General features: G+C 42.9%; 1 protein-coding gene and 3 long non-coding RNA genes across 17 annotated transcripts; 1 reads left to right on the top strand and 3 right to left on the bottom strand.

The window, feature by feature from the left end:
- Window positions 1–64,259: 64,259 nt before the first annotated feature.
- Window positions 64,260–67,778, bottom strand: LOC308475824 (uncharacterized protein). 4 transcript variants are annotated; one of them, XM_081003247.1, is made up of 9 exons: window positions 67,501–67,778; window positions 66,789–66,865; window positions 66,353–66,384; window positions 66,102–66,218; window positions 65,893–65,972; window positions 65,661–65,754; window positions 65,471–65,554; window positions 65,278–65,382; window positions 64,260–65,147 (listed from the first exon to the last, which is right to left on the bottom strand). In XM_081003247.1, exons 1-9 carry the CDS (start codon window positions 67,533–67,535, stop codon window positions 64,911–64,913), a joined length of 861 nt encoding a protein of 286 aa, XP_080859373.1. In that variant the 5' UTR covers window positions 67,536–67,778; the 3' UTR covers window positions 64,260–64,910. The 4 variants fall into 4 exon arrangements, with proteins under 4 accessions (XP_080859373.1, XP_080859374.1, XP_080859372.1 ...); XM_081003248.1 differs by having other exon boundaries at window positions 64,260–64,881; window positions 65,098–65,147; window positions 66,789–67,777; XM_081003246.1 differs by having other exon boundaries at window positions 66,789–67,778.
- A 69-nt stretch (window positions 67,779–67,847) lies between these two features.
- LOC308475865 lies at window positions 67,848–125,131 on the top strand. Of its 11 annotated transcripts, XR_013985436.1 has the most exons (5): window positions 68,724–69,340; window positions 76,688–76,795; window positions 115,458–115,516; window positions 117,140–117,275; window positions 124,302–125,131. It is a non-coding gene; the product is annotated as an uncharacterized lncRNA (long non-coding RNA). The 11 variants fall into 11 exon arrangements; XR_013985435.1 differs by lacking the exons at window positions 68,724–69,340; window positions 115,458–115,516 and adding an exon at window positions 67,848–68,449; XR_013985437.1 differs by lacking the exons at window positions 68,724–69,340; window positions 115,458–115,516 and adding an exon at window positions 69,582–69,606.
- Window positions 121,233–129,179, bottom strand: LOC308475990. Its single transcript, XR_013985617.1, has 2 exons — window positions 128,790–129,179; window positions 121,233–122,154 (listed from the first exon to the last, which is right to left on the bottom strand). It is a non-coding gene; the product is annotated as an uncharacterized lncRNA (long non-coding RNA).
- Window positions 129,180–134,090: 4,911 nt separating this feature from the next.
- On the bottom strand, window positions 134,091–141,982 carry LOC308475978. The gene is made up of 3 exons (XR_013985604.1): window positions 140,459–141,982; window positions 135,689–135,766; window positions 134,091–134,352 (listed from the first exon to the last, which is right to left on the bottom strand). It is a non-coding gene; the product is annotated as an uncharacterized lncRNA (long non-coding RNA).
- Between the last annotated feature and the right edge of the window lie 2,197 nt (window positions 141,983–144,179).

Below are 144,179 nucleotides of genomic sequence, written 5' to 3'. Positions count from 1 at the left end.
TACCTGTATTTGCTGCTCTGTCATGAATTTATTCACCACTTTTGATGTGTGACATATGCAATATCCCAGTTCCATCAGGATATCTCTTTTCCAGCTCTGGAATAAATCTCTTTCATAGAACCTCAATATATTGTGGTGACCGCATCATTCCTTCTATTGGCTGCACCATAGAAGGACACCATAATAACTGAAGCATTCCCATAACATCTTTTTTTGTGGGTGCTTGACAGACTGATCGATGTGGCATAGAAACATGCTTTGTTTCAATTAATTTGCACAAGGGTGTAGATATGTAAAGTCTGTAATAATTACAATAAAAACAGCATGGCACCATCCCTTTAATTAAAAGCAGTCTATTCCCAAAAACCTGTTGGAACAAGAAAGTTTTTACCTCCTGACACAAGGACAGCAAGGAAAAGGAGCCAGTCTAGCTTCTCTAGAAAGAGAATTCCAAAGTCTGCAAGCAGCCACAAAGAAGGCCCTCTTCTGTGTCCCCACCCAATGTGCTTACGGGAACGGTCTCCCCCAAAGTTCTCAAAACCTGGGAAGCTTTGTATGAGAGAACATGGTCTTTCATATAGCTTAGAACTAAGCTGCTTCAAAGCTTTATAGGTCATAATCAGAACATAGAATTATGCCCCCAAACAGGCCGGTAGCCTGTGGACCTGTTCTAGGCAGGGAGTGGTATGTTCTCCACAACCAGCCCCAGACATGGCAAAGCTCTGGATAATGTCTATCCTCCTCTCCTCCCATGCTTTTAGAGTGTGTGGTTGAAATTGCAAGCCTGGGAGAAATATAATGGAGAGGAATGGCTGGGACTGTCAATGGGAGCTTCTCTTGCTGTTGGAAGTACATGCGTTAGACACACACTTTACAGAAGTAACCAGAGAATGCAAAGTCTTGTTTTATCTTCTTGTTTTGAAGTGCCTGCATTTCCCTTCTCAATCAACACCCCCACACCTACCCCTTCTAGCTCCAATCGCCAGGGCCACAAGAAATGAGGTAACAACAGCAACAACATTTTATTTATACCCCGCCCATCTGGCTGGGTTGCCCCAGCCACTCTGGAGGCTTCCAACACACATAAAAATAACAATAAAACATTAATAGTAACAATCAGCTCCTATATAAAAAGACACAATAACTTAAAAAACAACCATATTAAACAAAGCAATATTCAATAATCCATTAGAATCCAATAGTAAACAGCAACAGAAATGCAGCTTCTTCTTTGATTTTCAGCAATGCCTTTTCCTGCACATTTGGTCCTAGTAAACACATTTTGCATTGCTCGTCTGGATAGCAGAATTGCAAAACTCGAAGAAGTGTGGGTTTCAGAGGATGGCTATGTCTTGGAATCCAAAGAGGTTCTCGGCCCCTGCCCGCATCTTCATCTTCTTGTTGATGTAGGAGGATTTTGCCCTACCCCAGCTCTCTTGCCATCCAGCAGCCCTTTTACAAGTTTGTTTATAGGGCTCATTGGAAAATGAAAATCAAGCGTAGGAAAGAAAGAAAGGCAGCTTTGCCTATTGTCATTTGGGAAGTGTGCTCAGCCCCTCCAATATTTTATTGGAGGGGCTGAAGGGGTCTCGGTCCCTAGGAGTTGGCTCTTATCAGTCCAGCCTAGCCACAAATAAGTATTCAGCCCTCTGTAAGGGTAAGTCCCGTTGAACTAAGGGGTGTGAATTATCCTGCTAATGTTGTGCTTTAAGGCAAAAATATAATTGCTCCAGAAACGGAAGTGCTCTTCTACACACCCATGAAGTCTGGGAGGACTATTACAACAAGCAGATTTAATATTCACACTTTAGGAGATTTGGGTTACAGTGTGCAGAAAGCCAGAGTTACCTTAACACACACACACATACCTAAAATAAGGGGGGGGGGTCTAATTAAAACTCAAATGCTAAAAGAGACCTAATCCTTATTACAATTTTGTTCTTCCTTTCGAGTAATAAATAATTCATTATTGACTAATATATTTGTTTCCCCTAAGAGTTATGCTGAAGAGTATAGGAAGTTGTAATTTTACCTTAATTAGTGTCACTTAATAAAATGTTTCTTCCTGATAAATATTCATCGTTACTTGTCCTTAATCCTAAACTAATCCACATCATTAGAGTCTGTCCAAGTTCAGTTTTGTCTAAACCTTCTTTTCCACGGTAAAAAGAATATCTACAAATATATTCTGCTCAAATAGTCTGTAAACATCATTTAAAATAATGCCCATGTTTAAATATTAATTATCTTCACCCCGTAATACTGAAATGATATTCTGACACATCTTGCACCTACTGTGTTCTTCAAAAGAGAAGAAGAAAATATACATTAAAAACTGCATTCTAAATATGTGATTGTTTGGATGCAGCATTTCATTTTCTGACAGGAAAAAAAGTAACAACTCTGTAGCTTAAGTGGACAAACGCCTAATGGTATTCACAAAATATATGATCCACCTTTATACAAGGAACTGCAATTGGAGTTCTGGCTTTAGTGGTTGTATTATGAATTAAAAGAACTGCTATAATTAGCAACGAGTTTATTTTCTAGCATGCTAAGCAAAAAAAAAAAAAAAAGGCAGTCCCTTAGCAGGTAAAAATGGAAGCAGCAAATTAAAGTGGATCTCAGCCAGTATCTTACTAGATCAATAGCTGGCAGTGACACATCTGCATAGCGGGATTCAACTGAAGGTTGGTTTTGCTGCTACCAGCAACTGCTGCATTTCAGAGAGATGCCGAGAAGCAGAAGAAGCAGGCACCAAACTCAATGAAGGAAACACATTCATGAATGGTCTAAGATGGTCTCTCTCCCTTTATATACAGAAAATCCATTAGGGTGAACATAGAATAGGGGTGTCTCTGGCTGAGTTGGCTGAGTTTAGCGCTTAAGTGCCTCATCCTGTCTCAGCTGGCAATACAGCAGTATATGTCTTTCCAAAGTGGTTCCAAAACCAAAGCATTCCAAAACCAAGGCTGCTTTTTACCGCACTTTCTGGGGTAAGAATCACTACAGTTTCTATCCGACATGTTTCTGTTTCTGTGGTCTTGAAGAAAATCTCTCCATAGCAACAAATGATGCAGCTGGAAACCCACAGCGATATACCCTATATAAATACAAGGTCTGATATGCCACTCGCTGGGAATTCTAAGAAATCCAAAAGTTTCTGGGAAGTGGATTTCCCCATTTTGCAAGACAGCAGACATGTTCCATCTAACAGAAAGTAGGACAAGTATCCCTGCAGAAAAGTTCAGGAAAGCTCCAAGAATAAAAAAGCTTGGGATAAAACCCATATTTCTTATGGGCTTGAAGGCACTGCACAATGATAATGCTTTTGCTATTATGGCCAGTGAACTCATAAGGTAAGTTATTGCTATTAATTCCCGAGCAGTAGAAATTTCCTTTGGGAGGGAGGGTTGAATTTAGGTTTTCCAGATCTTCACATCTAAAGATCTTCAGAAAAAGAGTGGTTGTCGTCATAAGGGTCTCTCCAAAAACAGACAGTCCAGACTCCAACCAAGACGGTTCCAGAGCCTATTCCCTTTTCTACACACCACACTCTCCAGTTCACACTGGCTGTCGATGCAATGCACATAATCCAAGCAAAGATACCAGTCAGAAATGCACACAACTGGAGGCAAGAAACTAAGGACAGCCATCTCACCACAGAGATCCTTCTCTCACCCACGGGGGGAGAGGGGTTGGAGAGGAGACGCTCCAGGTAGACAATGGCAGGCAGCCTGGAAACAAAAGAGAAGACAGCATGCAGTGAGGAAGGAGGGAATAACAAGCACGCAGAGTAATTGAAGGACATCCTCCCTCTTGCATTCTTCCTTCCATGCACAGAAAGAGGCAGTCAAAGAAACAAATTCCCCTGCTCTCTCCCATCCCCTGGTTAGGTATAGACTTCTGCTCCAGAGAAGTAGCCGACATACATAGACTTTCTTCCAGCACATGGCTAGTGATTTCATATACTGTGGCATTGTTCCTGTGAAAATGGCCATCACCTAAGCAGTTCTTGTGAGTGGGAATCTTCTCCTGATTTTGCTGTTTTGCTACCTGCTCCTGCTCCTATCATCCTTTTCAACAGAGCATAAACACACCTTATGGCATAGTGAGGAAGGTTTAATCCATAAACTTATGTGAAATGTGTTCTTCAGCTATAGTCTAGCATGTCAGGAATAGAGCAGGTGTTTCCTAGGTGCTCCTGAGCCTCCAGAAGACTGAGCTGCTGGCCACTGAGCTGAGGTTCGCCTGAGCAGCTGGCCACAGCAGCAACTGCTCTGCAGAATTCTTAGGTCAGTTACAGTCCAGTTAGAATCCTGACAACAAGACAAATCATAACTCCAGGGTACTGGTCCTTTGGAACATCAGGAAAGTGGAAAATGGGAGGGAACTCAGTTCCCTTCTTTCCCAATGCAGAGTGTCTATTCCAGTACACTCTGCGGTTAAAACACGTTCTTCCTGAAGTCAGATTCAGAGAAGTTCCAGGAGTCAAAAGGGTTATGTGTGTATCTCAGTACAGATTTGTTTTCTGGTCCTGAATGCATTTCATAAAGGATCTCCATCTACAATAGAGGCTAATGGCATTAGGCCATGAACAATTTTCCTTGGCATAATTATGGAAGAGTACTTACAAACCTATCATTATTCTTCCCCATCTTGTTTGGACATTATCATAAGGGAGATGATCTTAGCTCTTTTCCTTTGCACTGGGACCAAATGAAATCCATGCCATGGGACCCCATCACTCACACCAATACAGGCAACACAATTTTCAGAACCAAGGTGTCCATGATTTAAAATTGCTTTTCTAAGACCAAATGTGCAAAAATGCACATAACCGGAGGCAAGAAACTAAGGACAGCCATCTCACAACCAGAGATCCTTCTCTAGCCCGCAGTAGGGGGTTGGATAGGATATACCTCAGCAAATCCCACAGAAGGAGTATTCTGGGGGACTGGTGAAGCCAGGACAGGTCTGGAAAAGACTCACCCGTATTCCAAATTGTGTCCAGCTTCTTCATATAACCTAGCCACTCCATGTCAAAGGCTTGTTTTCCCTCTGCCAGTCTTGGGATGATTTAGCTAGCAATAAATGGGTTTGGAATGGGTTTAGGTTACACTGGTTTAGGTTACACCTGGCCTAACTCATGCTGGTTTGGATAACTCTGCTAGTGATGCTCACTGCAGAAATCAGTTGGGAGTTATTCATGAGTCATTTAGGTTGTATTAAGTTTGACCAAATCTAGGTTCAACATACTAATATTCTCTGGTTCTTTGCATATTTTTACTGTTTTTAAAAAAAAAGCTTCCTCCTCTACGCCTCCAAAAAGAAAGAAATGCAAACAAATCAACAACAACAACTTGAAAGAGGTCATGTAGGATTCCAGCAGCAATTATTTTGTTTTACCTGTCAGTTATAACTTTGAAAGGGGAGTCTAGTTTATAATTCCTCTCCTACCCGATGCCATTTCTATGTAATTCTCCCAAGCTTTGAAGCTTTAATTGCTATGCCCAAAATCTGAGCCTCAACCAAGTATTGGGGATAAGAGTTCTGAGTTCTTTGTCCATTCTTTTAAACAAAACACATTATTCCTATGAGTTATTGTGCAAACTAACAACCATTGGAAGCCACAAATATGGGGGGGGGGGGCAAGCCGGGGAAGGGAGAACCATTGATTCCGCTCTCTCTCTTTTCTTTAAAACCTCCATCCAGCCATTCAATGCTAGGCGGCCTCACAATGCTAACCAGCCCGCACAGCCTCATTCTTGGCAATTTTGTGCTTTCTGGTAAAAGAGGCAAATTGAAACTCCTGCTGCGAAAGAGATAAAGTCAGGAAAAATAAACAGCATTCAGTGCATCTAAATCTTCTCCATATTTGCATAGAATTAACTTTAAAAGAGATGGCTTCCTGACCATCTAGAGGGGGATTGATTATACATGCATAATAGGAACCGGCCCAAATGCATTCTTTACCTTGAGCAAATGCCTCTGCATGCAAAGTAACGCTTCCCAGTTTGCTGGAGTTATTTATGATCTCTAGGGTGGGCAGCATTAAGAGGAAGGTATTAATCCACACTTCGGGAGCCGAAGGAAATCAACAAAGATAGCAGCGGGAAGATAAGTGTGCAACATAACCTTCCCCTCCCACCACAAGTATTTCAGATTTGAAGCAGGTATAAAATACTTTTCAGTACAGTAAGGCTGCATCTTAATGCTAGGGTTCAGTTCCGAGGGGTCCATGCGTAAATGCAAAAATGTGTAAAGCCAGGAACCCCCAGAACTGGGTGCAGGAATGATGTGTATAGAAACTAGGAGATGATATATTTCTTATATATTATCTTTCTTTACTTACATTTTGTGAGTTCAGCCGAGAACATCTCTTTGTCAGCAAAAATAAGGACGCTGCTGATAAACTAGCTTTAGCTTTTTAATTTAAGTAATCCAGGATGCTTTATTGCAGTCTGCGTTTCCTGGTATTTCCCCACTTTCCTCCCCTTTGAAACAATAAACACGCAGAACAGTCTTCTTATAAGAATAGATTTACGCAGTTTCACAACAGCAGTCTTGAGGCACGCTTAAAAATAAGTAGACATATATTATAGTTTAGGTTAGGATCAGAGTCTGAGCTGTGACTCACACTTAGAACGTGCCCTACATCCCTAGTCATACATGAACCATTGAAGAGAACAGATCGCATAGCGGGCATCAGAGAGGGAGCAGGCTGGGGACGCGACCAGCTTATATATAGGTTGTGCCCCTTTACCTGGCTGGACATGGTGGGAGTGGCTCTCACAGGGAAGATGTCCTGTAGACCCGGTGAGATCCAACTTCCTCTGTGTGTGTGTGCCTTTCTAGCAATCAGAATCTGGTTTTGACTGCCTTATTTTAGATATCCCACACACCCCTTCCCAGGCTAAGCAACATATATTTATTTATTAAATCACCCAGAGTCCCATCTTGACCTGAAGGTTCTGGGACAGTGTCCCAGAGTCTTTCCGCCATCTTTCAAAAGCCTGTAAGCACTTCGCTTACCCAACTTTGGGAAAGTGTGTATCGAGGGCTGCCAGAGCCCTCGCGTACCTTTCCAAATCTGAGTGAGCCTGTGATTGCAACTTTCCACAGCTGGGAGGGTGAGGGTGAAATAAATAAATGGATAGTGGGTTTCCTCCACTCTCCATTTATTTATCCATTTCCGCCCCACCGGCACAAAGCTGTGAACACATACGTAAAACAAGCAGGCTTACTGTACCCTTTCTCTTGCTGCCTCCACCCTCACAATAGGCAACAGCATTGTCAAACTGTGTGGCACTGTACTCTGTTTCCCCGTTTAAAAAATACTACCCCTCCCGACATCGTAAACTGTTTCCATTCCTTCTCTCTCCTTTCAAGCCAGCTCCTAAACATTCAAGCCTCTTCTGTTCACATACAAATTCAGGTGTAATATCCGTTCAGCAATATCTTCAGATCATGTTCTATGAGCAAAGAAAGCTGCATGTTGTGGATATTAGAGATATGGCATAGCTCAGGAAATTGGATGAAGAGACAACCATTTTAATTAATATGAGCTTCTCCTCTGACTGGCACTGTTGCCTACTGGGCTTTTGATTGTTGTTGGGGGTTTTTCCCCTCGCCTGTAGTGACTCATATCGCTTCAGCTATATTACAAAATAAAAATCTAGCTGCTTACTGATGAAGGTAAAATATGTTTTAGTATACAGTTCCTGATATTAAGATACAATGATATATGGCTGTGTGTGTGCATGTTGGCAGAGGGTGGGAGTTGTTACAGAAAATAAAATTCAGAAAAGTTTCCCCTACTAAGATAAGAAGGAAAAGACAAATATGGGAGTTTGTTATCCTTTAGGCATCTGATGGCCAAAATGCATTTTATCATGAAGTTTAGCATTTGCATTGCAATTTTATATTTGTATAAGGTGCTGATCTCCCTGCCCCAATCTTCAGATTTGGGGCCTGCATCTGCATTTTGCTTTGCCGAAAAGAAAAAGAAGAATAGGATACAGTGGTACCTTGGGTTACATACGCTTCAGGTTACATACGCTTCAGGTTACAGACTCTGCTAACCCAGAAATAGTGCTTCAGGTTAAGAACTTTGCTTCAGGATGAGAACAGAAATCGTGCTCTGGCAGCACGGCAGCAGCGGGAGGCCCCATTAGCTAAAGTGGTGCTTCAGGTTAAGAACAGTTCCGGGTTAAGAACAGACCTCCGGAACGAATTAAGTACTTAACCCGAGGTACCACTGTATTTCAATGGGTCCCTTTTTTGGAAATGGGATTTCAGGTGCAGGAAACACAATGTGGATTAGAACTATAGCAAGTGGGGCTCAAGTTTCTCTACCACCCTTCCATGGCAGGGTCTAACTCTGTGAATAGGCCCCAGCACCAACTAGTTGCTGTTTTGTTTTTGTTTTTTTCTATTCTGGCTAAGAAAGAAGAGAAGCCAACACAGAAGTAAATGGGTAGGGTGTGGGGCTGAGGAAGAGAGACCATGGAGAGCCATTGAGAAGACTGTGAGGACCTGTCCCACAGACTGGGGCTTTTCCCTTCCCTGGAATCGGTTAAGATTCTCTCAACCACTACTGGAAAATCATGGGAAAGTGCCACATTTTGATACTGCTGAAAATCTCCTGGAAGATGTAGGTCTTATGAATCAGATTCTGGGAATTCCAAAAGGCCTTATTTTCAATGAGCCTCTCGTAAAAGGCAAAATAATAATTCACTTATGTGGAGTGCTTTCCAATAGAACAAAATACATTTCTTCCATATTCTGTATGCATCTTCTTTGTGAAAGACCATCATTTTCAGGAACAATGTTGTCAGACATTAATGTCTCGCAGCAAAGTACCGTGAAATTCCTTATATTTTGGATTAAAGTGAATCTACAGGCTATAAATTCCTGAATTTAAATTTGTTTTAAAACAGGCCACAATCTCTTGCTTACAATTAGCTTTCACTATATTTTAAGTGTTACTTGTCTTTTTATCATCTTTGGACAGGTAGACGGCATTTTCCTTCAGCTTGGGCTTGATTGTTTTTGCTTAGTTCATTTAACTTTCACAGAAACTGCATTTAATACTAAAAAATAAGGGTATAATCCTGCACAAAAGAGTCCCCCCAGTGTCCCCTATCAATGCCAAACAGTGCCTGATCACACCAACGTAACACCAGGCTAACGTTGCTTGATCAACTGGAAATCCCTGATGGCCCAAAGGCCTTACCTTTGAGCAAATCCAGATTTTTGCCCCCCCCCCCCGGTGAACCAATAATAAATACAGGGAAACGTACACCAGCCCTTGTGTTACTGTCAGTAAATGTTGTAAAGGGCTAAACTCTGTGCACCCATATCTGAATGTTACTGTCCTCTCAATCAATCATTTCTTTCATGGGTTCTGTCAGGGAACTGACATCGGAGCTAGAGGCGGAGGGGAGGCTCTCAAATGATGCTGGAGAAGGGCCCAGCAGGGAGAGAGGCAGCTCAGCAGATGGGGAAGCAAATCAGCGCAACACCAGAGATAAAGGGGGGCAGATGGGGGAATCGGCGAGAGGGTTCCAGGACTCTTCACCGGACACCAGCGGGGAGAGCACGGGTCCTCCGCTACCCATGCCCTCCCTGCACAGAAGGCTTCCGCACAGGGAGAGTAGGAGGAGACTTGGCGTCAAACAACTTTTATGTTGGAAAAGGTTTAAGAAACGCCCACTGACGGATTCTGCTAGCGACTGAGGCAGCCACGAAGTGAAGGGCTGTCCAGACAGAAAGGTTTAAACAAGGCAACATAGCCAGGAGAGGTGGCAACTTACGCATGAGCAACCCATACTCATTACAGCAATCCGTCAGTCCCTGACATCGCTTGTGCACGTCGACAGGCAGGCAGCATCATGAGCAAAACCAGAGAAGCTGGCGCCACGGAGGGAGCAGCTGGAGTGCAAAATCTGGTGGAGAGGAACCGAGATTTGGAACAGCATGTGGCTCTTCTGACGGCGCGGCTGGACGAAAGGCGGGTTCAGGATGCTCAGGTCAGACCCACCCCCGTAGCAAGGAAGGTACTGGGACTGGTACACAAATTTGGAGGGAAACCCCAGGACTACAGTGCGTTCCGAACGGAAATAGAGTACGCGTTGGAACTGCAACAGAATGATTTTGCAGACGATGGGGAGAGGGTTGCCTATATTGTCGGACATCTGCAGGATGGGGCCAGAGAATGGATCAGGCCCCTAATGGCAACGCAGAATGCCGCCTTGAAAGACCTGAGGAAATTCTTCCAGGCGATGGATGCGATGTATTCCAGTGATTTACAGCAAAGTGTGACTCGGCGGGAACTGATGGGTTGCAAACAGGGGAACCAGTCAGTTAGAGACTACTGGTCACGCTTTGCCATGTTAGTCCACCAGCTCGGATGGGAATTGGACTCTGAACCCATTCAAATGCTGTTCGAGGAGGGGTTGTCCCCAACGGTGAAGGACGAACTTTCCCGCGCACCCTGCCCGCAGTCGATGGATCAGCTGACCAAGGCTGTGCTTGCAATTGGTGTAAAGCAGGAAGCGCGGGCCCAGGAGAAGCGGGAAGGGAGAGAGCAACGTTACCATGACTACCGCATTCCTGAAATACCAAGGCAGCCTTCCCCGCCGGTGGAGCCAATGGAAATAGATGGGGCGCGCGCGGGGGAGGTTTCAAACTCCAGTGAAGGTCGCAAGAGGGAGGGAAAGGATGGGAAAACCACCAAGAAGTGTTTCCTCTGCCAGCGGCCAGGACATTTTGCCAGGGTCTGCCCGCAAAGAAAGTCCTGGCAAGGGATGGTGGGAGCTGCAGGGGGTGAGGAGGAGATGGTAAAGGGGCAGGAGCAGGGAAACGCCAACGCTTGGCTGCCACTCAGCGGGCACAGCAGCCAGGCCAGCAACCAATAGAAGTGCCCCAACCAGACCCCCCCCCCAGGGTGGCTATAGCCATAGAAGTGGTGCTAGAACTCCCGAATGGGCACCCAGTCAAGGTGAAAGGGCTGTTGGATTCAGGCAGTTCCTGCAATTTCTTCAGCAAGGACTTTGCACTAGAGCACCAGCTCCACCTGCTGCCCCTGGATTTCCCCTTGCAAGTAACCACCATTGATGGCAGGGAGCTTCTGGGAGGGGAAGTGACGCACCAGACCCCACCAATGAGAATGAGGGTTTCCAGGCACACGGAGACCATCGCCTTTCACGTAGCCTCACTGGCAGGGGCCCCAATAATATTAGGGATGAGCTGGCTAGCACAACATGATCCAGTGGTGGCATGGCATCAGAGAACGGTCACCTTTGGGTCCGCTTACTGCTTGGAACACTGTCTAGGGGGGGAAACCCCAAGAATGACTGTGGCCAGGGTGGCTGGGATAGCTGTGGAGCCGAAAGGGGAGGTGCCACCACAATATGCTGACCTGCAGGAGGTCTTCAGCGAGAAGGAGGCAGATAGACTACCCCCCCATAGGCCCTTTGACTGCCAAATCAACTTGCTCCCTGGGGCGCAGCTACCGATGGGTAAACTGTATGCCATGTCGGACAGGGAGATGAAGGAGTTGCGGGAATTTATTGACAAGAACCTGAAAAGAGGCCTCATAAGAGAATCAAAAGCGGTAGGGGGCAGTCCGGTGTTCTTTGTGGACAAAAAGGACACTAATCAACCCAGGCTCGTTGTGGACTATAGGGCCGTCAATTTGGTATCGGAACCAGTGACCTTCCCAATGCCCAGGATTGACGACATTTTAACACGGGTGAGGCAGGGGAAAAATTTTACCAAGCTTGATCTCAGGGGAGCATACAACTTGATTAGGATGAGGGAGGGGGACAAATGGAAGACCACAATGTTCACGCCCCTGGGGGCCTTTGAGTACCTAGTTATGCTTTTTGGATTACAGTCGGGCTCCGCCTGTTTTCAAGCTTCCATGCACCACGTGTTGGGGTCCCTGCTGTACAAGAACTGCGTAGCCTTCTTGGACGACGTCTTAATCTATTCGGACAATGAGGAGCCAGGCAACTTACGCACGAGCAACCCATACTCATTACAGGTTCACCAGAAAGCGGTTGCAGACCCTTGTACAAGTCCCTTAGCTTAAAAATCGCCACAGCTTCTCAAGCTACAAAGTTGTACTCCTTTTCTGTATTGTTAATCAACAAACAATTATGGGAGGGGAGAGAATCCAGCTTTTCCACATCCTCATGTCCACCATAGTAGATGGTTTTGTTATGCTACCTGTTACCGACCTGTCATGTACCAAAAGAGAGCCCTTTTCATCTGAAGTTAATCTGTGTTCTAGGTCATGATCACATTTTTAATATGAGCAGAGTCATGATACCATTTTATCTGTGCTCACCTCAATCCACCTTGGTTAGTATGGTATTGATGCCAGTATTAATTCATTTGATAGATTAATTTGTTTATGAGCACTTGCAATAATCTTAGTGTCTCATCAGGAATCTTATTGGGTAATGCTTATGACATCTTTCGTGTTTTTTAAATGATATAATGAACCCTTTGAAAGCATCCATCCTGGCTTTCTAGGATTAAAATTTAGTTTCTTAAGGTTCTTCCAAGTCCCCCGTTGACACTATATTTATTCATATTTTAGCTTCGTACAAACTGGATAGAAGCATAAACATACTGCTTTTCTACCATTTTCAATAAAGATAATCTAATCTTTTTGCACAATTGTTGTATTAAAGTACAAAAGGGATATAGACCCCCACATATAGGTGCAAGTAGCATCAAAAGCATGAGAAAATCGCCAGTTAGTTATGCATTCTGCACTTGACATCACAGAGTGAAATGGAATTAGCAGTCCTGTGGAGTACAGTGGTACCTCTGGTTACATACTTAATTCGTTCCGGAGGTCCGTTCTTAACCTGAAACTGTTCTTAACCTGAAGCACCACTTTAGCTAATGAGGCCTCCTGCTGCCACTGCACGATTTCTGTTCTCATCCTGAAGCAAAGTTCTTAACCCGAGGTATTATTTCTGGGTTAGCGGAGTCTGTAACCTGAAGCGTATGTAACCTGAAGCGTATGTAACCCAAGATACCACTGTACAGTTACTTAATGCCTATGTAACATTGTGCAACTTGTGACACAGTTAGACCTGTTCTGTCTTCCTATACACACGTGAGATCCATACCCCATTTAACGAAACTGGCAAATTCTTATTACATGCAAAATTGCAAATATACAAATTTACAATGTGATAGGTAAGTAAATAAGACCAAAAGGCACAAATATAAGAGAAATAATACAATGGAATAATGCACTGACATTGTTTTTTGAAAAAAACACACTGCAATTTTATCTTTAGAAGCTATTTATATTTATCTACTGATTAATATGATCAGCTGAGTTCAGTGGGGAAATCCAGAACCTAGAAGTCCTCACAACTGAGTACTACTCTAACTTTAACACTTCTGGAGTTTTTGTGAAACCAGAAAGAGGTTTTCATTTCAGTCACTGAAGGGTCAATGGCAGCAGTGAGTTTGTGATTCCTATGACTGGCCTTCTCTAAACATGCTGTGTTCCATAAAAACCATTCACACTTGTAAATATTTTTGCATCACAAAGGTTGATTGATTTATACTAATGGCTTCTCTTTATTTAAGCGGTTTATTATTTCCTAATGCCAAGTCGATAAGAAGGTAGCAGATCAATATCAAAGATTGGCATTAGCTACAGTGTCCTCAATTGCCTTAACTGTGGTGTTATCCTGATAATTTCTGTGTGATAACATCTATTAGTGCAACAATGGGGGGTGGAGGAAGGGGAAACTCATTTATGTCAAAGGTCAGATTGCCATTTGTCATTTAAGTGGCTCAAATATTTGTGCTCACTATTTTGTTATCATCAAGAGATAGTAAAGGAATGGAAGATAGATTTGCATATATACTAATTCAGGACTGAACCACCCAGCAAATCAGCAATACCAAAAATTCCAAAATTGATCAACTGTGCTTTGAGTGGAACACTAAGAATTAAGCTAGAAAGGAAGGAAGGAAGGAAGGAAGGAAGGAAGACTCCTCCCTATTAGATCACATTTACTTAGCCACACTAAAAAGCAACCTTCTTTCAAAGTGTAAAAAATGCTGAAATTGTAAGTGCAACTCTCTAGCTGCTGAACACAATACAGTGGTACCTCAGGTTACATACGCTTCAGGCTACATACGTTTCAGGTTACAGACTCCACTAACCCAGAAATGTTACCTCGGGTTAAGAACTTTGCTTCAGGATGAGAACAGAAATCGTGCGGCAGCGGCACAGCAGCAGCAGGAGGCCCCATTTGCTAAAGTGGTGCTTCAGGTTAAGAACAGTTTCAGGTTAAGAACAGACCTCCAGAACGAATTAAGTTCTTAACCCGAGGTACCACTGTATTTAGAATAGCAACAAAATCATTATAGGCAAGCAAACCCATGCCATGTCCTTGAAGGAATTCACCATGTTGCTTTTAGTAGATTAAACAGACAGGACAATGGGTGTTGGGATACCTTCTTAACTGGCACAATGAGTGATCTCTGTCCTTTTGCAATAGCTACAATAAATGCTGGGTGCCTTTTGGATGCTGGACTCAAATTAGTTTCCTTGGTTATGTGGTTTATTTAAAAGATGGTTTCTCACCAGGGTAATGAACAAAGTGGTGTAGAAGTGAATTCTTACCACAGGATGAAATCAGGCCAAATATTTATTGACTGCAGTCGGCCGGAAATAGGTTGGCTTAGCAATAGGGTCAGAACAGGTGCTTTTTTGGTGCCATAACTGTTGAGAGAAGCATGAAACACATGCATCCTCCTGAAGCTTGCAGGCCAAAATGGCTCCAAACTCTGCCTCCCACGAAGGCCTATGGGAGAATCTGTCCTGTGGGCCCTCACAGGGACAATATGTGGGTGGAACGTACCCCATTTCTGCTTCACTGGGGCTCATGCCACTAGGCAAAGCTGCCCTATTCAGATTGGGCCCAGAATTGAGTTTTCATTAACACAAACAGGTGAAGTCCCTGGGTTGTAATTTGGAACTGAGGAAGACTTTTTAAAATGTCTCCAGGCATTGGAGAAGTGCAGTCAGATTTATTCCATAGCGATGCATGCAGATGGTGGAGCAAGCTTGTTTTATCCTGCTCTGGAGGGTAGGACCCAAATCAGTGGCTTCAAGTTACAAGAAGAAAAGATTCTCAGTGAACAACAGGAAAAGCTTCTGGCGGTAAGAGCTGTCTGACAATGGAATGGCTTCCCTTGGAAGGTGGTGGACCTTCATTGGAGGTTTTTAAGCAGAGATTGAATGACCATCTGCCGTGGATGCCTTACTTGAGTTTCCAACATTGCAGGGGGTTGGATTAGATGACCCTCAGGGTCCCTTCCAATTCTACAATTCTGTGAAAAGGGTTAAACAGTTATGAAAAGATTAAAAATGAGTGATATAAGTGACTATACTTTCCTATGTTTGGTTTCAGATTGCTTTGGCAAAAGAAAGGTCACTTATGCAATTTCTCCAGTAATGTCCAACGATTTAAGTACATTGAGCACAATCTAGCCAAGGTTAAGTGTTTTCATGTCCCATTGATCTCAATGGGAGGCAGCTAAGCACATGCTTTACCCTCTCTTGGAAATAAATTGGTCTTAAAATTGCTTAATTTTCTCGGGATCATGCCCTTTCTGTCCTTGTTCCAGTTCAGATATTCCTCTCCCTCCCGCCCAGTCTTTCTCTCTCAGGGGCCATCTAGAGATAAATTGAAAACATAAGAAGAGGCCTGCTGGATCAGTGGAAAGGCCCATTTAGTCTGGCATTCTCTTCTCACGGTGGCCAACCAAACACCTGTAAGAAACCCCAAATCAGGACTTGACTACAACAGCAACCTTCCTGTTTGTGATTCTCAGCAAATGACATTCAGACAGTGCAGGTGAAACACAGCTCTCATGGCTAGTAGGCAGAGATAGCTTATTCCTCCATGATTCATATCTATCCTACATGACTGCTTCCTCATCTTATTTTAAAGTCATCCTGATTAGCAAACTACATCTTACGAGAACGAATTCCATGGTTTAAAATGTGCTACGTGAAGATGTGTGCTCTTTTGTCTGACTTAAACCTTTTAGCATTGAGCCAGGGGCATAGCGTAGGGGGCCGTGTCCTCAGGCACACAATTTTTGAGGGGGCACAAACCAGGCGTAGGCACCCCCCAGCAATTGCCTGGCCTAGTGCTCCTCTCTGCCTGCCAAGGCCATGTTTCCTGGTATGGCTTCCCGCTGTGTGGGCAGGCAGGCAACTCAGCATGGCCCCACTTTTCTCCAGTGGGGTGGGGTTGTTCCAGGGTCACAACTGACACTATGTCGCTGCATTCAGCTTCCTTGAATGTCCCCATGTTCTCATATTATGAACTGAGTCAGTTTCTTAACACCATTCAACTCCTGTCATGTTCCCACTTGCTTGTCCTTTTTTGCCTCAACGAAAAACCCCCCGGTGTTGTAAGCTTTCCTCATAGGAAAGTTGCCACAACCTCCCAATCACTTTTGGTTGCCCTTTTCTGAAGTTTTTCCATCTCTGTTGACATTAATCATCTCCCAATAAAACCTGTGGAATGTTGCATTCATACATCGGTCACATATCAGAAGGAAAATTGAGCAGGGACACTGTCAAATACTGAATCATTGAATGCATCACTAGGACTTCAATCACCTGTAATATAGCCTCTCCACAAGTAGGTGGAGGGACGCTGGTGGCACTGTGGGTTAAACCACAGAGCCTAGGACTTGCCGATCAGAAGGTTGGCGGTTTGAATCCCCGTGACGGGATGAGCTCCCGTTGCTTGGTCCCTGCTTCTGCCAACCTAGCAGTTCGAAAGTGCAAGTAGATAAATAGGTACCGCTCCGGCGAGAAGGTAAACGGCGTTTCCGTGCACTGCTCTGGTTCGCCAGAAGCGGCTTAGTCATGCTGGCCACATGACCCGGAAGCCGTATGTCGGCTCCCTTGGCCAATAAAGCGAGATGAGCGCCGCAACCCCAGAGTCGGTCACAACTGGACCTAATGGTCAGGGGTCCCTTTACCTTTACAAGTAGGTGGGTTTGGCTGGAGATCTGACATTAACATCATTTCTATTTACATAGTGGATACATGGAAATCACACCTTGTCAAAAGAAATGTGCTTTGTTTGGCCTCAGACAACCCTTCTGTGTTGTGTTCGATGATCACAATGAACTCAATCCCAGGCTTTCACTTGCCATTCAGAGTCCTTTGGAGTCTTTCCAATGGGAAATTACCTCTGCTTTGTGAACCGCCCTGAGATCTCTGGTTATAGGGAGGATAGTGGTAAACAGCTTTGCAGTTGGGTCCTTATATATAAAAACAAAGCAATAGCTCAGGTGTTAAATGAGGCAGAAGTATGGGTCTGCAATGGATTTCAGATTGTGAAACTGGAATCTCAACAGAAGAGGTGAGACAGAAGTGAGAGGGGGAGGCTGCCTCTTGATCTCTAATAATTAGGCCAAACAGACATCATAAGCTAGGATTTTCAAAGGATGAATGCCACAACAGAGAGAGCCAACCATTTCCCAAGCCACTGCAGAAAAGAAACAGTAAACAAGAAGACTCAGCTTCAGAATCCGAAGGTTGCATCAAATTCATTCCAACTTCCCCACTAAGCTCTTCTTTTCCTCCCCACTCTCAGAGTCTTTATTAATTAGCCAAGGGTCATCAATTATACAAAAATATATCAAAACATTACAATCCACCTTTCACAGAACAACAATACTAATACACAATAGCACATTAGAAAAGGAAATGTGTTTCAGTATTTTTAACTCAAAATTGGCAACCAGCTTTAACTGCTGCCCCAGTTGCTATCCCAGTCACTGAGTTTTAGACACCATGTAACCAAGGTGTTGGTGACCACAGAGTCCATGATAGTCTAAAACTCAGAACTGGCTTCATGAAGCAGGAGACAGGAGAAGGATGGGACTGGCACACCCAATGAAATGCAATAACATCAACATAGGATTAAGGCATCCCTCATCCTCATCTCTTCTTCTGCAGATGCCTTATATACCAGACCTCAGAACCTTGTGATGGACTTTGATGTGCTTCTGGTTTCTTTTTTTCATTCCTGATTTCCCTCTCTGCTGATTTTTGTTCGGAGATTTGCCTACTGGCATTCTTGAAGCATCTTATGAATAAAATCACAGTCTGTGTTTTGTAGAGTTTGATCCAGAGGGCAGAAATCCAGTAAGATATCAGGAGAGCCAGAGCAATCAAAGTGGACAAGTTCATTAAAAGCAGCAAATTAATTCCCCATGTTCACCAAATAAACAATCAATAAAAAATTTACATTAATTAAAAGATAAACTCAGCCCAGATGTATTCAATAAATAACGTCTTCTGAAGAAAACAAAGAATGCAGCTTTGTGGAAGGCAAGATGCTTACATTATTTATTGGGAATCTACATTTCAGCTGTACAGTGGTACCTCGGGTTACAGACGCTTTGGGTTACAAACTCCGCTAACCAGGAAGTGGTTGCTCCAGGTTAATAACTTTGCCCCAGGATAAGAATGGAAATCATGCGCCAGCAGTGCAGCCAGAACAGGAGGCCCTATTAGCGAAAGCACACCTGTTTCAGGTTAAGAACGGACCTCTGGAATGAATTAAGTTCTTAACCTGAGGCACCACTGTATTTCAGCACAAGTACCCTTTAGGTTCACCAAAGGCACGTCATCAAAAACGGCATGCAATTTCTCCCTTCACCCCATTCATTGAACACAAAAAGTTTAGAAGCTTTTGAATTATGGAATTCAGAAACCCAAGTAAATATACCTCACAATGTACAGAAGATGACACTAAGAGTGTATGGATAGTGTATAAACACATTTTTTTAGGAATATGGGTATTCATTACCTCAAGTGTGAAATCTATGCATTATTACTTGTTATCAGGATCTGCTTATTGTAACATCCTATTTATAATACACAAACATGTATTTTTAATTCTTTTCTTAGCTGTACTGCATTGAGAAAAAATGTCTGTTGAAGCATACCTGCAGCACAATAGCCACTGTGTCAAGGAATGTCTTTTGTAATCACTTCTGCCCATTTAGAACGGTGTTAAAACAGCTGTGAGAGGTTGTTTACAAGAGGGACTGGCCTTGCCATTCATTCCAATATAAGAACTTAAGACGTTTTCTTAGTTTTTCTGAAACATTTTATGCATTGTCTGAATAAAAGGCTTTGGAAACACTGGGCTGGTGGGAAAAGCCATCCCGAGGCTGTGCATAATCTGAATTAAACATCTGAACTACTGTGTCAGGGCAATCAAAATTCTATTCATAATAACAGAAGATGAGGCTAATAATGCCCCATCTTGCCCAGTATCTTGTTCTCACTGTGGCCAACCAGATGCCTTGCTCTCCCCTCCTGTGGTTTCCGGCATTCCAAAGCATTGCTGCCTTCAACTGTGCAGGCAGAGCCTGTCTGTGGTGATCACCATGAATATGGTCTTAACGGTGTGTCTGTAAGTGCCTGTGGAGCCCAATTCTGGATCCCCACATCCTTCCACAGTGGGGACAAAGGTTTCCGGGTGGGAGTTGATTACGGTGAGGGCCCGACATGGCTTCCTCTTAAAGGTCACCTGCTTTCGGAGTTCCCTGATAATATCAAGGAACACTGGACCAAGCAGGCAGTGCATAGCCATCATGGCCTCTTCTCTAGCAGCCATCAGCAGTCCTCTTTCCTCTTAATTTGTCCAGTCCTCTTTTAGAGCCATCCAGGTTGGTGGCCATCAGAGTTTTGTAGTTTAACCATGCACTGGCTGAAGAAGAACATTCTTTTCTCTGTCCTGCATCTTCCAATGTTCAGCTTCATTGGATCTCCATGAGTTCTAGTGTTATGGGAGACGGAGAAGAACCTTTCTCTATCCACTTCCTCCATTCCATGCATAATTCCATAAACTTCTGTCATGCTACCTCTTGGTTTTTTTGCAAACCAAAAAGTCCCAAACACCACAACCTTTCTTCATAGGAGAGTCAGTCTAAGAAGAAAAGCTAGACCTGGCAACTTGGTTGATGAATCGAAATTTGCCTAACTTTCTTTGGTCGTGAAATTTATTCTTCCATCTGTAGTTTGTTTTTTTAATTCTGATTTTGCTAATACTAGACAAGAGAAAAGAGCTACAAAGGATACTGGAACCCCCCTGATTGACCACTAGAAATGCTACCCATGCGCATGGCCCAAAGATGGGAGTAATGCCTTATTTCCCATCCTGCCAAACCAAAGTTCTCTTGACTACCTTAAACTTATATGATCCAATCATGCAGCTGATCTTTCCCCTTGATGCTTCCCTCTCTCTGTGGATTAAAAGACTTCCCTGAACACGATGTTAGAATTCCTGCTCCGTGATTGCAGTCATGGGATTGTTGTCTTTCACATGACAATATATGTTTTGACTCCACAGAGTGGGAAGTGATGGAGACAGGATGTTTGTGCTACTGTGTTCCGTGAAGTGGGACTATTGTCCTTTCTTCTTTCTCTCGTTACTGTCTGATGCTAGAGAGAGAGGGAGCCATGTTGCAGTGCTCTGTATGTGTTTATATGTAAATAAAGTAGATTAGCCAAAATGCTGAGTTGCTGAGGTCTGTCACGCATGATGCACAAACTCTGCAGATCCCTAAGTGTGCTGGTGTCAGTCGGTCGCTGTGATGTTCGGGCAGAAGAAAGCTTTTGAAGCTTCTGAACAAAAGACCAGGAGGGAGGGAACATGCCAGTTGGGCATGTGTCTCTGCCAGGGTCCTACTCGAGTGTAGGCTGAACTCCTGACACACATACCCTCCAGCATTTCTCCGATGAAAATAGCTGTGCCCTATTCCATAACAACAACAATAATTTTATTATTTATATTCTGCCCATCTGACAAGGTTGTCCCAGCCACTCTGGGCATCTTACAACATACATAAAAAGATAATAAAGCATTAAACATTTTAAAAATTCCCTATACAGGGCTGCCTTCAGAGGTCTTCTAAAGGTTGTAGGTACTTATCTCCTTGGCTCGTGGGGTCACATAACTCCATACCCTCCAATGAAAATAGGGACATCCTAAGGAAAAACGGGACATTCCGGGATTGAATCAGAAACCGGGATGGCTTCTGTAAATCCAGGACTGTCTGTGGAAAATAGGGACACTTGGAAGGTTTATGAACAGTGTGGGCTGCATTGCAGCAAGGGGGTGGGAGCCTGTGATAGGCCACACTGTTCAAGAAGGGACTCCAGTCCTTCTAAGAGGTTTTCTATGGGACGCATGAGTCTGCAGGGAGGAGAAAGTTTGTGTGAAACAATCTTCCATTCATTCAAGCACTGGGTACAATCTGTTGTATTGTGCCTACTGCACTTAGGGACATCAATTGGTCAGCCATGACTGCATGTTTTAAACTAGAAAGCACCCCTTCATATGCTTTGAGCTATACATTAAACCTCTAGGTAAACTCCCTCAGCACCCCTTCCTATTTATAATAGTAGATTTACTTTTCTGGGACAAAATACAGCTTGTTAGCTACTTGTTATGCTCCTGATACAGCCCTCCTTATTTTATTATGGTAATTCATTGCCCCCTGCTATTACAGAAGCTATAAATCACTTTGGAAAATTCACACATTACTGTATAAATTCCAGTATGGTTTGAATTTGTGTTTAAAGCAGGCTATGCATCAATTTGTTTCCCCATGGAAATGCCTTGGAAAAGCCACAGCTATGTTGTTTTATGTGATAGCCCCCCGAACCACCTACCATCTTATCAAATTTCTTCTGTGTTTGTGTACACTGGAGGGACAAAGCTTTCCTTGTGTTTATTTAATTTAAGATTTGTATGCCACTTCTTAAGTAATTGGGACAGTTTATATGGCGTAAAACTCAATGGAGCAATATCCCCAAAATAAATAACAATCAATTCAAGAGCACAATATAGATCCTTTTTTAAAATCTGTCTTGCTTATAATTAATATTGTCATTCATTATTGACTTGTACATTGACATTTAATGTGCAAGAGTTCATACTCCTATAATATTCTTCACTTTTTCCTCCTACAATATTTTCCCTGCCTTTTGTAACCTCTTACCCAACCAACTCTGACTGGCTATAGGTGTTTGTATCAATATCACCTTACTAGAATGGAAGAGCAACAACAAGACTTGTGAAACGTGAATATTTGTGGGGAATTGTCTTGCTGTTATGCATTTTAGATTGGTGCAATTACTTTGATCAAATAACCCCCCAAGGTCTGTGTCTGGGGTTTTTTGGCCTTCGCTTAATCTGCTACAACAGCACATTGAAAATTAAATATCTACTTGAGAAGCTAATTATGAAGTTTATATGATAAATTCCTTTTTAAAGAAGCTCCAACCATATCCACCTTATCACTTGGAATATTTAACCATCAATTATGTATTCCAAATGTAAAACAGTGTATTTCATGGAATCCCCAGGCATGCATCTAAAACCTAAATTGCCCAAAATTTTGCTGAAAAGGCACCTCATCAGAATATACAATAATTCTTTACACTGTGGAAGCAGGTGGAATTGCTGAGGCAAGTTCTGGGACTCCGGGGAAGTTGCCTGTGGCCAGCAGTGTTCTGGCATGCAGGAAAAATATTTTGGAAGGCTTAGGATGGCCAAATATCCTAGTTTACAGAGCTCTCAGCTTGAAGTGCTGTCCAGTCCAAGTCTGGCTGTGTTGGGGGTTATAGGGTGGCGAACCCTGTGCCTCTTTCATAATATCTAGGTTGAATTTGTATCAATCTGACTCACATTCATTAATATTCACTAATGACACATAGAGAAACGTGACTTGAAAAATAGTTTTCAAAAAACCAAAACACCATGTTTAAGTAGCAACAATCTGTGGTCCACAGTTACAACACTTCTACACAAAATGTTTTGAACTGTGCATGTGGGGGCAGAGATCAAAACGGCAGCATAAATTGGTGTCCCTGATCTTCACAGGATGACAATTGCAGTGAGTGGTTCTAAAAAGTGTTTTAGCTGCTAATAGACTATGCTTCAGGGTTCTTGTGCACCTAAATGCAAAGCGGCAAATTTGGACTTAAGAGACAAAACTAACAGTGCCTCATCAGAAGACTCATGGCAGATCTACACTCATGGTTTTTAACATTAAGGAAGGGCTTTTTTGTTTTTTGTTTTTTGTTTGCAATTGCCGACTATATTTCAAGTTGTCATGGTGGGGTATTGGGAAAAGTTTTCAATTAGCAATAATTGCGCCTCGGATTAACCTCCTTGGCTACGATACTGCCACTGCGCAAAGCTATTAAGGAAGGGTTTTGATAACATATATGGACACATGACATCCTACTTTTATGTTCATAATGCATTATTAAAATGTGACATCAAAGGATGTAGGCAACCAGTAGCAGGCAGACAGTATTTTGATGGGGGAAGGGGACCAAAGTAAAAATTGCTTTAATTAACAAGTATGTCCTGTGACTTTTAGAACAACATTCCCTAATATCGTTCTAATAATGTTACAGGTCAGTGTAGATCCAGCCACAGACAAGGCCCTGGAACCTGATATGTCAAAGGGAAATAGGTAAAGGTAAAGGGACCCCTGACCATTAGGTCCACTCGTGACCGACTCTGGGGTTGTGGCGCTCACCTCACTTTATTGGCCGAGGGAGCCGGCATACAGCTTCCGGGTCATGTGGCCAGCATGACTAAGCTGCTTCTGGTGAACCAGAGCAGCGCACGGAAACGCCGTTTACCTTCCCGCTGGAGCGGTACCTATTTATCTACTTGCACTTTGACGTGCTTTCGAACTGCTAGGTTGGCAGGAGCAGGGACCGAGCAACGGGAGCTCACCCCATTGCAGGGATTTGAACTGCCAGCCTTCTGATCGGCAAGTCCTAGGCTCTGTGGTTTAACCCACAGCGCCACCCGCATCCCTCAAAGGGAAACACCAGCACACAAAAAGGTGTGAAAACTCTTCTCTTTGTCTGGGTGATAAATAGCACGATATGAACTGTGCATGTTATCTCATAAAAAAAAAAAAATCATTCTGTTACATTAATTTGATGCTTTTATTTTTTGTATCTTTTTAATTAAACAAATTTATACAAATTTTATTAGTAAGCCAAAAATAACCTCTTTTAAAAGCAATTATTTGTACACACACATACACATGATGTTAAGAAGAAAGTAATTAGTAACCTTTTTCTGTGGCATGTCACCATTCTTATCTAATTGGAATGAGCATGGCATTAATATATGCATAAACTATGTATGTTAGCTCTAAGCATGGACTACAATGCCCTTTGAGACTTTATAGCATCTGTTTGCTGCTATTGTGATATGAAGTACAGTGCACTAATTTGTTTAGTCAGTTCATATTTAGAGCTACATAAATTTGTATCAGAAATATATTTGTATTTTCATAGCATTGCTACAATCAGATGTGCTTTATAGAGCTAGGCACCAGTGGCTTTTTAAAATTCTCTACCCTCTTTGTGGGCATAAATTATTATTATAAAAACTAGTTTTAGCCTATTTATCCAGCAGTTTTTCAGGGTGCAGCTCAACTCCGTCATTTTCATGAAGGTTTATTGTTTGCTTGCTTTTGCTGTTTCTGCAAATTTTAGCATCATCATCAATTAAACTGTCAGTCTGGCCACCATTTTGCAACATAGTCAATGCCCTGGTTCCAGGAAATGTGGAAGGAAAAAATGATATCCACCACAACAAAAATGTGGATAGTATTCTGATAAAAATGAAAAAGCCCTCTGAAATATTTCCTTATGAGGGGCTGAGAAAAATAAAAAATCTCAGATGTTCTCCCCAGAATCTCTTTCTTTGAGAAATTTTGCCCAGCTCTAGCATTTTATGTCCCTTTCCAGGAAGTTAGTGGCTAATATAAAATTGCGTTTTCAGACCCAGAGACCTTCCCCCTAAATAAAGACACATTTGACTCCAATTTTAGTTTTGGTTTTTGGCAGAATTTAGGCCACAACTTTATTGATTACAGAAAAGTGAGTGGTTGCATAGGCTCTGGTTCGACTAGCTCCCTGCACCCTTGCAGGTAGCACTGACCCAAAGCTTTATCATAGGTCAGCCAAGGGTGAACACCTGAGGCAGGTGAAAAGCCCGGGAACAGACTCTGTTCACTCCCCAGATGCTCCCCTGGACTCAGGCACGGGCACAACTCCCTTTCAGGGGTTGACCAAACCAAGTTGAGTCCCTGGATTTCTTTAATGGAATACCCTTCACATAGGGATGGCAAGACCGTTCTCCCATCCCTATCACATGAACCACTGCCTATCCGCAACCTTACAAGTTGTGATGAATTGCTACATGACAGGCGAAACCCAAATGGCCACAGCCAATCCGCCAAGTGGGGAGATTCCTGTCATGCCCCTGTCCCAACAACAGACGACACATGATGGCATAGCAAGGTCAATTGCAAAAGGCCCTAAAATTAGGGAGAGGTGGGCAGGTGTTCCAATGCACAAGCCGAAAGAGGAAGCTCTGGGTCACATGCATGGGTTTATATAGGTCCCTTGATCCATTTAGACTGCACCCCATTGGCTAGATTAAACCCATCATCAAGGGACCTACCAATTGGGTGTTGTGGCTATCCAATAGAACCACCCACAACCAGGAGGTCAGTCTCCAGCTCTCAATGCAATACATACCCTCTTTTAGGGAGGCCACAATTTGTAAGGCTGAGCTCACTTTTGGCAGTTGCTAAGGCACCTTAGCTCAGCCTTGGAATTTTATCTTTGTTTCTGTGCTCGAAAGTTTGAGCAAGTAAAAAGGCAGTTGGTTATTTCCATACTGAGGTTGTTTCTCCTTCCTAGACATGAGTATTTTGAAAAACAGCACGTTGCTAATGGTAACTGCTCCCAGTAATAGTTCTTTCTTTCTTTCTTTCTTTCTTTCTTTCTTTCTTTCTTTCTTTCTTTCTTTCTTTTAGATAGAGGTGTGTGTGTGTTTCTATGTTTGTAATAGCAGATCTTTCCTTTTTTTCTGCTAGTGAAGAAGGTATCAACTCTACCAAGGATATTGATGGGAGGGTGTCCAGTTGTTTTGATTGTTGTCCTTCTATTTAATATTTTTAGCCTGTTTAAGTTTTAAGTGAGAGTCCCCCCCCCGGCACCCCCTAAACAAGATTCATAATACTTTTGTTGTTGTTGTTGCTTAACTGTTTTGAGGCTGTTTTTGTTTTACACAAAGAAGTGTGATTAAATTATGGAAACAAATAAGCAACTAAACAAATGGCTAGTTTGATAGCAAAGAAAATGGGTTCTTGCCATTCTTCCTATTACACAATGATCAATGAAAAATAATTAAAATTGCTTTCCAGGATAAATTAAGAAGTTATTGTCTGGAAAGTTGGGTTATGAGAACATTTAAGGCAGGCACAGCTTCGGGCACTACAATCTCCCCTTCCTTCAGCCATACAGATTGTGCACCTACACTGAGAACGAAACCTAAATGCTGCTTCCTGCAGTATTAGTTGTTAACTTAGTGCTCTCTAAGAGTTTGACTAGTATTCAAACTATGGGGAGAAAGCAGGAAGGAAGTCTTAATGAAATGAAAGGAGGCTTGGTGAACTGTACATACCTCAAACCTGAGTCCTTCCACTTTTAGCTAAGTCATGCTTCCCTGCTGACTTCTGAAATAAGTAGCTAAGGAAATTGTCACAAGGGGCATGGAGGACAGGGGACATCCTGCTCCCTTGTAATCAAAGTACAGGATCTAATTACTTTCAGTGTAGCTTTCAGTGTAGCTGTCAACAAGGCAACCATGTAAGGAATTACCTATTTTCTTATGGATTGATCAGGTTTGCTTTACTGCCAGTGGAGGATAAACATATATAAGTTAATGAGGTTCTCCAGTTTTGTCCTGCTCGCAATATTTATTTCATTGTGGGCCAAAAATCTGCATCCTTAGCTACTCTCAACCAATTCTCAGTGACGAGCTTTCTTGATTGGTGTTTTTAGCTTAGTATTGTGTCATTTATTTCGTGCATTTGACCAGGTGGCTCTCTGTATTTATTTCTAGTGCTATGGAATGGATTTCGCTAGCCACTTTCCTCTCCAGTGAAGGCACTCAAATAAGCAAGCCAAACCTTGCTTGCGACAAGGCATAGTCTCAAAGCCTGGCCCTCACCTTATGGTTAGGAGGGAGGCCTTCCTTACCCAGCCGCTCCTGGCCTGCATAGTTCTGTGCAGGTGAGCCTCAAAAACATCTCATTCCTGGGCCAAAAGCCTCACAGCCCTACAGCAGCTGGCCTCTAGAAATTCCTTTGAAATTCAAAGGTGCCTAAGGGTGCTCTGCTCACCTGTTACCTTATCTACCCATAACCTTCCCCACAACTTATTGATACAGGAGTGGGAAAAATCATAAAGTTCCAGTACCTCTACCTGCTAGAAAGCCATTCCTGCAAGTTCCCCTGAAGATTGTTCAGAAAGTGGCAGTTTCCCAAATTGCTTTGATGGACACCACTCACCCCATAGAGTTCAACCTAATCTGATGTCATGTCTGGGCCAGGCAGAACTCCCTGTTTTTCTTAGGCAAGCAGCCAGGCAAAACTCTGGCTAGCTAGCAAATGGATTAAGCGTGTGAGTGGTGGACAGGAAATGGAGGTAATAGTTTGTATTACAGATTCCAATTGTATGTGCTGAGTGAGAGTGCTGTGTGGCTGTCTAGGCAACATGGCTGCTCCTGGTCTCCTTTTGGCTGTGCAAAAATGCAGATTCACAGAGCAACATTTCCAAGGGATTGAAATCTGTAATCCAACAATGAGAATCCGAACAGTGGGACAGTGTGTTTACTGATAAAAATCACTTCCAGGTAGCCAAGAAGAGAAGATTTATAACACTGTGTGACCAGGCGCAACAGCCCCAGCCTCCAGGGATAATAAGGAAGGAATAAAGACCCTGGCAACGTTATATGGAATTAAAATTAGGCCACAACTTTATTAAACTTCCGAATGTAGGAAGACCTTGTCTTAGGCCTTGGGCGTGTATCCCTCCCAGCCCCCCCAGCTGGGGGAACTGGGGCCCATCAGCGTAAATGGGATATGGGGGTGCTCTGCAAGATGTAAGTGTAGCAGGCAGCCCAGCCCATATCCCCACACACAGGGTAGTTCACTGACAACCTTTCAGTGTATGGCCAGTCACACCCATTATATATAACCCCTTTAAGAGGGGACCCTGGAATTGCCACCGCAGGGGGGTGAGTCACCACCTCAACCCCCCCCCCCCCATAGGGAAGAAATGACTAAAGGATTCCACCCAAGGCCATAACAGCGAAAGTTGTGACGAATTGCTATGAGGAAGACAAAACCTGCAAATGCAGGGAAATTTCTTTCCGGTCCTTCAACAGCAACCAGCCATAGACTGTAGCACCGCCTGCTAAACAGGAAGAAAAAGTTAACCTGTAAACAAGAAACATTAAACAAAGGAAGGGTGAATCTCCTAAGCCAACTGCCTGGATACTGTCGGCTCCACCCCCTTATATATATAGGACTGGCCCCACCTCCCAGCAATGAAACTTGATTACTAAGGCTGGGCGTGAACCTCCAAAAATTAACACTGAGAGGAAAGCCAGCCCCTGTTTGCCAGTAAGCTCCCTGGGAACTGTAGCACCACGTGCGATCCCACAAAGGGCACCCACAATGTAAAGTGTGAGTGCTCATTTCTTTATTTTTTCTATACAGTTGTACCTCGGGTTACATACTCTTCAGGTTACATATGCTTCAGGTTACAAACTCCACTAATCCAGAAATAGTACCTCGGGTTAAGAACTTTGCTTCAGAATGAGAACAGAAATCGTGTGGCGGCGGTGCGGCAGCAGCGGGAGGCCCCATTAGCTAAAGTGGTGCTTCAGGTAAAGCACAGTTTCAGCTTAAGAATGGACCTCCGGAACGAATTAAGTACGTAACCAGAGGTACCACTGTAAATGTCAAAAGTAGGTCTTCGTAAGCTAAGTGTGTGCATGTGGTCTGATAACTTCTGTGGCCTTGATTTCAAGACTGGGACTTACCTTTTCCCAATTTGTCTCTGCTGCGTTGTGTCTTCATTAGAAGAACATCTTGCTGTTAAGTGGGAAGGTTTCTGAGAGGCAGAAGCCTCTTTTCTCTCCCATGAACATGCTTATTTAAAGCAACCCTGGAAAGGATGCAACTGAAAAAACTGTGCGTCGGGAGAAAGGCAATGAAGCACACAGATTGCTTTCTTCAAATAAGTTGCCAAAGGTAGTTTAGCTTTCGTAAACTGGGAAATAGATTTCAAGAGAATTGATACAGCTGGATCCAGTGTCTAATAACGGGCTTAGTGGAGTGCGACTCTCCTTCAGGGTTGCAAGTGTCAACACCGTGAAAAAGTTTGGGGACTAGAAGAAGTGAACTGTATTTAGATACCTGTAGGGATAGCAAGTGCTTACAAACCTGGGTTCTTAATGGATATGTGCCTTCTACTTGTGCTACAAAATGAACTGCTGGGGCAGTTTGAAGTCAAGACACACACACACACACACACACACACACACACACACACACAAGGTACATCTGCAGTTGCAGTTCTGTTTTATTTTAGACATGGACCTTTAAAGCTGGCACCTCAGCATTTGATTTTTCTTTTTCCTAGTCCTGTGGCACAGCTTCATTCCTGAAAAGGCTCGTAAAGTCACTCATCTGGTTACCTGTGGTGAGTTAATGCTACCTCAGGTGGCTACTCAGATAGGAAAGCTTTATAAAAGTTTATTCTCTCTTTCTCTCTTTGTTTGGGCAGGCAATGTAGATAAGTATCCCTCCTGGGTAGGTTGGGGGGAATAATAAAAGTGCATCACAAAACCTATGAAGGTTCCTGCATCCTTTTGACTGGTGTTAATGCCAGCAGTCCTGCCCCGCTTGGAAGAATTCTGATGGATGGCAGGATGGCATGAAACAGCTAACAGTTGAAGGGCTTCAGAAAACAAGATAACTGAAAAATAAAAGCTTGCTTAAACATACAGCTGTCAGGTAGGTGGGGAAAAGAGATGTTGTTTTTCCTCCTCTCCCCGCCCCCCCCGCCACTTCCTGAGTGAAATCGATTTGATTTAATTGATTACAGTGGTACCCCAGGTTACAAATGCTTCAGGTTACATACGCTTCAGGTTACAGACTCTGCTAACCCAGAAATAGTGCTTCAGGTTAAGAACTTTGCTTCAGGATGAGAACAGAAATCGTGCTCCGGCGGCGCAGCAGCAGCAGGAGGCCCCATTAGCTAAAGTGGTGCTTCAGGTTAAGAACAGTTTCAGGTTAAGTACGGACCTCCGGAACGAATTAAGTACTTAACCCGAGGTACCACTGTATATTTCTATGCCGCTTTACATTCAAATGAATGTGGCTTACAAACAAAACGTAATTATAACATAATGGAATGTCACAATTACAAAATAAACCATACAAAATAATTAACAAATTGCTACTAACATGAGTTTGACCAAACTGCGGGAGGCAATGGAAGACAGGAGTGCCTGGCGTGCTCTGGTCCATGGGGTCACGAAGAGTCGGAAATGACTAAACAACTAAACAATAACAACCTACTTTTGGAACAGGGCTGGTCAGTGTGTGGCAGAGATATGAAAAGTGACATAGCAAGAGCAGGACTAATGGCACACCTGAAAAGGAGAAGGCACTGGTGGTGCAAATGAGCTGCCTGACCTCCCTCTGGCTGAGACACTGTTGTATAACAGAAGGAGATGCCTCTTCTCGAGCTTAGAAGGCTAGAGGCAAACCCATATCAGTCTGTGGGAGAGATCTACATATACACTGCAGCTGAGACTTGCAAATAGTCAACTGATTCCTTGAGAACATTTTTGGAGTATTAGCTCTATAAACACCAGAGTCACTAGAAGAGAGGGGGAAATAAAACTAACGTTCAGTTTCACTCCAACATGGTGTCCTTCAGGATCTCTGATACAACACTGCCTTTATAAAATGTGTATGTTGCTTTGCTGGGATGCGGGTGGTGCTGTGGGTTAAGCTACAGAGCCTAGGACTTGCTGATCAGAAGGTCTGCGGTTTGAATCCCCGCAACGGGGTGAGCTCCCGTTGTTTGGTCCCTGCTCCTGCCAACCTAGCAGTTTGAAAGCACATCAAAGTGCAAGTAGATAAATAGATACCACTCCAGCGGGAAGGTAAACGGCATTTCCGTGCGCTGCTCTGGTTTGCCACAAGCAGCTTAGTCATGCTGGCCACATGACCTGGAAGCTGTACACCTCGGGCAATAAAGCGAGTCGGCCACAACTGGACCTAATGGTTAGGGGTCCCTTTACCTTTACCTGTGTTGTTTTGCATCACAAATAACTAGCTCACATGAGAATTTCCCTTGGAAGCAAAGGGGTCAGTTTTGTGGGGTGCTCCTTCGCAAGTGGCTTCCCTACAACACTGCGCAGGACCCATGTCTTCAAGCAACAGCATCGATCCTGTATGGTGCAGGGTCCCTGGCTCAGCCCAGGGTTGGTTGGCTTGATTAAGCCTCAACCCCAGATTGAAGGGGGGGGGCATGACAGGAGCAATGCGCTGCCTTAGTTTCTAGGCCTTGATGCACACTGTCATCTTAATCCATTTCTTAATGAGCACATTCCAAATCAGGCATTGGAGAGTTGTGTGTTTGTGTGTGTGTTTTAAAGTTGATGATATAGTGATCTCCAAGTGTTACGTGAAGGAGCATCTCCACCCCCATCATTCAGCCCGGACACTGAGGTCCAGCACTGAGGGCCTTCTGGTGGTTTCCTCACTGCGAGAAGCGAAGTTACAGGGAATCAGGCAGAGGGCCTTCTCAGTAGTGGCACCTGCCCTGTGGAACGCCCTTCCATCAGATGTCAAGGAAATAAACAACTATCTGACTTTTAGAATACATCTGGAAGCAGCCCTGTTTAAGGAAGTTTTTAATGTTTGAACTTTTATTCTGTTTTTAGTGTTCTGTTGGGAGCCGACCAGAGTGGCTGGGGCAACCCAGTCAGATGGGTGGGGTATAAATAATAACATCATCATTATTGTTGTTGTTGTTGTTGTTGTTACAAATAATAATGTTACAACAAAATTAAAAACAACATGTGACTGTCCGTTGTCACCGTACTTATTGCTCCAAAGCATCAAGAACACCCATTTCTCCATAAATGTATTGCGTTGATTTACTTGTGTTCACCTATAGTAATTTAATTTGATGATGATCAGGATGAACCAATTTTTATTCCATCCATTCAAAAGGACTTGAAGCTGTGCTCTTTTTCCAGTTTCTTGCGATCCCTATTTTTGTAGCAGTTATCAGTTAACACCTTTTTTTCCTAAACGTTTTTAAAATAACCAAACAGAAATAGCTCCGGCTGCTGAGGTGTGATTTCATAGCATATCTGATGCAGCATGAAAAGAGGGGTATTTGAGGGCATTTCACATGAAATCAGCTTTAACTGCTCCACATCTTCAACAAATTGTGATGAAGGGGACAGGCAAAAGGTGGCTAAGTTGGGGTTAATGTGAGCTGATTATTGAATCTGCATAAATACTGGCGGCTGTGCATATGAAAATAGGAGAAGGAGAATGAGCACATATGGAGTGCATCCACAGAGAATTTGCACATTGCTCAGTAAATATGAATAATCACAAACTGTTAGAGAATATTAAGTTATCAGGAACATTTTTCATGGAGTCATCTAGTCCAGCCTTTCTCAACCTGTGGGTCCCCAGATGTTGGACTACAACTCCCATCACCCCTAGCTAGCAAGGCCAGAGCTCAGGGATGATGGGAGTTGTAGTCCAACAACATCTGGGGACCTACAGATTGAGAACCGCTGATCTAGTCCAACCCCCTGCAATGTAGACATATGCAGCTGCCCCATATGGAGATTGAATGGTGTTATAAGCAGCAAGCTCTAACCAACTGAGCCATTGAGTTGCCCATTGCACAGTTCACATGCATAGTTCCCACATAGATTTCTCACATGCTCAGTCAAAGCTGCATTGTCCTCAACTGGAGAACATAGCTTGCATCCAGAATTAATAATGGTTAAAGTAAAGGCATTGATTTCAGTGAGTCTGTTTCTAAACATGACTTAAGAGGGGAATTCTATGGCAAGATCTGACCGGATTAGTAGCTTAGGAAGCATTGACTCTGGTTCAGCCAGCATTAAGCCCAAATCACAGCTCAACCAATGATATATCAACATAATTTGCTCCTTTCAGCTCAAGATGGGATAAATCCCCCAAAAAGGGGAATGATGGGGCAGGACAAGAATGGGGCAGGCTTAAGCTAGATCCTAAACCCATTCAGCTTAGTCATGTGATTTGCTAACCCAGCATAAAACACTACCTTGGTTCTCAAACATCCTAGTTCTCCAACACTGAAAACCCAGAAGTAAGTGTTCCGGGTTTTGAATGTTTTTCGGAAGCTGAACATCCGTTGCAGCTGTTGGCTATTGTTTCCGGGGCACCTGTACCAATCAGAAGCTGCGCCTTGGCTTTCGAACATTTCTGAAGTCAAACAGACTTCCAGAACGGATTAAGTTTGGTGCATTCATTTTTGCTATTTATTTTGTGTTTTTGTTTTTGAGGCTTTTTCGGTTAATTTGTTTCTGTGACTGTGCAGAATCTAGTTCAGCTACTGATTGATTGATTGTGTGACTGCGAAAATAGACAAAAGCCCCCCATCCAAACAATGACTATCATCAGTGCAGGTAAGAGAAAAAAATAATTTTAATTTTTATCATCTACAATACTGTCTTATTTATTTTATAGTTTAGTACATTGATTATTGCTTTCATTTTGTGGATCAATGGTCTCATTAGATAGTAAAATTCATGTTAAATTGCTGTTTTAGGGCTTGTTTTTAAATGTCTGGAACGGATTGATCCATTTTGCATTACTTTCTATGGGACAGCACGCCTTGGTTTGGGAACGCTTTGGTTTTGGAACAGACTTCCATGACGGATCAAGTTTGAGAACCAAGGTACCACTGTACTTTAAAGGCTTCTTTTCTTTTCTTTTTTGACATAGCAGCACCAGCAGTCCTGCTGAATGAATAGTGTTTAGATTTGGTGTAACATTGTACTGTTTTAATTTACACCAGCTTGCTTTGCACTAGTTTATTGTGCATAGGATCACTCCCTAGGTCTGGGTCCAGCCCTATGTACATTGACCAAACAATGTGTGCGCTCCCTGGCAGATATTGTACAGTCGGGCGCCTCCTCTTAATATCACTTAGAAGAATATGCATGGGGGGAAATCCCCCGCTGGTTCTCTGTGCCTTCAGGTAACTGTGCACAATGGAAATGTGCGAAGCCATCAATATTTATGCACATTCTTCATTCAATTCACATTAACCACAACAAATAGAAAACTTGAAACGCTCCTGTAAATTTTTAAGCAGAATGGTTCTGCATTTTGAATAAAAGCAAACACCAGTGTTGACTGACAGGTGGGAAAAATCAACTAGAGATGAACGGGGGTGGGGGGGACTTGTAATCAAATATGATGATCCTTGATTAACACTGATAAAATGCAATTTATATCAGGATAGCTTTCATTACAGCAGGGCACGACAGTCTACAAACAGTAATGTTTTTGTAATTTAGTATTCATGAAAACAAGATTGCAGTATTTAGAACTCATTGTGTCATAAACTTTGCATGGCTGCAATAAATTTCGGAACCCTTTTTCCCTCAGCCTGCTAGAGCAAAACAGTGTGCTTTAAAAAAAAGAGAGGGAGAAAAGAGAGAACGCTTCCTATTTTAATGGTGCTATAGCTTATGGCCTGTCATCATTTCTAATACAAACTCTGTTGTAGGTGTTTCAGGAATGCAAACCACCAGCACACATACATATCTGAAGTTTATTGCTTTTGAAATCCCTCAACGCTTCTGGGAATCTGACACCTTTCCTGTTAAATCAAATTTTTGTGAGGCATTAACGTGACAAAGAAACAAAAGGGAACGTCCCAAGGGTGCTTGTGAATATTTTTAATATAATTTTGCTTTCAACATCCAACATGTTTCGAGAGACTACAAGCTCTTCCCCAGGGAATTCTAAAGCTGCTACCTTTCTTTCTCCAAAACTTCAGAAGGCCCTTCTAACATGTATCAGTGAGAGCCAAAACTATTTTTTTAAAACCATGTGATTCAGATCTCCCCCACCCCCCCTTTCCCTTCATAGAAAAACAATATGATATTGAGAAACATCTAGTAAGGACAGTAAATCTGAAGCTGAATACTGATAAGATGGAAGTGTTGTCAGTGGGTGGTTCTTGTGCCTTGGAAATGGAAATATGGCCTGTTCTAGATAGTGTTGCAGTTCCCCTGTAGAAGCGGATTCAATGAAGGCCCAGGTGTCATCACAGTTGAAAGCTACAGGTAGTTTGTCAGCTACAACCATTCCTGGATTGAAACAGCGTTGTTTCAGTAATCTACATTCTGGCAAATTGGAAAAAAGAAAGAAAAGAATTTGCATAGAAAAACCAGCCTACCGCTCATCCTATGGTAGTTATGTGGTATAGAGAGAGGTTGTTGAAAGACAAATAGTGGAAGTTTGTAGTTCAGGGGTCAGCAAACTTTTTCAGTGTGGTGTAGTGGTTAAGAGCGGTAGTCTCGTAATCTGGGGAACCGGGTTCGATTCCCCACTCCTCCACATGCAGCTGCTGGGTGACCTTGGGCCAGTCACACTTCTCTGAAGTCTCTCAGCCCCACTCACCTCACAGAGTGTTTGCTGTGGGGGAGGAAGGGAAAGGAGAATGTGAGCCGCTTTGAGACTCCTGAAGGGGAGTGAAAGGCGGGATATCAAATCCAAACTCTTCTTCTTCTTCTTCAGCAGGGGGCCGGTCCACTGTCCCTCAGACTTTGTGGGGGGCTGGACTATAATTTTTTTTTGGGGGGGGGGATGAACAAATTCCTATGCCCCACAAATAACCCAGAGATGCATTTAAAATCAAAGGGCACATTCTACTCATGTAAAAACACGCTGATTCCCTGACCGCCCGCAGGCCGGATTTAGAAGGCGATTGAGCCGGATCCGGGCCCTGGCCCTTAATTTGCCTACCCATGTTGTAGTTGGCTGCCTACACTGTGTGAAAGTTGCAACCACAACACTGAGGTAATGTAAGAACTCCTTACATTAGTAGCAACAGTCGAGTTATTGGCAACAGAAGGGAGCTCTGTCTCACGACCATGGATAAACCAGCTAGCTGGCTGACTCTACCAACTCCACAAGTTCTTTGCCCAGAGAGTCCCTTCGTACAAAATTAAATTCTGCTTCTGAACATACTCTGAAGCATCATTTCAGTTTCTGAACAAAAAGAGAGGCAGGCAGGCAGGTTTGTCTGAGGTTGGTTTCCTCCTGTTCCCACCCCTCACTCACAAAGCTAATTTGTGTTTTGGTTTGTGTTGGTTTCACATAACTTGTGAAATGCAGAAGGAAAGGGTGGGAGAAGGAAGGTAATTGAGTATTGGAAGAGGGGTAGATTTCAAGTTCCCTCATTCAAGTACATGTCTCACAGTGCATCCCTTAGCCTCAAGTATTGAAACTGCCCCGTATTTCTGAAGTTTTCTCATCAGTTAAAACTTTAATATAATTATCCCAAAATTGTCCTGCAGCCTGATAGAAAGCTATCTCTTTTCCCCATCATTAACTGCTTTGCTACTAGGGTTTCCTTCTTAATCACTTCACCCAAAAATATTCTTAATTGATCTTTTGTTAAATTAATTTCAGCAGTGACTTAAACCCAGACACAATGAATGACCCATATTTTCCAATGCAGCACAGTGTCTGACTACAAATGGAAAAAGCACCCCAACTATGTTAATTGCTTAGTTGTCATGATTTGACTGTTCTTAGCATTTTAGGAAAGTAAATGATGTGTCCTTTGCTTCTCCCACAAACACCACACAATCTTTTTCCAAATTTTATTTTTTTCTTTAAATGTCTTTTTAAAATGGCCTGTAAAACCAATAGTGATGCTCAGAAGTGTATACAGATTTATTTTTTAAAAAAACAACACCTCATCCTTGAAAATTCTCATATATCTAAGACCATCTCACGCTCAAGGTAATGCCTTCTTCCAGCTCTATAATGCCCTGTGCAGCTTATGGCGCTGTGGTCTAAACCACTGAGCCTCTTGGGCTTGCCAATCAGAAGGTTGGTGGTTCGAATCCCCGCGACGGGGTGGAGCTCCTATTGCTCTGTCCCAGCTCCTGCCAACCTAGCAGTTCGAAAGCATGCCAGTGCAAGTAGATAAATAGGTACCACTCCAGCGGGAAGGTAAACGGTGTTTCTGTGTGCTCTGCCTTCCATCACGGTGTTCCGTTGCACCAAAAGCTGTTTAGTCCTGCTGGCCACATGACCCGGAAAGCTGTCTGTGGACAAACGCCTGCTCCCTTGGCCTGAAAGCGAGATGAGCACTGTACTCCATAGTAATCTTTGACTGGACTTAACCGTCCAGGGGTCCTTTACTTTTTGCCTTTTTAAAACCTTTACCTGTGTGTTCATTTCATATTGTTATGCATTTCCTACCTTCATCCCTTCTGCCACCAGCAGAGAAATGCACAAAATTAAACATGGTGTTCTGTCTGACTACCACATCTCCCTCTTGAAAACGCAACCTAAATAGTACCCGATGCTCCAGTTCACAAGCAAACTGCTGCTCACTCCATTGCTCCTAAAGACCCAGCTTTGGAGCAGAAATGGGCATGCATGGTATATACTGTCAGATTTGTAATATGAATAATGTGTAAATAGAACCATAGAATTATGGAACTGCAGAATGTTAGAGGTGGGAGGGACCAGTGGCGGAGGAAGGGGGCGGTGCCCCAGGTGCCATCTTTGAGGGGAGGTGACAAGAAGGCACCCCATGCGGGGCTTGCCCCCTGGGCGTAGCGACGAGAGCCGCCGCCATCGCACTGCCACAGCCGTGTGCGGAGGATCTTCCACTCGCGGTTGCACCTTCCGCCGCCATCCGTACAGCGCTTAAGGGGCACCCTCGGCAAACCACCAGATGGCGCGTGCGCCATACGTACGGTGCATGCGTGGTGCCGCTGTGTACACACATGCGTTGTGCTGCTAGAGTGCTGTACGGATAGCGGCGGGATCCCTCCACCACTGCTGCAGCCGCGAGCAGAGGATCCCGCTGTCGTATGTACAGTGCACACGCATGCGTGGCACATAGTGGGGCACGTGCATGCGCCACTAGACACTTTGCCCGGAACCGGGTACCGGTTCTCCTTCCTTCACCCCTGGGAGGGACCTCAAGGGTCCAATCCCCTTCAATGCAGGAATCTCAACTAAAGCATCCATAGAAGCAGATGGGCATTCATAGGACTGTGTGCTTTCATAATTTGGTGGAAGGGAGGAGGAGATTTAAAAGACCTTCTCTTAGTCAGACAAGAACAATGTTAAAATTTTAAGGGTTGCACCTTGCTTGCTTTCAATGGAATTCTTCATGTTAAACCTTCAGCAATACACATATACAGAGTAATGTTCAATGCCAGTGTCAATTAAACCATTATACTTAACGTGCCAGCCTCCTTGCCACAGCCATTTTCTGCTGCCGTGGTGCCACTGTATGATTTCATAAAGAATCTGAAGATGAAAAGAGGTCCCCCCCCCCCTTTCAACTTCTGGCTAAAATAAGACTCGCAGACAGATAACAAAAAGAAACTTGTCAAATATTGTTACTTTCCACCAGGCACCTGAAATATGAAAATACTGACAGCTCACCACAAAAGGGGAAAGGCAGCTATGTTGAGAATCAAATAGTAACATGGATCATCCATTTCCTTCACTTCTTCAGTCTTTTTTCCCACTGCGATCATGCCCCCAACAGGGACAGTCTCGCGTTTGGGCATTTACCTGTCGATCGCGGTACGATTGAGCCTTTTGACAATATGATCATACGCTCCACTTTCTCTGATTCTGAGTGTTCAGGAAAAAGGTTTCATTGTGAAAGTGGTTCTTATGCAGTTCACTAAACACGCTAAAAGCTGTGATGTTGAGTACCCACTTGAAATTCTCAGTTTTCCATTTCTTCAGCTATTTCATAATGCCTTCATTTTAGATCCAGTTGTTATTGCCAAACTACAACCCAGCAGAGAATACAGGTGGTGGTGGTGGTTTGGCATTTGTGCTCACAAAACAGAGTGTATAGTTTTGACTGCCAAAGTAGTTTAAAGCTATCTTTTTTTTCAGATTACTCAGATAATAATCAATACGTATGTGTCCTCATGCATTTTAGTACACCCTGATGCACAGAAGAATTTCAACAATTAATTTCTAGGTATGCCTGGGATTTCTGGGGTTCAGCTGCCTGGGATTTTGGTTGTAGCACTGTGGCATACCCTAATAGATTTATGGAATGTGCCTGCATTTCTTCATTTCATAACGCTTTCCGTTTCTGTTCATCTTCTCTTAATTTTGCAGAGCTCTCTTTTTCATTACCTCACGTTGTGGGTGCAGATGTAAGGCTTTCGTGATGGCTGCTGAGAGAACAAACCAAAAAAATGCTCAGAATTTTTATCTCCGTGGTTATTTCCTGTTTGAATTGCTTCTGCCGTTGTGTGTTAAACTTTGCTTAAGTTTTCAGCAGCTGCCGCAGTTGCATTATAAAACACCTGCATGTAACATGGATCCTAAAAGGCAGGTTGTTTATATGAGCACATTCTTATCAAAGAATCTCCACTTCCAGGATTGGCCAAATGCTTTATCTTTGTTTTAAACTTCACCGTGACAAATGGCACAGAATTATTCTAGATCTGATTATCCAGACACTTTAGCATTTTTCTCCCTTCCTTTTCCTTGAAAATATAATGAAGGGAAGCATGGGACTCTATTCACCATACCTCCCTGCAAATTTTATTATAACTTACATCAGATTTTTAAGACATGGTAGAACTTTCAATTTTAAATATACCATATTAACACCCTGTTAATATATTGCATTGCAATTATTGGGTCATGCAACTTTCACGTAAGCAGATATGACGGTACACAACCTCTAGTTTCAATGAGATTTGTCTGCATTATATGCCCTCAAGTGTCTAACTCTGAATCAGGGCTGCATTTCTGGGCTCCTAAGCTGATTTCCCAAAGTCCTGAGATCCACTTGCCATAATGTTTTCAAACTGTTCTATCTGAATAATTAATTCCACATAATTAAGGGTCATTGGCCTCATTTCTCGTTTGTACGTCTCAAGAGCAGGCTTGGTTCCTTAGCCAAAGACTGTTTGCCATCGTTCTCGGACAGAGATTCCACCTGCTAAGGAAAAAGGAGTTGGCCTCCTTCTAATGTTTGAAGATCAACAGACGCGTTCATCAAATGAATCAAATCTTCCCTTAGCACCGCTGCTCTGTTTGTTCTCTGCCTCTGAGCGGTGGTGGGAAGACTGCTTACAGGTGGCTTAAAATACGCATCAGAGAAGCTTGCCAAGTCAAAAGTGTAACTGCTTTGTCTAGGCAAGCCCTCCTCTACTGGATCACAGCCTCAGTATGTGCCACAAAGACTCGTGTTTTGCACAAAGAAAGCAATTTCATTGTCTGCAAAAATTATCCTATCCAAAGACACTCATGTCTGATTACATCCCACAGTACAATTTGAACCACTGGGTAACGTTGAAATGAAAAGAAAAACTCTACCTTGCCTGATTATGTTTTCAAATACCCACACATTTCCTACGATCTGCATGTTATTAACTAAATTGTGTGCTTTAAAATATACTTTGCAAAGAACAGAGCCTACATTTTCAGTATTATAGAAGCTTTTGCCGAGAACTGAAGAATTGTGTGTCAAGGCCCCCAATCCACCCCCGGGAGAATAAAGACACAAGGACACAGAATTTTAGGTTAAATGTTAATGGGCAAAATTTAGGCCACAACTTTATTGGTTACAAAATGTGAGCTGTATTGGCTTAGGCATTGGCATCAACAGACTATATCTGCCTCCTGCCCGCCTTGCAGGAAGCCTGGTAAGGGTAAACCACCAGTAGGGGGCGCCCTGCCGATGCGGATCGACTGAAGCATCCCCTGGGTTTCCGATGGGGTCTTGGCGTGGCCCTAGCCCCTCCCCAGGCTTCGGACGAGATCCACACACCCCGGATTCCTTTAGCGGAATACCCTTAAGCATGGAGGGGCAGGTGATGGCCGCACCTCCCCTCCCCCACACACATTGCTATTCCAATGCCTAACCGCCACACGAGCCCAAGAGGGAGCCTCAGAATCGCGCCATGGCTTAAATCGCCCCTGGCCATGCCCCCAAGTGACCTGTTTGGCCGCCTGGCAAGCTGACGTGGCCGGCGTCTCCCCCAGTGGGACACCGTCCCACCCCAACGCTGAGGGGAGTGGCTAGGCAGCTGGACCGCTACCCAGCCCTACCAGGAAGTGGACTCTACTTTTGTAGTTAAAGTCATTAGCCCTCACCAAGCATTCTACTTGCGTGTAAAAGCAATACGTCATCAGGGAGGAGTGTGCTAAGCTGTGCTTCCTCCCATTACTATCTAGAGTGCCCTCCACAAGTTGGACAGTGAGCTTCTGAGGCAGGAAGCCTCCTATACTAGTAGTGGCACCCTGTGCATATTAGAAACCTGGTGTGCCCCGCAGAGGACCTTAAGGCCCATGAATAATCATAGTTTAGAGGAAGTCAGACTATCCTCCACCAGGGCCTTTTCAGTGATGGCTCCAACCTGGTGGAATGCTCTGTCCCATGAGACTAGGACCCTTCAGGATTTAACCTCCTTCTGTCGGGCCTGTAAGACAGAGCTATTCTGCCTGGCCTTTAATTTGAATTCAGCCTGATCTTTTATTTCCCTCCCCCTCCCCTTTTATGAAGATTACCCACTCTGAGACCCAACAGCTAATTCTCCCCTGGCCTCCTCACTGGCCCAAGCAGGACCAATTCAGCCAGATAGCCCTGGTAACTATCTAATGCTTATTAGATGGATTTCCCCCAAATTGATTTCTGAACTTTGAATTTTATTGTTATTCGTTTTTTTTAATACTGTATTTTATGTTGCCTTTACAGTTAAGTGTTTTAAATTTGTTGCTAGCCGTCCTGAGCCCGGTTTTCTGAACCAGGAAGGGAGGGGTATAATTTTTTTAAAAAAAATTATTGTTATTAAGATCAGGTTTCAAACGCGCGATCCAAATCTCACTTACCTGAGAGGAAGCCTCTTATTTATGTTTTAAGTAATGTGGTGAACCACCGTTACTGAGGCTCCCTGGCTTCAGAGTTCTGTCCTCCAACTTAGTGGTGATGGTGGATGCCAGCATTCTTGTTCCTGCTCCATGTTGCTTCATGCATGGAGAACTTCCACCCACTGCATATTTGAAAAGTAATTTAGAAAGCATTCCAACGTCACATTGTTTTTGGTAGAGAAAGCGGGGCCTTTGGAATGCAGCTGTTCTTCATTGCTTATATATATATATAGAGAGAGAGAGAGAACATATTTTGTTGCTTATATGATTGTTTCTCCTGAAAGAAATATCAATTGAGGAGTTGTTTACCTCTTTCAACAAGTTGGAAGTAATTTAAAGGGTTGCTATCCCAAGATAACAGATAGCGTAAATTAGTCGATGATCTTACACAGGTTTTTTTCCCTTCTGGCATGCAATAATTAGCCTTTCATTATACATCACAAATTTATCTCCAAATTAATTAAATGCAGAGGCACCTTGGATTTTACATGTGACATCTAGTGCTATTCTTGTTTTACTTTTTGTGTTTACTACATTCTCATCAGAATATTGCTTCTGGGATGCTCTTTGTTTGATCAGCCCTGGGTCAAATGGTTGATAAGTGAAACTGTTTCAGTTCTGCGGTGTGCAACTTGCAACAATGTGTTGAGATTTTGTTTTTTTGTTTTTTTAAAATGATATTTATTGGGGGGGGGGGGGTTTAAATTACACCAAAAAAAAGACAAGACAGAAAAATAAAAAAATAAAATAAAACCGTCATTCTCAAATTCTCCCCTTTCAATACCTTCTTTCTTTGACCTCCTCCTCCTCCCTTTTCTTGTATCCTGATTAATAATAATCGCAGCAAATCCTTTCCATAATTCATAGTATTCTGTCTTTACATTACCTTAATCTATTTTCATCTTATCTTATAGAAATACTTAAAGTTTAAAACTTAAATCTTATTTTTACTAACTTCTCCTAACCATAACATTCTTACCAAATTCTTTAGACATTTTTACAAGAGCCAAGTAATTTCATTTCAACATTTTTCTAGCATTCATCAATTTTATAGAACAATCCTAATGATAATAATAAAAAAAGAAAGAAACAATCCAATCTTCATCCAGCGTCCCTTCCTCCTGGTCCCGGGTTTTGTCAGTCCTTTTTATCCTATTAATCTAGCACATTAACCTGGTAATCTTATATCCGAAGCCCTCAAGTCTCTTCCATGTCCCTTCCACAGCTCTTCTTCATATTTTCCTTTCATTCGTGGGAACTCCAGCTTGGTAATATTTTTGACCCTTTTCAACAAATCAGCCCCTTTTCCATAGTCCAGACTAGACTCCATGTGGTATTTAAAAACACGTTTCAGATTCCCTCCAAAATTGAGAGCCCCCACAGCTCCAAACATCTGACGGCCCATTGCCAGACTCGAAAAGTCCAAATCTCCCTGTATAGGGGGGTCTGTCCAACCCCCCATTTCCAAACCAAACCAAACTTTATCTTTCCAAGTCTGGTTTTTTCCAAGTTCATTTGTCAAATCCAAAAATTTATGTTCCTGCTGGGCCGCAGCTCCCTCCGTCTCTGGCGCCCAAGATTCAGCAGCATCCTCTTCTCTCAGCTGTTCTGTCATGGCACACTCCTGTTTTAGCTCCTGGGTGGGCTCCATATAATTTCCCACTACCTGTTCAAAGGTTCTGGCCGCATTAGTCATCAAATCCGTCTTCTGGCTTAACTGATCCAATAGGGCATTTATTTTGCAGAGAGCACCCAACAGTGCTTCTGAAGACATTGTCCTGCAAGGTCACAAATCCTTTCCCACGGTTGTAATCTGTGGCAGCTGCAAGCTCCCAGGAATTAGTTACAATTTCACAGTCCCCCTCTAGGGGGAAATCTTCTGATTGTTCTTTCTTTTAAAAACAATAGCAACAAAGTTTCTTTTTTAAGGTATTTTGTCCATATTTGTTCTTTTTAAAATGCGAAAGGAAACAATGGAATCACTATGTTTCTCTTCTTTTAACTATCTGTCAAAGACATTTGTTTCTGGTCAATGAGCTTCAAACGTCAATTCTGACACCCCGCTCCAGGATCAGGACGGTGGAAAATTACTTTGCTTTAAACTCACTTCTGCAGGTTTAAACAGCCCAAAAAAGATCCCCCTTCTTCTCCTGCTGCCGAAGGGGGATTCAGTGATTTTAAATGATGAAAACCAATCCTTTGAAAGTGATTTTTAAAGCTCTAGTTTATGTTGTCTTTGCTTTATTCTGGCTACAAGGAAATGGAAGGCTGACTTCCTGTTTAGACCTTACCGTTTCAGTACCAAATTAAGGTAAATTTTTAAGTCCAAATTCCTTTCTATTTCTCCAGTTCTTATTTAAAGTCCAAATGTTCAATGTTCCAGTACTCATGGGTGGTTATTTTAGATGCCAAATTGTCCCAGGAAAAAGGCAGCGCTCTCCGGCAACGGCTATGCCGCTTCGCTCTACAGAAAAAGCAATTGACTCACAGCACCGCGCCACTTCCCCCTCTTCGCTTCGGAGCCCGTTAGTGGGTTCCTTTGCGGGTTGGGGGGCGCTAAGGGTGCCCGCCGAGTCCCACAGTCACAGGCTTCATCCGCCTGTGATTTCCAGAAGGGTCCCCGCTTCGCCATAGCAGAAAAGACCCGTTTCATGCGGAGCTGGTCCCTCCAGTTCAGAGGGAGTCCGCCATTACCGATGGTGCCACCCCGGAAGCCCCAATGTGTTGAGATTTTGAATGGGGAATTCCAGTTTCCGAATACAGTGGTACCTTGGTTTACGAACTTAGTCCCTTCCGAAAGTCCATTCTTAAACCAAAGCGTTCTTAAACCAAGGTGTGCTTTCCCATAGCAGCGGGGGACTCAATTTACAAATGGAACACACGGAACAGGAAGCAGAACATGTTCTGCTTCCAAGGCAAAGTTCACAAACCAAAACACCTACTTCTGGCTTTGCAGCATTCTTAATCCAAGTTGTTAATAAACTAAGCTGCTCTTGAACCAAGGTACCACTGTACTGGCCTCAAGCAGATAGCTCTCAGTGTTGCCTACATTGTAGAGTTGCCAGGAGAATAATACAGTGCACCCAGACATTCACCACCCTGAACAAGTTGGAAGAAGCACACAATACAGTTATGATGAATATACAAAACTGAGCACGAGTGGCACTGATATTTCAGAGGGTAAGAGAACAAATGAAAATAAGCTAGTAGTGTTTCCTGGACCAGCTATGACTGTTGAGAATGAAGCCCTGTTTGCCCTTCACAATTTATTTATTTGACCTGATTGGTGACATGCCAGTCTATGTTTCTTTATCATAAGCCCAGCAGTACACAAGAGGCTAAGAGCAGAGAAAAGTTCCCCACTAAATGTCAGCAAGCTACAACTGGTTCCAAAGGACGGGGACTTCATTCATACCTGAAGCCTGGGATTTGTGCTCTGAAAGTTTCTCTTTCAAACTTCTGGAATGAAATAGTTGTGTGGGTGGACAGATTCAGTTGTGTTTCTGTAACTGGCTTTATAGTGCAGCTAGTCTGATGAACCGTACTTGACCTCTCTCCTAGGAAATGTGATTCACTCTGTTGCTCCGGTTATCTTCAGAGATTCTTCAGTTCAGCCATGCTTAGAACATCTTCTAATGCCTTTTATTTTTGCTTTTTTTGCTTCGCTTTTTGTACTTCTATCCATCACTGTGTTGTCCAGGAGAATGGCCCTGTGGGCCTCCTGCTTCTTCCACTTGAAGTGTAGCTTTCAAAATGGTAAACAACCGAGCCCTCTAAGAGTTGGTTTCCCTACCCCTTGGTCCAGAGTGTGCTGTGAAGTTGTTCTTCACTGTGCTATGCCTCTCCACTGTCCTTCAACAGGGAACTCATATCAGTGTTCTGGGAACGAAGCTGATCTGATGCAAGAAATGTTGAGCAATTATAATTCAGTGCATTGCCAAGCCCACTGTAACCCCATTGTCATTCAGGGATTTATAGTGTGCATTGCTAGACCTATGTGGATTCCCTATATAAATGCCAAGTACAGTGGTATCTTTGGGTACATACGCTTCAGGTTACAGACTCCGCTAACCCAGAAATAGTACCTCGGGTTAAGAACTTTGCTTCAGGTTGAGAACAGAAATCGTGCTCTGGCAGTGCGGCAGCAGCGGGAGGCCCCATTAGCTAAAGTGGTACCTCAGGTTAAGAACAGTTTCAGGTTAAGAACGGACCTCCAGAACGAATTAAGTTCTTAAGCAGAGGTACCACTGTACAAGATAACAGTGAGGGATTTTATAGTATATATTTTCTTAACCACATGAAATCAGTATCATTATCATCATTAAAGTTCCAGGCGGGATGGCATGAAGTTTACAGCATCAAACAAAATCCAAAGATAGAGTTGGGGATGGGCTGTTGTTGGCATCTGTCTGTCCCCCCCCCCCAAGACACATGATGGATAGAAGTCAAACTGTTGAAGAGTTAGAGCACCTGCTGTGGCTGTAGAGACTGATAGGGGAGAGACATGTTTTGTTGCAGCTGGGGCAAATGGTGTCCGGTTGTGGTGCTGCAGATACACTATTTTGGAGCTTTCCAAACTTTTCATGCTGGTGACCCACTTTTTAGACATTTCACGAGACAGTAATTCAGTTTTGCTAGCAAACCAGAGGTTTAACCAACCCCTTTCCAACCAGGAGAAGCGCAGGGAGCATTTGCACGACACACCTAAACACCGCAGCTGACACACTAATGTGTCACAGGTTGGAAAGCTCTGTACTATGGTGTTTCTTCTCTCTGTGCTCCTCCCAGTGGCCATTCCTCCTCTGGTCACTGCTGTGGATATACAACCTGACTGTCTGTCTCCAGGCATTGCAGATTCCCACATGGTGGGGCTGATGTTGCCAGCCTTCATGTCTTGTTCGCAGGCATCTTTGCAATGCAGAGTTAAGTCTCCCAATAGTGCTTGAAGCCAACTCTCCATAGAGGGATCCTGCCATCTTTCATTCTTTGGACTTGATCAAGCCCGTGAAGGCATCACTGAGACAGAAGTGTGAACATGCTAGAAATATGGGCTTGGGAGAACCTGTCTTTGTTTGAGATTCTGTCCTGCCAGGTGATGCTCAAAATTTTGCATGTGGAAGGCATTGAGGCTTCGCTACTGGCAGTTGTAAGTTGCCCATGTCTCACTTCCATAAAGCAGCTTGCTCAACACACAAGCCTGGCAGACCTTCATCTTTGTATTGGTCATTAGCATCACATTTTCTCATACCCTTTTGAAGAGACGAGCCATTGCTGTAGCTGCCTTGCCAATACACTTGTCCAGCTCATCACTAGTGCTGATGCATGGAGTGCTGGTGACATCCTGACCCAGGATGCTGGTCTCCTTTAGGTTGATGTTTCCGTGAGCTGCTCTGGTTCGCCAGAAGCAGCTTAGCCATGCTGGCCACATGACCCGGAAGCTGTGCGCTGGCTCCTTCGGCCAATAAAGCGAGATGAGCGCCGCAACCCCAGAGTCGGCCACGACTGGACCTAATGGTCCCTTTACCTTTACCTTTAAGGCCGAAATCCCTACAGGCTTCAGCAGAAAAGCTGATGAGGTTCTTCAGAGTGTGCTGTCAAGGATGCATCATTTGCAAACAGCATCTCTCGGATAATGATGTGCCACACTTTGGTTCTGAAGTTGAATGCCCCTTCGTTTCCAATTTTGATCAGTTTGAGTTACGTATTTATGCTCAAGGTTTTGGAAAGGATGCTTTCAGCTCTGCCACCTGCTACATGCTCCTTCGACTCATGCTCTGGCAGCAACCATCATGGTTCATCCATGGGAAGTTGACAGGATGAATCTAGGGTTTGTTTGTATATAAGCCTCACTTTTGAGAACTTTGTCAACTTTTAAATCTATCAAAATGCCCTCTAATCAAATTAATTTAATCAAATAATCAGTTTAACCTTGCAGCCACAGTAATGTATTACCCCCCCCCCCATAAATTATTTTATTTTATTATTTTATTAGAACTGCTAAGAAAGTTCTAAGGACTTTCAAAACTGCATCTTCTTAAATAAGATTGTTTCATATGGGAAAATATACTGAAAGTTTCTGTAATGAATAATTAAGCATATAAATTGTCTCCCCAGTATCACTTAGAGCAAGGGGAATATCTAAGCAATGTGAATGCACTGTTCACAGGCCTATTTTCCATTTTGTGCAATGAATCATAAGTCTCCAGTGTTTGCACACTAGGAATGATAAGCGATCATAACAGTTACTTCAGTCATCTCCATTTTCTGGGCTATCTGCAAAAGATTCGGATGGGGTTTTATTTTTCAACAAAGGCAATAAAACACACTCACAAAATTAAGATTGATTTCGAAGAGCGTCAAAGGGGGGGAGATCTTCACGATCTCTAAGGAGCGTGCAGTACTAAAGCTATTTGAAGCTCACAGCTTTAACCTAGGAGTTTCATTTCGTTCAATGGTAAATCATTAAAACTGAAACGTTTGTGCAAAAAAGAGAGAAGAACAGAAAAAGAACAGTCAGTGACAATGATCCTTTATTTGGCAGACATCAGTTTTGGCTCCTGTGAATACCGAGGTGCACAAGTGTCTCTTAATCCCTTATTTCTGCAGCAGCAGCCAAGGCTAGACAATAAAGGGAGACTGAGCACATTTGCTTCTTTATTTATGGGGCCTTCTGCTGACTTCTTGCTTTAGGTCCAAACATGTTGTTTGTGAGATCTGTAACTCAGTTCCCAACTTTTTGGTGTGTTTTTTTCCAGGGCTTCAAACTTTTTTGGGATAGTGCAGCTTTTAAACTCTTGGTGAGGGGCAGCTGACAGAACAAACATCCGCCTACAGGAAAAAAATGTGAAAAAAAATGTGATAAATTAAATGAGAGAGGGTTATAACTAGGCACTGAGAGTGAATGGACATGTGGTTTCAATTCAGAGAGGGTAGTTTGGCCGTCTTCAGAGAGGAGACCCACTGAAACCAGGGGATTCAAGTTAGTCACAACTAACTTAATCCATTTATTACAGTGTGTAAATTCTGAATACAATTTAGGGTAAGTTCAGAGGTAGGGATTATTGCATTAGTTTTACTGGTTATAATGATAGTGTTTCTGTCCTGGTTTATAAAGACAGAGCCAATATATACCCTTCTTCACCCTGCCCCAGGAAGTTTTATTAGTTACATCAGAAACACTTCACCCTCTCCTTGAAATGAGGGGAAAGGAAACCCAAGATCAAATTCAAATAATTTCACCTGAAACTCCATTCCATTGTCTGCAGTGGAGAATGCTAGGAGGTACACAGGACTGACAATCAATAAGAAAAAATGACATCTGATTTATGAAAAAGACCTGAACTATATGGGCTCTATCCAATTGAGGCTGCATTCAGACAACACTTCATTCCAATTCTCAACGTTTTCCTTACCTTGACGTTTTCAGCGTTTTATGTGATCTTTCACACGACGTAAAAGTGACTTCCGAAAACCTAGCAGAATCTAGTGGAAGCTTGCCATTTCCATTGGTGTGGATGAAATTTCAGTCCAAAACCACAGTTCCATAATGCAACAGGAAATGCAGTAATCCGGAAGTAGTACCTTGGGTTGAGAACTTTGCCCCAGGATGAGAACAGAAATTGTGCAGCAGTGGCGCAGCAGCAGCAGGAGGCCCCATTAGCTAAAGTGGTACCTCAGGTTAAGAATTGTTTCGGGTTAAGAACGGACCTCCGGAATGAATTAAGTTTGTAACCCAAGGTACCACTGTAGTCCAAAAGACAGGGGATGGTATGCAACGAAGTTTTACTTAGATCAGACCTTTTAAAAGCAATGAACCTAACTTAATCATTAGTTAATTTCAATGGGTCTACCCTGAATAAACCTTAGTTGAAAACTACCTAGAATGTACACTTAACCCTCATCAAAGGTCTGTGAGACAGGTCATTATATTTCTATTTTTCAGTGTCAAACTAATAGTCAGTTTATACATTATAGGTTTCTATAGCTACTCGCACAAGTGGTATGCTCACAAAGGCAGTATAACATTGGAGGAAGAAAGTTGTGAAAGATTACAGCACTTCTTCATTTAGAAACTTCCCCTCATGAATTTTTCCTTTTCACCAAAGAGGCTTGCAATGCAAGACTCACACGGATCAGTTTATGGCACAGTAGCTTTAAAATTATCCAATGTCCAAATGGTTGGCACTACGTCAGACTGGGGGTGGGCAGGAGTATCAGAATATTTTCATCAAAATTAAAGCTGAAACAGTAGATCTGAATGGTGGGCAATAGCTTTCACTTGGATCTTTACCGCTGGGCAATTTCCAGCTACAAAAAGAAAAATTAACTTTGCAGTGGAAGATACAATCGTGTGGAAGTATTCTTTACAGAAGATGTTTATACATAAACACCATGGCTAAAGAAGAACACAAACGTAATTGCAGTCTTTCCATTGACAACTCCTTGTGGGAACAAAAATTACAGTGTGCAGCAGTGGCACTATGTTGCATTCTGGTTTTTTTGGATCACAGACCATGTGTTTTATTGCACTGGTACTTTCCCCCCCTCTTTGAAAATTTTAAATTTATTGGTGATTTTGCAGTCTGTCAGTTTGCACACAGATGACAATAAAACGGTCAACGGAGCAATAGCAAGACTACCATAAACAAAGCAGCAGAAACAATATATGATAATTGATTTTCTGCAATTCAGTCCAAAAGTTTAAAAGACAATAAAATCTAGAATACAGCTTTTGCGGTTCATCCAAAATTCTACTGCCTGATCTTTTCAATTCTTTTTCTTGATTTTTTCTATTCATTCCTTTATATCTTACACCACGGTTCTGCTTTGTCAATTCAAAGGCAAACCCTTCTTATTTCATGAACAGAAAAATAAATATTTTTGCCAGGATCACCTCCCCCATTAATTAGCTTTTAAATGTTTTTAATTGTTGGTTTTTTAAAGGTTTTTTAGGTGTTTTATTTTCTACCCCAGGCTGTGAAGAAGTGTGTGTGAATCTGAACTTACGATATGTTTTATCTCTGTAGATCATGGCATATGTATAAGACTGACATAACTCTTGACCTGAGACCCTCCATGATGAGCTTTGGTGACCCTGGAACAAGCCCCCTGCTGAAAGGTGTTTAGGAATACCCTAAGTCCACACCCATCTGACTTAAAGATCAACACATGCAAATTTAGTTTTCAAGTAAGGTTCTGCACATAGGCAGGAAGAACCAGATGCACAAATATAAGATGGGGAACATATGTCTTCTACAGTTTGATCTGCGGTTACTTTAGAGTCTACCTTACCACTATATACCCACTAGGTCACTGTGTTCTGCAGCAGTGATGTCCCTAAAATATCAGAAGCCTTCACAGAAACATGGAGCAACGCTTTCAGTGTGGCTCCCTCTGTTTTGTAAAGCAGTATCCCTATGCAGATATGACAGGTACCCCATGATTTCAGTGCCTGGAAGCAAGCAAAGACATTTTTGCTTTGACAAGCTTTTCCAGCTATAGGAAAAAGACATTTTTCAAGTCGTCTGTGAATATGTTGAACTACACCATGTTTCTTTAAGTGAAATGGAAACGGAATGAGGAATCGTCTATATTATATGTGCTAATCCCACCCCTAAAACATTCCTCTTTTTTATTAAAGTTTGTGCCTTTTTCAAAGACAAAGATTCAAATCTTTATAAAATGCAGTGTTATCTCATTTCCTGCATCCGTTTACTGAAATATATTCTGTGCTGCAAACACTCTTGTTTGATTTCTGTTTATATTTTTCCTTCTCGGTGACAGCTTTTGATTTGTAAATATTATGTATATTACATATCTTTGGAAGTATGTTCTTAATCTGTTCAAAACCTAATAAATCTTCATTTGAGATTGCTACTGAAAATGCATATTCACTTTGAAGTTGTATTTTTACAAATCCAGTCCTTTCCCCCCTCTGTATTGGTGCAGATGAAAACAGAAAATAGGAGAACATAGGGAGTTTTTGTCATTCATTTCCAGGCTTGAACAGGGTAGTCCTTTACATCCCCCCCAATAACATTTTGTTAAAGGATGTGGGTGTCGCTGTGGTCTAAACCACTGAGCCTCTTGGGCTTGCTGATCAGACGGTTGGCAGTTCGAATCCCTGCAATGGGGTGAGCTCCCGTTTGCTCAGTCCCAGCTCCTGCCAACCTAGCAGTTCGAAAGCACACCCAAAAAAGTGCAGGTAGATAAATAGGTACCGCTCCAGTAGGAAGGTAAATGGTGTTTCCATGCGCTGCTCTGGTTTTGCCAGAGGCAGCTTAGTCATGCTGGCCACATGACCCCAAAAAACTGTCTGCGGACAAACACCGGCTCCCTCAGTCTGTAAAGTGAGATGAGCACCGCAACCCCAGAGTGGTCTGCGACTGGACTTAACTGTCAGGGGTCCTTTACCTTTACCTTTTTAACATTTTGTTACGGATCTCACATGCATTTTATATCTACAATCAATGTCCAAAGGAGAATGTGTAAGTCTGCCCTGCACCATTATGTTCCTTTACGTCCTGGCCTGCCCTTGTTATACCCTTTTGTTTTGTTATGTTTTCATTCACTTCCAGGTTTGGAGCTGTGTGCACATGCGCAATCCACAATTTCGGACGTGTGTTAATCAGTTGTCACCTGCGTCTTATTCATTCCTTCTCATAACAAACATGGTGGACCAGCGCTTACAAACTGTGCAGAAATACAGGACATCCCAAAGATAAGATAGTGGTTTCTGCATCATAATGTTGTCAAATTTTGAACATTTTAAAAAGGCAAACCCAGAAAAGACTGTCAAGAACTGAGAATTCTTGTTGCTTTTTGAATGTCAGAAAATGATGTCAAGTGAGCATCATTTGAAGAAAGAAAACAAGAACGGTGAAGAGAGAGAGAGAGAGAGGAGAAGGAAGAGGATTGCCCTTCTCATTTTAACATCTGCTAGCAGGGGTAACTAATGTTGTCTCTTGCAGAAGTTATTGGACTCCAACTCCCATCAGCCCCAGCCAACATGGCGAACAGCCACAGATGGGAGTTGTAGGCCAACAAATTCTGGAGGGCATAATCTTGACTATACTTGCCTGGAAGGAGTATTAAATTATGAGAATGCAGATGGGGAGGCACACTATCCCAAATTCTTAACTCTCCTCTGCCCACCTTCCCTGATCCTGATTTACTGGATGTTATGAGGTTGTAAAGATTCTGACCCTTCTGAAGCTAAGAAATCTGGGAGGCTTTATCATATCAAAAGATACTTCTTCAAATGCTATTTTGTTGGCTGGTCCCAGGAGCTCTTTAGCTTTAAAAGAGCAAAATCTTGTATGCTGCAATGGTTTATTTTGGTGGGGTGGTGATATAACAGAGTAGGGGGGTCTGTGCTTTAAGGTGCACACCCTTCAATCCCAATTATTTATTAAATTTATTGCTTACTAAATTTGTATACCTTCTATACCCGCAGATCTCATAACACAAATTCCCTTCCCTGGCTGTTCCATCTAATTTACAAAGGTAAAAACACACCCCTCTCTGAACTGTAGCATTCAGGATAAAGGTAAAGGGACCCCTGACCGTTAGGTCCAGTCGCGGACAACTCTGGGGTTGCTGCGCTCATCTCGCTTTAGTGGCCGAGGGAGCCGGCGTATAGCTTCCGGGTCGTATGGCCAACATGAGTAAGCCACTTCTGGCAAACCAAAGCAGCGCACGAAAACGCCATTTACCTTCCCGCCTGAGCGGTACCTAATTATCTACTTGCAGTTTGATATGCTTTCGAACCACCTGAGGGTAAAGACAAGATGGCCCCCCACGCCATGCGAAAGCTGACTAGATGGACAGTTAAATCCCGTGTCAACAAGGGTGACAGAACACCACATCTGAGAGCAGCAGGATAGTTTTGTGAGCACAAAGTAGTTCTGTGTGAAACAAACAACTCTACCCTCTGACATCAGGGAATGCCTAAAGTTGCTTCAGAGGAACAACTGGAGGACTTCTGCCACTAACCCTAGCCCTGTCACGGGCTGCCAAACTTCTCCTAAAGTTAGGGTCAGCCCAGATCAGGTTTCAGAGCAGTAAACCACAAAATACAGAATGGCTAGCAGACTCCTGAGGCACAGAGCTAGCTGAAGTCATTTAGCCGCAGAGCTCAGCAGTCTGTTCTGTTGTGTGAGAAAATTCCCGGTTGTTTATTCCCCCCTTCCTTAGTGAGTCTTTAATTTTGCTATAATATGAATATCGATCTTCAATTTCCTTTGGCAAATGTACAAAGTATAGCTGCTCTTCTATTAAAAAAATGTCAAGGCTAAAAAAATTAAAATCTTATTAATTTGCAATTGACAGTGGCATCGTAGCCAGCCTAAATGCCAAACTGTGAAACTTATTACAGTTCTTGACTTTTGAGGAGGTTGTCTTTATCACTTCAAAGAATTAGCCTGTTAGTTAAGTGCTGCTAACTCAGTCTGAGTGTCCTGTAAGTGCTTCAGAGGGATTTCCTAGTTCCTGTCAGACTACCCCATGGGGTGTGAAGAATCCCTATATCTTATTTAGTTGAATTAGCTTTCTGAGCACTTGAGAGTGCTTGACTGCAAATTCCCCCTCCTTTGAGTGAATAGCAGAGACCCTGGAGGAACATCAGCTTGACTGGTTCTTTACAAGTGCATTGTTTTGGAGCCATATCACATCTGATACAGGTTCATAAGCAGGTTTGGCCATTCCATGTTTCTACCAGATTAGCCTGCTTCTGTCTATTAAAGGGCAGGGCATAATCATATACTGTCAGCAGCAGCAATCTTCCCCTGTAGATATTTGTGTTTTGTTTGGTAGAGCCAACGTCTTCACTGAGGTCTGCACTAGTAAAGGTAAAGGTACCCCTGCCCGTACGGGCCAGTCGTGACCGACTGGGGTTGCACGCCCATCTCGCTTAGGAGGCTGGGGGCCAGCGCTGTCCGGAGACACTTTCGGGTCACGTGGCCAGCGTGACGAAGCTGCTCTGGCGAGCCAGCACCAGCGCAGCACATGGAAACGCCATTTACTTTCCCGCTATCAAGCGGTACCTATTTATCTACTTGCACTTAGGGGTGCTTTTGAACTGCTAGGTGGGCAGGAGCTGGGACCGAAAGACGGGAGCTCACCCTGCCGCGGGGATTCGAACCGCCGACCATACGATCGGCAAGTCCTAGGCACTGAGGTTTTACCCACAGCGCCACCCGCGTCCCCTAGAAAATCTGAAACACTTGCCTATTTTACTTAGCTTGCCCTTTGATCTCATGGAAACTTCACATGGAAACATCTCTGGTAAATGTAAGGAATAAAGTGATATTGGCTTGTATCCAACTAAATCCTCCTCAGTAGACCAACTGAAATGAATGAACCTAAGTTTGGCTATGGACATAGCTTGAAACACGGCAATGTTTTTTCCCCCTGTCCTGCTGCGTTTCAAATCACATTTTCACATTGCTGTTCACAGGAGAGAAGGAACGGAAATTGATTCGCCCAATATGCGTTACCTGGATTATTTCTGTATGCCCCAACCTCTGATTCAATGAAGCTGCCATTTGTTCATGTGCTAATGAGCATGTCTGAAGAGTACACACCCCAAGACCCTCCAAGTGTCCCTATTTTCCAGGGACAGTCAGAGATTTACAGAAGCCGTCCCAGTTTCTGATCTGATCCTGGAATGTCCCACTTTTGCTTAGGACATCTCTATATTCATCAGAGAAATGTTGAAGGGTATGGAAGACGTCCCTATATTTATTGGAGAAATATTGGAAGGCATGGAGTTATGTGACACCCCCAAGTCAAGGAGATAAGTAACTATACAACCTTTAGAAGACAACTGAAGGCAGCCCTGTATAGTGTAGTTGGAAACTGCTCAGAGTGGCTGGGGCAATCCAGTCAAATGGGTGGGGTATTATTATTATTATTATTATTATTATTATTATTATTATTATTATTAATGTCTCTGTTTTCATTGGAGAAATGTTGGAGGGTATGTAGTGCTTTATAAATCCTTTAAAATGTTTGCTTAAAAATAATTTTGCTGCCCTTAGTGACTGAAGCTTTTTAAGTGTGTGAGTTTAGCTCTCATTCTCCTGATTTCTCCTGCTGCTGAAAAGTTTGTGGAAATCACCCTCTGCTTCGCTAAGACTACTTTAAAATGTGGAGAAAGTGCTTAGGAAAACTTTGACTAGGAAATGGTAAGCGTAAACATACAGGCAAGTCTGCACTCTTCGCAAATGTGATAAAGTACATCGCTGGCAGGCACTCATTTTGCCTCAGGCCACAAACTGAAAACAGTATTTTGAGCATCTACAGGATAAACCCTAGGAAGACATCTGAAGGAAGACAGCAGGAAATACAGGTGGCTTTGGAAATTCTTCTTTGGACCCCAAAATAGGAATATGATTGGCTTTTTCTAAAGCAACAGCAGCGCTCCCACTGTTGCTCACAGATAATTCCCTTAACAGTAAAGGGGGATGTATGCGCACGCACACATTTCACATTTTACTCAGCTGTAAAATGCTGCATGAATTCTTCATTTTAGGTCTCTGGCTTGGAAGCCATCATTATGCAAGTTGAAGGAAAGGGTGTGTCTGGCACACTAGCTGAAGCTGTGCAAAGTTAATCCTGGCTACCTGAGCATCTAGGGGAAAACTTCCAGAGTTAATCTCTCACATGTTTACTCATAGTACTATAGTCACTTCTTCAGCACATCCCCACACTGTTCACAGACTCTCCCAGAGTCCCTATTTTCCAGGGACAGTCTTGGATTTACAGAAGCCGCCCCGGTTTCTGATTTGATCCTGGAATGTCCCACTTTTCCTTAAAAGGTAAAGGGACCCCTGACAATTAAGTCCAGACGAGAACGGCTCTGGGGTTGTGGCGCTCATCTAGCTTTACAGGCCAAGGGAGCTGGCGTTTGTCCGCTTCCACAGACAGTTTTCCCAGGTCATGTGGCCAGCATGACTAAGCCACTTCTGGCGAAACCAGAGCAGCGCACAGAAACGCCGTTCACCTTTCCGCTGGAGCAGTACCTATTTATCTACATGCACTGAGTGCTTTCGAATTGCTAGGTTGGCAGGAGCAGGGACCAAGCAACGGGAACTCACCCTGTTGCGGGGATTCGAACTGCCAACCTTTCAATTGGCAAGCCCAAGCGGCACAGTGGGTTAACCCACAGCACCACCCACTTTTCCTTAGGACGTCCCTATTTTCATTGTATAAATGTTGGAGGGTATGAAGTTATATGACCCTCCCCACGAGCCAAGGTGATAAGTACAGTAGCTATACAGTGGAACCTCAGTTTTCTTTGTCCATTGCATATGGTATGTGTTCTATTGTTCGTTTTTACATTCCTAAATATTGACCTGCTTGTAAAATACAACTACCGTATTTTTCGCCCTATAGGATGTACTGGCCCATAGGACGCACCTAATTTTTTGGAGGGGAAATAAAGGGGGAAAAATTATTTTCCCCCCAGGCGCGGGGCTGGGACAGGGGAAGCCCGAGCTTCCCCCGACCCCAGCCCCCAGAACAGGCAGCTCTCCGCAAGCCGTGGGAGCCCAGCGCCGGGCTCCCACGGCTGAAGCTAAGCTTGGGTGCGTTGTGCCTCCCCACTGTCCCCGAGCTTGTGGGGCTGGGGGCAGGGAGAAGAGGGCTTTTCCCGCCGCCAGCCTCTAAACCAGGTCAGGGGACAGCGGGATGGCGCGCTGCGCCTCCCCACTGTCTCCCCAGCTTGCGGGGCTGGCGGGGAGGGGAAAGGCAGGCTTCTCCCCGCTGCAGCCTCCAAAGGACGTTGAGAGACAGCGGGATGATGCGCTGCACCTCCCCGCTGTCCCCCCAGCTTGTGGGGCTGGCGGTGGGGCTCTCCTGAAGCCTGGAGAGCAAGAGGGGTCGTGTGCACCGACCCCTCTCGCTCTCCAGGCTTCAGCGAAAGCCTGCATTCGCCCCATAGGACACACACACATTTCCCCTTCATTTTTGGAGGGGAAAAAGTGTGTCCTATAGGGTGAAAAATACGGTAATTTTTAAGCTTCTGTGACTAATGGCAGTGGTCATACTGCTCATGGTTTATCCTAAAAGGAAACGAGAGATTCCCTGCTATAAACAATAGCCATCATTTGCTGAAAACTGTTTGAGCTAAGTATTTGTGTATGGCACATCTTATGCTGGCAATGATCTCCTCATGAGATCAGGAAAAGAGGGGGGCACTTTTATAATCATCTCCATTGTAACAGCAGTGATTTCACATTGATGGATGTGTCAAAACAAATTCTCAACAGACTAATGAATCAGATTCATTGTCAATCATTCCCTTTCTTCGATTGTACTTCCTAATTGTGTAAGTAAACCACAGCAAGAGACATTAGCAACCCACTTATCCAACTCTATATCTGAGCTGGGGAAAATGGGAAGAGGTTTAATGAAATAATTTTCATGAGTTGAATGCAAAGGAAGAATTAATACACTTTTTGGAAAGAAAGCTGGGATGGGACAGTCAATTGCCATTACTCAAGCTCTGGATATAAGGGGTGAGAAACAGCCATTTTCAGAGGTTCTTTGAATGATATCAGTAATCATGCAAGGAGTAGCCTGCTTTGAGTTTGAAGCCTGTTGTTCCAATGGAGGCTCACTGTATGCTTTAGATCCCTGGAAGTGCAGGCTTCTCAAATGTGTGGAGATCGTCTGTAAGTACAGAAAGCTCCTTCTTCCAGGCTCTCAGTTTTCCTGGATGGCAACCTGAATGACACAGTGCACTTGACCGTAAACCCATGTGTTTTACTGGCCTCATTCAAAGAATCTCCAAAGAGGGCTTTCAGTTTGGCTCATGTCAGCTAGAACGGCTCATTATGAAGTCAAATATAACACCATGCAAAAAAATATATAAAATAAAATTATGGAACACAAAACACTTACACAATGTGCAATGCACACCCAGTAGTGGCTTGTGATAAGGGATGCTTATATGAACACAGCTTAGTTGTGCCCGTTATTTGTATACAGGCAGTCTCCATTTCAGTCCCTAGCATCTCCCACTGGGAGAAAGATCCCTTGGGTAGCCATTGGGCTGGATGGACTACTGATCTGATCCAACAACACAAACACACATACACTCCTTGTTATGAAGATCTGATTGTACACTCTCTTCTGTCCTTGCCCCAGGTGAATTCTCTGTACATTTCTCATGCATGCATTTCCTTAATGTCATCTTAATTCTTACCTAACCAATCCACTATTCAGAAGCCACTGGCTATTTTCATGAGACCCTCATCAATGTTTTGTGATACTTCCAGACATTCCAGATGAAGGCAACAACCAAGGCTGCCTCATTATAACTTATTATTCATTACATTTGTAGCCTACCTTTCTTCCTCTGAAGCATGCAAGGCACCACACATGGTTCTCTCCTTTCCCAATTTTATCCTGTTAGGAAGGTTAAGCTGAGAGGTGATGACTAGTCTAATGATTCTCCTACCTGGGCAGTTATCTCTCCACAAGGGCTGACATTGATGCCGAAATAATAATAATAATCCACCAACCCTGAGCTCTGCGAGTGCGGCTTTCTCCCTTTTGAAATGCAGAGTGTTTGAGGACCGGGACATTCACAGGGAAATCAAAATGCTTGTTAACAAGGCTATTGTACTACCAACCTTCCTGTATGCTTGTGAAACATGGACCACTTATAAACACCATATCCAGCTCCTCAAAAGATTCCATCAACGGTGTCTCTGAAATTTTTTTACACATCACTTGGGAAGACAGGTGAACTAATACCAGTGTACTGGAAGAAGCAAAGTTCACCAGTTTTGAAGCAATGATTCTTCAACATCAAGTTTGTTGGACTGGTCACGTTGTGCGGATGTCTGATTATCGTCTTCCAAAGCAACTACTCTATTCTGAACTTTAAAATGGAAAGCGTAATGATAGTGGTCAACAAAAGAGGTTTAAAGACTGTCTCAAAGCAAATCTAAAGAAAATGTAGTATAAACACCAACAACTGGGAAACACTTGCCTACGAGCGCTCCAATTGGAGAACAGCCTTTTCCAAAGGTGTCATGGGCTTTGAAGACACTCGAACTCAGGACACATGGGAGAAGTGTGCTAAGAGGAAGGCACGCTTGCCAAACCCTCACCATGATCAACTCCCACCCAGAAACCAATGTCCCCACTGTGGAAGGACATGTGGATCCAGAACTGGCCTCCACAGTCACTTATGGACTCATTGTTAAAACCATGTTTATGGAAGACAATCTTACTCGACTACGAGTGATTGCCAAAGAAGAAGGTCCAAGGATACTGGGTGACCCTCATAGCTGAGTGAAGATCGGTCCTAGTCTAACACCCTAATTGCTGCATTACAGTTGCCCACTATTTACTAGGTTTTCCTATTGAGAGGTCTGCATCTCTCTCTCTCTCTCTCTCTCTCTCTCTCTCTCTCTCTCTCTCAGACCTGAGCTCTATTCACAAGTGTGTAGGCTTATAAATGCACAGATGAATGACTGGAATCAAATGCACCCCTTCCATCAGCAACCTATGTGGTTTTAGCAGAAGAAACGGGCAGATCTGTATGTATTTCTATGTATGAGAAGGGCACTTGCCTTTTGTGTAAAACTTCACATTTATGGCTATGCTCAGATCTTCTGCTGAATACGAAGAAGCCCTGTGTGGGCAGGACTATGTTGCAGATGGATGAATCTATCCATTGTTTGTTTCTCTCCATTTCTCATTTTCCCATTTTTAAGTTTGGTTTGTCACGTTTATGCCAGCAATTTCCCCATTATAGAATGCATGCTTTATGTTACTTCCACTAATATATACACATTTTGGACTTTTCTGCAACATACTTTTTTTTCCTTTTTTTGAGAACTGCATTGTAAAGTTAGCAAAAGTGCAAATTTCAAAGGACAGCTGTGGTTCATTTCATGTATTGGTTCAGGAAACTCAAAGTGGTTAGGTTCTCATTAAAATTTGAACTGAATGAATCTTTCCCCCACGACTATATAGAAATTGAAACTGATGTTCTTAATATGTCCTGGTGGGAAAGAAGACAGTGACCATATATGATGTATTTTAAATAATTTTCCTAAACTGATTTTCGCCAATGATCATATCGTGTCACAACTCAGTGGGGTAAATTAAGAGCCTAATTTTCAGGGATCAGCAAAATCCAGACATTACAATATATCAATCCTCTGTTTTGCATCTCATTTAGCTTGTTTTGTGGTAGAATAGCTCCAGAAAATAAACCCCTGTTGTCACTGAAAATCTCACATATTTAATAATTTTGTTACGTAACTATGTAATAACTATGTAATAATTACATAACATATCCAATTCCTTCAAGACTTATTCATTTTATTACATAACTATGTAATAAAATGAATAAGTCTTAAAGAAATTAGATATGTTGTAATTGGTTGGATATTTTTCATTTTAATCTATTCACAACTGACACTAGTTCATATTTTCATTCTTTTGTAATATTTCTATTTCTTTTTCTATTCCCTCTCAGTCAGGCTTCTCCTAACAACTTTTTTTCAAGTACAAGAATAATCTCACTCTGTTTTTCAATCTCACTGGTCTAATAACATCCAAATTCCATCTTGATTTCATCATAATATTTATAATTCATAATAGCCACCAAGGAGTCCATCCACTTCTAATTGTACTTGATATTTACATAAATAAATAATTGTTTTATCTTTTGGGAAAGTTCTCTGATATATTATTTTCTTTTTATTATTTTTTTCAAAAAAGATCTTTAAATATTTAAAATTCAACATGTGCCGAAAGACGCTGTTAGCTTGAATAAAAATCATTAAAAATGCATTTTATGCTATTAAATATTGCATAATTTCTTTGACAGATTTTCAAATGCATCACATGAGACCATTGTATCCCTATCCTGAAGGCAATCCTAAACTTGGGCCAAAAATAATTTTTTAAAATCCTCTTTGTTGTGGAGAAGTAGCATAATCCATAATAGATGGGCTATGGCTTAACGAATAATCTTTAAGGAGCTTGGAAGAAAGGGTAGCTTAAAAGTATTATGCTATGTGTGGTGTGTAGCAGTTGCTTTCAGATTACTTAAATGGCTTAAAACTTTAATTGAAAGTGCTTTTTTCCTCTCCAGCTTAGTCTAAGTTTACATAAGAATGTGACAGGAGAGACATATAAAAAGTGAAAGGCAGTGTACTTTCATCCAAGACCCTTCAGGCTAAACTTGCTTATGACTGTGGCAATCAGCATCAGACAAATCTGATTCATTTTTATTTAATAATACAAAGAGGACCTTAAAATTGTCTAGTTGGCTGGCCTCCTCAAACAGAACAAACCAAATGTGTTGGTTGGGTGGGGCTTCGGTGAAGGTTTAACAGAACTTTTTGGGTGGGTATTGATTTTGAGTTAAAACATTAACGATAATCTTTGGTACTTTCCCACTAAATCCTTAATGCGAGGTGAGGAAAACACAGCCTTTGAGGGCCTTGTTCTCTACGTGATCTTAATTGTGTGGAAGAAGACAGTGGGCCTTCATCTCCAGGTCCCATCTCCATCACTGGGTCCCGATCTTCCCCTCCACCGTCTATGTGTCAGAGGGAATGTCTGAAAGGGGGAGCCTGTGCCATCTGCTTAGTGTCACCCATGATTTAGCATAGTAAGGTGAGAAAGACTTTGTGCCGGTCATCAGGCAATGTCTTCTTCCACCTGCCTTACCCCACACTCCAGCCTTAGGAGTCTTCATAAAGGAGCTGTTTTCAGAGGAAGAACTGTGAGGGGAGAGAGACTTTGTGCTGGCCATCAAGCAATGGCTTCTTCTACTTGCCTTGCTTACCCCCTCCAGCCCTAGGAGCCTTTCCCAGACCATGACTTTGAGAAACAGCAAAAGCAGCTGGAAAGAGAGAAAAGCTCAGGGATACAAAGTTGTGTGCCCTTGTCTCTTATTTTGATCCCTTTGCATGGTTTTGTATGTTTTGTGGTATTTTATGCAGTGTGACTTCATTGGTTATAGCTTCATAATTCTTTATTGTTATTGTTAAGTGTAAACTGTTTGCAGTGGTACATCGGGTTACAGATGCTTCAGGTTACAGACTCCACTAACCCAGAAATAGTACCTCAGGTTAAGAACTTTGCTTCAGGATAAGAACAGAAATTGTGCGGTGGCGGTGCAGTGGAGGCGGGAGGCCCCATTAGCTAAAATGGTACCTCAGGTTAAGAACAGTTTCAGGTTAAGAACGGACCTCCAGAACGAATTAAGTTCTTAACCTGAGGTACCACTGTAATTATTATTTGCTGATATTTAATTTTACTGTTTACTATTATATTCTAATGGATTATTAAATTTCGCTTTATTTGATATAAGTGGTTTGTTTTAAAGCTATGTTATTATTACTTTTTTTCTTTTGGATCAGATTGCTATTAGGTGTGTGATGTTTGCTCTCTATTTTATGGTTTCTTCACCTTGTAAACTGGCTTGCATATAGTAATATAGAAAGGCGGTAAACAGATTAAAAGTGAATTGAAATAATGAAATGAAATGAAAACCCTTGCCTTTTCCCCTGGACCCATGAGGTCCAGCTCCGAGGGCCTTCTGGTGGTTCCCTCACTGCAAGAAGTGAGGTTACAGGGAACCAGGCAGAGGGCCTTCTCGGTAGTGGTGCCCGCCCTTTGGAACACCCTCCCATCAGATGTCAAGGAAATAAAAAACTATCCGACTTTTAGAAGACACTCCCAATACAAATTAAAACCCATATTTTCTTGGTCCTTGGGCAAGTTTTCTTCAAAGCAATCCCTCCCTGAATGCCTCTGTTTGTTTCACCACTATTTGTTTGTCCTCTTCCTCTGGACCCAAATTACATGGAGAGCCCGATGGAGATGAAGTTAGAAGCAAATCCTATCACTGGTCCCTCACTGAAAAGATGCAAGCAAAACTTAGGCAGCATACATTTAAAACACATTTCTCCCCGAGGATTCTTGGAACTGCAGTTTACCATTCAAAGAGCTACAGTTCCAGCCCCCTTAACAACAGAAAAGTGCCCAGATCAATGGAAGACAATAACACAATGAAATTCAAAACAGTAACAATTTATTGCACGTTGATTCAAAATCCATTAAAAAACAATTTAGTTTAAGGAATGCAAGAAAATCGATCAGCTTGATCCAGTGACACCAGAGAGAGCCATTTTCAAATAACTCAAGGGCTGTCACATGAAAGATGCAGCCAGCTTTTTTTCTCCTGCTCTGGACGGTAGGACTCAAACCAATGGCTTCAGGATACAACAAAGGAGATTCCGACTGAACATTGTTCAACAGAGGAATGGACTCCCCTGGAAGGTGATGGACTCTCCTTCCTTGCAGGTTTTAAAGCAGAGATTAGATGACCATATTTCTTCCTTCCTTCCTTCCTTCCTTCCTTCCTTCCTTCCTTCCTTCCTTTCTTTCTTTCTTTCTTTCGTTCTTTCTTTCTTTCTTTCTTTCTTTCTTTCGTTCTTTCGTTCTTTCTTTCTTTCTTTCTTTCTTTCTTTCTTCTGCCCAATCTCAGTCCATATTTCATGGCTGCTTAAATCATCTGTCCCTCTCCTGATTCTCAGTGCCTCTTCTTCTCCCAGTCTTTGGCCAGTTGAGATGTTCAAATAGAGCAGCAATTTCTTCAAGGAGGAAAATCATAACTCCTCAATGATGATGTCATCTGGATGGAAAAGAATAAAAAAGAGAGAAAATCAGTTCAGTCCTCTCCGCTTCTTGTAGCTGGAGTCAGTCTGGGTGCTGCCCTCCCAGGCCAGGTGGGAAAGGCCTGCCAGGCAGGGAGCAGGTCCTGCAGGACTCCCAGCAAGAAGACCTGGGAGGTGTGTCTTGGGCAAACAAGGGACAAGGGAGTTCACTGTCCCCAAGGTGTGGGGCTTTCCTTCTTTCAGATTATTCCTGAAACAAGCCAACTCCGGACGAATTACTGTGTTCTGCAGAGGAAAGACAAATTTGAGTCAGATGACACTATTACCCCACCCTGGATGGGTGTAAGAGAAGCTGCCCCACCCAGGAAGGATGGAAACAACCAAAGAACTGAATACAGGAAGGCAAAATACTTACTCTGAGGTTCGGGAATCTTCGTGAAAGGGCCAGCAGCAGGGATATACTGCTGGCCGCTAATTTCCTTTGGTCTTCACTCCCCAAAAGGGCATAATATCGGAGGTCCTGTGGGATGAAAGAAATGGGACAGTCAGTTGGGTAAGGGACAGGGGGGCAACCCTAAAACCACTCCTGGTGCTATCAGGATACTTACAGTAAGCAACTGGAGAAGGGTGCTAGTATTGGGGGCTTCTAGGAGGAGACCCCCCAGCAGGCTCTGGAATGGCCTCTTCAGTCCCTGTGGGAAAAGAGAGAAGAGAGGTTGACTGCTGCTGGGTTAAATGTTGTAAGAGTGTTTGAAGAAGAAAGAGCTGTGCAAAGAGAAGTTAAAGCAGAGGACATACCTCTCTGTCCTCCTCTGCACTCCCCAGAACTGCCTCTGTTGTTCTATGGAGGATCACACTCACCACAGAGGGACTGAAGTGGGGTCTCATAAAACTGGAGAGAGAAAGGGAAGGGGTTAGACACTGCCTCCTCCAAGTCTCCCTTGTCCCCTTCTCCCTCCTGCCTGACTTGCCCACCCAAAGTTCCCCCTGCCCCCCCTGCAGCTGCACCCACCCCAAAGACCCCACTCACCTCAACTGCAGGAGGGCCTCGAAGGCCAGGGCCAGGCTCAGGGGGCAATCCCTGAAGTACTCCAAGTGGCCGAGGATGTCCTGGAAGAGAGCAGAGGAGGAAAGTCAGCTCCTTCCAGGAGTCTCCAGAGGACGGCTCCAACCCCAAACACCAGCCCCCTCTCTGTCCCTCCCTCCCCATGGGGGTCCCTCACACCACCCACCACTCACCAGAATGGCTTTGGCAGTCTCCTCCTTGGAGTACTTCAGGGTTCGGAGCCCCCTGATCCGAGCTGCCTGGCAGTCCTGGATGATGCCCAGGAGATAAAGCTGATCTTTGTCTAGCAGCTGAAAGGCAAAAGTCAGGCTGTCAGTTCCTTATGGGGGGAGGGCTCCTCCACATCTGAGAGTGCAGAGTGGAGTGCAAGAGGGGGGCAGGTCTGAGGGATCCCCTCCCTGCTCTCGTTTTATCCAATACTCACCACAACGGAAGGGATGTGGATTCCTAGCACATCTGCAAAGAGAAGGACATGGGGACAGGTGAGTTCCTCCCTGAGCCCCTTGCAAGGCTTTTCCAAGAGTTTTCTCCTGGATTCCAAGTCCTACTACAGGAAAAAGACACCCCAAGCCTTGGGGGCCAATCCTGCCCTCCTGCCCCCAGAACATGGCTCCCCAGGGAAGATGCCCCTCCCACTGACAACTGCCCCCCTGCCTTGCCCCACAGCCCAGCCCCCTGCTTCCTCCAACAGACCCCACAAAATGGGGTGGTTGCTGGGGGCGGGGGCGGTTGGGTTTCCAGATGCTGTCGCAGATAGGCAGGTTGGATCCAGCCGTCTGGCTCTGTGCATCTTTTTACTAGATGCCCCCCTAGCCCATTCCTGCCCTCCTCCGTCCCCAAAAGGAGGGCCACTTGGTCACCTGACACCGCGGGCTGCTCCAGGACTTCCAAGGGGGCCACCTTGTTGCAGCTGATCAGGTGCCTTAAGTGCCTGAACCTAGAAGAGACGAGTAGAGAGAGGGACTCAGAATTTGGCAGCCCCAATTCGTGTGTGTGTGTATGAGGAGGGGCGTCTGGCCCAATTCCTGCCATCTCTCTGCAGTTCTGCGACCTGAAAGGGCATCGCCAGAGCTGGAAAGAGGCAGCCCAGAGCATGAATGGCTGGCAGAGAGAGAAAGGAGGCCCCAAGTGCTATGGGTTCAAGAGCTCCAACCCAAAGGGAAGACAAGCATTGCCAGCTGTTAAAGGGCTGCTCTGCCTCGTCTTCTTAGGACAGCCCTGCCCTTCCTTGGTGAGGGAGGAGACCTCTTGGAGGGTCCTCCAAGCATCAAGGTGTTCCAGAAGAGGAGCAGAACATGAGGAAGGGGGTAGAGTTTTTCTTGGAGCCAGAGAGACCCCCCCAGGAAGGGGAAGAAGGCCAATGTTGTAGGGCAGCTGAAGAGATGCAAAATGGAGCCAGGCAGAGGTGTAGTGGTTGGAGGGCTGGACTGGGAGGACCTGGGAGAGCAGAGTTCAAATCTCCACTCAGCCATGAAGCTCCCTGGTGGACCAGACAGCTAAAGCTGTGGAGGGGACCCAGGACTCACACCCCGCCCCCAGGAGACCAAGAGAAAGCAAAGGAATGGTACTTACAGCCGGCACATCTTCTTGAAGAAACCCCCCCCCATCTAAGCTAACTACCTAGCTAAAATTCCCACCCAAGCCTGATCCCAAACTCTGATCCCACCCTCACCCCCACCCCTAACCCTAAACCTAACCCCCACCCTAACCCTACACTTACCCCTAATTATTCTTCTATAAACAAAAGAAATATATTCAGAAATGCGCACAAATATGCACAAATGCTCACAAATGTGCACAAATATACACAAATGCACACAAATATGAACAATGTGCACAAATGCACACAAATGAGCACAAATGTGCAAAAAATAAAAAATAAAAGAAATTAAAAAATAAAAGAAATAAAAAAGTAAAAAGTAAAAAGTAAAATAAAAGTGTTAAAATAAAAAAGGTAAAATAAAAATAAAATAAAAATAAATAAAATAAAATGAATCAAATAAAAGTAATAAATAAAAGAAAAAGAAAAATAGCAAGCAAACCTCTCCTCTTCTACAACCACCACCACCACCACTACCTCTCTCTCCTGACTCTCCTCACTAACCCACAATGGCCACCTGCAAGTCAGAGGCTTTTAAGGGAAGAGCAAGAGATGTCACAAAGGAGGGCAGGTCCTTGTCACCATGGCAACCCCTCCACCTGGACCTGGCCCCTCCTGAGAGGTGATGCTTCTCTGTCAAAACTTGGAGGCACCTTCTGTTCCGCCTGCAGCTGGGCTGCATCTTCTCTCCGCAGATTCACATCGGCATTTCACATCCTTCTTGCTGCAGCCCCATTTCCAAAGGGAGACCACCCCCACATCCTTCAAGGCAGGCTAGGGGTCTCCATAGCGCAGCATTGGACCATCTGCTTTGCATGCAGGCCTTCTGTCCTGGGAATGCCCCCCCCCCCATTCGAAACCCTGGATAGCTGCTGCCAGTCAGCGCAGGCTAGTTGAAGAAGGATATTGAGCAGCTGGAAGGTGAGCAGAGGAGGGCGACCAGGATGATGAAGGGTCTGGAAACCAAGCCTCATGAGGAACAGTTGAGGCAGTTGGAAGCCAAGCCTCATGAGGAATGGTTGAGGCAGCTGGGTATGTTTAGCCTGGAGAAGAGGAGACTGAGAGGAGAGAGGAGAGCCATCTTTCAACATCTGAGGGCTGCAAGAGGGAGCAGGCTTGTTTTCTGCTGCTCTAGAGGGGAGCGCAGGAAAGGAGATTCAGACTAAACATTAGCAAGAACTTTCTGATGGTAAGACTCTCTGGGACGGTGATGGACTCTCCTTCCTTGGAAGCTTTTAAGCAGAGGTTAGAAGCCAATCTATGAGGGATTCAGTTGCAATTTGGGGAGCGCATAGCACGCGCCTACTTTACAGGGTTGTTGTAACCACACAGGGCTGCTGAGCATCCAAAAGTGCCTGACAAATGTTGAGCTTTCCATTTCATTGTGGGGAACAGCTGCAGCGCATCAGGAGGTGTCCCTCAACTTCTGTTTCTTCTCTCTCCTGCAGCCAAAGGGGCTGGGCTGGATTACCAAATAGGCAGAGTAGGCACTGGCCTATGGGCCCCACACTTTTTAGGGGTCAGTGGGTCAAAATAATATTGATTTGATCTTGAAAGACAACTATAAGCTTTCTTACTTCAATCTTATTATAGTGTGTGCTTTAGGCCTGTCCCCCGCCCAGATTTTGACTGCCAGGGGGCCTCCACAGGGTTTAATTAGCAGGTCTTTTTTATCTCCTTTTTTCACACCTGTTTCTTAGCTCAAATTTTAATGATTTTTAGGAAACAGGAATCTCCTGCTCATGGCGATGACTGGACAGTTGCCAATTTGTGCAGTGCTCGCTCCCAGCATTCCTGCCTCCACATTCTGTAGTGAGTGGCAGTTATCGGATGAACTGTGGTTTAACGGCTAGTCCCCTCTACCCTGGGGGGGGGGGGTCTGTTTACTATTATATTCTAATGTATTATTGAATACAGTGGTACCTTGGGTTAAGAACTTAATCATTCTGGAGGTCCGTTCTTAACCTGAAACTGTTCTTAACCTGAGGTACCACTTTAGCTAATAGGGCCTCCTGCTGCCACCACACCTCCGGAGCATGATTTCTGTTCTCATCCTGAAGCAAAGATCTTAACCGAAGGTAATATTTCTAGGTTAGTGGAGTCTGTAACCTAAAGAGTCTGTAACCCGAGGTACCACTGTATTGCTTTACTTGATGTAAGCTTTTTTTTTTTTTAACACTATGTTGTTGTTATTACTTTTTTCTTTTGGATCAGCTTGCTATTAGGTGTGTGGTGTTTTCTCTCTGTTTCATTGTTTCTTCACCTTGTAAACTGGCTTGTGTATAGTAATATAGAAAGGCGGTAAACAGATTAAAAGTGAACTGAAATAATGAAATGAAATGAAAACCCTTGCCTTTTCCCCTGGACCCATGAGGTCCACCTCCGAGGGCCTTCTGGTGGTTCCCTCACTGCAAGAAGTGAGGTTACAGGGAACCTGGCAGAGGGCCTTCTCAGTAGTGGCGCCCGCCCTGTGGAACACCCTCCCATCAGATGTCAAGGAAATAAAAAACTATCCGACTTTTCGAAGACACTCCCAATACAAATTAAAACCCATATTTTCTTGGTCCTTGGGCAAGTTTTCTTCAAAGCAATCCCCCCCTGAATGCCTCTGTTTGTTTCACCACTATTTGTTTGTCCTCTTCCTCTGGACCCAAATTACATGGAGAGCCTGATGGAGATGAAGTTAGAAGCAAATCCTATCACTGGTCCCTCACTGAAAAGATGCAAGCAAAACTTAGGCAGCATACATTTAAAACACATTTCTCCCCGAGGATTCTTGGAACTGCAGTTTACCATTCAAAGAGCTACAGTTCCAGCCCCCTTAACAACAGAAAAGTGCCCAGATCAATGGAAGACACAATGAAATTCAAATGGAATGAAATTCAATGGAAGACACAATGAAATTCAAAACAGTAACAATTTATTGCACGTTGATTCAAAATCCATTAAAAAACAATTTAGTTTAAGGAATGCAAGAAAATCGATCAGCTTGATCCAGTGACACCAGAGAGAGCCATTTTCAAATAACTGTGTCTTTTCGGTAGTGGCGTCCGCCCTGTGGAATGCCCTCCTATCAGATGTCAAGCATATAAACAACTATCTGACTTTTATTTTTATTTTTATTTTTAAAAGATTTTTATTATGATTTCAATAAAGAAGTTAAACAAAAAAAAAACCATAAAAGTAGAAATGCAAAAATACACAATACATAATCTAAAAAGAAAAAGAAAACACAGAAAACAAAATACAAAAGAAACAAAAAACAAAAACAAAACAGAACACTTAAAAACAATATCACTTTTCCATTTCCGTTTTTGAATTTACTTATTTTCTGGACTTCCTCATACCTCCCTCTTTTGTATTCCAGTCCAAATTGTTTGTCCAGCAATTTCTTTTCCACTTTTTTAATCCCAATCTTTAATCTTAATATAATATATAACACTTAAACTTCTTTAATCCTAATCTTTAATCTTAATGTAATATAACATTAAAATTTTACCTCTTAAGTACCAAATTTCCATTTCCTTAAACATCTTTAATCCTAATCTTTAATCTTAGTCTATCAATAACTTTAACCTGTACAGCTGGAAACCACTTATTTTCGATCCAACATCACTCTAACATTCTTTAATTTTGCAGTGTTTCTGAAGATAATCTTTGAATTTCTTCCAATCTTCCTCCACCAACTCTTCTCCCTGGTCACGGATTCTGCCAGTCATTTCCGCCAGTTCCATATAGTCCATCAGTTTCATCTGCCATTCCTCCAGCGTGGGAAGTTCTTGTGTCTTCCAATACTTTGCGATGAGTATTCTTGCTGCTGTTGTTGCATACATAAAGAAAGTTCTATCCTTTTTTAACACCATTTGGCCGACTATGCCCAGGAGAAAGGCCTCTGGTTTCTTAGGGAAGGTATATTTAAATACCTTTTTTAATTCATTATATATCATTTCCTAGAAAGCCTTAATCTTTGGGCATGTCCACCAGAGGTGAAAAAATGTACCTTCAGTTTCTTTACATTTCCAACAACTATCTGACTTTTAGAAGACATCTGAAGGAAACTATGTTTAGGGAAGTTTTTAATGTTTGATGTTTTATCATGTTTTTCATATTCTGTTGGGAGTGGCTGGAGAAACCCAGCCAGATAGGTGGGGTATAGATAATAATAATAAATTATAAGAAATAACAAATTATTATTATGGTAGCGATGCGGGTGGCGCTGTGGGTAAAACCTCAGTGCCTAGGACTTGCTGATCGTAAGGTCGGCGGTTCGAATCCCTGCAGCGGGGTGAGCTCCCGTCGTTCGGTCCCAGCTCCTGCCCACCTAGCAGTTCGAAAGCACCCCTAAGTGCAAGTAGATAAATAGGTACCGCTTTATAGCGGGAAGGTAAACGGTGTTTCCGTGCACTACTGGTGCTGGCTCACCAGTGCAGCTTCGTCACGCTGGCCACGTGACCCGGAAGTGTCTTCGGATGGCGCCGGCTCCCCGCCTCTTGAGCGAGATGGGCGCGCAACCCTAGAGTCGGACACAACTGGCCCGTACGGGCAGGGGTACCTTTACCTTTATTATTATGGTTATTATGATTATTCATCCACATAATTAAGCTTGTCCACCCATACTGGGTTTATGTGGAGAATGCACTTACCTGCATAGGTATTCTATGGGGCTGCCACCTTGCCGATATGGACGTCATGAGCATTTGAAAAAGTGCCCTTGCAGATGCAAATGTCCCTGAATGTCTGTGAACCTTTGCAAGACCTTCTGAATGTGAGCAACTGTCAACCTTTTTCACTCCGCTCCAGGACCTACAAACCTTACCTGGGACAAAAAAAGTTGAAGGGTATGCCAACTCTTCAGTAGAGCACCATTTCCCACTGTGTTCTAGCATCCTCAGTGGGGAAATGATGTTCTTCTAATCAGTTACCACCAAGAGAAAGGTCTTTCAAGCACCAGAGAACCTTCTCCTCAGTGGAAACTGGCGTAAATGATTTCCTTTTGTGGATGCTGGAAATTGTCTATTCCCTAAATTGGTGAGGAAGAACACTCTTCCAGGGAGATGGTGTTCTCTCTGCCACCTCTGCTGCCACATCCCCCTTCTGCTGACCCTAGGAAGGTATGTGGGTCCTTGGGGAAACAGGGGGAAGGGGGGTGAGAGTAGGTGCTTCGAGAACCCATAAAATGTTTTGTAAGTGCTAGTTAGCACTGAGCCACTTTCAGGTTGATCATTCTGAGCCACTGCATTAGGTCATGTCTGTAGCATTGCTAGGTTGCACACATGTACCATTCATACAAAATGGCAACCCTGTGGAGCACTTAAACTGTAAATAATAATAATAATAATAATAATAATAATAATAATAATAATTTATTAGTTATACTCCGCCTATCTGGCTGGGCTTCCCCAGGCACTCTGGGTGGCTTCCAACAAAATATTAAAATACAGTAATGCATCAAACATTAAAAGCTTCCCTAAACAGGGCTGCCTTCAGATGTCTTCTAAAAGTCTGGTAGCTGTTGTTCTCTTTGACATCTGGTGGTAGGGTGTTCCACAGGGCGGGTGCCACTACTGAGAAGGCCCTCTGCCTGGTTCCCTGTAACTTGGCTTCTCGCAGTGAGGGTAGAAAGATGGGGGTGGAGACGCTCCTTCAGATATAGAAGAGTTTGGATGTGATATCCCGCTTTATTACTACCCAAAGTAGTCTCAAATCGACTAACATTCTCTTTTCCCTTCCTCCCCCACAACAAACACTCTGTGAGGTGAGTGGGGCTGAGAGACTTCAGAGAAGTGTGACTAGCCCAAGGTCACCCAACAGCTGCATGTGGAGGAGCGGAGACCCAAACCCAGTTCACCAGATTACGAGTCTATTGCTCTTAACCACTACACCACACTGGCTCTAATATACTGGATATAAATGCATTCCATGTGGTCACCTGATACTGGACTCAGGCCATAGAGCACAGTGCCCAGGTTGAATTTATGCCAAGACTCTTGCACATGTAATAATTGCATAGAAGGGGGAATTCTGCCATGGGCATCCATGACAAGCTACACTATGCCAAAACAAGTTGGACCTACTGAAACCCCTCATCCACACAACCATTAAAGGTACAGTATCTCAGTCCTCCATAGTACGTGGTCGCACTCTTATTGGGATAAAAGACAATACATTATATTCCATTCCTTGAAAGCTATATAAAACTATCAGGGCAATATATTTAAAAAAGCACTTGTTTTTACCCCTGATGGCTTAAGCAATCTAAGCTGGTAACAATCCCTTTAGAAAATATTATTCTCCAAACTTTCCTGACAAGTTGGCCTAATTTAGCCTTTTGAAGATATGCTGAAAAGACACTCCATTATGAATAAAACATAACCAGTCTCCCTGTTTATTTGCTATATGACCAGCCCCACTTATTTCCAGACAGGCTGAATGAAGGCCTATGCAGTGCATGAGGCAAAATGTTGAGTGATCTTGATTCAAGTCCTTGCTCAGCCTGGTTAGTCAAGGACATATTGTTCTGCCTGTTTCCCGAACTTTCGTACTTGATTCTGAGGATTGTATAAACTGATTCTGATGGTCGTGTCTTGTGGATTGGTACCAGATGTTGTGGCCATCACAGCTATAGCTATAAATGAAGCAGAGATGGCGTATAGCTCTATCTGTGGAGAGCTGGACTATCAAAAGAAGCATTTATATCTCTGAATGACCGGCTTCACACCAGTTGATAACATGTGAAGATGAATGGCATAACGATTCTATGGCCAGGATCTAAAGACCCAGAAAACTAGTTCCCCATGCCCAAAGGGACCTTTAGGCTCCCATTTCTCAAACAGAAGTTGACTACACACAAGATATATAGTTCTTAGTACAGTCATCATTTAAGTGTCAGTGAAAATCACTTTAAAAGGCTCCAAACTCCCTGTAAACGTTGGTGCTATTTCAGAAACCAGAAATACTCGTTTTGCTTTTCTAGTTAAGTGTTTTATTGTGAAATCAGAGTTGCTGGGTGCTCAATAGAGTTGACATCATGCTTGTAGTTCAATCAAAGCACTGGGAGTTCAAGGTTCCGGGATGCTGCCTTTGAACGCACTGTCAGAAGAATTCAGGGACATCCTCCCTAACACTTCCTGCACACCTTCCCTTCATGCATGGTGAGCAAGTGACAGAGCCTCATTACTCGATTCCTTAATGCACTGAGCCAAATATGGTGGATGCACTACAACAGAGTCTCAGGAAATAAACTCCAGCAAAATATGTATCCTGTGCTTTAAATGTCTCCATTTAGAACTCCAAATATACCTGGTAAATATTAATAATTGGTTATTTTTTTGTTTTGTTTTGTTTTTAGATGATTGTAGGGATTGCCTTTTTGCTGCAACATTTTTGTGAATTACTTGGGATACTGTGCATCAGGTTTCAACCCTTTTTCAAAGGCCTCAAAAGTTAAATCTGTGAATGGGGAGCCAGTCACAAGTGCACATATGCCCTATACACCATATTGACCCGAATATAAGCCGCACCCACAAAATTCGGGGGGGGGGGAGAGAATACAGTGGTACCTCGGATTACAGACACTTCCGGTTACAGGCGCTTTAGGTTACAGACGCTTTAGATTACAGACTCTGCTAACCCAGAAATAGTACCTCGGGTTAAGAACTTTCCTTCAGGATGAGAACAGAAATTGTGCAGTGGCGGCACGGCAGCAGCGGGAGGATCCATTAGCTAAAGTGGTACCTCAGGTTAAGAACAGTTTCAGGTTAAGAACGGACCTCCGGAATGAATTAAGTTCTTAAGCCAAGGTACCACTGTATGTGGGTTAGGATTGTTGTCTTACTTCAGAGAATATTTGCTATTTGCTAATTTTCAGCTCAGTATTCCCAAAGGCAGTCAATGGTATTTACTGGAAAGGTATCAATGCTCATTACTTTGTATAAGTTCTTAACCAGAGGTACCACTGTACCCGAATATAAGCCGCTCCCTTAAAATTCTGCAGGCACTCACACCAGTAAATGGCTAATGTAGAAGAAAATCCCACTGGTACTAGAGGGACCCACAAGTGAAAGCGATGAATAACATTAGAATTAATTGCCACAACAGTCTCAAGCTCGCAAATTGGCAAGAAAACTTTTTTTGGGGGGGAGGGGTTCCGTTTTACAGTATGTCTGTTTCAGCAGCGATATCATGAAAGCAAATTTTTGTAAGGCCGCAAATTTAAGCCGCACTTTAACTTTACATGGTTGGAATTGGGGGGGGGGGGGGAGTGCGACTTATATTCAGGCCAATACGGTAATTCAGTGGTGAATCAGAATCAGAAGAATCTTTATTTGCATCAGCCACCAGCCATAGCAATAAAATAAAACAAAATAAAATCCACTGAAAATACAGGTAAAAACTTAACTATAGAAAATACATCAATAATCAAATAACAGATCTTATTCTAAATGCCCCCGTGTACATTCAAGCACAGAAACAATAAGAAGACACCATGCAGTACATGACTTACCACACCCCAAGCTTCAGCAATTGGGGTCCATAATTTTTAAACAACTTTTATTTTAATTCAGTGTGGGAGGACTATTGCAGAGTAAATGACTAAAGCAGCACCCCATTTACATGGAGGGGACGTTCCGAGGCACTGCATGCATTGGTGAAATCGCATATAATTGAAACCCATTGAAAAAGCCTGCAAACAGCCTTTCCACCCCCCTGTTCCACTCTGCTCTACCCCTGCTCCGCCCTTTTAGTCATGTCTTTAGGATGTTTCCAGGTCACTTCTGAGTTCGGTGCGATGTCTAGGTAGCAATTGTTAGTGTCAGACAGTCAGATGAATGTAAGGTAGCCTTCCAAACATTTACCCAAGATGGGGATAAAATGCAGATTGTAGCCAGGTTTCTGCAACACACGGTGAGGATTCATGGATGTTATATAACTGTATTTTAATTGTTAGATGCAGATTTTGAGGAGTGATTGTATTGTACCGAACCTTTCTGAATTTTGTCTATATGCCAATAAATGATTGAGATTGAGGTGGCACAAGTGAACAAGAATAGCCTTATTATTATTTGTGAGTCAACAGTAAATGCAGTAAATGTCTTGTTTCTATTCTAATGGCACATGAATGCTTAGAAACTATTTTTCATGTGTTTGTTGTACATTCAGGCATCCGAGATGGAATGGAGCCCATGGAGGGCTTGGTTCCGGAAGCTTCATTTTGGCTTCATGTGAGGTGCTTACAAAACTTGAAATCAAATGAGGAGCAGGCTCAAGGTGAGTTATTTTCTTGCAGCACGAAAATGCATCTGTGGCAGTTGTTTGGCAAGTTGGCTTTGTTGGCTCCACCACTGCCTATCTGTTTCAAGCTGCAGCTAAGTTGTGGGATAGCAGCACAGCAGCATCCTACCTTGTCCTAATTCCACACCCAGCTCAACCCAGGTCTGCCTGGCACATGCTGGTGATCTCCTTTCTGGATGCCAGCAGCTACAACTGACTCTGTTTTCACAGCCTAGGACCCTCACACCTATGGGACCGCCTCATGGAGGACCTTAAGGTCCATAAATAGCAACACCCTAGAGGTCCTGGGCCCTAAGGAAGCCAGATTAGCCTCAACCAAAGCCAGGGCCTTTTCAACACTGGCTCTGGCCTGGTGGAACACTCTGTCTCATGCGACCAGGGCCTTGCAGGATCTGATTTCTTTCCGCAGGGCCTGTAAGACAGAGTTGTTCCACCTGGCCTTTGGCTTGGAGTCAGTTTGATTCCCTCCCCCTCTTTCTTTTTCTTTTCTCCTCCTGTGATGAGGCTGCATTTTAATTGTTTTAATGTTGTATTTTAATCTTGTTTTTAAGTTGTATTCATTCAACTCGTTTTTATTTTTGGTTGTTGGCTGCCCTGAGCCCAGCCTTGGCTGGGGAGGGCAGGGTATAAATCAAATTTATTATTTATTATTATTATTTTCATTGGGCAGGTGGGAAGAGGTGGGACCAGCTATCCTGCAACATACCGAGGTCCCTTGTGCTAAGTTGGTTCCAGAGAAGGGAGTTCCAAAAACCAGGAAGGGTGGAAGAATTTCTCAGAAGGGGAACTTGGTGCCAAGCCCTCCCAGGCTTTGAGGAGCAGCAGAGCTGTTTCTCATCCTGTTTTGCCTCTTGATACTTGCAAGAACCATCATTCTCTTGATTAACACTGTGATCTGCAGCTGGTTATCAGACTTTTGTTCTTATGGGCTAAGATTTAATTTCTCAATAATTCACACGGGATATGAAAGCCCTTTTTAATTAACTTTGTTCCATAAACAAATGAGTAACCCACCCACCCCCTTCATGATCAGCTCTGCTTCCTTTCTAAAATTGCCATGGTAGCTTTAATATGTCAATACTAATAGCGCTGACACAAATCCATTACCTCTATCTATTGTGCCTCAATTCAAAATGAGATTTTGTTACATCATTTAATGTTAATACACACAGTAAGTGTGGATGGGTGTTAAAGGTCTCCTGTCCCCTAAAATGGCAAATGCAAATAGTTTTAGGCATGTCCCCCAATCTGCAGTCCAGACACTCATGTAGAATTCACTGTATTATTAACTTTCAGTACAAAGGTATACATGTCTACTTAGAAGTAAGTCTCTGTATTTAATGACCTGCATAACAAGATCAGCCAAGTCAACAGTAGCCTGTGAAGTCATGTATGGTGCAGATTTACAGTAACTGTGCCTGGTTTTAGTCCCTGACTAAGACTGCAAAAAGTGGAGGGGAGAAACAAGATGGCTGCCATTGTGTACAGCTGCTGGGCTTTCTTCAGTTTTGTGACCCAGAGGTTGTGGAGGCTTGTTCTAGAGGCTGGATGAGGGATGAAAGATAAATAAATGGTTTCTTCATGCAAAATTGTATTCAGCTGATCTATCGGGTACTAGTTCTCTGTCTCTGTCTCTTTCTCTTTGGAGGCTCTGTCCTTCACTACCTCCTAAAAAAGTTTTCACAGTAGTTTTGGCTGAAGTCTTCGGAGACAATGTCCTGATGCAGAAGAATGTCAGAAGAAATCTATGTTGACAGCACTTAATTAGTCAAGAGGATAGCCTATGGAGATGACATTAAAATGTCAAATTATGTCTGTAGAGATAGTGTGACGATGTCAAGACGATGGCCAAAGACTATAGGATACATTCAGGGAATCTGCTAGAATGCCAGAGATAGAATTATGTAAATTAATTATTTCAATAGCACCTATATATATATCCCTAGCTTTGAGCATTTAAAAAATAATAAGTGTGTGTTGTTTCTCAAAACAGTGTCATGACATTTTGACACAGACCATATTTCCTCTCAAGCAGCTACAGTTGCCAACTGAGCTGTCCAGAATTTAGGGATCATCGGGAGTTTTAGTTTCCAGAAAGAAGAAGGGGGAGCCCATTCTGCACCCTATCTTTTTATTCCATCCACATTTATGTAATTTTAAAAGTTGCATTGGTTTGGGTGCATGAGTGCTGTGTACCAAGAATTTATTTTATTTACTTAAAACCATTTTTAATCTGCTTAATAGCTAAAATATCTCCAAATCTGTAAGAATACACATACACAGTGTAAAACAGTATGAAAAACGGGGATTGAAAACAAAACAAAAATTCCCAATTTTAATCTTATGGGTCTGGGAAAGCTGGGACAAAATGGTATGTCTTTACAAGACATCTGAAGCAACTGATGGGTGGTGCATCATAAAGAGCAAAGGGGAAAGCATTCCAAAGTCCAGGGAAAAGGGTGAAAAGTACCTGCTTTCAGGTCACTATCCTTTGATAAGAATAAGGTGTGGTGCCACAAGTAAATTTCCCCAGGTGATCAAAATGATCTCACAAGTGTATACAGGGGCAAGCAACCCGTTCCTGAGTTATCCAGGGCTGTATACATTAGTAACAAAACACTGAACATGACTCAGTGGCTAATCAGCAGCCAGCAGAGTTCCCTCTGCACATGTGCAACATGTGCACATCCAGATATCCCACTCAGCCTGGCCACAGCATTCTGTGGAACAGTTTGTCTCATTAGACATATTGTGCCAAGCGGATATTGGGTAGAGAGAGCCATTCCAGGCATTTACCTGAATCTCAAACTGTGCAAACCTTGTATCCATCCATCTGCATGCACATTGGCCCTGATTTTCCTATGTTAGATGGGTAGGTTTGTAAGGGACTTGTACTTGCTTCACTTGAATGGGAGTAGAACCCTCCTTGTGATTTGGGACACTGCATTATCAGGAGCAGTGGAAAGTTTGAAATGGGCACCAGCACTGTTGGTATTATTCAGTGTTGCAGTGATGCTAATAGAGGAGCATGGCTGGCTTCCTGTCTCATGTCTGGAGTCAAATGGGGGCAGCCATAGGTGCACTGAAAACAGACATGCCTCATGGTGCAATGTCACAGTTGCCAGCCCAGCCTTGCTGATTGCCTGAGGTGGGCTCATTGCAACAATATACATTTGCAGGGTGTTGCGACCCAATCCCAGCTCCTTGATGGCAGTATTTTAAGGAAGGGATTCAAGCACATACTGGGAATTTAGTGTTATGCAATCAAAGTGGATGAAAGTGCTCTTTCATTTTAGAGTAACAAAAACACCAGAGAGGGGGGGGGGGGGGAGAGAGAGAGAGAGAGACCTTTTGCAAACATCCCCAAAGCAAATCAGGATGAATGGCCATTGTTCTGTAATCACTCCACAAATTACTATAACCTAACCTCCATACAGGGGGACGCGGGTGGCACTGTGGGTTAAACCACAGAGCCTAGGACTTGCCAATCAGAAGGTCAGTGGTTCGAATCCCCGCAACAGGGTGAGCTCCCGTTGCTTGGTCCCTGCTCCTGCCAACCTAGCAGTTCGAAAGCACGTCAAAGTGCAAGTAGATCAATAGGTACCGCTCCGGCGGGAAGGTAAACGGCGTTTCCGTGTGCTGCTCTGGTTCACCAGAAGCAGCTTAGTCATGCTGGCCACATGACCTGGAAGCTGTACGCCGGCCCCCTTGGCCAGTCAAGCAAGATGAGCGCCGCAACCCCATTAGGTCACGACTGGACCTAATGGTCAGGGGTCCCTTTACCTTTAACCTCCATACAAGCTTTGTGCAAGCAAATCAAGATCAGTGTACAATACCAGAAAACAGGTTTTCTTTAGGAGCCCTTAATGTTTCTTGGAGGAATGAAATAATTTAGTGCCCCACACCACCCCTCAATTCTATCTGCCCCACCCTGCCTTGCCATTTCCCTCACTCTGCCTCTACTTAGTCCCCCTCTTTTGTTTGCTCATTCACTTCTTTGCTTATTCCAGTTTCAACGGCCACAATCCCTCCCCCACCTCCTCCTTCCTCTTCCTACCTTCCTCTGAGCTACCCCCTCCAGACTTTGCTTCACTCCCATCATTGCTCCTGCTTCTTCCACTTGGTTGCTTCTGCTCTCACTTCCTTCCTATACTTTATTGTTCATTTGCCTCAGCTCTACCCCTCTTGTTCTCCTTCCACCATCTTCTGCACTCATCTCCAGTCATTTCAATTCAGTGGCATGAAGAGACTTCGTTAAATGCCTCATTGGGTTGCAGATGCATTCAACATTCTCTGCTCATTTCCCTTTTCTTGATGCATCTACAAGCAGATAATACAGCACTCCTCTTTAGGGTTATTTTAATTCCTTATGTCTAGAAACCTTGAAACTATGTGTTTCCAAGCACCTCCCTTCATTGCTGCTTGGTGGTCCAGTTTGGCTACAAAGCGTGTTCTCCTTCGTGGAGAGCACGTGTTGCAGTGGGGTCTGGCACACCACCCCCTTGTTGCTGGGCAGGCTCGTTTGGATAGCCATTAGCAAGGATTGGGTAGTTTCCTGTTACTAGGGAAATTTTGATGTTGCCAGTTAAGGGGAAGGGCTAAAAAGTTTTAAATGTAAGATACGCAGCACTGACCGTTCTCTTTGCTGCGTGCATCAGAACACCCGCCCACCCTCCCTAGGTATTGGTCTTTGTGTTGACCTTGCTATGCCTGTCATGGGGTCTTCTGATTTGGGGGCAGGAGCCTGGTAGGAATTTTGTCCAGTTGTCTGATTGGCTGGTGCCATCTGGTTTTTGCCTACTGCGTAGGAAATCGTCACAACTTGTAAGGTTGTGGTTAGGTAAAGGTAAAGGTAAAGGTACCCCTGCCCGTACGGGCCAGTCGTGTCCGACTCTAGGGTTGTGTGCTCATCTCACTCTAGAGGCCGGGAGCCAGCGCTGTCCGCAGACACTTCCAGGTCACGTGGCCAGCGTGACGAAGCTGCTCTGGCGAGCCAGCACCGGCACAGCACACGGAAACGCCGTTTACCTTCCCGCTATAAAGCGGTACCTATTTATCTACTTGCACTTAGGGGTGCTTTCAAACTGCTAGGTGGGCAGGAGCTGGGACCGAAAGACGGGAGCTCACCCTGCCGCGGGTATTCGAACTGTCGACCATACGATCGGCAAGTCCTAGGTACTGAGGTTTTACCCACAGCGCCACCCGCGTCCCTAAGGTTGCGGTTAGGCATTGGTTAAAAAATTGGTTGGAGGAGAGGTATGGACTGGTGGTGCCTGCCCCTCCAATGCTGCTGCTGCAAGGGAATTCCGTTAAAGGAATCTAGGGGCTTGCCATCCTTTCGTCCAAATCCCTGTTTGGGGCTTGGGTCGCGCAAGCCCCTGGGAGCATGCAGGGGGAGGTGAGGGTCTGGTGCCCGGCTCCATGCTCCCCCCAATATTGCTTTCCCTGACTGGCTTTTGCTGGAATCCAGAAGTCAGTCCTGTCTCAATGGTGGTGACAGATAGTCGGAACCAAGCCTAAGCAACCACTCACTTTTATGTATTTTAATAAAGTTGTGGCCAAAATTATGCCAAAAACCTAAAACAAAAATTATGTGTGAATTGTGATTTATTTGGGGGTGGCTTGTGGGACCTCGACACGCAAAGCTCTCAGCATACAGGAAAATAGTTCTGCATTAGAAGGAATTATATTTGTGTTGGGATAAAGCAGTGTGGCATGGCCTTTAGAGCAGATATTTTCCTTCATAACAGTACACTGGCTGGCGCAAATCTTCATCTCAAGAAAGAACTATCATTTCTTTTGAATTCACCTTTCTGAAAACAAAAGGAACAGTTGGAGTCACAACAATCCCCTCTGCTGGAATACTTCCAAGCCTTTATATGCCAAAAACACTGGTGCACGTGCTCTGCTCTGCAACTTTGGGCTCCTTTAGAGAATTACTTCATCCATTACAAATTCATGGTGACTATAATAGCAAGTTAGACCATATCAAACAGGGCTCAATTTCAATAGGGCTCAATAGAATAACACTTGCACCAAATAATGGACCCTTCTGTAGTGTAATTATCTGCATCTGTTCTGACCCTGTCTTCATTTAACCTAAATTACGGTATCTTTATGGCTAAAGAATATGGTAGTTAGCAGGAGCCATCTTTGTACCAACAGGGCAAGTGGATACAAATTAGAGAGAAAGGCCATGAAGAGTTGTGTAGAAAAAGATTTTTTTTTTGGCAGAAATAGCTTGTCACATAATGGTGAAAAATCTTACAAAATCATCTTCTCTATACATTTAGTCAAGATACAGGGATCCTGTCCTCCTTTACATTTGGTCATTCTAGCTGCAGTCAAAAAATAATAATCCTTCAATTTGCTTTTTAAGCCCAGGTGTATTAAATCTTTCATATTTTCAACATCCTGGATGCTAGCATTGTATTGGGGCTGGAGGGTTGCACTGATCTACAAAAGGGGATGTGCAGTCTTCACCACACTGACAGGAGTCTTGCAGTTCCTGAATTGTGATTGCAATCTATTGTGTATATTATACACAACTGCCCATTTGATGCCCAGAGCAGGCTATTGTGCATCATGCCAGACTATCTCTCATTGTTCCCCGTTCAAAAGAACAGACTAGGCAATTGGATATGTTAAGAGCCCACACCTAATGGTGCTCTGAATTGCTGCAGCGCAATTGACGAAATGGTATAGAACTCGTCTTCTCCCCCCTCCCCCCTTTTTTTTTTGACCAGGGGAGGGTGAAATCCATGGAATTTGTTTGCAAAACTATTGCCTGCTGAGACCAATTATCAACGTCAAATATGCAGTTGTCACTTTGGAAACAGGAAATTGCAGCTCTTCGGCAATCCTAATTTTAGGCCACTTCAGTATTGGCATATGTGGATTTGGGTCTGTAGGAACCATGTGATCTGTCTCTCTCATACTCATACCCACTTTGCAAACTAATTTGACATGAATTGATGTCACTTCTGCCCCTTCCATATTCTGTGCAGCCCACTGAAGGATTGGTTGAATTATTTTACATTGGAAAAATGAATTAAAATAATCAATGCTATCACAGACTAGCTGTCAAGTAAGATAAAAGTCAAATGCTGACCCTAGAAACGAAAGATGATATGGAGCCCAGTCTTAAGTATGTTAGTTAAGTAATTCCCACAGTGTTCAATGGGTGTTATTCTCAAGTTAGTGAGTGCAGAATTACCTCCTAAAGCTGCAGTCCTATATATACTTCCTGTTGCTGTTGCTGTTGTATAAATTTGTACACCACCCTTCATCTGAATATCACAGGGCATTTTACAACATAAAAGTACAAAATGAGAACACAAAATACATAACAAAAGAACTCCAAACTTCTCCCACAAACACATTTAAAAGACCACTGAATTTTTTTTAATCTGCTAAATGCCTAGAGAAATATTTTTGCCTGGTGCCTAAAGATATATATAGATGGTGCCAGGTGAGTCTCCCTGGGGAGAACATTCCACCAATTGGGAGCCACCGCAGAAAAGGTCTGTTCTCATGTTGCCACCCTCCTGACCTCTTGTGGAGAGGGCATACGAAGAAGGGCCTCGGATGATGATCACAGGGTCCAGACTGATTAAAAGGGCAAGAGACGGTCCTGGAAGTATTGCAGTCCTGAGCCATTGAAGGCTTTATAGGTCAAAACCATCACTTTGAATTGGGCCCAGAAACTGATTGGCAGCCTGTGCAGTCAGGCCAGGATGAGTGTTATATATTCAAAAAGTCTTTCCTGAGTGAGCAACCTGGCTGCCAAATTCTGCACCAGCTGAAGTTCCTGAACCATCTTCAGAAGCAACTCCACATATAATATAACCTAGAAGTTGGTAGAGCATAGACAATGGAAGTTAGGTTTTCCCTGTCCAGATGGCAGTGCAGCTTGGCCAAAGCTTAGTGAAGGCACTCCACACCACCGAGGCCACCTGAGCCTCAACTGACAGCAGATGATCCAAGAGTGCCCCCAAGTAATGTACCTGCTCCTTCAGAGGGAGTGTAACCCTATCAAGAGCAGGCAACATCCCACCCATCTGTCTAGAGAACAACCCACTAGAGTGCATCAGTGTTATCTGGACTGAGCTTCAGTTTGTTGGCTCTCTTCCAGTCCATTATTGAGGCAAGACCCAGTCCAGCACTTCCACTGCCACACTCGTAAAGGAGAAGAGCTGTGTGTCATCAACATATCGCTAACAACGTACCCCAAAACTCCAGATGACCCCACTCAGCAGTTTCATGTAGATGTTAAACAATATAGGGGATAACATTGAACACTAAGAAGCTCCACATTGAAGGCTTGACGGGGCCAAATAACACTCCCAATACATCACCCTCTGGAAATGACCATCCAGGTAGGACCATAACCAACGCAAAACAGTGCCAGTCCAACTCAGACAGTTGCTCCAGAAGGATACCGTAGTGAATGGTATTGAAAGCCACTAAGAGATTGAGGGGAATTAAAATGGACATATTTCTGCTGCCTCTCTCTTTACAGAGGTAATCATACAAGGTGAACAAAGCCGTTTCTGCGCATAAACCAGGCCTAAGCACCAACTGAAATAGGTCTGGAAAATCAGTTTCCTCCAATATCTTACTTCTGACCAAACATTAATATGATGGTGTCACTCTTAATCATTTAACAGTGCATCTCTCTTCTCTTCCCCAACCACAATTGCCCTCTGTTCATCTCTCTCAGCAGACTATGTGTTAACAATATTCAGAAGTATATCAATGCTGCAATACACGGCAGATATCCCACTTTCCTGCCATTTCCTATTACAGAAGAAAACAGACTTGTGTCTAGTAAAAGCCACCAGTGGATAACTGAAGCTCAAATTGAAAACTCGGTAATGGTGCCATTTTTATTAAAGTATTTTTCTTGCACCTCTGCTCCTTGGCTATGTCGCATAGACCAAAGAGATCTCAGACATTTTTCGTCTTAATAGAGCTGCCATGAATGGGGGCGGCAGTAGGAATGATAGTCGTGCCCAGTGCACAGACCATTCCAATAAATGGCCAATCTCATTTTCTCCCAAACATAGCACTGCCTTGCCTTACACACTGCACCTCATTTTCTGAGTGACTTTTTGGATAGGCATAATTTAAAATGGAAAAGAATTCTAGGGTACCAAGCTTAATGTCATCATGTTGTGTGGCATGGACTTTAGTTTTATGTTCTGCTTATTTATTTGATTTTTTTTATTTAAAAAACACACTTCACCAATAAGATCCAATGGAAATTTACAGTATTTAGTGAGAACAATGGAAAACCCGACAATAAAAGCATTCAAATAGAAAAATATACATGGCAGGAATGGCAAACATCAGAGAAAGTATTTAAAAAAAACTTAAGTGACAAAAGGCTGTGCTAGTGCAGGAATGCGCTTGTTCTGAAGTGTAATGTTTAATGGGGTATTTCATTGCAGAAACAAGATCAGGAAAATCCGTGGTACTGTTGCTGGACTGTCTCATTTCAGATTTCAGGCTGGTTCAGTAAATTACTGGCTGCATGCAGAGAGATCCCACTGCCTCCTTGCTCCTCTGCTCGACAGTAAAATATGGTGCCCTAGAACTTGTTTAAAGGTAAAGGGACCCCTGACCATTAGGTCCAGTCGTGACCGACTCTGGGGTTGCAGCACTCATCTCGCTTTATTGGCCGAGGGAGCCGACGTACAGCTTCCGGGTCATGTGGCCAGCATGACTAAGCCACTTCTAGTGAACCAGAGCAGCACACAGAAACGCCGTTTACCTTCCCGCCGGAGCGGTACCTATTTATCTACTTGACTTTGACGTGCTTTCAAACTGCTAGGTTGGCAGGGGCAGGGACCGAGCAACGGGAGCTCACCCTGTTGCGGGGATTCGAACCGCCAACCATCTGATCGGCAAGTCCTAGGCTCTGTGGTTTAACCCACAGCACCACCCACGTCCCAGAACTTGTTATACTGGTACCCAATAACCTGACTTTGCATTACACTCCCCATGTGAGAGCTCCACCAGTGGAGAATTCTGAAGGTTCTCCTACCAAATGGCTGCAGGCTGGGTACATCTGTACACACTTTACCTGCCTCTTGATGGTCCTGCAGATCTCACTGATCTACTGCAGATCTCACTGATCATGCTTAGAAGCAGCATGAAAGCTGCAAGGGTCAATGCTGCTGGGGAATGATGCAATATCAATGACTTGCTGCCTGCTAGAGGAGCCCACTAGGTACCACTTTAACCTGCTTTTCATGTCTGTAAAAATACCGATATTACAATGGCATTGGTGTTTCAGTGCTCTCTCTTCCACAGGAAATTAAACTCTACAGCTCTACCTCTTGGGACAGTGGGAAGCATGCTGTGATATTTATAATGATTTAATCACCAGTTCAAAGTGCTTCCCAGCGTTCACATAAATCCAAACAAATAGCACACCACAGACCTGATTTTTTTTGGGGGGGGGGGAGCATTTGTTTGTTTGTTTCAGGCAGAGGTTTTAACTTAGTTTGCTAGTTGGCTTACTTACCAATTTATTTTGGAGGAAGCAATTCTAAAACAGATGGATTTTCTGTTTTGGCCACCTAGGGTGTAAATTCAAATAGATTACAATGGAAGCTGCTGAAGAATGTATGTTACACTTGCTATGCACAGATGTTTGTTTGTGTGTTTGTTTGTCCTGGCGAACAGTGCACAATAGCAGAGAGCAAGGTTGGATTTAGCAGATTCAACATTTTAAAATAGAATATGTTCTCCTAAAAGTTGGAAAACAAAACAACAGCAGAGTAAGAGAGAGACTAATAAATGCTGTAAGTCACCCATAATATTGATGCATGCCTCCCTAGTCTCCAAGCAGTGCAAAATTCCAGGGGTTCAAAGCATATACCCAGGGTTCAGTTTCCTTGGAATGAGGGACAGTGGAGACTGTGGTATCTTTATGATATATGGTTTATTTACACACATATATATAACCTGAGCCTATGATGGAGGGCCACACAGCATTAACACCCGAAGAGGTCTTGCTTCTCCCATAGTCACAGCCTTAGATTCAAATTGAAATCAAGCATTGGTCTTTCCCGATCTTGTCCCTCAACCTCTGCATTCTAGGCAACAGCTCCCAGTCAAACAATGGAGTGCAGCTGGGCAGCTGTATCTCACTCAGCCAATGATGGAGGCAGGTCTTTCCTTGTTTGCAGGTGTCAGGCAACAGCTCCCACTGATGCTCCCTGATACCCTGAACTTCAGAAGATCTGAACTGAAATTACACTCCTGTCCTGATCACGAGCAGGAGCTCACGGGGCAGGCTGCAGGACCACAAATAGTTCTAAACATGTAGTGTAATATGCCATGATAATCCCACCCCTCAATACTTTCAGGCTTACTATGTCTCATTCATGTGGGGAGAACAAACCATATTGCATCACTCTTCTCTTTATCTGGATTTATCTCTTAAAAGATTAGAATGACCTATGTAGTGGGTATCTGGAAGAATTACCAGACTTTTAGAGGTTAACTTTTTGTTTTTGCTTTTTTTAAAAAAAAACAACAACCTGAAACTCCTGCATGTATGTAAAATACATACACAAAATTTTCATAACACATGCTGTTATTGATTGACCGTTAGCTCCCAGACTAGCAAATCTATTTTGCTCAAGCGCCTATAGTCTGTTATGCATTCTGAGAGCTGCAATGGCGACCAATTCAATCTATCTTGGCACAGCTGTTATTTTTCACCTGAAAGGTTATTTACTGTACAGTGGAATACAGCATAATGGTCACTAACTCCATAAGGATAGTGAGTGCATTGAGGGCTATGCACGCACTTCACAATGTATAGGGAAATGTCATCAATATTTTTGACAGCCCTCAAGGGCATCATTTACATCAAAATGCTGTGTAGGAGTTATTCTGAAATTACCTCAGATAGAGATAGTGGTTACAGCATGTATTTGTTCTGGTCTTGACATTTACACTTGTAAATGTTATTTAAAGATTGCTCCCCCCAAGCTTCTTGCTGAAGGTGTCTAATAAATCTTGGCTTATTCAGCTATATCTGGAAAAAAAGTTGATTATAACAATATGGTCGAGTAAGCATAATAGCTTAAGGGGTGTTGATTTCCTTGGCCTTCGACATGCATTTGGGTTAGCTGGAATTGCCAGTATAATCTAGTAGGGTTCTTTTATCTGCAGTAACAATTGCTGCCATGGCGTTTGTCCCTATGAAAATAAATGACTACTTATTTTTCATATGGGCATTTCTGAGACTATTTTTGTTTGTTTTGGGCACCTATGTCAAGGCTTCTCATATCTACACAGGGCACCTCTCAATCAAAACTGCTTAAATATTATAGAATGATATGTTTTAACAATAAATAACAAGACCTTGCTTTGACACAATGTTTCGAGTGTTCAAATATTTTCACAATTCTTTCTGACTCTGCCCTAGGAGTTCAGGATGCATTGCAGTCTTGTCTCCTTTTATCCTTACAACTTGATCAGATAAGTTAGCTGTTCAACATCATGGAGCAGGAGGGAGAGACTCATCATTGAAAGCCCATACAGCCCTTGATGAACTTCAAGGCACTCGTGCATTTTATCTTCTTTGGTGATCACTCGTAGCTGAGTAATATTGTCTTCCATAATCATGGTTTTAGCAGTGAGTCCGTAAGTGACTGTGGAGGCCAATTCTGGATCCACATGTCCTTCCACAGTGGGGTCATAGGTTTCCGAGTTGGAGTTGATCAGGGTGAGGGTTTGCCAAGCGTGCCTTCCTCTTAGCATGTTTCTCCCTTTCATCCTGAGTTCGAGCATCTTCAAAACCCCTGACACCTTTGGTAAAGGCTGTTCTCCGATTGGAGCGCTCGAAGACCAGTGTTTACCAGTTGTCGGTGTTTATATTTTTTAAGATTTGCCTTGAGAGAGTCATGAGATTATCATGTCCCAAGTAGCAAATTCCCTTGATATGAGTCCCTTCAGACAAGAAGATCTTGCAACACCCACAAAATGTAGAAATGAAGGTATCTTCATTGCTATGTCCAAAACAATCCGTAGGATCAGAACGTCACAGTCTGCCAAAAGGTGTTCAAAGGTGCAAGTCAGGACTGCTCTACACAGTATAAGGTATAAGTCAGTCCATGCACTCCAGGGACCAGCAGCTTGCAGTTAGTGGACTAGGTGAACTAGTCTAGTCCCTAAAGGGTCCAAAAGTCATCCCACCTCCTTTCCAAAGCCTGCCTGGCTTTGGGAAGGAGGCACCATGGCTTCAGCATCCTGTCAGAGAACTGGCGCCTCCTTCCCAAAGCCTGGGAAGTTTCTGTCTGGCTTAAGGAGGAAGGTGCGATGCTCGTACATATGACATCAGGATGTTGTGACGTCACACATGGAATGTTGTCCCACCCAATCGCCCTCCCAAGCTGGTGCCTCTGGCCCTAACTGTTCCCCTATGAAAAAAATGACCACACACCACTGCCAAGGACAGTGATATGCAACAAGGAGATTACATTGCTTTATTCCACATTTTTGAGGAGTTCAGTCTATGTCCTGGCTTTTACATCCAGCACATTTGTTGTTGTTTAGTCGTTTAGTCATGTCCAACTCTTCCTGACCCCATGGACCAGAGCACACCAGGCACTCCTGTCTTCCACTGCCTCCTGCAGCTTGCTTGGTCAAACTCATGTTGGTAGCTTTGAGAACACTGTCCAACCATCTCGTCCTCTGTCATCCCCTTCTCCTTGTGCCCTCAATCTTTCCCAACATCAGGGTCTTTTCCAGGGAGTCTTCTCTTCTCATGAGGTGGCCAAAGTCTTGGAGCCTCAGCTTCACGATCTGTCCTTCCAGTGAGCACTCAGGGCTGATTTCCTTAAGAACGGATAGGTTTGATCTTCTTGCAGTCCATGGGACTCTCAAGAGTCTCCTCCAGCACCATAATTCAAAAGCATCAATTCTTCGGCGATCAGCCTTCTTTATGGTCCAGCTCTCACTTCCATACATCACTACTGGGAAAACCATAGCTTTAACTATATGGACCTTTGTCGGCAAGGTGATGTCTCTGCTTTTTAGATGCTGTCTAGGTTTGTCATATACACATACAACCATTAACCCAAACATGCTTTCATGTGTGCAGATTCATTTTATCTGCATACAGCATAAGATGTCCATAGCCCTGTAGTGAGCATTTTTCAAACAGACACCCCGCAATTTCAAGCATCTTATAGTGGTGTCCACAAAGTTGCTGGTAAGTGCTTTTCACTCATCAAGGTTCTTCATACCACAGACTAATAGTCTGTACTTCCTATTATTATTATTATTATTATTATTATTATTATTATTATTCCACAACTGCCTGGAAGAGAGAGAGAGAGAGAGAGAGAGAGAGAGAGAGAGAGAGAGAGATTCATATAGGCTCCCTTCATTTTCATAAAAAACTGGTACCTTCTCTAGAGGGAAAATTCCTACGACAAAGAAATCAATCAAAACTTACTAAAAGTCAGTTCATCCCTAGTAGTGGCTCTTTTAATGATCTTCATTTCAGCTCATTCGAGCAGCATCTACCTATGCAAGAAAAGTGCATTTATAAAAAATAGACATTTGCACAAATGGGTTGTTAACAAGTATCTGAATCTTTACACCATTTTCATTTCAATCTCTCTCCCTCTTCCTCCCTCTTTTAAAAAATCCATATGTGCCTATTAAGGAGTACTGGTTCTCCATGTTCTTCTAGCCAATACCATAACCAACATGTAAAGTCACAGAAGTCATAATTAAACTCGTTCCCGCCACTCTGAAGATCCCAGAGCCCTCTGAAGGCTCCACAATGGGTTTTCCACAAATAGGTGCAAGCTCTCATATTGCTGGGAAGGCATCTTTTATGCTAGGGTGTTATGACAGGGGACATTTATTGCCACATATTCCAGTTAATGAACCCTGTTATAAGGGCTTTCTACACATCTCCCAAATTGGTTAATAAGGAAGGCTCTGAGCAGTGTGTTATGGCTGATGCCATTTGGTTTCCCAAGTTTTAACAGCCAGAAGGAGATAAAAATGGACTGAAATATAGTCGCTGTCTGCTTTTTCATAATAACATCATTTTGTAGTAGGTGAACATCTTGACAAAGGAAAGTGCTCTTTGAGGCTGAAGCTGTTAGGTCCAAGCCTAGGAAAATCAGATGATAAGCCTCTGGTTTGTCAATTTGCCAAGACAAATTACCGCTTGTCTTTTAATGTTAATCTTACCATAGCTTTGAAATATGGAGACTTTTGACAGTATTTCATAAAAACTTTTCCTCTTTTGATTAATTTCTCCCAAACCTGCAAGTTATACATTATAGTCTTCATTACTCAGGTTTTTAAAAACTCATTAGGTGGCTGTAGCTCTCCATGAAGTCCATTGAGGTATGCAGTCGCAAGTCTATTGAGACCTTACCCACTACGCTAGAAATTTAATGATATGTGGGCCATATCATTATGGGCAGGACATATAAAGTTTCCTAACTTCGAAGGCTTTTTCTTGCTTGGTGTATTATGAATGAGAGGGAAGGGTTGAAATTCAGCTTCTGTAGTGGGCTCACTGGACTGCTGTGCAAAAACCAGTCTCCCAACCTCAAACAATGAAGCTTCCTTATACTGAGTCAGATGATTTATCTATCACAGTATCAACTACACCGACTGGCATAAACTCTTCAAGGTTTCAGGCTGGGCTCTTTCCCTGTCCTACCTGGAGATAGTGGGGATTGAACCTAGAACTTTTCATCCTAGAACATGTGCTCTGCCAAGGAGTGACATTCCTTTTCTTCATCATGGATGAGTAAGAATTTGAAAACGGGTCTCCCAAATGCCATATGAATGGAGAGGCAATGTATCTGAGCTTTGTCTTCACCTCTCTTTTTTGTGCAAAATCAAGTGGTAGATGGGATCCCTCGAGTAGTGTTAGATATTGGGAAGGGCAATTTTTAATGACTTCTCTGTTGCAAAAGTTAGTTTGTGCTCTAAAGGTTTTCAAAAGGTCTGAAGCAGAATGTTGGACTTCATGGATCTTATTGTGTTCCATCAACGCAACGCTCTGTTTTCCACTCCTTATCACATTCCACTTTTCCATGTTGGAATGTACTGCCACCTATTGAAAGTAATAAATAAATAAGGTTTTTGTAAAAACAAAAAACCTTAAATGGATATCAATTTTCTAACTAAAACATGAAAATACTTTAACTATTTTGATACAGACTTCATCCTTCTCATTTCAAGAAAGGAATGTGCAAATGTTCCAGTCCACCCCCCTACACACGCCAGTGTGGAATGATGTGTATCACACTGAGGTTGTAAATATCCCAAGTGTGTCAGTTGCATGAATTTTTATTGATATAGTACTGCTGCATAAAGTGATTGGCTTGTCTAAATGCTTGGAACCAACTGCTATTGTTTCATGTTCCCCTAAAGTCAATATTGAATTACAGCTTTTTATCATCATCATCATCATCATCATCATCATTCTGGTTGCAGCTATGTTCTATTATAGTTCTCAGAATGAACTGAGATGAAAATTGAGTTATGTGTGTGTGACTTTTCTGTCTCTTAAGATAAGGTTCTATTGGCCCTGTGTTTGTGTTTAGGAATTAAATTGGTGAAAAACTTACTATGTGTGCGCCCCCCCCCCCAGTAGTTCCATTCCAGAATTAAGCCGTTGTGGTAGGAGAAATCAATTGCTCTTCCTTTGACTAATCCAAGCAGGTGCTTCATGCTCTCTTCTCCCAAACTGTGAACAATTGGTTGGGCTATTTTTATGTGAGCTATTGTATATATCCTTTGGAATGCAAACTTTGCCTTGCTATTGTTATCTGAGCCTCTGGCATCATTGCTAGATGTATTGGGAACTGAAGGATCACACAGGAAGCGAGTTTATTTAAAATGCAGCTGCCTGTTTATTCAGAGCAACTTCCCAGAGAGTATGGCATGCCTGCTTCCCATAAGCCGTGTTCGCTGCTAATGGCTGCCATGTGGAATATTCTGTGTGCTATACAATATAATTGCCTGGTTGGTTCCATGGAAAAAGAGACACAAAGTAGGTAGGTCAACACTTGCACGGGCATAATTTCTCTCGGCAAATATGTACACAGCATTCTTCTTCTGGTAAAAAGACAAGAGATAAAACCAATTTCATGGCAGGAGGGTCCACAGGTGTGTGAAGAATTCCCTTCAGAACTTCCTCTGCAATCCAAGAAGGTCAGAAATATAATTGCTGGGGTCAGAGCTGGCATACTCAGCTCCATCCACAATTCTTTATGTCCACATGCACTGTTTGAACTCATGAACAGTGCTAAAAACATAGACATACCTGTTTAAAAACATTCAGATGCATAAGGACAAAAATGACCACTTTCTGTACTCAAATTTGTTTTCCTCAACATGGCGCCCTGCAGATGTTGTTTGACTCCAACTTAAGGTTACCAGACGTCCCCGGTTCCTGGGGACAGTCCCCGGATTTGCAAATCTGTCCAGGGACAAATTCTGACTGATCAGGGAGGCTCGGGAGTCGTGGACAGGCGGCCGTTGCCCAGTTTTCAAAAAGCTCTGCACATTTATGTTTCACGGGGTGTGAAAGAAGGGCTTTGCACCTTTATACAATATGCATGTGTGCTTGGGCCCAGGGTCTTTTGCCTCACCATCCCCACTACTGACTCCCTGTTGCTACTCAGCTAAAAAAAAAAAAAGTGTCCCCGGATTAATTGAAAAAAAATCTGGTAACCATACTCCAACTCCCATCAGAAGCGTGTGGTCGATCATCAGGGATGCTGGAAGTTGTAGCCCAACAACATCTTGAGAAGAAGAGTTTGGATTTGATATCCCACCTTATCACTACCTGAAGGAGTCTCAAAGTGGCTAACATTTCCCTTCCTCCTCCACAAAAAACACTCTGTGAGGTGAGTGGGGCTGAGAGACTTCAAAGAAGTGTGACTAGCCCAAGGTCACCCAGCAGCTGCATGTGGAGGAGTGGAGACGCGAATGAGTCTACCTCTCTTAACCACTACACCACACTAGCTCCAGGAAGTCTGCTAAAAACCCTGTGAAGGATTTTCCAAGCTCCACCTCTTTTTCCATAGCAATGGATTCATTCATTTGTAGAAGAGAAAATGATTTGGGTTTGCGGAGAGATACAAACCATTGCTGAGTTATCCTAAGATGCAGAGAGATGGAGATAGCCATGATAAGAATGGATTAGTACGAGAGAGGGAGTCCAGAAGCAAGGCAACTAAGGAAAGGTGAACATTAAGCAGTGGACTGGAAAACATGAAACCATGGCTAGGTGAAGGAGAAAAGAGCTTGAGGAAAGGAACAGATGGGATATAGGGAATGTAAGCATGAAGAGCTAATGAGAGGTGGAGAAGTGAATTTTGCAATGATTTGAATCAGGGTTGAAAAATGTGTATATGTGTGTATGATTCCCATCCCCCACTCCAAAATATCTATTCCTGCACTGCAGGTGGTTGGACTAGACGACCCTTGATGTCCCTTCCAACTCTACAATTCTGTGATTCTATGATTCTATTTTCCTACTTCAGAGCTGAAGCTGCATATTTGGTGTGGTCCTAGAATATGTTTACAGGCCACCCTTATGGGTTAATTGTTTAGAATTCTGAACCAGTAGCAATGCTTGATAACAGACATTATGAAGATTGCCATTCATTATCATGAGTGTCTAATCTCTATGGCTTAGTGAATGCTAATATGAGAAATTAGGGGTTTTGTAAGGTTAAACGTTCTCACCCGCTTAGATATCTTCCTGTAACGGAAGATAAATAATTCTCAGATTTAACATGAATACAGCATTAATTTCCCCTCCCTGAACCTCCAATTCACATTGCGTATCCATCATACAATTAGATTAATTGAAATAATTGAATCTCTGTATAAAGAGTAACTAGCATAAAGTTTTTGATGCAGCTCCTACAAGAAACAGTTAAGTGAATGCTGGAATTTGGTGACCATGACACTCTGTTTTTGGTGGTTACTATATATTTCGCCATTCATGGAGGATGTGTTGTATGATTCAACTGAATGTAAAATCTACATTTTCTACCCATGTCCGTCAAAACCAATGATGTAGAAATATTCTGAAATAGAAAATAAGTTACTCTGCTTGAGAAATAAAGACCGTGAATCACTATCCATATCGGGACACCTGGGTCTTTTTGCTCTTCTCATTTCTGGAATTCTACATGTATCAGCCAAGCTGTACTTCTTGGATCAATTGGTTGAGTTCCAAATCCACAGTCTCATTCAGTTCAGATTGATCTACAGCTACTTTGTGGACATGAAGGTAATATAAAGGAGGCTAAAAAGATAAAAACCAAAAAACCAAATGGGGCATTATTTCAACGTAGTCTCTTCAGCAACAGCAATTTCCCCTCTCTTTCCATTTGTTTAAAATATAGGGGTGTGTGTCAAAGGAATTAAAAAGGATTTTAACAGATTAAAAGGTTTTGAAAGTTAAAAGTCCTTACAATAAATCTTAAAAATATGGAGATATAGCCAATAGGAAAGCAGGGCAGTGGCTGCAAGGCTGTTAGGCTTCGTTAAAACTAATTTGTCATGCTGGCTTCACAAAGTTCTATGGTGCAAATTCCTGGGGTTGCCCGAACACATAAAACAACCTTACCTTGGATAAGAGGAATTTTAAAAAGAAGAAAATGGGGGGGGGGGAAGAAGCCAGCAAAGCAAAACCCCCATCATATAATTGAAAGGGAATATGCAGAGCTCTGATAAGCACGCCTTACCTTGGCGCCATCTTGCCCCGGTCAAGATAACTTAGAGAATCACTTCTGCACGGAATGCAAATAGAATGGACCACCTTGTTTTGTTAACCTGTCATAGGGCATTAAAAAAATATATTGCACGCCCTTCAGTGGGCTATTTGATGATTGCTTTCAAAGTGTTTGTTGCTTCGGGAAACATTTCCATCACTGTCAGCTGAGCCTGCTTGTCCTTACGGATGTCATCCTGTGGCTGGATCTGCTATGGTTATGCAGCGTTGCGATGTCATTCTGCTTTCTGTTTGATTCCCAGTTGACTAGGAACACCCATATAACTGATCTGGTAAGCATCAGGGCCCCCCCCCCCCACCCAGCCAGAACTCACTGGAACTCAGTTCTGACACCTCTCGAGTGGGCACGATTGTCATTATAAGAGAACAAGGGAGGCATTCCTGGTGAGTTCCGGCACCTCTTTTATAGCACTGCTCACTCCTATTTAGTCTCTCTTGTTCTCAGCGGTGTCTTTAGGTGCGTATGCTTTTGTTGGCTACAGAGCATTGCAATAGCATCCCGTTCATTACCTAAATGGAGGGACCAGTGTGGAGGACCACCACTGTATACCTCATTTCATGGCAATGATGTCCTTGCTGCTTGCCATTAGAGAGAGAGACAAGATGATGGGAAGACCAGTGCTATGTGGGAGCAGAATGCTGATGTCCTGCTGCCTCTCCCCTGCTTTTCCCAGTAAGCGGCAGCAACAGCTGTTCTGGGAATCCAGGTGCACAGCATCACGCCTCCTACTGCCCATTCCTGCTTATACTAAATCCAGGTAGGAATCACTGGAGGAATTATCCTTCTTTTAAAATCCATTGATTCCTGCTTGGCAGGGGGTTGGACTCGATGGCCCTTGTGGTCTCTTCCAACTCTATGATTCTATGATTCTATGCAGCAAATTGAGTGAGGTGGCGGAGTGGCACTATACAGAATTATTTAAAAAGCTATTTTATCACAATTAAAAGTGTTTTTGTTTTGTTTTTATTTATTGGATTTCTATACAAGCCCGTCATCATGAGATGTCAGGAGGGTGGTTCACAGAATAAAATACAGGATAAAACCAAGTAAATCAGCAAAACAATACCCACCCCTCCATCCTTTCCCACCCCACAGCAAACGCTCATCCCAGATGCAGCATTAGAATAACATTCTGTGCAGCTCTGGGCTTAAGAACAGGGGACCACCACAGGCAGAAAGGAAAATGGCACAGCGGTGAGAAGAATGTTGATGCACAGAATGAAAGAAACGGGACTAAATTACTTTCAGACTATTGTACTCTGTCTTGAATTGTTTTGCCTAAAACCTGTAATCAGGTTCCCAAAGGCTACAGTTGCATCAGGAGACATTTCTGACATTTTGCTTAAGGGCATGCAGTTAACGAAGCCTTTGCACATAAATGATATGTGATCAGCACCTGTGTCCACCAGCCCCATGCATCTTATTATTGATGCCACAGTGGGAGATAATCAAATGGGGACTGGGGCTGGTGGTCTACTATCCAGTGTGCTTTGGAGCTGCCACAAATGCATCTTTTCCAGGTCCAGAGAGAGAGAGAGAGAAAGATGTGTCAGTTGTCAGGTGACATAAGGGCCAATAGGGTTTACCTGGTCCAGTGAGCCTCAGATTCTTACCTGGTTCCATAGTCTTCATTGTAATGGCCAATGTACTATCAGATTTCCAGCTAAGATTTCCTAATGAACTCAATCTTTGTGAATTTTAATATGGACAGATCTCACGCACACCACCTCCAGATTCATGTCCCAGTCAGATCATAGTTATCCACTAGATCATCCACTTCATCATCTGATGAAGTTCATGGCTCAGATAAATAAATAAATATCAAAATCAGTTAGTGTATTTTGGCAGTTTTATTTTCAGTTCCTTTCCTAATGATCTCTGGCATGGATTTTTTTCCCTTTTTCACTGCTGCCACACACTGGGTCAATGTCTTCATTTATCTACTACAACCCCAAGGTCTCATTCTTGGTCATCCATGGCCAGTTCAGACTTCATGAGCATATAGGTGAAATTAAGTGGGGTTTTTTGCCCCAACATGCATCACTTTACACTTGTCGAAATTTAATTTCATTTGCCATTTTACTGCCCATTCACTCAGTTGGGAGAGGTCCTTTTGGAGCTCTTCACAATCTCTAACGACCCTGAACAATTTAGTATCGTCAGAAACATTGGCCACCTAATGATAAAAGCAGCAGTATTTCTTTGCAGTGGAGGGAGGTGGGTCAAATAAAAAAAGCAAAACACCTCAATTTATGTTGCACGCTGAGGCCCAATGACCTGGGACTAAGCCCCATTGAATTCATAGAACTTCTGAGTAGACATGATTAGAATTGTGCTGTGTCAATCTACTTTTTGCAGTCTTCTGTTTTCCCTCTTCCTTGCCAAAGAGAACAAGTGCTTATGAGCATTGATAGATGCTAAAGTGCAGCACGGAAAGAAATCCGGATGTCTTCATGCTCTCATCTGTTTGTGTTCTCATTTGATTTTATGCTTGCCTGCCCATGAACAGTGCGCTCCCTCAGTGCTCACTTGTGCACATCAGTGAGTTGGTTAGCACAGTGTTGAGGAGAGACTGGAACAAATGGATGGGAATGAAAGAAGTGGCCAACTGCACATGTGCCAATCCAGAATTAGTTTTAGGAAGTCTCTGTGGAGGAACAGAAGGATGGTGAAACTGAACATTGGGCTGAGGAACCCAGAAAACAATTACAGAATGTAACTAGAGAAATCCAGTCATCTACCTGGAACCTAGTTTTTACAAGAGCCTGGAAATCATATAGAAATCTGGAACGAACTGTTTCTGGTGTCTTCTAATCTCCTTTTATGCCATGTTCCAGATCCCGATATCCCAGTTTCTCCTACTAAACTTCCCCTTCCCTGATACAGTGACAAAATAGAAGGATCTCGCAACACGCTGTGCCTATCAATGTCCATCCCTCTTCAGAAGGAGTCGCAGGTTCTACACAGTGACAGCTGCAGGAGCAACAAGGTATGAGATGTCTAATTGCAGCAAAATACCTTGCAACTCCAACTTTGCCATTTGTATTCACCGTTTCCTTTGAGCATGAGATCAAGGCACTTGATCTCATCCTTCCTATGGGGAAAAGCGCCGCTACTCTTTTATTTCCCTTCGCCGTCTGATTAAAGTGTCTGTGAAGACACAAGATTTTTGACGGTGGCCTAGCTATCATTTCCCCATATGTTGGTGCATGCTTAATGAACCAGCCAGGTGCTGATCCTGCTGGTAGCCATCTGTCTTGTGGCAAGGAATTAACTACATTGCCAACTCTTGCACTTATAACTGGGAGTCTGTTGCTATTTGGAATTATTGTTCAAGTCTCAGGTGCCAATGTCAGGAGCCAATTTTTCTCCTCTTTCATTTATTTGCAGGTGTGAAAGTAGTTTAAATAATGCAACATGAATAATACAAAGATTCTAAAGCCGCACTTTTATTTTAAAAATGTTGCCTAGCAATGCGGAATATCTTTGCTATATATTTTAAATCACTTTTAAATCTGGGGATGGTTTATTCTAAGATCTAAGCATGCTCACAGATCAAAGTTCTACAGCATAGTCCAAGGATTGTGTGTAACTATTTCAGCTGTGGATTCCCAGGGCTTTTGGTTTCTGTACAAAATAATGCAGAGAATTTAGCACCTAGGTGTGCACATTTTGACTCCAGCTCCCCAGTGCTTTAGGTTTTGATCATTCCTATTGTGCCCTTTTCTTACCTGTCATTGACATACAAACAGCTGCTATCATGTCTGGATCTTGGCATTAAATTGGGGGGAAATGGCAGAAGTGTGTTCTCATTAGATTTCAAAAACTTCTCAGTGTATTATACAACCCCAAGAATTCATAATCAGGAATAAAAAGGTGCAATCACGGATGAACTAGACACAATGGAGATTTCACCTTTTATACTTGATGTTGGATTTGAGGTCTATGCAATACATTCAGAAGGGTTAAAAATATGTATGCACCTTAATTCAATGTCAATTAACACTGTTTTTTGAGTTAAATGTTGCCTTTTGTGCCTGTATTAAAACCTTGAAAGATAATTGTGTACTCACAAACTATGTCTTCAGAGAATCTGGGAAAAGTTGTTTTGGATTTTCCTTCCTTCACTCTTCTAGTGTATTGGCATATTTATTATGTCCACTTTGAGCTGAACTTGACCTGGCACAAATTTCATGGGGATGGCAGCCCAGAAGAAAGCATTCTCTCTGGTAGCTCCAAAAATGTGGAACTCTAGATGCCAGCAGAGGTCAATGATACAATTCCCTATTCCCAGCAGCAAAATGACACAACAATATATATTTGCCTACATGACATGGACTGGTTCCTTCTTGTACATGTGACTGCATTGTACATGAATAGTCCTCTTGGACTGGCTTTGTGGGGTGAGTGTTGGGATCACTGTTTTATCTTGGTCCCTGTCCTACCGTCAGGCTCAAGTGCAGAGAGCAGCATTGGGGAAATGCTATTCACTCCCTTGGCATTTATGTTATGGGATGATGCATGCCACTATTTTGTCCCCAGTGCTGTTCAGCATCTATATGAAGCAGCTGGGAACTGTCATTAGGAGATTTGGAGCTCAATATGTCCTCAATATACTAATGAAACACAGTTGTATGTCTTCTTAATATCTGAATATGGAGTGGCTGGGCAGGCTCAGGGCTAGGCGTAAAGTGCAGGGGTGGACTGGATGAGGGCCAATAATCCGAGCTTAAACCCTGGCAAGATGAAGGACAAGCAGTTCCTGTGCCCATAAATCAGTTACCCTCCAGCCCTCCAGGTGTAAAACTCAAATAAGATAATATCATATTTAGAGCATTCAAAAACTATTAAGAACATCAGGAAATACTTAAAAACAACCACACACCCTCACAGCTCATAATTTAAAGGTTGCCAGGAGCAGTATCTTTCAACCATCCCTATCTATGCCTGGACAAACAGGATATATATATATATATATATATATATATATATATATATATATATCTGGAAGGCCACCCTATGGAAAGAGGCTGAGAACATTGCCAGAATCTCCTCCTCTTCCTTTCCCTGCAAAATGAGATGTTAAACATGTAAACATATCGAGTCACAGGAGCTCTAATTAAAAAAATGCCGAGGTTTGAGCAGATCTGAAGAGCAAAACAAACCACAATATAGTAAAAATAATAACAGAAAATGGAGGAAACCAGAGTACATGACATCTTGACATTGCACTGGGAAGTACAACTGCCCTTGGGGTGTAAGCAAACTTTTATAAATCTAACTAGCATTTGCTTCAGTGCTGATAGTTGTTTTCACCCTAATTTGTCTCCTTCCTGAACAAGCTTTTGCCTCTTGGCTACAGCTTATGGTTCCAATAACTTTCCAGTCTCCTTTTGTATGAATTGCGGGAAGGGGTGGGGTGGGGGGAATGGAGGAGAGATGCGGTTCTTTTTATGATCCTTCCCAGGCTCTGCCTCTGGAATTTAAAGGTAAAAGAGAACATGAGGAAGGAGCGTGAGATTTATTAGGTTGTGAAAAAGTCTCCCGGGGGAAGCAATAGAGCTCCATCACCTGCCATATTAGAAGAAAGGTGGTAAGTGCCTTGTTGGAGGCTGACTTGCACTGTCAGAGGGTGGACAGAGACTCCTGAAGTGACTGAGCCATCTTTAGTAACTGTAATTGAGCCAGAGGGAGTTTTCAGGTATACAGCTAAGCTGGCATTAGACATCTTTTACATGGCCAGGACATCAGAGAGCAGACTTTAAAGTTCAAGCAGATTACTGACACTATTTTCACTTCTTTCATTCCTCTTCTTTTTAATAGAGACGAACATATTCCATGAAGTGTAATAGGAATGAATGAAATGTGTGATTCATCAGTGCTTCTGGAAAACATTACATCAAAATAGGGGATGGTGCCCTCATGGTCCTGCTATCCTATATTCATGTCAATTACCCCTTCACATGATCAATGTGAGAAGGGGGCTTTGCTAATCTCAGGAAACAGGGGGGATATTCCCCATCTCTGGTGTCATGAACTATGTTTTTTGTGGTCAGCTTGCTTCTGTGTGGATGTTTGTGAAACTATCTTCATAGAAATGAAACAGATGTCTCTAAAATGTGCAAAATTGCTTTCAGAACTAGATAGTAGCAACTCATATTCCTGTTGTTTTATGCTATGTGTGTATCTGTTCTCATTTTATATCATTGTGCCGATGGTTATTGTTTTTAACTTGTTTTATAGCACCCTGTCCCTGGATTACTTTGCAGTGAAGAAGTGTGGGCTCAAAATATTTTAAATAAATAATGGTCACTGCCGATGGGAGCTTACCGACCAATGCATTTCATTCAGTTAAATCCATTGCAGAGGAAACAATTTTGAGTCATACTAAATTAAGAGTGGTCTTCATAATTTGTACCTAACTCTGTTCAGTGCTGGCTGTGCCCACAAACTATTTTTGTGCCATCAGTTTGCACCCTGTTTCTGTGACAGCAACATGGAAAAAACACAGGTATAATCATTACTGCACTGGTGTCTCTTATAGAGCATGCCGCAGGTTCAGGGCAAACCCAAGCAATCCAGAGTATCCATAAAATGGCTGCAGTCCATCTAGTATAGAAGTTTATCACAGGAAATAGCTGTGCAGAAGCTATTACGCCACAAAAGTATTGAGTAAATTGGGCCTTGGAGTTTAGCATTGTAAAAACAAGTGTGTATTGTGATAAAATGTAGAGTGATATTTCAATTTTTACTGCATATATACGTCTAACAAAATAGATGACCTCATGTTGTGAATAAATAAATGCACATTGATAACTGATCAGGCAATTTAAAATGCTATAGCAGGTGCTTGGGAATGTCTGTGTAAGCATGAAGAAGCTAGATACTTTCTATGTAACTGTCAGGGAACTGATATCGGAGCCAGAGGCGGAGGCAAGGCTCCCAAGCGATGCTGGAGAAGGGCCCAGCAGGGAGAGAGGCAGCTCATCAGCTGGGGAAGGAAATCAGCGTAACACCAGGGATAAAGGGGGGCAGATGGGGGAATCGGCGAGGGGGCTCCAGGATTCCTCGCCGAAGACCAGCGGGGAGAGCACGGGTCCTCCGCTACCCACACCCTCCCTGCGCAGAAGACTTCCGCACAGGGAGAGTAGGAGGAGACTTGGCGTCAAACAGCTTTTATGCTGGAAAAGGTTTAAGAAACGCCCACTGACGGATTCTGCTAGCGACTGAAACAGCCACGAAGTGAAGGGCTGTCCAGACAGAAAAGGTTTAACAAGGCAACCTAGCCAGGAGTGGCGGCAACTTACGCACGAGCAACCCCTATATTTTATAACAGTAACGAAGCAGGAAGCATCAGATGTGTTGCTATTTAATTATAAAATATGACATATTTAGGAATGTTAATTGGTTCTTTTCCAATAGTGATAAGAAGAAAGAAGGAGAGGATTTATTTGAATAGCTTACTGCAATTCTATACTGCCAGGTTGATTAATTGTCCAATCCTTCTTCAGAAATAATTTTATGTGGTTTGAGATGAGAACCTGCAGAAATAATAGACTGCACCAGCCCTTTAGAAACTCTGGAAATAAACAGTGATGTATTTTGGTTCCGAATTTTAGCTGCATCTTGTTTACCAATATTTATGTAGACGCAAGCAAAACTTTGGAAAGGTAATGTAGTCATATGTGAATGATAAGTAGACTGTATATTTCGTCATAAATTTGGAATGGCTAACATGGACACTGAAGGGAGGCTATTTTTATAAGCCCCAAGTCATTGCTTTGGTTAGCCATGGCAAATTCAAGGATGCGACCAGGAGCAATGATAACAAAGCACCTTCTGGTATGTAGGCTTAAAGAATTACAGCTGAGGAGCACAAGGTTAATGAAACATAAGAGGAGATATTAAAGTGAAGAACTGGAGATGCCCAGAACCAGAAGCTTGTAGGTCATGTTTACAACAAGGGGTACCAAGTTCAGAGTTAGAATCAAGAATTGTGCTAGTATTAGCACAGGTATTGAGCCAAGTGAGAATTTGTGATCCAGGGAAACAGGATGAAGAATTGACCTCAAGTGTCCAGGAGAAAACAAGTGAAATTCAGAGGCATATCATGAACAGAGATATAAAAGAAGCCATGGCTTTCAGAAACCATCAACCAGGTTAATTTCAAGTTTAATACATGACATCAGCATTAAGATAATACGTGCAATTGGAAGGTAAGAAGAAGGAAGGGGAATACTTTAGGGAAGAAAAGGGCAAGTGAAGAAGAAAAAGGCTAAGTGAAAGCTGTGTGAGGGAATGTGTTGCTATGTGGCTCCTGAGACAATGTTATTCCATGACGTGGGGAAAGGCTGGGCAAGGGTGCCCATAAACCAATGAAATTAAATTTGGGAGATACATTTACTGGGTATATCCAGCTAAATAGTTCAAGGTGTTTAGCTGTACTGTGGAATCTCCCCATCCTCTCTACTCTCTATGCCCCCCCCCAATCTGTTCAAGAGAGTTGGGGGAACCACTATAACTGATTTAGGTAGCTGCATGGGATGTAGGGAGAGGGGAAGTTCTGCTGTGCAGTCAGCCCTCCATACAAAATTTCCTTGTACCATTTTGAGTAGGCCTGGCCTCTGGACCTGGCTGGCTTGTGCCCATTCTGCCCATTGCTCCATAAGGCCATTGGTACTAGTATTCATCCTCTTTGTTTCCTATGAGCTGGAAAGGCCACACTCTTAACAACCCTTCCCTTGACATTCCAAGGTCCCACTGTTTACAACTGTTATATAAAGTTCACCGTGGGGCTGTGCGTATTCTATGAGCAGAAAATGGCATTTGGCTACAGGCTTCAGTTTATGAAGAATATAGGGTTCCATTTTTAATAAAGCAGGTTTGCAGCCTTTTGTAAACACAAGTGTGTTGGCAGCACTTGTTAAAATCTCAGGATAATTGGCTGAGCAGGTATTTGATGCCCTCCAGAAGCTCGGTGTGCCACCTCTTGATTAGCAGAACCAGGGAAAAATAATAATACGTAACATCTAAGGTATTGAATACTAAATCACACACAATGAGTGAAATCATGCCAATTTTGTTTTATCTGCATAATTTAAACAGGGACATGGATGCTAATGGTTCAATATTCAGCCACTATTGTGAGGTAATAATATGAACTAATTGAATACAATAGCACCAAATGCCGCAGTTCATGTTCTTTTATCAACATGCAAACTTCTTGTATGAATGATGAGTAACACCCAAGTGAGTTTCCCAGCGAATCTATGAACTTCCAATAAACTGGAATGCAATAGGCAGCTTGTGCATCTGCCTATGTGCTGGTCCTGATCTTTATTCGTATAAGGTGTATGAAAATAGGAGGGTGACTTATGAAGGTCATTCCAGGCTTGTAAAAAGCAGCATGCAACACAGACCCAGATCAGCTTTCATGCAAGAAGATCAGTGAATGTGAATTGATGTGAGTCTAATTGCTTCTTTCTGTTCAACTCTAGCAGAACCATGGACAGTTCCCTGGAGGTGAAAGAATGGTATAAGGCTTGCCCTCAGCCTGAAGACAACTGGGTTGTAGCCTGTCAAGATTTCACATAATCAAACAAATTTAAAGCAGGCAACTATAAAAGCTATCACTCAAAGTAAATAAGATGTCACGGCTTTCAGGCCTTTGAGCAGATTTCCTTTTGAGATGATTCTGTTTCTTAGATGTGGTGATTCCCCCCCCCCACTACATGTTACCAAGAACATCAGCCACCCCAGAAGCATATTCCTTTCATGCCGATATAAGTTTGGATTGAGTTCCTCATATTACCTGACAACAGCTAGTGATGGAGACAAAGCTCAAATTGGGCAAATTTGGAAGACAAACTCCTCTAAATTGAAGTTTCTCACATCCACACTATACATTTAACACACATCTAGAACTTATGGATTTCCTTTAGGATTTGGTTTGTTAATAGTGTTGGGAATTGTAGCTCTGTGAGAGATAAATTACAGCTCTCATTATGGTTTGGGGGAAGCCATGTGCTTTAAATGTGTGCTAAATGTGCTTTTCACATTCACCCAGTGCTAGACCAGCTGCACTGGCTCCCGGTGGAGTACAGGATCAGGTTTAAGGTGCTGGTTTAAACCTTTAAAAGCCCTATACAGCCTAGGACCCTTGTATCTACGGGACCGCCTCTCCTGGTATGTCCCACAGAGGACCCTACAGTCTTCAAACAAAAACATCTTGGAGGTCCTGGGCCACAGGGAGGTTAAGGCTGGCCTCAGCCAGAGCCAGGGCTTTTTTGGCTGTGGCCCCGATCTGGTGGAATGCTCTGTCACAAGAGACTAGGGCCCTGCGGGACCTGACATCTTTCCACAGGGCCTGCAAGACAGAGCTGTTCTACCAGGCCTTTGGCCAAGGCACAGTCTGACCCGCTCCTTTGGTAATCCTCACAGAACTCTAGCCCAATGGATGCCATTAATTTGATTTTGAATTGATTTTAAAATGAATTGATTTTAGAATGCTGTGTTACTTTTAGTGTTGTTAGCCGCTCTGAGCCCGGCTTCGGCTGGGCAGGGCGGGAGATTCCATTTCTTATCATGTTATTGTATAAAAGTGTATGAAACCTATACTATATCCTTTGCTATTATACTATATCCTTTGCTATTATCAGTTGGATTTTATTTATCTTTTGTCCCAGAGCACAAACAATGTTCATATTCCTCCTTACTTTATTTCATACCACTGGCTTGATCTTCTGTCCTTGTTTTTGCCAGTAGCGACTCTCTCTCTTCCTGGGCTACCCTTTTGGCTTCTCTGTTTTATTTTTAGTACAACATGAAAACTTCTACATCTTAAGCAAGTTAGAAAACAGAAACACCACAATTGTCTCAATTATTGATACTTTCTCGAAGGGACCTTGATGTTTTGTTCATTCTCAAGATACTCAGCGGCATGGTTTTCCAGTTTCTCAATGCTTCTGTGAATAAAAATATTCAAGAAGAAGGAAAGGGGAGAGGGATACTGGTGATAAGTGAATTCTGTAAAACTGTCCTTAAATCTTTTAATTTGTTGTCGATGTTATGAGCAATAGCTGTCTTTTATAACAGAAAGGGGGCTATTAAAAGGCAGCTGGTGTCATTATACACAAAACACTCATACCAATCTGCTGTGCAATTCTAGATGGATATCATGAATCTTGTACCAACAGCTTTCTTAAATTGTCATCTTATTTCATTTATTTTTTTTAAAAAAGGCTGTTTAAAAATTAAGATGGTTTGAATATCTTAATGTATTATGTTGCCCTTCTAAATATTACATGTTATAAAATGTGTTATGTCCTCAATGAGCTATTTTTCAGGAGCCCTTTAACTTCTATGCCTCCTAAATATATTTATAACTGCTGAAAAGCTTAGGGTTCCCTCAAACCTCTCTTTCTCCTGTTCATAGGTAGTACCATCAGCAATAACACTCAGCCTGAACATCAGAAATATAGGGAACAGTTGAGGTCCTGCAACAAAAATAGGTTGCATTTGGGGTGGGGGGGGAGGTGCTGTGGAAAATCCCAGATGCGCTACACTCTTGAATTTCTCCATGATTGTCTATGAGAAGCTAGGTCTTCTTCCCCTAGGGAGAATGTGGATGGTAGTGAATTGGGGCTTCTTTTACCGATACAAGGAAGTTCAGACTCCCAGGGGCCCTGTTGATATCAGGCCCCATAAGAGAAATGTGCAGGAACTAGAGGAGCTCTTCAGTGATCAAGAATACTTGGCTAGTTTAGATGTATTCAAGTCTCCAGGGCCAGATGAACTGCATCCAAGAGTATTAAAAGAACTGGCAGATGTGATCTCAGAACCACTGGCAGTCATCTTTGAGAATTCCTGGAGAACAGGCGAAGTCCCGGCAGACTGGAGGAGGGCAAATGTTGTCCCTATTTTCAAAAAGGGGAAAAGAGAGGACCCAAATAATTACCGCCCAGTCAGTCTGACATCAATACCAGGGAAGATTCTGGAGCAGATCATTAAGCAAACAGTCTGTGAGCACCTAGAAAGGAATGCTGTGATCACCAATAGTCAGCATGGATTTCTGAAAAATAAGTCATGTCAGACTAACCTGATCTCGTTTTTTGACAGAATTACAAGCCTGGTAGATGAAGGGAACGCAGTGGATGTAGCCTACCTTGATTTCAGCAAGGCATTTGACAAGGTGCCTCATGATATTCTTGTAAAGAAGCTGGTAAAATGCGGTCTTGACTATGCTACCACTCAGTGGATTTGTAACTGGCTGACTGACCGAACCCAAAGGGTGCTCATCAATGGTTCCTCTTCATCCTGGAGAAGAGTGACTAGTGGAGTGCCACAGGGTTCTGTCTTGGGCCCGGTCTTATTCAGCATCTTTATCAACGACTTGGATGATGGACTCAAGGGCATCCTGATCAAATTTGCAGATGACACCAAATTGGGAGGGGTGGCTAACACCCCAAAGGACAGGATCACACTTCAAAACGACCTAGACAGATTAGAGAACTGGGCCAAAACAAACAAGATGAATTTTAACAGGGAGAAATGTAAAGTATTGCACTTGGGCAAAAAAAATGAGAGGCACAAATACAAGATGGGGGACACCTGGCTTGAGAGCAGTACATGTGAAAAGGATCTAGGAGTCTTGGTTGACCACAAACTTGACATGAGCCAACAGTGTGACGCGGCAGCTAAAAAAGCCAATGCAATTCTGGGCTGCATCAATAGGAGTATAGCATCTAGATCAAGGGAAGTAATAGTGCCACTGTATTCTGCTCTGGTCAGACCTCACCTGGAGTACTGTGTCCAGTTCTGGGCACCACAGTTCAAGAAGGACACTGACAAACTGGAACGTGTCCAGAGGAGGGCAACCAAAATGGTCAAAGGCCTGGAAACGATGCCTTATGAGGAACGGCTAAGAGAGCTGGGCATGTTTAGCCTGGAGAAGAGGAGGTTAAGGGGTGATATGATAGCCATGTTCAAATATATAAAAGGATGTCACATAGAGGAGGGAGAAAGGTTGTTTTCTGCTGCTCCAGAGAAGCGGACACGGAGCAATGGATCCAAACTACAAGAAAGAAGATTCCACCTAAACATTAGGAAGAACTTCCTGACAGTAAGAGCTGTTCGACAGTGGAATTTGCTGCCAAGGAGTGTGGTGGAGTCTCCTTCTTTGGAGGTCTTTAAGCTGAGGCTTGACAACCATATGTCAGGAGTGCTCTGATGGTGTTTCCTGCTTGGCAGGGGGTTGGACTCGATGGCCCTTGTGGTCTCTTCCAACTCTATGATTCTATGATTCTATGATTCTAAGTACATGCTGTATTTTTTGCTCTATAAGACTCACTTTTTCCCTCCTAAAAAGTAAGGGGAAATGTGTGTGCATCTTATGGAGCGAATGCAGGCTGTGCAGGTATCCCAGAAGCCAGAACAGCAAGAGGGATTGCTGCTTTCACTGCGCAGTGATCCCTCTTGCTGTTCTGGCTTCTGAGATTCAGAATATTTTCTTTTCTTGTTTTCCTCCTCCAAAAACTAGGTGCGTCTTGTGGTCTGGTGCGTCTTATAGAGCGAAAAATATGGTAGTTTCCACATTTCCCCCTCCTTTCTGAATGTGCCTTTAAGAGCCAGAAGCTAAAAATACAATTATTGGATTGATCTGCTGTATATAATTATGAGGGTAATATCCAATACTACTCATACTCAGAAAAGACCCCATGAAATTCTGTTGAATTCACTGGGTCTACTCTGTTAGATATCATCCTGAGAGTTCTCACTCTCATTTGGCTATTCAGAAACCTACACAAGACACCTGAAAAGGCCCTTAGCCCTTTTCTACCTCTATCTCAAAAGCCTGAGTTACTTGATGCTAGTCCCACTTAATCCAATTGAGAATTCTTCCAAGTGAGCATACTTTTGTACCTTTAATCTTCTAACCAATAAGGAAGATTGAAAGCCCACGTATGTGACCCTTTTCGAATTTAATTAGAGAGATCCTTCCTGCGTTCATGTCATTTGCCGCGGTTACACACCAATTCATTCTTAGAGAAAAACAAACACAGACAATACGAGGACAGAAAAGAAGGACAATTAAATGAACTCCATCTCTCTGGATTGCCATCCACTTCATTCATTCTTCATCTCAGTCTCTCTCTCCTCGTGGGCATGGACTTGGCAGCCGCTCTTACCACTTCTGACAGGGCTGGCAGGTTCCATTACCGACTCAGCTCTCTGCTGATATCCATCCTTGATTCTGCAGCATTGGCAGGCATGTATAAATGGCACTGGAGTCTTTTAGTACATAGCAAAAGAGCCTTAGCCTAAGTGCACACAGCTCTTGGAAGATAAGTCCATGATGAAAGAGTCAGCTGCGCATTTGAATGGTGTTAACAAACACAAGCATGGGATGGTGTCTGGGCTTGTACAACTTCACAATGCCCTGGGGTTGATGCAGTTTGACCATGGTATCAAAAGTTTTGCGGCATTTATCATTGGAGTGTCTTACAGGAAAATGCTTAGAGGGATTGCAGGTTCCAGAGATTCAAAACATTAAACAGTTATTTTGTGTGTTTGAATGTTCTCACATTGTAAGTCCTTTCCTCCCCTCCCTGTCTTGGAAATATTTAAATATCCCCAAGGATGTTAAAAGACAATGGTTTAGACCTAAGATGTTAACGTAAGGAAATTCTGAAACAACCGCCCACCCACAGGACTCAGGGCTGTCCTGAACAATGGGGGATGGGTTGCCAGAACAAGAAGGAATTACTCAAAAGTAAACCTGAATATTAAAGTAAGTTGAAGGAAGGAAGGAAGGAGAAAGAAAGAAGAAAGAAGAAAGAAGAAAGAAAGAAAGAAAGAAAGAAAGAAAGAAAGAAAGAAAGAAAGAAAGAACCCTAAGCAGGGTATATAAAATAGTATAAAATAAATATTGATAACACAGGTATAACCAGCACAAATTTAAAAACAAGTACAGTGGTACCTCCGGTTGTGGATGGGATCCGTTCCAGAGCTCCGGTCGGATCCAAAGGTGTCCACAACCGGAGGTGCCTGTTCTGCACACGCACGCGGCACGATAGAGCGCTTCTGCACATGCGCACACATATACTTCCGCGTTTTCCGCGTGTGTATCCCGAAGGATCCATAACAAGAGGGGAATGTAAGTAGAGGTACCACTGTGTACATAACTAAATTATTTGTCTAGGGGATCTTACTGAAATAAAAAGTATTTTAGCAGGTGTGTGAAATAGTTATGACAAGGATTAGGGCTTTTATTCAGCCAGAACTTGCCAGAACTCAGTTCTGGCACCTGTCAGATGGGTGCCATTGTCTTTCTAAGATAATGAGGAAGGCGTTCATGGTGAATTCTGGCACGTCTTTTTCTAGAAAAATGGCACTGATGAGGGTATAATAGATATGGTTATTCAAACCATAGGTGCCCTTGACAGAAGGCATTATCCACCCCTGCCCATCTTCTCCAGCTGGCTCCACAAAGGTTCCTAGGCAAATAAAATGATCTCACTCTCATTGCTAAAAAGGATGCAGTAGTGTAGCTTATTTAGGCAGCGTTGCCCTTCTTCCCACTGCTCCCCTAGCTCTTGCTTTATTGCTTTGTAATGATCCCTTCAAGGCCTTCAGAACTATCCGTAAATATCTGAGAGCCTCTGTTTATTCTAGCAACCCTCAGATGAGCCTGAGCGAACTTGACCCCCCACATAACATTCACTTATGCCATGTTTTCTCCATGCTCTGCTTTGCAATTTGATATCTGTGGTCAGAGTGCTCTTTTAAGAAGTATTACTCCAGCTTGGCAGCTCAACTTGCTTTTCGCAGATAGTCTGCACTTTCATTTTCTCCTTCCCCTTGGCTTTGGGTTTACACAGAGGGGCGGGAGTTCCCTTTGCTCGGCAGGCACGTGCGGAAAGCAAATATAACATCTCATTTCCCTGAATGAAAGTGCCAAGTAATGAACTAAGTAATAACTAGTGTGATGTTAATCACAACAAAGACAAACAAACAGATAACAGCATTACAATAAATGTCATACTAATGAATACATGAATCCAAAATTAAGTTTGAAATATGTGCGCGTATTAAGCATATGCATATCTGTCATAAAAGGCAGCTTGAACTATTAAATTAGAAAACTTAGAGAAATTGAGGCGCTTTTGATCTATATCCATTAGTATTCCTTGAAGCTACAAAAGGCATATCTCCCCTACCTCTTTATCAAACTTCCCACCCCGAATCACTAACAGCTCTTTTTCGAAATAGGAAGATTGCGGATGACAACTTGAGGAAAGCATCAAAGGAAGTAATTTAGATTCTGCTTTATATTCTTCCCTTTGATTCCAGCTGCAGCTAAAGTCTCCCACTCCGTAGACCATAGTCTCTTGCAACAATTGATGCGCTAAGAAGCCAAATTTCTGCAACATGCTACAACCGCAGCCTCTTGTGCTGCATGCTTAGAGAATTGGGAGGGGGGAGAGGGAGTAATCAGGGCACCAAGGCTTAACAAATAGCCTCAACTAAATCTTTCAAGCGCCAGCCACTATAATTAATTATAAACCTCAGAGGAAAGGACATCGCTAGGCTGGAAATCCTCCAAAAATGATGTTAGCAGTTATTATCCTTCCAGCCTTTTCACATGCATGACATATCCCTTGCTAGTGAAACAACAAAAAAACCAACCCATGATGTGAGTTTATTTATTTTCTATTTAAATGACTTTTGGGCTACTTTTCAGGATCATAGATTGCAGACAAAACAGCTTGCAATGAAACATCACAGTGCAGTGATATTAAGCATCCCAACAGTTCTGATGGAAACAGGCTAGGTGTCATCTGTGAGTGAGATAAAAGAGTCTTACAGCAGGGTTGTTGAACTGGCTGTGGCTGGCAGACTAGATCCCACCTCCACCCCCAGCAGGCCAAGATTGATAGGGGCTGCTCATCTGTCAATCACCTCCCATGACAGTAACCCCCGGTGGCCTGTTTTGTCCATTCGCTTTGAAATCCAAGTCCCGTGGTTTGCAAGTCCCATCAATCAGCTTCCAATCCCTGTGGCTTAGCAAGTCCTGGTGATCAGCTTCAACCCCCTTTTCGGGTGCTCAGGTGCTGGCTGTGGCTGGGGGTCCTCTTTGCCAGTGTTGTCTGGTTCACCTTGGCTCAGCTATCTGTGCACTAGTGACCTCCAACCTGGATGACTGTATTGATGCCTTTAATGATAGTTCAGGAACTTCAGCTGGTGCCAAATGCAGCCACCTGCATTTTCGGGCCAGGTGGTGAGAACATATTACTCGTCTATTGAACTGACTGCACTTGTTACCAGTGCTTTTCCACGCCCAACCAAAAACTGTTGATGATTATCTTTAAAGCCCTGAATGGTTTGAAAGTGGGTAATTCAAAAGGAGTGCTTGCACCCATATCAGCCCACTAGGACTGGGCGAGATCTGGTTTTCAACATCACAATATATCACCAGCTAAGCATCGTGATATACTGATATATCACGATGTCTGTAATAAGGTTCCAGTTACAGATAGGTAGCCGAGTTGGTCTGCCATAGTCAAAATAAAAAAAATCCTTCCAGTAGCACCTTTAAGACCAACTAAGTTAGTTCTTGGTATGAGCTTTCGTGTGCAAGCACACTTCTTCAGATACACTGTGTATCTGAAGAAGTGTGCTTGCACACGAAAGCTCATACCAAGAACTAACTTAGTTGGTCTTAAAGGTGCTACTGGAAGGATTTTTTTTATTCTGTAATAAGGATGGATCTATGTAGAGGCACTGGCTGGCTTCACATTTTTTCCTGCATTGTGATTTTTGCATAGCACACACATCATGATTTGCAATATATTGCCAGGTCAAAAATTATGAAACTGATATCAAGATATGGGCTTGCAACCGGTTATATCGGTATAACGATATATCGCCCAGCCCTAAGACATGTAATGATTTGTGATATGTTGCCAGGTCTAAAATTATGAAACCAATATAACAATATGGACTTCAAACCAGTTTTGGACAATATATTGATGTATCACCCAGCCCTACAGCCCACTTGTGTGCTACAATTTGCTTCAGAAGCCTTGCTTAAATGCCCACATGCTAAGATAGACAGGCTCACAAGCACATAGAGCACTTCCTTCTTGATGGTGGACCCACAATTGTGCAATTCAATTCTGTGTGCAATTAGGCCAAATCCACTCCCCCTATTTTTTAAAAAATAAAATAAATAGTGCTGTTGTTAGTAGTGTTCTGAAATGAAATGGTTGTTTTGGCTCTTTCAATATTATATTATATTTTTTATTTTGGTGTATATTTCTTTTCATTTCAAAAGGTGGTCTACAGTTGGTTAAAAATAAAAATAAGTGTATTCTGCTGAACACACAATCCTCCCTAAAATTAGGAAACCTGTATTATAAGGCTTCATGGTTGTGAGGAGGCTTCTAAGCATTTTCAATTCTATAACTTTGTAGGAAGAAAAAAATCATTAGGGAACAGATTCTCTGTATGAGAGATAAAGAGAGACTAAAAGCAGTTTGCCAAAGTTTCTTAGGATTTTTCGCTCAGCGTCTCACCAAAATGACACATGTTGATGAGAAACTTACCATTTTAATGTCAAATTTCCCAGCGAGTTTCTCCAAGTTGACTTGAATTTAGACCCTCAGGGATACATGTTCAGCACCGTATCAAAAGACGTTATGTAACTTCCATTACTGGTAATGAGAGGCATGCAGCTATATCACCCTGTATTGTGTGAAAAGCATTTCTCTTTATGTTAGCTTAATGCAGTTTAATGTATAGTTGTGGGCTTTGAATTGCAGGTGATACTGAGATGGTGAAGCAGAAGAGAACTAAAAGAGACAATGAACTTGCAAATCTGGTGCGGAGCCTTTATAGATTTTATATTTGAAATCTTAAAAGTTCCATTGAACCAGCAGTATTTCTCTCTGGATAGAAGGATAATTTTAAGAAAATATAATATGCATCATAAAACCAAGAAAATGAATAGAAATGTAGCTGAACCCAGGGCAGCAAGTTTCTTTGCTTCTGCTTAAGTGTGAAACTATGACAACAGAATGAAAAAAGATGCAAGATGCACTTAGATGAGATGCAAGGATAAGTCTGACTAGGAATCAAAAGTCATTCAAATGTTGCTCAATGGCAGTATACAAATGATTTATTTTTTTTAAGAAACCCACACAATTGCTTGATCAAGTATGAAGAGAATAAAAGCAACGAAGGGAACTTGAGATATATTTTCTATGATATTTTATTACAGAAAAGAAATGAGGATTTGTTATGCAGCATTTGAGAAGGGCCCCTTCCCTTCCTAGGTTTCACAGTCACTTTTCTGATTCTCACCATCAGGGGTGACACCTTGAATAAAATATTGGGGGGAGGACGAGGACCAGGTAAGCTCTGCCCCACATAATCAATCACAAGATGCGGCACTCAAACACCTTTTGGAAGACAATGTCCACCAAAATTTGGGGCCCTCGGTCCCCTCAAATATTTTAGGGGGAGCTGAAGGGACCTCAGCCTCTAGGAGGTGGCTCCTATGTTCACCATAACCATACGTGGGAAGACAGGTGAACTAATGCCAGTGTACTGGAAGAAGCAAAGATCACCAGTGCTGAAGCAATGATTCTTCAACATCAGCTTCGTTGGACTGGTCATATTGTGTGGATGACTGATTATCGTCTTCCAAAGCAACTACTCTACTCCGAACTTAAAAATGGAAAGCATAATGCTGGTGGTCAACAAAAAAGGTTCAAAGACTCTCTCAATGTAATCTAAAAAAATGTAGTATAAACACCGACAACTGGGAAACACTGGCCTGCGAGCGCTCCAATTGGAGAACAACCTTTACCAAAGGTGTCATGCGCTTTGAAGAAACTTGAACTCAGGACGAAAGGGAGAAACGTTCTAAGAGGAAGGCACACTTGGAAAACCCTCACCGTGATCAACTCCCACCCAGAAATCTATGTCCCCACTGTGGAAGGATGTGTGGATCCAGAATTGGCCTCCACAGCAGTGGCGTAGCGTGGGGGGTGCAGGGGGGGCCGGCCGCACCGCGCGCAACATCTGGGGGGGCACTCGCAGCTCTCTGCCCCTACTAAAATCCATGGGTTAGGGGGCGCAAATTACTTGCCTTGCCCCGGGTGCTGACAACCCACGCTACGCCACCGCTCCACAGTCACTTACGGACTCACTGTTAAAACTGTGTTCATGGATGCCAGTCTTACTCGGCTACGAGTGATCACCAAAGAAGAAGAGGAAGAGGAAGAACGTGCGAGGGGAAGTCATGTACCAGCTTCACCTCCAAATCCCATTGCCCTCCCTCCAATAAGTTGGGAGAGTGACCATCTGAAGGGTGAAACCTCCTATACTCAAAGGGAACCTCTGCCCTTGGGGAAGATTAATAGAATGATGGTGGGAAAGTAACGCTGGTGCATTTGTTCTTCCACTCCTCTTTCACAAGTTTCCTCATGTCTTTGAAAAGGGCTTAGGAAGAGGCTTCTAGGATGCTGACCACTGACCCTCATCTCCTTCCCAACTGCCAGGACAGCCATTTTAAAAAGAAGCATGGAACAGTAAAGATCAGTGGCATGTACCAGCAAAAGACAAACACAAGAAGGGTAAGAATGTGCTTATTTTTAGGTAGAATTTTGGAATTTTGTGATTGAAGCACCCACTCTGAACCTAAAAATCAAGCCATACTTCATATTACTATCCCCCACACACCCACACCCACACGCACACCCACACCCAATCATTTCTTCTTTTTTAAGTTCTAGAAACCATAAAAATGATCTGGGGGCAGTTGCAAAAAGCCACCACCCAGAGGGTATATAGAATATATAAGGTAAAGGCAAAGGGACCCCTGACTGTTAGGCCCAATCGCAGACGACTCTGGGGTTGTGGCACTCATCTTGCTTTACTGGCCGAGGGAGCCGGTGTAGAGCTTCCGGGTCATGTGGCCAGCATGACTAAGCCACTTCTGGCGAACCAGAGCAGTGCACGGAAACGCCGTTTACCTTCCTGCCGGAGCGGTACCTATTTATCTACTTGCACTTTGACGTGCCTTTGAACTGCTAGGTTGGCAGGAGCTGGGACCGAACAATGGGAGCTCACCCCGTTGCGGGGATTCAAACCGCCGACCCTTCTGAGCGGCAAGCCCTAGGCTCTGTGGTTTAGACCACAGTGCCACCCGCGTCCCATATATGGGATATATAATAATAATAATAATAATAATAATAATAATAATAATAATATCTTTATTGTCATTGCCCCCTTCGGGGACAACGAAATTACTTATATACTACTGGCCAAAGGGCTACAAGATTCAATGGAAGTTAGAGATCACTTCAGATATGCTGACAGAGCACAGGGGGATTTGAACCAGTGGCAAGCACATGATCTGTGTGTGGGAGTCGTCACCCTGTAGCAAGCACAGGGTGATGTTGCTCATCCGGCTTCCCGATGCTGAGCATTGCTGCCAGGAGTCAGAGGCAGGTGAGAGAGGTGATGAGGAGCTAGGTGCAGTCTGGGTGCAGCAGCAAAGCCAATTGAATGCACCTGCTGCAGCACCCGCACCACAACAGACTCGGCACTGAGATGCCAAGTGAGCAATACTGCTCCAGCTGAGTTGGCTGAGCCACCTCAGGGCCACCTTTTGTGCAATAACTGCATTGCAAGGCAGTTGCAATATGGTATCTAAGGTTGGCATGTTTATTATAACATCACTCCTGTGCTGCACAACAGGCAGAAGTCTTGGAGCATGTGACACATTCTCCTTCTGTATCTCTATCTGGGGGTAAAATATATATTCAGGTGTACAAGCACAGTGAAGCTTCTGTTTTGGGAGGTTCAAGTAAATTACGGCTTGCCCCATTCAGTATCTGGTTTGCCATTTCTTTTGTCTCCTGCTTCTGGCTCTATCCATGCTTATCCTATCCATAAAGATTGTTCTTTTGAGTTTTTCAAGAACCATTTCTGTTTAGCTGTATCCTAGATGTGTACATGCAGTGGCGTAGCATGGGGGGTGCAGGGGGGGCGGCCGCACCGGGCGCAACATCTGGGCAGGGCGCACTCGCACTCGCAGCTCTCTGCCCCTACCTGGCTCACTCACTCTCTCTCACTGCAGTGCTGGCTGTGCGAATCTGATCCGAGCCGCTGGGTCGCCGCCCACTGTGGAGGGGGTGGGTGCCAGGCGTGCGGTGCGGAGAGAGAGCGAGGGACTATCTGGGGGAGGGACAGTGCAGCGGCCGCCCAGCGCAGCACTGAGCGCGGGAGAGAACCACACCAGACCAGACCAGGCAGCAGCAAGAAGAAGCTGGCAGCGGCGGGAGGTTAGGGGTTAGGGGGCGCAAATTACTTGCCTTGCCCCGGGTGCTGACAACCCACGCTACGCCGCTGTGTACATGAATATTATGTCTTACTAGTTACAGTTATGTGTGTGTTCATGCATTTGTGTGCTATGGCAAACTATTCTAATAATTATTCAGCTGAAAGATTCTTGCCTTGGCCTAACATCCTGATCTTTCAAAATATGACATGAAATAATTGTACAAATAGAGTTGCTCAGAAGATGTGTTCTTTTGCTTTCATCTCGCAAAGGTCACTAGCTCATCCATCAAAATATTGGTTATAATTTCAATCTCTCTGTTCTATTTTCATCTCTTTTGCCTCCCCTGCCATATTGTGTAGACACTAGCTATAGGTTAATACAAATGATGCTAACAGCTCTTCACTTCTAGTACTTCATAACACCAGACACCTATTCCTTCTAGGCAGCTGGCCATAAGCAGTCTTTCTTATGAACTGCTTCTTTCATCCTCTTAGTGCTATAAGGGCATGAATCTGTCATGCATTATGTGTCAATACATCCCATGGATTTCAGTGGACTCATGCATGAGTAACTGGGCAAAGGATCAATGGATGCAGAAGTCCTTGTATTCCTAGTAGGTTGCTGCTATGTACTAAGTTGAATAGGATCCAAAATGCAGCAGTCTGATTGGTCCTAGAACAATGCAGCAATATGATTGGTCCGCAGGAGCCACCAAATCCAGCTCCAGGTGGAAGTGAATCCGTAACCTGATTGGCCTACAGGAGAATCCCAGAATTAGCCAATCACGTGCGGCCCATTGTGTAAATAATGTATATAGAGCAGATATTTTTGGGAAAACTTTCATTCCTCACTACTATGAGCTGAATAAAGAGCATGAAATCCACACTCGACTCCGAGTATATTTCAGTTGCATAGAAAGGTATGCATGTTCTCCTTGTTTGGAAAACTGGCATTTTAAATTTATCCAGTTTCATTTTGGCCACATCTTTTTATTTCAACGTCCCAGGAACCTTATGAGAGCACTCCATTACCCAAACCAAGGGTGGCCAATGTTTTGGCATTTGAAAACCACTTTCTCTCAGGGATAATCTGTCAGAGGGTGCACACCAGTGGTGGGCAGGAATATGACTTTTCTTTCCTAAATTAGACTGTTGAAATGAAGAAAGCTAGTTTTGAGCAAAAGGACTGTGACCTCAATTCACTTCTGGTACTTAAAACAGATTCGTACCATGTGCTTGGAGGCACCCTGTTCTTTTCCCCAAGCTTTAATTCTTTTGCGCCAGGCTCTGGTTAGTTGATTGTGGGCTTCCAATAAAAAGCAAAGTAGGTCTGGCCACTCTAAAGTCTGTGCACTCCTGTACAAGACTGACAGCAGTCTGCCTTGTGACAGAATAGAGCCAGAGCCACAACAGGAACAGATTCCTTTAGCACATGAGTTGTTTGTGCTCCAGAAGGGTTTATTTCCTTCTCTGACCCAGTTAAGCTTATGGTTTTAATGGGATTACCACAAAATGGGAGGGAAATAACCTTCAAATCTCTCATTTTGCCATTCTAAATTTAATTTGATGGGTGTTAAATCCAGGTTATCCTTGCTCAAAAACACGCCTGGCATCACTGGCTGCTAAAGTTATAGCTGCTACTGAAACCTGCCCAACACAAGGCAAATATGGAAGTTCCTGCATAAGCAAAACCACTAATAATTTCCAGAAGAACTAAAAGAGTTTCATTAAGGCAAGCGCCAAATTGATGAACAATAAAACAACATGATAAACATACCCATGTAAGAAGATATACCTGGCCAGAACTTAAGCAGGGGCCTTTCTCCAGGTTCTCCTGCCTAATGAGATCAGTCAGGTGGTTATTAAGGAGAAGGACTTTTCAGAAATGGTACCCCAGTTGTGGAATATCCTCACCAGAGAGTCTTGCCTTGTGATCCATATTAGGTCTTATTTGATGCTTCCAGGCATTTAGATAATTGAGGTTTGGTGCATTTCAGTTCCCTGACCAGTTTTGCCACTACCACCTTGTTTTCATCTATCTTGCGTCACTTTGCAATGGTTTTGCTCTGATTTGATGTTGATATGCAGTTTCTGTAAGCAATAGATTGGTTTTGGTTTCGCTATATTTGTATTTTATCGATTTTTACTTTTAAAAGGATTGTAAATGGCTCAGGGAACATGGTTAATTGGGCAGTATAGAAATGTTCAAAACAAACAAACAAACAAAATAACCACAGCATGACAAATCAATTAAAAGCTCCTTTACTCAAACACTATTGACCCCGGATGATAAATACAGAAAGAAGACCCAATGAGGCAAACAAGCAAATGAAGAGAAATCACATGCTTGGAGTAGCCAATCAGCTTACAAGTTTAAAAAGTTCTGCAGCCCTGCAGCAGAAAGTAGAATTTGTGTGGTTTCTTTTTCCAAAGCTGTCTAGGAGGATTTGCTAAACTTTTGCTTGCCTCTTTCCACCTACATGTGCTTTCTTTGACAAGGGTAAGAATGTTCTCTTTTGGTTGGTGTGGAAATGACGCTTTCTCTACTAAAGATGTCTTCAAAAGCTTTCATCACGCTTGCACCTTGCTCTGATTAGTTTAGGCTGAGAAATGTTCAACAGAAGGACGGCAAAGCCTGCTATTTGTTGATTACCCTCACTTTCTAATAACATTTCTCAACAAGCAGTGACTGCCTATGTATGCTGAAAGTCAATAGCTTGCCGAAAGTTAATGAGAATTTGGTCTCCATTTAAAATGTCAGCCCCACTGGGGATCCACTATAAAAAGTGCACATTGGGGTTAGCACATCTGTTTGCTTCAGCTCCACTTACTAAAGCTTGTACATATGAAATATGTTCTGGGTAAATATTCCAGGAAACAGTTTGCCTAACAGTAAAAAAAGAAAAAAGAAGTAACTTTGGAAAATAATGCAAAGACCCCTGGAAGTGAAAAGTAGCAGATGTTTATTGTTGATGCCAGTGTTGCTGGCTGCTGTCAAGATGACACATGAGTGTCTTGCTCCTTCTCCTTCAAAATCAAAATGTATCATTCTGGCGATGCATGCATTTGCTCCTAGTCTTGTGACTCTGCGCTGAAAAATCTCCAGTTGCAAAGAAGTATTTGTTGCGACGTTTAGTTGATTGATCGGATCGAAATCCTTGTGGTTGGCTAAAAGGGTGCAATAATTAATCAGAAAGTTTTTAATAAATAATATTTTTGGTACAAGTATTTCAATCTGGAGGTTACAGGCAGCCCCTGATATTGGTAGATGAAATTGGACCCCAAACAAACTTGGGAGTGCCTTGTTTAAAACCTTGGATTGGACTTGGAATCAAACAGGCAATCAGTGCAGATCCTTCAGGACCAACATCACAGAATCCCAATATAGCCAAAAACAGTTTGCTTTGGGAGAACTTTCGGGATGCATTTCAGGTGTCCCCAAAGGGCTGTTTTTCATGCCTAAAGCATTTGGTTCAGTCTATCAAATATAGGTTTTCCGAATAGAGGCTCTGTCCTTCCTCATTTTGAGATGGGTACTTATTGTCAGGAGGTCCCGCACATGAGTAGGAACCTGGCAGAGACACATGCATGACTGGCATGTTCTCTCCCTCCTGGTCAGTTGTTCAGGAGCTTCAAAATCTTTCTCCAGCCTGAACATCACAGCGACTGATACCAAGAGGCATCAGCACACTTTAAGATCAGCAGAGTTTGTGCAGTCAGCGTACAGACTCAGTAGCGCAGCATTTTGGCTAAACTACTTTATTTACATATAATACACTCGGAGCATTCTGACTCAGCTCCTTCCTCATCAGCATCAAACAGCAAAGAGAAAGGACAAAGGACAAAGAGTCCTGCATCATGGAAATGCAGTAATACAAACATCCTGTCCCCATCACTTCCCACAATGTGGAATGAAAACATACACCGTCATGTGCTAAAACAATCCCAAGACTGCAAGCACGGGAAAAGAACCATAACTTGCTGCAATATATATCTCCCCTGATAACGGGACAAAGAGAAGGTCCTGCTCGAACGATTTTAAGGCACAAGTAGGCTTTAGGAATGAAAAAAAGGCCTTTGGGGACACCTGAAATACATCTCGAAAGATTCCCCAAAGCAAACTGCTTTTGTACACTTCATTGATGCTCAGTGCTAGTCAGCTGTAGTTTCAGTGCTCTTTTTTACCATTGGTGTCAGGGGCTGCACTGAGGAGGAATGGTGGGAGCCTCCCCCTCTCCCTGCTCCTGATTTGGATTCTGAAACTTCCCAGGAGCAGGAGGACAGTATAGATTTGGAGCAGTGGTTTGCAGAGGGGACATAGTTCAGAAGGCAGAAGCTGGGAAATACTGGATGGGGAACAACTAGGAGAAGAAACACTGTGAGAGAGAGAGTGTGTTAACAGATTCACTGTCTCTGGAAAGCATTCCTCTGCTCGGCCCAAGGTCAAGAAGAGCTGAGAAGGTGGCAGAACAGAAAGCACTCAAAGCACAGAAGGTATGAGCTCAGATTATAAGACATAGGAGTGACATGGATTTATAGGGACGCGGGTGGCGCTGTGGGTTAAACCACAGAGCCTAGGACTTGCTGATCAGAAGGTCAGTGGTTCGAATCCCCGTGACGGGGTGAGCTCCTGTTGCTTGGTCCCTGCTCCTGCCAACCTAGCAGTTTGAAAGCACATCAAAGTGCAAGTAGATAAATAGGTACCGCTCTGGCGGGAAGGTAAACCGTGTTTCCATGCGCTGCTCTGGTTCACCCCGCTCCACTGAATTGAAATTTCAGCCTTCAAGACAAAGAAAAACGGCCAAGTAAATAGCTATTTTCGTGGAGGAGGGTCAAGATATTAACTGATATTCATAAAATTTCAGATATAGCTATATAATCACTAGTGTGGTAAGATAAGACCTTTGGAGCAGGCATTTTTTTTAAAAAAAAGTTTTGTTATGAACTGCCCTAATGCTCAATGGACATTGGAACACCACCTTGCACTGAGAAGCTCAGCTTCCATATAATTTCTGATGCCTGTCAGATTAATGTGGCAACAGCGGCCACACGTAGCCTTTGTGCTTTCTTTCCAAGCAAGAGTTCATGAGAACCCCCTGCTTGTCACGAAGGCACTCAGGATTGGGTAAATGGAAACATCCCTGAGAGGAAATGAAACCAATTCAGAGTGAGGTTGTTTCTATTAATAAAACATTGCTTGGGTAGTTAACTACGATGGCTATTTTAAAAATTCAGGTTCTTCCAGACTGCTTCAACAATACAAATTAAAATCAAGACTATTTTAAGTATAAGAATTCTTGCTTTAATTTCTATAGAACTGGTGGCGTTTTCATGAGAGAAAAATGGAAATGCAATTATAGAAACATAACAAGCTAATATGAAATGAAGAGTGAAATTGACATGAAAAAAGAAGACAGGTATGTCAAGGAGATGCTGACATTTACTTTTGCATTGGAACAAATCGACATCATCCCTAAAAAAACAGAACACGGACAAAGCGTAGCAGGTTAATAATAGATACATAACATAAGGTAAGATCTTTCATTATCTCACATAAAAGAGTACATAAAATACACGTAATTGCAACAGTAAAAGGGGTTTTTGTTTGTTTGTTTCCAGTGGGCAGGAATCTGTTTTCTTAAAACATAACTGAAGAATTAATATTATGTATACAAAGCATATGACAAAGCATATGACTCCATATTTAATTTTCATGGAACAAAGATTATAACGGAACTATATACTACTGTTCCCTAAACTAGGCACACTATAGAAGACCATTTTTTGACCAAGTAAAATTTGAAGTGCATTTCAATATTATGTTCAAACCGATATGTTATTTCTCCATCAGCTCTCAGATAGATAAGCAGGCATCCTCCTTGCAACTGCAGGGCAGACCAAATTTTCCTCTTGGCACCTCACTTTTTCCCTTTCTGATCAGGCAGGGTTGAAGAATAGGAGATGCCAGTTTTGCCTGCTGGATCTGGGCCAAATTAGAAGTTTGTGGGGATTATAATAAGCCTCCTCTTCCTGAAGATGAACATTAGGAGTCCTGAATTTTTTCTCTGGCTTGGTTTAAAAGCCAAGCGAAAGAATAATTTCTGATTTAGTCACAACACCCTGAGAGCTTCCCTCCACTCCACCTGCTGGGCACTTATTATTATTATTATTATTATTATTATTATTATTATTATTTATACCCCGCCCTCAGGGCTCAGGGCGACTAACACCAGTAAAATTACAGTAAAAACATAATTGGGGGGGGGGTACAGGTTAAAATGCAATTTAAAATGCAGCCTTACTTTAAAAGTAGCCCATAGATCAAAACCATAAGGGGAGGGAAACATAGGGGTCAGACTGAGTCCAAACCAAAGGCCAGGCGGAACAGCTCTGTCTTGCAGGCCCTGTGGAAAGATGTCAAGTCCCGCAGGGCCCTAGTCTCTTGTGACAGAGCTTTCCACCAAGTCGGGGCCACTACTGAAAAGGCCCTGGCCCTAGTTGAGACCCAGACACTCTCATTATTTTCTTTACATGGTACTTGTCAGGCAACTAGCAATAGTAGGGGCAAAGAGAAAGAGAATGTGAGAGGTCATTTCTCTAGGTAGACCCTCAGAAAGCATAGTTTTCCCAAGGGCTACTAGAGTGTCACAAGAACTACTCACACCTCTTGACCAACCAGCTGGAGACCATAATTTCCTATCCATGGGACAGGACCACTGTGGCTACTGCTAACTTGACTTAGCAAGTCTTGTTTTATAGGGAAGTGGGGGTTGAGGATGGAGCCCAAATTCAGATGAAAAATAAATTGATCCGTCTCCTGCTTGTGGGGAGATAACTTGTCTTGTTTTTACACCAATCTGTCACAAGTTAGTATTGGACCCTCTCTCTAGACAGAGCTTTTTAAATTCCTAATGCATTTGGTTCCAGTTCATAAATTGGGTTGTTGTCGTTTCTGCTGCTGCTGCTGCTGCTGTGTTGTTGTTGTTGTGATGCATTTGTGATGCATTTTATTGTTGTGACTCATCTGACAAAGGGTGTTATGTAAGTTTTATAAAAGAAACAAAGTGCACAGATGAAATGCAGAACATGAAAAATATGGGATAAATTGAGATGCAGCAAAATGTGAAAGCATGTTTATTAGTGATAAAAGGAAAGACTGTGGTGGAATCTACACACATATAAAAAAAGCTGTGAAAAGCCTATATATATATATATATATATATATATATATATATAGGCGATTTTAAAAATAGATTAAATCTTCCATAAATTGGCCATCACCATCTAGAGTCACATTGTATGTTGCACTTAAAACACACTTAAAACGTTTTATTTGCAGCTGTATAGCCGAGTCCTGTATTTTATCAGGCCAGCAGTGTTTTTCCATTCCTCTACAGTTCGACAGGATTACTCCTGTATTATCACGTGACCTAGTTGAACACCTGATGTTTACTTTCTCATGGGTCATTAACCAAAAAAACTACTTGACAGCATCTGCTGAAATGTTACTACCACGGAGATGTTTACAGATCTAAATTATATCCTTTATTTTGCTCTTCTAACCAAAAGTGGCTAATTTCTTAATCTCTGCTTCATAGCATATCTAGGATTGATGGGATATCATATGCCACGTGGGGTGTTACAGCCCACCATAGAGAATCGTTTCACTTCCACACCCTTTGGATCCACATCTGTGCCTTAAACCTGTTTATGTTTCAGTGTTCATTTTAAGCTCTGACGAATATTCTGTCCAGTTTGGTTTCTCCGGTTGCCTTGTGTTCAGAGAAAGAGAACAGGACAGCAACACAGCAAACTCTCTCTCTCTTGCTCTCTTTTTGTATGTGTGTGTTTTTAATGTGTGTAAGTGAAAGCTGGACCATAAAGAAGGCTGATCGCCGAAGAATTGATGCTTTTGAATTATGGTGCTGGAGGAGACTCTTGAGAGTCCCATGGACTGCAAGAAGATCAAACCTATCCATTCTTAAGGAAATCAGCCCTGAGTGATCACTGGAAGGACAGATCGTGAAGCTGAGGCTCCAGTACTTTGGCCACCTCAAGAGAAGACTCCCTGGAAAAGACCCTGATGTTGGGAAAGATGGATGGCACAAGGAGAAGGGGACGACAGAGGACGAGATGGTTGGACAATGTTCTCAAAGCTACCAGCATGACTTTGACCAAACTGCGGGAGGCAGTAGAAGACAGGAGTGCCTGGCGTGCTCTGGTCCATGAGTTCACGAAGAGTCGGACATGACTAAACGACTAAACAACAACAACAAATAGGTGCCTACACTTCGGCCCTATTCTGCACAACAGTTTTTCTCCCCTGCACGAAAGACAACCAAGGAAAAATATCCTTAGGATACGCTGGTACAAAAATGTACATTTCCCTCAGGTATTTGTGTAGCATTGTTATTTCATGTAGAGAGCCATGATCCAGTAAAGAAAAACCAGCTGCAGAACTGTTGGCTTTACTCTCGTTGGTTATGGACAGACTATGCTGCTTGAGTAAATGTTCTGTTTTGCTATTCTGTTGCCAGCAATGGAAAAACCTGCATGAACAGACTTTAGGACTGCAGTCCAAGGCTTAGCAACACATTTTGACTATGCTGGCTTTCATCCCTTCCCCCCTCTGTTTCATCTCCAGAAAGAAGGTAACTAAATGACAGACCTGTATCTGAGCTGTTTCATCACGTATTATAGTCACTGAGGTAAAGTTGCAATTTCTAAAGGCATAAAAATAAAAATGGTGAATATGTAGATGCATGCATTTTCCCTTGAAATAAAATTTCTTCCATATTTACCTGCCTAACACTGAAGGAGCCCAAGAAAACAAAGAAGAAATTAGTGATGCTCAGATACAGAAGTAACTGGAGAATAATAATTTGGAGAACTGGCATAATTTGAACACACACAGAAAAATGTGAATCCAAAGCTTCCTTGGGCACTTGCAGAAATCATTAAGTGTGAATAAGAAAACACAGTGTAGCACAAGGCGAGAAAGGAGAGAGAGACGAGAATGAGAAGAAGAAAATGCAGCACTTATTTCTATTAAATGCCCTGACTGTTCATAAAACCTCTATTGCACATTCTCAAGTACAGAGCAGGCCTGAAAATTTTTAGCTCTCGTTGCCAGTTATATAAAGCCAAATTTATTATTTATTAATTAAATCCACTTCCAACAGAAAGAAGCAATTATATATAAGCCCCACTGGCTGTCACTAAGTCGGATGTAACCTGCTTTTCTTTAACAATGTAAAAGCACAGGGCCTGATTTTCTCTCTGTGTGTTTCTCTCTCATGTATGAGATGCTTCATAATAACTTAATGATATAATTATAATGATATAAATTTGCATGTAACTTTTTGGGGTGGCTGGCTATGAAAAAGCAGCTCAGACACAACCAGGAGCTTCAAACAAAAGGCAGTTCAATACAGGCAAAGCTTGATCAAGTTGGAACCACCAGATTCTGTGTATAAATCGATTCAACACTGATTCCTCCTTTGTCTGCACAGCTGAATCACTCATATAAAAAGTAAACTATCACAATGTTAAATTAGCTCTTCCCTGAAATCCGTTGCCCTTTTGTCTGTGTGTATTGGCGTCTCCTTTCCGATGCATTAAACAACATTTGAAAATGGTCAACGTATACACACACACACCACCAGAAGCTTTTCTTCTGGCTAAATTTTATGAAATACCTTCATGTTATCATGCGTCTCCTTGCAGACCCTTTATTATTCTCACAGATTTCTTTGGCTAAACTCTTACAACAAGTGGGAAGGTAGAGTCTTATGGGTGATTACCTGCTTGTATGAACCGATTTTCCTTTAGGTGCTTGTAAATTAATTTTTGATAGATTGCTTTGATATCTTCTTGTTTCTGTGGGTCTGATACTCTGCCAGGTCTATATATGACCCCAAATATAATAGCAATTGGCTCATTGCTCCTCTATAGGTACCTCATCTATCAGTTTTCTCTCACACACTCTATGCAAAAACAAGCAGATAGCTCCGGATGGCTCTAACAAAGCCTCTGGCATCATTACTCAAGATGACCCTTCTGAAGACTCCTTCCGGTGTCTCCAGCAGATATTGAACTTACAACACTTACGTCTCTTGTTTTGCTTCCTAACAACCCTCCCATTCGCAAACTCCTCAGACTTATTGGATCAGCTCCAACCTCTTCCGGGTCTGAGAGGCTGTCTGAGTTTATCCATGCCTGATTGTGCTTCTGACAAGCTTTGGCTGTGTTCTAGCCTGCTCTCAGCTACTGCCTTATCAGCCTCTCTGCAGCTGCCGGCTCTCCCCTGTCTGACTAACATCAAAGCCTCTCTGTTCGTGGCTGCTTTCTGCAATTGACTGCAAACCTTCACTTGGAGCTGGCTCATTCCTGACACCAGCTTTGCTGCTGGCTTCCCCAGCCTATAGAAGCAGGAAGGGACTGGCAGCATAGGTCTGCAGAATGCAGAGGCGCCACCTTCTGAGGTACATTGAGGGGGCCCGAAGCGACGTGATGCGTTGATGTCTCTTGCATGACGTTGCATGATGTCCTGGCGTTGTTCTGTGCCCAGCTTTGCGTTTAGCCTCAACAATGGGGGCACCCGCCCCCCCTTTAAAAATTGAGGGGGCTCAAAGTGCCTCAGCCTGCAGGAATTGGCACCTAAGGCAGAATGCCTCTCTTCCTGCCAAGTTAGCGAGAGGGGATGCAGTCCACCATCCAGCTTTGCCTTCTCCCCAGATGCCAAAATGCCTCAGTCCACCCCTGCTAGAGACCACAAGTAGGAGAATGGTCTTGCACTCATGCCTTGCTTGCGGACTTTCCTTAGGAATCTGGTTGGCACTGGCCACCATTAAAATATTAAGAAATGAATTGGATAAGCATTAAGTCTGAACTAGCAGGGCCCTTCTTTTAGTGTGCTCTTAAGGGACTGAACTTTGAAGAAACCCCCACATTCATTTTGAATTTCACTTGAGGCAAAATCTGGTGCTTTCACTAGCGTTCATCAAATACTCTCACAGCGATCAACAAACAAACCCACAAACAGGATCTGAATTCAACAGCATTCTCCCTGAAGACTGGGAACCCCAGCAAGTTGTGAATTCTGGCAACAGGTGAGGCATAACACAGCCGTTTATTCACTGATATTCAAACTGAATTTTTCTTCTCTACTTATATTTTGTGAATATTGCATTGTGTTTTTAATGAAAAGTTGTTGCATTGTTTTATTACTGATGTTTACAGCCTTGGGGGGGAGACTAATAAAAGTCAGCATATACACATATTTAACAAACAAACAAACAAACAATATGGAATGAGAAAAAGGGTAGATGGATGCTAATCAGAGTTGTCTACAGGTCTCAGAAATAAAACCTGCCTTACTTCATGCCTATCCAAAGTAAATTATGGGGATACATAAACTCTGCCCCTTGACATCCACATATATTTCTGCCTTCCACCAAGTAGGACAGTATATTCAAGATAGTTACCTGCTGAAGTGAATCTGTATTTTCTCACAATTAGCATTGCAGATTCCATTTGCATTGCACTGTACTCTTGTATGAAAGGATAATGCTATACTCTTTGTTTTCCACAAATGACATTGTTTCCTGTCCAGTTGTTTCTACAGAATAGCTCGATTTCAAAAGCAGAGATCTGGATTTTGATGGCAGCAAACTCTGCTAACATGTTCTCTTTTTGCCCCCTTAACCTCTCTGATATGCCAAGGAAGGAGGAAAAATATATTAAGCCAAAAGCAAAGCAATTTGACAGATGTACTTGGAAATTAGACTCTCCAAGAGAAACCAGCCCACTAGGTGAACAACACAAATCTCATAATATGTGAACAGCTGCATTTCCTGTGATGCTGTAAATATTGCTACTCCTATAACACGCCTTTTGCTTTTGCCCACCAGATGGGTCACTACAAGTGGGTGGCAAAGCCAACCACAATACATCTTTTAGATGGCAGATGGATATATTGTACAATTGTTGCCAAACCATGGCAGTGCAAACAGGGTCTTATGGGGCATGTTCAATTTGGCTACGCATAACATGAAAACAGATCAGGCATTGGCATGAGAGGAGGCTGAGATGCAGCTCATTTTCATATGGTGAAATAGCCAAGATACCAGATAAGTGTGCTTCAGCAATCAATAAGTCTAACCAGTCATGCATCTCTAAGGGGCGATATCTAATGTTCCTCATACTCAGAGGAGATGCATTGAAATCAGTTGATTTCACTGGGTATATTCGGAGGATGACTTAGACTGCAATCATAACCCCACTTACATAGGAGTAACACCCACTGAATTCAATAGAACATACTTCACAGGTTGCCTGTTTATGATTGAGTTGTACAGCACCCATTATTTTAAGGGGGCTGAAAATAAAACATGAAGCATCAGAATGCCTTTGTATACATCACTGGTGCACAAAAATTTAAAATACTATGTGCAGTTCTGATTGCTTCAACCCATAAATGTTATCACACATCGGGGGGGGGGGTAGTACTGGAAATAGCAACTAAAATATGACCTTTAAATAGAGCCGTTTGGACCAGCACAACTATCACTGTGAAATTAATCATTGTGGGCATTCATTCACCTTGTTTTTACATTTCTGTTCCACAGTGGAGTATCAAGAGATTAGTTAGACTGAAACAATAGCACACTGATTATTGTAAGAACTGCATTTGGTGATGATGGTTCAAAGGGTGGGAGGGGATGTTGTGGGTGGGGGGAAGAGAACAGAAACAAGGGCTAATCTATCAAAACGCATGTCTGAATGAAGATTAATTTGGGGCAATCTATCCAAACTTTTATTAACAATTCATCAATAAAACATAAGGACATAATTTGGATCTTATCTTCTCTCATGTTTCTGATCTGGAAGTGGTGAAAAAGGAGAATTCACAGGGGAGTGGATACTATGTGATAGAAATTCACAATAAGACGAGCTTTTATGTTTGAAAGAATCTAGTGACAAAGAGAATGTTGAGAACTTTGAGCTGAAATCCATGGACTGTTCCCAGGGCTAGTTCTATTCAGAGTACCATCTTATTTTCATCCCTCTGTGGGGGCAGCTATGCTTTTACTCATGCAAAATGTCTCTCGGAACAGTGGGGCATCATCAAGTCCTGTTTCTTCCAGGTGGCACTGCACTATGCAGCAGGAGCACCTTGTCCTAAAGGTAGAGTTAAGGCAGTGCCAAGGAAACACCTCCCCACCTCCTTCCCAGCTCTGACAGGATCCCAGAGTCCTTCTGCTTCCTCCCAAAGCCTAGTTAGTGCTTGCCCAGCCTGGGGAAGAAGGTCAGAGGGCTCTAGGCTCCTGTCATGCTTCCTTCCCCAAACCCAGAGCCTTCCTTACTCAGCTTTGTGGAGGCACAGTGAGGTGTGTGTGTGTGTGTCAAATTTTGACCTTGCACAGGGCACCATATTACCAAAGTCTGCCCCTGCTAGCATGCCACTTGTCTACAAAACAAAGAGAGGCAACCTGCAGACCACCTAATAATTGAAATCTGTCAGTGATATAGGAATTTGCCAATGTGCAGGTTCAAAAGGTTAGAAGTGAGCCACTCCTCACATTGGTGTGGGCCGATGATATGAATGAGATTCACTTTAGAAACCCAGCTCACTGGATTCCTATCTCATCCATACTTTGGTCCCGCCACCTTGCAGTTCTTCGCTGTTGTGTACCTCAGGTCATTTTTTGTTGTCTACCACGATGTGCAACATCTGCATGAAACAGTTGGTTCAGTTCATGTAGTTTTTGGGAGTGCAGTTGGGGCTCGCTTTTCAGTAAAGATGTACAGGTTAGGAGGGTTCATTCTGTGTCTGTTGTATTGCTTTTTTGGGCTGTTATTGTGTGTCTGCTGGTGCTGTTTTTGTTTTGATGTAGTTTAGACTTCTTTTATTCCCCCTCCATTATAATTTATGTGAGCTGCTCTGAATGATAGTTATCCAAAGTGTGTCATACAAATCCTTTCAATAAATTAAAATGATAGTATATGGGCCTTGCATCTTCAGATGGTACCTAAGCAACAAGGTGGTTTAAAAAGTGCTTGGCTGTATTTTATCTCCATCTGTCTTAGCCTTTCTGATAAGTGGAAACCCAGGCTTCCCTAATATCCAGTGAAACCACAACTGCTTAAATGAACTCCACAACATTGTCATTTGCTCTATAGCAACAGAAACAGTTTGGTGAACTAAAATGAAGGCCTTTTGTGCGTGAAATTTAAAATGCATCAAAGCTCAGTTATAACTCAAAGGATAAAGAATGGAGTTAGTCAATGAAGAGTTTTATTTGCAGGTGTTTGATAGAGAAAATGAGCCAAAGGCATATGACAGCCTCTTGCATCCAGGTACCTGAAAATGATATGTTTTTCTCTCCCGCTGTGCATTTGGCACATCCAAGGACAGGAGCGAGCAAAGCAAATGTGGGGAAATTGCAAGAAAATTCAGAAGAAATGGACAGAAAAGTAACTGAAAGAATGACCGTAGGATGGCATTTCTCAAGACGTGCAGCCAAATCATGTCTTGTTGTGCACAACATAGTTAGATGCGTTGTTGGGAAGGAAAACCAATACAAATACAATTCCTCTTCATTTTGTTCTCATAAATTTTATGTTATTTCAGAGAAATGAAATCTGTGCACAGCTTGTCGAGATAAAATGTGGTAAAATGAAAAAATAGATCATCCCCACAAGAGAGTGGACACACACCTACAAAATGTGTTTTCTGTCTTCTCTTGTTTTATCAGTATTATGTACTGGCTTGATACAGTCACTAAAAGAACTTGTAAATTATATAGAAAATAACACGCCACATTTTTAGGAATGGGCAAGGGTATGCAAAGATAAGACTTACACCAGCTATGAAGTCCACTGAAAGGGAGGGATCACTTTTCCCTGCTACAGTAGTTTAGATAGGAAGTTCAAGTGCAGAACTACTGCACCTATGAGCAGTCTTGCCACAACATTCTGGACTAGTTACCGCTTCCAGATAAGATGCAGTTACAGCCCCACATAAGACTCAGCTACATTAGTAAAAATGAAACGTCATAAATGTATTATAACACCGTGACACCAGATGGCACTATAGAGATGGAAATCGGAAATCAGTGGAATTTTCCATTGTGAGGTTTAAAACATTTTTTCAGAGAATCTTCAGAGTGTTTTTTTATAGCTGTGTAGATTCAGCCTTAAAGTGTGTTCATACCTTCCAACATTTCTCCCATGAAAATAGGGATGTCCTTTTCCATACCCTCCAACATTTCTCCAATGGAAATTGGGATGTCCTAAGGAAAAGTGGGACATTCCAGGATCAAAACAGAAACTGGGATGGCTTCTGTAAATCGGGGACTGTCCCTGGAAAATGGAAGAAACATAAAAATGGGTGGCAGGATGAATCAGCATACAGTGTTCTGGGCCTCCCCACCCCCCAAAATGCAGTGTTATGAGCCCCCAAAATTCCTGTTGGCACCCCTGCTCCCCCCCGCAATGTATGAACACATGCATCTAGGAGGCCAAAGGCACAGTTCTGCATGTAGGAAGCACTCACACATCAGGGAACCTTGTAAAAGAAAGGTTGTGTGAAGTGCTGCCAACTCATGCATACACATTGCAGATATTCCCACCAACATTGCTATTTCTAAAACTTAGTTTCTGACTAATGGATATCTCAACTTTTAGGTGTTAAACTCCGAAAACAAATGAAGTTTCTAAGTCCATTTAGTTCCTTCTGATTGTATCAGCACTGATATAAAAGGTTGCTCTGTATTTTATCTTCCTGGTTGTTCTAAAGATTTTTTCCCCTCTGCTGCTTGAACAGATGAAACTACATTTATATAGGGGATCATTTCAAGGATATATGAATTGCTTTGGAAACGTGTTATATGGATGTAAAAGCCAAATTACACCATGGTATTCTCACCTGGAACAAACTGAAGCTTATAGTCTGTGAATCTCCTGGCAAATCACCAGTTCTTCAATGTTAACAATTGTTTCTGTTGTACATTTAATTTTGTTCCTCTCATGCCTTCCAACATTTCTTTGATGAAAACAGGGACAGCCTATTCCATAATAATAATAATAATAATAATAATAATAATAATAATAATTTTATTATTTATACCACACCTATCTGACTGGATTACCCCAGCCACTCTGGGCAGCTTCCAACATATCTAAAAACTTAATAAAACACTTAAAAACTTCCATATACAGGGCTGCTTTCAGATGTCTCCTATAGGTTTTAAAGTTCCTTATCTCCTTGACTCAGGGGTCACATAACTTCATACCCACCAACATTGCTCTGATAAAAAATAGGGACATCCTATTTGCACCCCCTGTTGCAAGTATTTACATTTGAGCAAATCTAGGTGTGATTGTTGGAGCTAGAAGCAGTTAACTATATGTACCAAAATACACATTTTAAATAAGTTAATACAAACTGATTTGTTTGAGGGAAGGCTATACAACGTTGCATCAAGCAATTTGACCCCACATTTCCCAGTGCAATTCCACATCACTTTGGTTATTGCAAGAAATCCTTTGGGGGAGGGGTGTGGTGTGTGTGTGTGTGTGTGTGTGTGGAGTGGGTTTTTTGCCCATCGGCATCAAATCAACTTTAATCATGCAACATAAATCTGTCAGTCAATGAGTAAATCCCATCCGAAAACAGTGACAGTCTGGAAGTACTCACAGTTTTCTTCAGAGACCACAGGTGGGATCACATGCTGATCACAAACTTGCAGACAGTGGATTTTGTTTCTGGACCGATCTTTAAACAAAATACTTGCAATTAGTGACTGACCTTTTTTGTACCTGGCTGAGTTGCCAACTTCATTGCCAATGTTCTCACCTTGAATCATCAGGAATGGAGAACCACAGTGTCCCTTCCATTTGTCTACTGTTTTTAGCCCTCCAGATGTTACTGGAGCAATTTCCATAAGTTCTAGCCCGAATGGCCAATGGCCTGGTGTGATGGATGTTATAGTCAGCAACATCCACAGGGCTACAGGTTAGCTACCTCCAACTTAATTTGTTTTCCCATTGCAGGCAGGTCTCTAATCCTGTTGCTATCAGATGCTTCATAGGACTCAGTTAAATTCGTAAAGAAAAAATGTTTTATGTGTGTTGTACATGCATGATAACACTATGACACCAGATAGCACTGTGGAGTCCCATCTTTCCCTACTGGATTTCCCTGTATGAGTTTACAATGCGCTTCACTGAATCGCTTCTTTGGCGTGTCTAGATCCAGCTATAGTTTGGCTTGGATACAATCTTAAAACGCTAATCTATCATAGTGGACAGCAAACTGTGCATTAACCTTTATCAGTTGTTTGAGGTAAGGTACGTGGAGGTCTATCCTTCACAGTATTCCTTTGGCAATCACTGCTGTTGCATGAGCTCATACTGATCTTCTAGGAATTCATCCCACAGTTTGAATGTTTACAACAGCTCAAGTCAAGGTGAAATAAGATGTGCCCTAAAAACTAAGAGCATCTCACAGAGTTACAACAGAAGAAAGCTGTCAGGGTTTTGTCTGTGCACATGCTCGAAATAATAATAGGCACTGCCAAGCCTGTTTCTTCTCTGAAATACAGCCATATGATTCAGAAATATGGAAACTGTTAAAGGCAAGTAAAAACTCTAATGATGCTAAGTGAATTGTGATGGTTGCATAAACAATATGGGTCTATATTTGTGTGTTTTTTTAAAATAAACACAGAGAGAGAATGGCATATGAGGAGCTGTCTGTATTAGCTGAATCTTGCTAAGGAAGAAGAAGAAGAGTTTGGATTTGATATCCCGCCTTTCATTCCCTTTAAGGAGTCTCAAAGCGGCTAACATTCTCCTTTCCCTTCTTCCCCCACAACAAACACTCTGTGAGGTGAGTGGGGCTGAGAGACTTCAGAGAAGCGTGACTGGCCCAAGGTCACCCAGCAGCTGCATATGGAGGAGGGGAGACGCGAACCCGGTTCCCCAGATTACGAGACTACCACTCTTAACCACTACACCACACTGGCTCTCAAGGATTGAAGTACTTCAAGACTTGGGAACTGGCAATGGTGTAAAAGTCTTGGGAAACAAGTAGCCAGGGGTGCCAACTTGAATAAAATATTTTGGGGGGTGGGGCAGGCAAGCGCCGCCCTGCATAATCAATCACAAGTCATGGTGCACACACACAATTTGAATGGCAATGCCCATCAACTTGGGGGGGGAGCCTGACTCCCTAAAAATATATATATTGGGGGGGGGCTGAAGGGACCTCAGTCCCTAAGAGTTGGCTCCTATGCAAGTAGCTGTAGGGTGCCATTTCAGATTTGGATTCAGGGTGGCTTGAGAGCACCTGTTTGAGGGGAGCAAAGGCAGCACAACATCTGAAGCAAAATCCTATAGTCAGAGTTCTGTGCATTAAAGTCCTTTACCTGGGCAATTCAATGTTTGCAGCAAGAGAAGCTGGCATCTGAAACCTGTCCACATCATGCCAGTGTGGGGAATTTGCATACTATAATAATAATAATAATAATAATAATAATAATAATAATAATTTATTTATACCCCACCCATCTGGGTATATACTTTGTTCTTTAGCATAAGTTGTTTTGATTTTATACTATTTTGCATGACTGTTACAAGAGGACAAACTCCCTCATCATATGAAACTTAAAACTCCATAACCGAAAATGAGAAGATCTGATGCAGAAAGGGCATATATAAGTAAAGAAAAGGAGGAAGAATAAAAAGAAGGGAAAGCTGGAATGGAAAGATGAGGCAAGTATACAGAAGGATAACATGGTCATTAATGTGGTTACCGATGTACAAAATACATTTATTGACAGCTTTGGCTTCATTTATCCTAGATGTGTAGGATTAGATATAAGGATTTTGTCCGAAGCTATTTCAACATTTTTGAGAAATGTAACTTGAAATGAATGTAACTTTACCAGGTGGTGGTGCATGTCTACATTTAAAGTACTTACATTTAAAGTACTTGCTACATTCGAATCCATTGAGCAATTTTGCTTAGGGACAGACAGCTGCTGCTCAACTTGTCTCATGGGAAGGGCCAACCCTGGCCCTGAAATGACTACTAGGACCTCTCTTTAGTGTGAGGCTGAAATGTCAGTAAAAAAATGTTTGCCATTGCTGAAGTTGGTCTAATATTAACATAAGCCTCTTCTGCCTTTGCATCGTCACTATCATCAGAATACGTTAAGCTTGGAGTTCTTTTCTTCAAACTTGAAATGCTCTCTGTTGGTACAATTAGAATGGCCATAAATTTATGTCATAGATCAGATATGACCAGTGCTATTCTTCTAGAAAAGGAGGTGCTGAAACTCACCACGAACGCCTCTCTCTTTCTCTTAGAATGGCAATAGCACCTACCTGAGAACTGCTGGAACTCACCTAAAACAGTGGCGTAGCGTGGGGGGTGCCAAGGGTGCCAGCCGCACCGGGCGCAACATCGGGGGGGGCGCGAATCCAGAGGGAAGGGACAAGTTCCTTCCTCCGCCGGGCTCCCCGCAGCCACCGCCAGCCTTGCGCCCTAGCGCGCGCGCGCCCCCCGCCGCCGCTGCGGCTGCGCTCCACTCACTGCTCGCAGGAGGAGCAGCCGCTGCAGCAGCGCCGACGCCGCCACCGACGCCTGGCCGGCACGGGCAGCCTCCGCACCCCGACGCGCCGCCGGGCCTCGCCGCGCCCTGCGCTCCCCAAAAACCTCCGAGAGGAAGCCGGTGGGCGGGCAAGGCCCGGCTAAGCCTCTCGCCAGCGGGTTAAGGGGCTTTCGGTTTTAAAAGGATTAGCTTGGGAAGGGGCGGGGGGGCTGCTCGCCGGCAAGCGCCTGCTCCGCGTTTCCAAAGGCGCTCGCCATCCGAGGGAGACGGAGCGCTTGCAAGGAACGGGCTCCGTGGAGCAGGTTAGGAAGAGATCCCTTCCCTGGCAGGCCACCGGCTTCGCCAGCTGTTTCCCATTCACGATCAGGAGGAACTTCAGGCTGCTTTCAGCTTTGGTAGAGGGAATCTAAGCAAGGGGATGGAGCCGGTGCCCTGAGGAAAGGCGGCAGCATTGGGTTTGTTTTTAGTTTAGAGAAAAGGCAAGCAAGAGGCGACAGGAGAGAAGCCTGCAAAACTAAGGCATGGCAAGGAGAGAGTGGACAGAGAGGAAAGTTTTTATCCCTCTCTCTGTACAATATAACTCGTGGGCATCCAGTGAAGCTGAACGTTGGAACAGTGGCGTAGCGTGGGGGGTGCCAAGGGTGCCGGCCACACCGGGTGCAACATGGGGGGGGGGGCGCGCTCGCACTCGGGTGCTAAAATCCACGGGTTAGGGGGCGCAAATTACTTGCCTTGCCCCGGGTGCTGACAACCCACGCTACGCCACTGACCTAAAAGGTTCCAGAACCCACCTGAGAAGTGCCAGAACTGAGTTCTGGCGAGTTCCCTCTGAAAAAAAGCCCTAGGTATGATCTGTTTCTCCTGCCAACCTAGCAGTTCGAAAGCACGTCAAAGTGCAAGTAGATAAATAGGTACCGCTCCGGCAGGAAGGTAAATGGTCTTTCCGTGAGCTGCTCTGGTTCGCCAGAAGCGGCTTAGTCATGCTGGCCACATGACCCGGAAGCTGTACATCGGCTCCCTCAGCCAATAAAGTGAGATGAGCACCACAACCCCAGAGTCGGTCACGACTGGACCTAATGGTCAGGGGTCCCTTTACCTTTACCTTTTATGATCTGTTTATCCTCATTGGGTCATATACTAGAACAGGGTTTGTGATGGCCATCTTTCCATGACATTTGTTGGAGAGGTTTGAGGCAAAATGGGGCAAAGTGACAACTGTAGGTTTTACCTTTTGTACAGTAGGTTTAATAATAATAATAATAATAATAATAATAATAATAATAATAATTTATACCCCATCCATTTGGGCTGGGTTTCCCCAGCCACTCTGGGCAGCTTCCAGCAGAATATTAAAATACAGTGATTCATCCAGTATTAAAAGCTTCCCTAAACAGGGCTGCCTTCAGGTTAATTTCTACACACATGGAGAAACACAAGCACATCTGCATCTTCCAAGCAAGCAAGGTGTGTTGCCAGAGTTCAAGTACACCTTCCCTCCAGGCAAGTTGGGGCATGAAGCAGCAGGACCAGTGAGAGATGTGGGATAGGGAGAGTTTTGAGGGCCAGAACGAAAGACATGGAGGGTAACATTTTAGTCCCTGGGCAGAGGTTTGCCATCCCTGCTCTAGCTTATCAGTCTATCCAACTTCCCCCCTTTCCTCATCCCAAGCTAGTTTACAATATCAAACCATTAACAATCTAACCATCTGTTAGATTGAATCCATAAAAACAGGTGACTAAGGCTGGATCTACACTGACGTATTTAACATTATTTCCCTCTATTAGAACAATATTACATACGTCATTCTAAAATGTCACAGGGCATACCTGTTAATGAAAACTTTTTTTACCTTGGTTTCTTTCATCAAATGTAAGCAATACTCGGCCACGCCATTTTCCAAAATGCTATTTCTTTCCCTGCTGCTAGTCACTGGAGTCAGCATGATGTAGTGGTTAAGAGCGGTGGACTTGTAATCTGGTGAACCGGGTTCACTTCCCCGCTCCTCCACATGCAGCTGCTGGGTGACCTTGGGCTAGACACACTTCTCTGAAGTCTCTCAGCCTCACTCACCTCACAGTGTTCCGGGGGAGGAAGGAAAAAGGAGATTGTTAGCCGCTTTCAGACTCCTTAAGGGGAGTGAAAGGTGGGATATCAAGTCCAAACTCCTCCTCCTCCTCCTCCCCTTCTTCTTCTTCTTCTTCTTCTTCTTCTTCTTCTTCTTCTTCTTCTTCTTCTGGTTGTTCTGCTCTTTCCTCTGGTGTCATGTTTTAATTCGTCCTCCCTCCCTCCCTGAACACTGCCCCTTGAATACCATTGGAGTTTGAATGCAGTAAAAAAAGTAAAACACTACTAGTACTACTACTACTACTACTACTACTAATAATAATAATAATAATTTATTTATACCCCGCCCATCTGGCTGAGTCTCCCCAGCCACTCTGGGCAGCTCCCAATCAAGTGTTAAAAACAATACAGCACAGGGACATATGAGCAGTTTTTCACCTATATAGTAGCATAAAACAATAAAAAAAAATAATTGATAAAAAGGCAGGGTAATAACGTATTATGAACATACAAAGTAGGATGTTATGTGTCCATCTATGTTATCAAAACCATTACTTACCTCCACTTTGACGTTAAAAACCATAAGTGTATATCGGCCCCAAGTAAAACAAAGAAAACTCTAGATCTCAACCATCAGATTGTGCATGCCCTCTTCACAGATGATATCTTTCACTGGAGCCAATCCAGTGGTGTTTTGCTTGAAAAGCAGCTTTAAAATGCAAAATTTCTCCTGAAGAATAGCCAATGCTGTTTCACAGGTTTAAGGGAGGGGTAAATATTGTATTACATGTGAATTATTCATTCCATTTTGCATTCTTATAGCTGGCTACCATCTCCTTGCTATGAAAACAAAATGAGGTTTCTGGGCAGAAGGCATGCATTGGATTAGAGTTCAATTAATAAATAGCTTCTCTGGGCTCATTTAGCGGTTGCTAGAAGCAACTTTTAATAAGTAAAGAATGGTTTGTCGATTAGTCCTGGGCAGAGGCTTTGGAAACCTGCAATGCAAATGTGAATTGAATGACTGTGGTGTTGATCAAGAACGTGAGAGACTTGGGCTTAGCAAAGGCTTAGCAACTTGGGACCAGTTTTAGAACATCTGAATATTGGCTCTGGAAAAGGTCCATTTGTTAAGTCCAAAACTGGCCGAAACACGCGAGCCAAGGTGGAAGAGATTGGCTTCCATAATAAAATGGCATAGAAATGAAGTTATACTTGGCATAGTACACCTAACATTTAGGTTAATAACATTTTTGTAATAGTGAGGATACCATGCAAATAGATTTTGCATTCCCCTGCCAGCTTGTCCAAACACCATTAGAGCCAGTGATTTTAATGGATTTTGGTTCAAATCCTAATTAAACATAAAACTTATACCAGTAATTAGTCTGCATGGTTTTCATATTAGTGAAGCCGTTTGCAGCAATGAGGAGATAAAGCATTTTAACTTCAGCAGCTTAGACATTAGGTGGAAGTATAAAGAAATAATTTAGGAGAGCTCAATTATAACTTTGGTTAAAAACTTTCCTGAAGTTTCATTATAATCCCGCTTTTGAAAAGTTGATTCAGAGCCCCTCCAGATTGGTGTTGGTTTTTTTAATAATAATAATAATAATATGGGTGTTATTCTGCAACATGATGCAATAATATGCATTGATGGTAGATTTATCCTAGACTGTCCTCAGATCATTCAGCCTTATAAGTTGTTCTGTGATGCTTCCCCTGTTATTGCCATCTTCAGGGGCATTCTTGTACTACCCCGCAACAGAAAAGGGACAACAACAAAACCCAGAACATTTATTGCATAAAAAGTTCCAGCATTTCAGCCAGAAGCTATAGGACATGCACCAATTGGAACAGAGCAGTATGTCCACCCCAAAATAATAATAATTATTATTATTATTATTGGTGTTCATCAGCTTCCACTCACTTGACAACATTGACCCTAAGAGATGTGGGTCAATGGGAATGCTTTATATTTTGCACTCAGAAAAAGAGTGTTTCCTGCATTTCAGGGGGTCATACTAGATGTCCCTTAGGGTGCCTTCCAACTCTACAATTCTGTGAATCTGTGTCATCCATTTTGTCCACATGATCAGAATTATCTGGATCTACTGGAGTGGCCTTAGATGCAGCCAGAAGGAAGCAACAACTGAGTAACATAATTAAAAACAGCCCAAAGCCCAATGAATTATGTATGAATTTTGAAAGCTTTCTCCCAGTATTTTAAATAGTTTGTTCAATAAAGGATCTTACTTGATCTCTGCTTCTTCTTCTCTGGGACCAACACAGCTATCAATACTTTCATGCAAGAATGGCTAATGACAGATTAATTTACTTTAAACATGAAAACACTCTTGACAAGAGATGTTACCATATCCTGTAGCTTTAGATGAATGGGATGTAACAAAGTACTGTTTGGAAGGGGGAAAGAGGTGAGGAGTTCTTAATTTTATTGAAGTCTTTAGTAATTAATTAGGAGGCACATAATGAGTACAATTCTTAAGTTGTAATGGAATAATAGGCTTGCCTTTTCATCTTTGAACATCAGAAATCTGTAAGCAGAGACAAGTAAGCATAGAGTAACTAGCTGAATCTCTGGGAGGCAGAGGGAGGGGAATGACTGGCTGCGTTCTTTCAAGATATTTTGACAATACTTAAGATGAAGGCTTTGAACAATTCTGTATTCAAAGCACAAAATGCCTTTTACAAGACTAGGTGCAACGCCTTTACCATCTGGGCAGAATTCTAATGCTATCTTACATTCTTGTTCCTTGGGACCCTCACATTTCTGTCATTTCAGTTGTCAGCGGCAGTCCTTATTATTGGAAAACATTCACACTTGTCATACAATTGCCAGTGGAATTCCATAATAGTAGACAAACTCAAACATGGTCTCCTTGACCTCGTGAAGTGGTTTATACTGTGGTTTTGTGGTTTGGATAGCTTTTGACAACCGCATGCTTCATCAAAAGCTGTTGTTGCTATGGTGGCGGTGGTATGTTCTTCAGTTGGTTAGTTAGTTTCTCAAGGCCATGCCTTATGGAAGGCAGTGTCAGGTGATGGTAAACAGGACAATCCAAGGAAGAGCGTCTTGCTTCTCATCAGTGGGGTTGCTGTGCTTACAGGGAGGGCAATGTGGCAGGAATGTCCACGTGGCGCAGGAGCGGTGGTAGGAGCACAGAAATGACTCTGCCACTGCACTTTTGCTGATCTCCCTGCCATCGTGCTTCTCCTCCTTCTACTAAGTGCGGTGGGAAGCCAGCTGCCCATGGAAAAAATTACGGAGAAGGAAATGGGGAGTAAGCATAAAGGCTCTGAGTTCAGCTGGTAGGAGAATCAATTTTTGAACCAGCCCTTGCATTGTCATAGTGTAATTACCATAGTTCTCCCTTCTATGAAAATTGTTACATAACACTTTCGGCAGGCCAAGCTGCCCTTAAAGGACATGGCACAGCAAATGGAGGTTAATCAGACACTCCGCTGATCTGCCTTTCAATCTTCAG

Source organism: Podarcis pityusensis (assembly GCF_964106645.2).
Source record: "Podarcis pityusensis genome assembly, chromosome: 4".
Lineage (NCBI taxonomy): Eukaryota > Metazoa > Chordata > Lepidosauria > Squamata > Lacertidae > Podarcis > Podarcis pityusensis.
The sequence above is the reverse complement of the archived record's forward strand: the minus strand, read 5'-3'. Positions and strand labels throughout refer to the sequence as shown.

Bases quoted from the DNA above. Each gene is read 5' to 3' on its own strand.
- LOC308475824 (XM_081003246.1), bottom strand. From the start codon at position 67,023: ATGCTCTGGGCTGCCTCTTTCCAGCTCTGGCGATGCCCTTTCAGGTCG. The intron at 65,755-65,892 runs GTGAGTGGGGTC...TTCTCTCTCCAG, and splicing joins GAGGCCCTCCTGCAGTTGAG to TTTTATGAGACCCCACTTCA. The intron at 65,148-65,277 runs GTAAGTATTTTG...TTTCCTCTGCAG, and splicing joins GAAGATTCCCGAACCTCAGA to AACACAGTAATTCGTCCGGA.